General features: G+C 38.7%; 1 protein-coding gene and 2 non-coding genes across 5 annotated transcripts; all 3 read right to left on the reverse strand.

The window, feature by feature from the left end:
• Positions 1 to 777: 777 nt before the first annotated feature.
• TRNAA-CGC (transfer RNA alanine (anticodon CGC)) lies at positions 778 to 850 on the reverse strand. Its single transcript has one exon. It is a non-coding gene; the product is annotated as a tRNA-Ala (tRNA).
• Positions 851 to 7,015: 6,165 nt separating this feature from the next.
• Positions 7,016 to 99,476, reverse strand: USO1 (USO1 vesicle transport factor). 3 transcript variants are annotated; one of them, XM_033406509.2, is made up of 25 exons: positions 99,190 to 99,441; positions 71,768 to 71,854; positions 71,626 to 71,690; positions 64,565 to 64,641; positions 52,202 to 52,302; positions 51,356 to 51,458; positions 51,102 to 51,157; positions 46,596 to 46,716; positions 38,330 to 38,508; positions 32,320 to 32,460; positions 30,392 to 30,480; positions 29,840 to 29,994; positions 29,016 to 29,227; positions 27,337 to 27,357; positions 21,565 to 21,675; positions 21,105 to 21,223; positions 20,772 to 20,953; positions 20,384 to 20,505; positions 17,762 to 17,900; positions 15,503 to 15,666; positions 14,459 to 14,548; positions 11,834 to 11,932; positions 10,436 to 10,543; positions 8,622 to 8,837; positions 7,016 to 8,057 (listed from the first exon to the last, which is right to left on the reverse strand). In XM_033406509.2, the coding sequence occupies exons 1-25, from the start codon at positions 99,253 to 99,255 to the stop codon at positions 7,968 to 7,970; spliced, it is 2,913 nt and encodes a 970-aa protein (XP_033262400.1). In that variant the 5' UTR covers positions 99,256 to 99,441; the 3' UTR covers positions 7,016 to 7,967. The 3 variants fall into 3 exon arrangements, with proteins under 3 accessions (XP_033262400.1, XP_004280241.1, XP_049565320.1); XM_004280193.2 differs by lacking the exon at positions 27,337 to 27,357 and having other exon boundaries at positions 99,190 to 99,476; XM_049709363.1 differs by lacking the exons at positions 64,565 to 64,641; positions 99,190 to 99,441 and having other exon boundaries at positions 71,768 to 71,833.
• TRNAE-UUC (transfer RNA glutamic acid (anticodon UUC)) lies at positions 57,475 to 57,547 on the reverse strand. Its single transcript has one exon. It is a non-coding gene; the product is annotated as a tRNA-Glu (tRNA).
• Positions 99,477 to 144,140: the final 44,664 nt, after the last annotated feature.

The raw sequence follows: 144,140 nt of genomic DNA on the forward strand, positions 1-144,140 counted from the left end.
TGGGTCAGGGGTGCAACCCCTAGTCCAATCAACTACTATAGTCAAGACAGGAACATTTCGAAAAGATAAAGTTTACTTGCAAAGAGTACAAGGGAACAGCCTTCCCAGATTAAAACAAAAACGAAAACAAAAAAACCCGCACAAGTATTTGAAGGAAAAGAAACTCAAACTACAAAGGTTATGACAGTTACACTTGTCAGCTCATGGTGGGAAAACAGCAACTTTCCCACATGACTATCAGTTTCACAAAGGTCATGATGTATCTTTAGATAGCAGCATGGCAAAAATCAGGGACAAAATTATTTTGGCTAGGGAGTCCAGGTTTACAGGAAATAGTTAAGGCTTTATTATTGGAGATCAGAACCAGTCAGAATGACTCCAATTTTTTTGGTTTATCTCAGGGTGCAAAGCTTTGTCCCGAATTTGATACGTAAAGTGCTCAGTTATACTGGAAGCAAGACCAAGTGTCAGCTTTTGTATCTACAATTCACAAGCTACAAACATAGCAGCCAGGGCCCATCCCCCGCTAAAGGAGGCAGTTAAGGGGGTTGCTCTGAGCTGAACAGACTTCCAAAAGAAAATGTTTACTGCTGCCTGGGCATGCTAAGCCAGGTGAAGCCTAATTACATAGCCACAGAAGACTATATTGCAGATTTCTAAGTCTTCACATTTGACTAGTACTTTCTATAAAACACCTTTACATGCCTATTTTTTAAAATAAGTACTTATTTATTTGGCTGTGCCGGGTCTTAGTTGCAGCATGCCTGCGGGATGTAGTTCCCTGACCAGGGTTCGAACCCAGGCCCCCTGCATTGCGAGTGCAGGGTCTTAACCACTGCACCACCAGGGAAGTCCCTCATGCCTATTCATACAGTCAATCCTCAAAATTCTGTCAGAAAAGAACACTAGTTAAAACTTACTAAGCACTTTAGATATGTGCCATCAGTTCTCGAGCATTTACAAGCATTGTTCTCACACCTTTACATATATTAACTCTTAGTAATTCACTTAATCCCCATAATATGCCTATGAACATAAGGTACGATTACTATCTCATTTTACAGGTAATGAAATTGAGGCACACAGCGGTTAAGTAATTTGCCCACAGTCACACAGCTTAAAAGTGGTGTAGTTGGAATCTGACCCCAAGTAACCCAGCTCTAGAGTCCATGCTTTTACTCACTGTTCTACACCAGGGATCCCCAACCCATTTGCCATGGACCGGTACTGGTCCGTGGCCCGTCAGGAACCGGGCCGCACAGCAGAGGGTGATCGGCAGGTGAGCGAGGGAAGCTCCATCGGCCGCTCCCCATCGCTCGCATCACCGCCTGAACCTTCCCCCCACTGCTGCCCCCATCTGTGGAAAAACTGTCTTCCATGAAACTGGTCCCTGGTGCCAAAAATTTGGGGACCGCTATTCTACACAGCCTCTCTAGAAATGAATGTTATTCCAGTTTTACAGATGAAGAAATAATCAGTACTCAGAGATTAAGGTACTTGCTGAAGGTCAGTAATAGGATAAGTGACCTCACGTCACTTGAATCTAATGACCTAGAATAAGCTGAGATTTTAAATCCAGTCCTTTGACTTTAAGCCAGGTTTCCTTCAATACTAACAATAACAGCAGCAGCAACAACAGTTGACAATTATACAGGGCCTACCACATGCCAGGCACTGTTCTATATACTTTGCATACATAACTAATTTAATCCACAGCTCTATGACATAGATACTGTTATTAGTCTCATTTCACGGAAGAGGAAATTGAGGGGTAGAGAGGTTAAATAACTTGCTCAAGGCCATACAGCTGGAAAGTGGCAGAGTCAGGATTCAAACTCAGGCAGTCTATCTCCAGAATCTAGACTCCTAACCACTAACCACGTCTTACACTGCCTCTTCATGCTCTACAACCATCTTCCTCAGCAGGATCAGTAAGGGAAAAGACGGAGGTGAAGGACACTAACATTTACTGGTTATACTTTCACATGTGATTCACTCTCCCTCCCTCTCAGGCCTGTTCCCACTGAAGGATTATATTCTGCATTGACATTAGTTTGGCCATGACTTGCTTTGGCCATTGAAATGTGAATGAAAGTGATGCCACTTCTAAGCAGAAGTTCTAAGAGCCACCGTGAGGTTCTGCCACCTCTCTTTTCCCTTTGCCAAGAGACCTGCCTGTCCGAGGAAGAACCTGCTTCTTTAGTGTTGGTCTTGGAATGACGATTCGGGGCAGAGTACAGATGACATGCTAAGGACACGAACATGAACAAGAAGTATCCTTGGGAGACTTCTCTGGTGGCACAGTGGTTAAGAATCCGCCTGCCAATGCAAGGGACACGGGTTTGATCCCTTGTCCGGGACGATCCCACATGCTGCAGAGCAACTAAGCCCGTGCGCCACAACTACTGAGTCCATGCGCCACAACTACTGAAGCCCATGTGCCCTAGAGCCTGTGCTCCACGACAAGAGAAGCCACCACAACAAGAAGGCTGGGCACCACAATGAAGAGTAGCCCCTGCTCGCCGCAACTAGAGAAAGCCCATGCGCAGCAACAAAGACCCAACGCAGCCAAAATTAAAAAAAAAAGAAAAATACGGTTCAAGAAAACAAAAGTATGCAGCATCCCATGATCTCCACTTCCTGGTATTCATGCCTCTGTGTAATCCCCTCCCAAGAGTGGGCAGGACCTGATCTGTTTCTAACCAATTGACTACAGCATGGTGATGAACGTCACGTCTGTGATTATATTACTTTAATTTTATTTATATTTGGCTGCACTGGGTCTTCGTTGCTGTGTGCGGCTTTCTCTAGGTGTGGCGAGCAGGGGCTACTCTTCGTTGTGGTGCCCGGGCTTCTCACTGTGGTGGCTTCTCTTGTTGCAGAGCACGGGCTCTAGGCGCGCGGGCTTCAGTAGTTGTGGCTTGCAGGATTAGTTGTGAGGCAGCATGTGGGATCTTCCTGGACCAGGGATCGAACCATGTCCCCTGAATTGGCAGGCGAATTCTTGACCACTGAGCCACCAGGGAAGTCCCTATATTACTGTGTATAAAACACAGTCTTGCTGGCTGACTGGGGCTAGAGCTTTCCCTTGCTGGCTTGATGAAGTCAGCAAGCATGTTGAGGGAGCCCATGAGGCAAGGAACTAGGGGTGACCGTTAGTTGCTGAGGGCAGACTTCCGCCAACTGCCAGTAAGAAACTGAAGCCCTCAGTTCTACAACTGTAAGGAAATGTATTCTACCAACAACGTGAATGAGTGTTGGAAGCTGATCCTCCTCCAGTTGAGCCTGCAGATGAGAATACAGCCTGGCTGCCACCTTGATTGAGGCCTTGGGACCAAAAGCAGAGGACCTAGTTAAGCTGTGCCCTGACTCCTGACCCAACTAGGGAGATAATAAATGTGTGTTATTTTAAGCCACTAAATTTGTAGTGCAGTATAGAAACCTAGGTAATACTTAACCTTTTATTCAGCTCATCCTGCTTTTAAACAGGCTAACCATTTTTGCTGCAAAACAGTTGCCTACATTTTTTTGTTTTACAGGCTTTATTTATGCAACCTCATTTTGGGTCTAGAACACGAGGGTAAAAAAGAATCAGAAAGTTCCACTCCATATCCACCACAGCAACTAGTTTGCATCTCACCTTCTCCCTGATACTAGGCAACAAGTTATTTCACAGGGTATTGGCATGAAATGTCACAGAGGGGTGACAGAACTTGTTAAGAGTTACAAAATGGTTTTACCCTTTTAGATACCCACTAGATTCAGAGAATAATACACTTATTTAAATAAATCTAGAATTAAAAGGCAGAGCTGAAAAAAGACTAGCAAAGTAGATACTGGGACTCACTTGTTTACATTCTCACAGTAGAAAAACAATTACAAAGTGGTCTCACGTTTTTGTAAGGAGCAAAATCAAGAGTAACATATAACTGTAGTAAGGTCAATGTTTAAGCTTTTTCAAACTAAAACAACTAGTCACGGTTGCTTAGAATGAATATGGAAAAACCTATGTCTACACAAAATGAGTCAATCCGCAGGAAGGGAAACCACATTTAAGATAGATATGTGTCATACCTTAATGTTTTTCTCTCTGGAAACTTTTTTTTTCTGTACATGGGCCTCTCACTGTTGCGGCCTCTCCTGTTGCAGAGCACAGGCTCTGGACGCGCAGGCTCAGCGGCCATGGCTCACGGGCACAGCCGCTCCGTGGCATGTGGGATCTTCCCAGACCAGGGCATGAACCCGTGTCCCCTGAATCGGCAGGTGGACTCTCAACCACTGCGCCACCAGGGAAGCCCTCTCTGGAAACATTTTAATTTTCATTTTGAAAGGTTATAGAAAATCCTAAAGTTTCTGAGTTGTAGACATAGAAAAACTGCAAGAATAACTTTAGAGTTTCTGGAAGGGAAGCAAGTCACTAACCCACAAAAGGCACAATTTGATAAAATAACTTGCATTAAAATAAAACCTCTCAAAGGATATAATGTAATTGTAAACAGATATTTTATTTAGATAAATATCTTCTATTTGGTTAGAAGACAGATTCCTCAAAACAAACAAACAAAAACAAAAACCAACCAAACAAAAAAACCCACAGTTTAATTAGGTTCACTAGTAAAGAACTAGTCTACGTTAATAGAATAATGTGTTTCATTAAAGCTGTTTGAAAAGAATTAAGTTTTCATTTTCCAAAATTGCAGTAGGAAATCAGTTTAAAGGTCAGAGCTTGCTCAGTTTTCCCCTTAATTCCAAGGCTCCAATTTGCCCTGGAGTAAGACTATTTCGTTACTCATTTAATATTTCTTAAGATCCATCCCCACCACTGAAGGCTGAATTGCCCAAAGGCTCAGTTCTTGGCTGCCTTCTCTCTACACTCACTGCCCATAAGAACTTATCCTACTGGGTGGACTTAAATTCCATCTCTATTTTTTCCAACACAAATGAGCTCCAAACTGCCTACTGAACATCCATCTATTAGTATAAATCTATCTACTTGGGTCTCAGATTTAGCAAGCCTAACACACAACTCTAGATCTCACCCCAAACCTGTTCCTCCCGCCTTCCCCCAGGAGTTAATTCTTGTCTTGCTCCTCTACTCCCCAGACACATGTAATTCATCAACGAACCCGCTCAGCTCTACCTGTAAAATGTATCCCAAATCCTACTACTTTAGACACCTCCACCCCCACAGTGCAGTCTGAACTACCTCTGCTTTTGCTTAGATGGGGCCAATAGCTTCCTACCTAGTCCCCTGGCTTTCTTTCTTGGCCTCCTCCCCATAGACAATTCTCGACCTAGTGGAGAAAGTAATCTATGAATACAAATCAGATCTAATTGCTCCTCTGGTTAATGCAAGCTCCCTTCCAGAAGCTACAAAGCATTTGACATGGGCTTATGTACTTGTTTACTGTTTTCTCCTCCAGAACGTAAGTTATATGAGGAAGGGACTTTGTCTCATTCATATCCCCAGTGCCTACAAGCAGTACTCAGCACATTATACACTCAGTAAATATTCATTGAATGAATTAATACATTTTGCTGTAACAGTAAAGATTTTCGTTCTGATGAACGTTATGAGGCCCTTACCTGGCCACAAAAAAAACCCCACAAAACTTTCAAACAAGGGTTTGATCTTCTCTCAGCATAATTTCAAAGTAGTAACTTAAGACTCTAAAATGTGAGCTGTTACTTTTACCTTTTGTAGTAACCTTGGATGATTATTCTTTCCTTTCCAATGTGCTAGAAGTGTAAACTACACTTGAATAAAACTTCAAATAAGGACAAATATGCTTTGTGCTTCATGACTGCTCCACTGTTACAGCTCTCAATACATGGAAATAGCCTTTAATGTGAGGGCTGACAAATGGGCAGAGGAAAGAACACGTGCAAAAGCAAAGTGAGAAATGAAAAAGCGGGATGTATGCCATGATGGCAAATATCTTGGTATGGTTCTAAAGTATACTTGAAGGGAGCTAAACTAGATAGTGGTAGAGCACAAAGAGTCTTATCCACATGGCTAAGGGCTCCAGACAGTAGGCAACTGCAATCTCTTTGGCTCCTATCTGCGTTTCAGAAAGCTTATTGTAGTGAATATGGAGGATGGCCTGCAGAGGCGGCAACCAACTGGGGGCGCAGAGACCAGTTTAGGAGGCTCCAGAAGCAATCCAGGCAAAGACAGACAGACAAACAAACAAACCCCAAAAAACTATAGCTATGTTAGGAAGGTGTCCGCTTGGGCTCCAGGCTGGACTGTGCAGCTTTGAGGCCTTCTTGTGTCTTCTCTACTCCAAGCCAGCCTGAGTGACTGAACTTTGGCAAGCTATCACTGATTTTGCAGATGTTTCTTTCTGAAGATCTTTGGTATTCCATTATTTCTGGAAGTACTACTCTTACTTGACACATTTTTCCTTATCCTTGTAACATTAGCCTGAAATGTTCACTACGTGGTGTCAAGTTTAGGAAAACTTCACACGGTCTGAGCTGGTCCAGTAAAAATCATGTGGTTCTCTGATGGCAGATGCCATCTCAGGATGGCATGGCAGTGGTGGGATTAGGCAGGGGCGCGGTGCAGTATTCACGGGTGCTCTGTAACACACAGCCATCTCCCCTTTCAAGACATGTGAAGATACTTCTTTCAAAAGTCTGTGCCCCTTAGTGGACTGCTCAAATTATTCCTGAAGCCAGGAGGCAGATGATATACATAATGCCCCAACTCTTGCTGTCTTGCCTTTAAGAAAGCCTACTTCTTTAAATAGTAAATCATTGTGAAGAAAGAACTCCAATGCTCAATTTAGAAACATCCAAACCCTTCTCCAACTTCTGATTTTGTTCCAATTAGCCCCCTCCGATCTTACGGAATCCTAATTATTGGCTGTAAATGATAAGACTGCTGTTATCATGCAGTTATAGCAAAGTCCTTTAGTAAGAGAAGGACTCCTTTCACCACTTCCCTCTGCCTCATCTTGTACAAAGACTACTACTCTCAAAATCTAAAAAAGGGAACCATGACGAGGGATTAGGTGAACATAATATCTATTTTTATTACGAAAACATTAAAGTTTGACACATTGCTTCATTGCTTTTTAAAAATCTATTATCTGACTTAAACCTATTCAGCAAAATGCCAATAAATTATATAAACCATAGTTTGGATCTTTGTAAAACTAGGAACATAATATGTTTTATAATAATCAAACAATAATACTAATTCTGAGCTGTATGAGCTGTTAACTTGTAATCTGTTTTAATGTTTAGCTTAAAAATAAAACCAAAACCAAACACATGCTGATACACTGTCGCAGAAGTTTCTCAGAAACACCCTCCTCTTCACTGCGTGCTAATATCCTTCTTCTTCACTGAGGTACAGAATGCAGCCATATCAAGTGTCAAGGCACTCATTCTACACTGTCCTATCCTACTCACCTTAGGAGTCACATTGGATGGAGGGCTGATGATATATTATCCCCCAGAATAATGCTATCTTGCCTTTAAGTAAATCCATTCCTTTAAAAGGAAATCATTAGCTAAGAACTCCAATACTGAATTTAGAAACAGTGATTCCAACACACATTAAATCAATCGTGTTAGTATTTAAAGTCACAAATTCTGAAAAGTAAAAATAGCAGACAAATACAGAACTTATATAAACAACCAATGAACTAAAGGCAAAGAGCATTGCCACCACATGCCTGAAAATATTATATTTTTGGTGTCTGAAGCTCTTTGCAAATTATATTTTGGGATAGTCCAGTTCAATAAAAGATGTGTGTTCTACATGAAGTCAGAATAACAGGATTATCAACATGGGTGGTGGCTTCATTTTAAAAATACATCAATAGTTGTATTAGTGAATGTCTGCCACTTGGTTTCTAAATCTTTACTTCCTGTGGAGGCAAACCAAAGCACTGTCTTAAGACTCCGTCTTCAAAGTTACAATGTAACCCCTATCATTCCTAGAGATTGTAAAGCTAGATATGACCCTGTTCCTTGCTGTCATCTTCATCTTCATCATCCTCATCATCTTGGTCTCCGGATTCAAGTTCATCCTCTTCTTCAACCTAAAGGGAAAATATATACATTTAACACTGAGGATTTGCTCACTTCACATTCAACACATAATGATATCTACTCTGTTGATACATTCTTTATTCCAGAAATTAGATTACAGGCCATCTGATTTCCTTGATTTAATGTTCAAGGATCCCTGTCATTTTTAACATGACACGAGATACATAGGTTAACTTGCTGCCAGATGGCTACACCTCTCTACACACAAACCTGAATCAACACGGCAAAAGAGGACGACACGTTTGGATAGTGAGAGTCTTGTTACCACAGGAGCAATCAAATCAATTCACTTTCTAGGCTCAGAGCCCCAAAGAGAACAGTTAACGAACGCTGGAAACTGCATCTAATCTGTGTCTTAAGACACAGATTTACTCTGTGTCTTATTCACTGAATACCATAAGAGCGGTGCAGATGATACCACGTTCACGTACCTACAGATCTCTGCCTGTAGTATCGATATATAGGCACAACATTCCCATGTCACAGTACAATATTTAAAAATACATCATAAAGAAACACAATATAAATCATTTTTGGAAACAATGCAATCTTACTGGATGACCAAGTTCCTTGAGTTTATTCTTTAATGAAAATATTTTCTGATCCTGATCAGCCAACAGCACCAAGAGATCATCTTGTTCTTTTTTAGAATCTGTAATGTCCACCTCAAGCTTGTTTTTCTCATTTTGTAAAATGGCAATGGTACTGTTAGATGAATCCAGCTGCTCTTTAATAGCAGTTCTTTCCTCAGACAGAGCTTTAATTTCATTCTAGGAGAAGAAAGGTGAAAATCACTAATCTAAAATTAGTATTCACTCTCCTAGGGTTTTAACAAATATGTTCTTTCTTTGATAAATTGCTGCGCTTGTCTAGTCTGAAGAATTTGGGGTTAGGGGTTGGGGGAACAGGAGGTTTAAAACACACGCACACACACACACACACACACACACACACTCATCTAGTAACATGAGAATTTATGTTAGGCTATACATCAAAGATAGTTACTGTAAAAAATAGAGTTTAACAACCAAAAATAGTTTTAATCATCTATTCCTCAAAAAATCCTACCATTTCAGATAATCAGAGGGATAAATAAAGACATAAAACATTTTATAACAGAAGCCTAGTTAGCATCAGAATTAGAATTGAAGTTTAAAAATAAAATTCTATCCTACTTCACACATACAATTAAATGGAAAAGAAAAACAGCTTCAAGTAAAATCAATGGTTTAAAAATAAAATAATTTGGGCTTCCCTGGTGGCGCAGTGGTTGAGAGTCCGCCTGCTGATGCAGGGGACACAGGTTCGTGCCCTGGTCCGGGAAGATCCCACATGCCGCGGAGCGGCTGGGCCCGTGAGCCATGGCCGCTGAGCCTGCACGTCCGGAGCCTGTGCTCCACAACGGGAGACGTCACAACAGTGAGAGGCCCACGTACCGCAAAAAAAAAAAAAAAAAAAAAAAAAAAATTTGACCACAATCCAAAAGGCAAAATCACACATTATCTTCCTTTTTCCATGTTTTAATTCCTATCTTTTTTTTTTATTACTGTTACCTCATTCCTTTCTTCATGTTATCTATTTTGATTTCTCTGTCACACAAAAGGCTGGCAGGATTTAATATGCCTGTGTTCCTCAGCCTATGGAAAACCTACAGGTGGCTTGTGTATTAGCCAAATCTATACTCCTCGTTTCTTACTGTGATTAAAGATTGATAAGCAAACTTAACTATTTTTTTACTCTTACTAAAATCTATGTTTTTACTTTCAAAGTACATTCATATACATTCTTATTTTATATATTTAATACCACTGTTTGAAATGGCATTTAAAAATCTTCATTTGTGGGACTTCCCTGGTGGCACAGTGGTTAAGACTCTGCCTGCCAATGCAGGGGACACGGGTTTGATCCCTGGTCTGGGAAGATCCCACATGTTGCGGAGCACCTAAGCCGGTGTGCCACAACTACTGAGCCTGAGCTCTATAGCCTGTGAGCCACAACTACTGAGCCCATGTGCTGCAACTACTGAAGCCCACGTGCCTAGAGCCCATGCTCTGCAACAAGAGAAGCCACTGCAATGAGAAGCCTGTGCACCGCAACGAAGAGTAGCCCCTGCTTGCTGCAACTAGAGAAAGCCCGTGCACAGCAATGAAGACCCAACACAGCCCAAACAAACAAAACAAAAAAAACCCCCTTCACTTGTGCCACCTTTAGTCATCCAAATAGGAATGGACGTATTGTGAAATAAAATTACACTCCATTAACTTTCTTCATAAATCTAAGGATTTGAGAAATTAAGTGAAATAAAATCAAATTTCCTGGAGTTCATTTCATATAATATGCAATGAGTAAAAGTTTCACCAAAACCAACCTTTAATTCTTTAGTTTCTTGTAATAATGCTGACAGTCTTCCTTCTACATCAGTAGTTTTTGTAGCTATTACAGTTTCACTCTCTCCTGGTACAGGAACTGATTTTGCCTGAAAGTAGAAATTGGAAAAACAAATGTTTCTTTACAGTTACAATCAAAACGAAATTCCAAAGATGATTTAATTTTCTAGCTATTTTGAAATTTTCTCTCCAATAACAGAAAGTCTAATTCTTTATGTATTTACCCACAATAAAGTGCTTTCCCTACATAGATAAGTTGCCCCTTCAGTGGAGCGGGAGGCTGAGTCAGGAGTGGCACGGCATCAGCTCTCATCAGAGTATGAGGAAGGCTGGGTTAAGCAAATACCTTAAACTGTGGAAGGGTCTTTGGAACTGGTAGAGGCTAAAAGAATTTTGAGGTTCATGTAAGACAAAGTCTAAATTAGCTTGAAGAGACTGTCGATGGAAATATGGACATTCAAGGTAATTCCAGTAAGGGCTCATAAAGCTTTCTATAGAGAAAGCTTCTATGGTCTTAGTGAAAACATGTATCATCATGAACAGAATGTTGGTAGAAGTATGGATGTTAAAGGTTTTGGTGAGCTCTCAGAGATGAGGAACATGTTATTGGAAAATGGAGGAAAGGTGATCCTTGTTATATATAATGTGGCAAAGAACTTAGCTGAATTGAGTTCTAGTGTTGTGAAAAGCAGAACTTGTGAGTGATGGAACTATTTAGCTGAGGAAACCTCTAACCAAAGCATTAAAGGTGTGGCCTGGTTTCTCCTTGCTGCTTATAGTAAAATGTGAGAGGACAGAGATAAACTGAAGGAGGAACTGTTAAGAAAAGGGAATCAGAACTTGAAGATTCAGAAGATTCTCAGCCTATCCCTATTGCAATAAATGACAAAGCATGTTCTACTGAAACATCAGGGGTGTGGCTGGACAACCATTTGTGAAGCCGTTACTCGTGTAACACATGGACACAATCAACCATCTCTGTAGAAGCTGGAATAGAAATGTGGTTCCCCAGGAGGGATCCAGGAGAACTCTGCTTGATGGCTTGGAACCCTGTGAATTGCATGGGTCACCAACAAGGTTTTTGACAATTTTATACCAGCAGAAAACCTGCCAGGTTAGAATGAAGGAGACAAAGATGGGGTGAAATATAAAATACCAACAAAATGAACCGTGAATAACTGATTAAACTGACCTGGTGAGTCTGACTATAATATGGCTGTCCTCATGGCCAAGAAGCCTATGTGACTGGAACTCTGGCTAACGGATAACCTGAATGGAAGGTGCTATCTGACAAATTTGCTTCTTTTCCACAGTGGCTGATAAATAACCTTCCAACCTTGTGTTTATTACCTTTGAGAACAAAAAAATAATTAACTTACAAATGCTTCTGTTTTCTGTAACAGCTCCTGCTTTTCTGTCTGTAGTTTGGTGATCTCAGAAGACTGTGAGTTTAACTGAGACTTTAATGTTGCCAGTTCCTAAGAGACAAAAATAGTTAAGCTGTAACATTAAATAGCACTAATTTCATCAAGGAAATGTCTATTTACAGGAAGAAATAAAAAATTATTTCCTTTCTTGGCCCTTCTCTCTCAAATCACAACTTCCAAGTTTTAAAATTTAAGTGGAAGAACTATTCTTGAACTTGGTGGGTTCAAGATGGAGAATTAAACGTGTAGATTAAACATGTTCACCTCTGCTTCCTTGTGAGATCCAATGTAAAAAATTATAAAGGGAGGGAGGAAGGGAACGAGAAAGGAAGGTGGGAAGGAGGTAGGGAGAGAGGGACGGTGGAAGGGTGGGCAGGAGGGAGAAACCCACAAGGACAGAGAGTAAAAGAAAAGAGCAATAAATTGGGGAATTTCAGAAAGCAAACGACAGTGGTAACTGACTCAGCACACGTGAGACAGCTGAAACGTAGGCTGACCTTTTAGAAAGCCATGCTGCTACCTGACTTACAATGCATAACTACCAAAGGGCCTGGGATGTTTTGGAAAGTGTGGGTAAAAATGGAGTCAAAAACAGCAGGGTTGGTTGAAAGCCGGCTTAGGAATAGACCACCAAATCCCTGTCCTACTCTCATGCATCAGGTAACTTTTCCTTTTCTCCTGGTGGAAGACTAAAGGTATATTATTTGAAAAGGGCAAAATAGGATGGTTTTAGACTTGGGGGCCACCAAACATAGATGAAAGCATTAGACTTCCCTAGCGGTCCAGTGGTTAAGACTCCATGCTCCCAATACAGGGGGCACAGGTTCGAGCCCTGGTTGGGGAACTAAGATCCTGCATGCCACACAGTGCGGCCAAAAAAATAAAAAAGTACTCTAGTGAAAGTGGCAGAATTAATTGAAAGTTTATATATTACAGATGTTGAAATTTCCAAACTTCTTGCTCTCTCCCCCACCCCCAGAAAAAGTACAGGAAAATAAAACAATTGTAACAGTGGTTCTCCACTAGGGGCTATCTTCCCCCAAGATATCTGGCAGTGTCTGGAGATATTGTGGTAAGTAGTGGGATGCTGTCACGTAGAAAGCATTTTTATTCTCTTAAAACTTTCTATCATGTACATACATGCCTTTTCTTGGATTGCTTTTTTTCAGTTATCAAAATGAGTCATGTAAACATGGAAATTATGAACCTTTTTGGTTTTCTTTTTATACCATATTTTACTACATATTATAAAAAACAAAACTGTCATTTAAAATATATCTTTGGGGCACTTCCCTGCTGGTGCAGTGGGTAAGACTCTGCGATCCCAATGCAGGGGGCCCGGGTCTGATCCTTGGTCAGGGAACTAGATCCCACATGCATGCTGCAACTAAGGAGCCCACGTGCCACAACTAAGGAGCCTGAATGCCACAACTAAGACCTGGCACAACCAAATAAATAAATAAATAAATAATATTTAAAATATATCTTTGGGAAACACAAAAAGTAAAAATTTTTACTTGGGATTTACAAACTAAGGGTATATATTAATAACTTAATTCCCTTTAATTTTAATATAGTTCTAGAATTAATAAAATCAAAATAGATATTGCTCTTCCTCACAAGAACAAAACATTATGGACACATATTAGAGACTTGTAAATCGTTAATGACAAATTATTATTATTTTTATTATTATTTTTAAAAAACATAACTTAAGTAGATTGTAGAATTATTATTTTTAAAAAACATATTATTTTTTTTATTATTATTATTTTTAAAAAACATAACTTAAGTAGATTGTAGAATCTACTCTGGGGTACAAAGACACTATCAAAATAAGACATTTTGTTTCTCTCTTTCCGATCATTCCCATCATATCAGACATGTCAGTGGGTAAGGACCAGCTGGCTACTGGAGGGAGAAGGAAGTTAGTCCTAGCTTGGCCAGGCTGTTCACTTCTTTCTTCAGTAACACTTTTTTTTTTCTTTTAAAGAAACATATATTCCTTCTTCAAGAAAGGAAGGAAGGAGGGGAGGATGGAAGGAGGAAAAGGCTTATTTGCTTTTCTAAACAATATAAATTACTACAGCAGAAAAAGTATATTTTGCTTTTTAGCTAGAGTCATCTAATTGAGATATATACAAGTTTACTTCCTGTTTTTCCCTTTTCCAATTTTAAAAACCAACATTTTTCTGGATAGAATGACTTAAATGCCCGATACATTTAACCAACCAGTTATCATGAAAATTAGGCATAAGACTTTATATCTTCATATTTGTGGCTTATAAATATATTTAAGGTTTCCTTAACTGTTAGTTTACTGATAATCTATAAATAATCTGGGTAAGATGCTGAGATCTGTTAAAAAGAACATCACTGAAAAATAAAAACACAATATAAAGCAAAATACCATTACTGTATAATTAAAACAGCTTCTGGATTTTCAAATGGCTGTCTTCACTATCAAATTTTGCTTACACCTGACAAAGCAGTTCTAGATTAATGGAACTGCAGTGCTGTTATGCTATTATAATTAAAACAAGACAAAACAGAGCTTGGATCAAGCTGAAAAATGACCTGTTTTAATTCTTCAATTTGTTCAGAATCTCTTGCTGAAGCTGTCGCTGAAGACTGTTCATTTGTGCCAGGTGATGGTTGGGACGATTTCTACAAAGAGCATAGAAATAAACTATGAAATAAATTCAGTTTAAAGAGACAGAAAAAACCCCAAAACTGTACATATATAAGCTATGTCTGGTATACGTTTACCAAAAAATTTCACATTGACATGTAAAATTTTATACTCAAAATAACATTTCAACATAGCACATACTGTCTACAAATTTTCCATAGCTAATAAATTTATACTCATGCCAAGTAATTTATTAAATCTAGGCACTTAACTGAGGTCATATGAAGAAAGAGCATAAAAGCAGGTATTTATTGAGTGATTTCCATGTATTAAAAGAACCTTATACAGGGCTTCTCTGGCAGCACAATAGTTAAGAATCTGCCTGCCAACGCAGGGGACATGGGTTCGAGCCCTGGTCCGGGAAGATCCCACATGCCGCGGAGCACATCAGTCTGTGTGCCACAGCTACTGATCCTGCATTCTAAAGTCCACGAACCACAACTACTGAGCCCGTGCGCCTAGAGCCTGTGCTCCGTGACAAGAGAAGCCACGCAATGAGAAGCCCGTGCAATGCAACGGAGACTAGCCCCTGCTCACTGCAACCAGAGAAAGCCCGCACACAGCAACAAAGACCCAATGCAGCCGAAAGTAAAAAAAATAAAAAATTTTAAAGAAATGAATAAAATCTATCTTTAAAAAAAAAATCAATAAAAGAGGTTTTAACAATGTATCTCATTTAATTCTCACAGCAATGAGACAGATATCACCACCACCATTTTATAGCTCAGGAAACAAGTTTAAAGAGGTTAACTAAGTTGCTTAAATTCAGTTAGCTAGGAAGCACTGAAGCTTTAGACAGTCTGACACCAGAGCTCATATTCTAAAACCTTAATATGATACTGTATCTTAAGGGATCGAGAAAAATAAACAAGCTGGATAATGAGAATTATTCTTGACTTCTTGTTTAAAAAATGTCAACATTCACTTACCAAATTTTCAATGAAAGCGTCCTTTTCAGCCAGTTGGCTTTGTAAAAGTTCCTGATTGCTTTTTAATTCCTCTATCTCTTCTCGCAACCTAGCAATTTCTTCTGGCTGAATACCATTCATCTGAGCCCCATCACTGTAAGAACCTTGATGCTGATTGTCTTTTCCTATTAGACAGGCATAAAATTTGAAAAGCCAGCACGAAACCTTTCATTTTTTGAATTGATGATTCAAGTATAAAATAAATACATACTTTCCTTAATAATTACTTGGGCAGGATTTTTGCAAGCACATTTCATCTTTGCAAAATAGTGGTTTTTTGTTTTGTTTTTTTCCAGCCATGCCGTAGGTGCGGCATGTAGGATTTTAGTCCCCTGACCAGGGATCCCAATGCCCCCTACGTTGGGAGCATGGAGTCTTAACCACTGGACTGCCAGGGAAGTTCTGAAAAACAGTGTATTGATAAAAATAATGATATTTTCAGGGTTTCTGGGAAGAAAAAGAGCATAGTCTTAAGACTAAACTGCATGGTTTAGTGATCTAAGATTAAGAATTACAGTAGTTTACCTCTTGCACTGTTGGTGGGAATGTGAATTGGTTCAGCCACTATGGAGAACAGTATGGAGGTTCCTTAAGAAACTACAAAAAGAACTACCATATGACCCAGCAATCCCACTACTGGGCATATACCCTGAGAAAACCGTAATTCAAAGAGTCATGTACCAAAATGTTCATTGCAGCTCTATTTACAATAGCCAGGACATGGAAGCAACCTAAGTGTCCATCATCGGATGAATGGATAAAGAAGATGTGGCACACATATACAATGGAATATTAGCCATAAAAAGAAACGAAATTGAGTTATTTGTAGTGAGGTGGATGGACCTAGAGTCTGTCATACAGAGTGAAGTAAGTCAAAAAGAGAAAAACAAATACCATATAATATGGAATAAAAAAAAAAACAAAAAAAAACAGGTCATGAAGAACCTAGGGGCAAGATGGGAATAAAGACACAGACCTAACTAGAGAATGGACTTGAGGATACGGGGAGGGGGAAGGGTAAGCTGGGACAAAGTGGCATGGACATATATACACTACCAAACGTAAAATAGATAGCTAGTGGGAAGCAGCCGCATAGCACAGGGAGATCAGCTCGGTGCTTTGTGACCCCCTAGAGGGGTGGGATAGGGAGGGTGGGAGGGAGACGCAAGAGGGAAGAGATATGGGGACATATGTATATGTATAACTGATTCACTTTGTTATAAAGCAGAAACTAACACACCATTGTAAAGCAATTATACTCCAATAAAGATTTAAAAAAAAAAAAGAATTACAGTATTTGAAATTCCAATTCTGTCAATTAATGTAAGAGAAAATAAAATCCTTTTAAAAATCTTCACAGCACACTTCCCTGGTGGTCCAGGGGCTAATACCCTGCACTCCCAATGCAGGGGGCCCAGGTTCGACCCCTGGTCAGGGAACTAGATCCCACATGTCACAACTAAGAGTTCGCATGCTGCAGCTAAATATCTCACACGCAGCAACTAAGACCCGGTGTGGCCAAATAAATAAATAAATATTTCTAAAAAAACTTCACAAAGGAATAGCTTTCTATATGGACTAAAAGAACTGACAAATTATTGTCATTAAATAGAGGAAGTAAAAGATATTTTCTTCTGAAAATTTTGGTTACCTTCATATAAATAAAATTAATTATATTTCTAAGTAGCTAGCATTCCACCCATAAGCAGTGTAGAATGAGACTATTTACAAGCATCTGAGCTCCTAGCATGTGCCAGGCACTGAACTAGAATTTTATATATATTATTTCATTTAATTCTCAGATGACACAGGTGCTACTATCAGCTCCGTTTTGCAGATAAGAAAATGAAAAGGTTAGACCAGTCAACTGGCTGGCTCAACTGGCTAGACATTAGAATCACCTGGGGAGCTTGTAATTAATAATCACTGATGCCTGGACCCAACCCCCAACTAATTAAATTAGAAACCTCAGTGGGGTTTCAGTATTGGTGTTAAAAAAATAAAAATATCAGGGGATCTTAATGTATAGGTAGCTAAGGTTGAGAATCAATGGATCAGATAATCAAACACTGAGCAGAGAGCTTGGACTTCAAACTCTGACTTACATGTTTGTCACAGTGATTAATTTAAGGTTACAGAAAGACTAGTCCACAAGAATAACCTGTCTGACTTTGTCCAGCTCCTGGGGACACTACAACAGGAATGGCTAGCTACACTTACCTAGCTGTACTTTAAGAAGATTATACTGATCCTTGTGTTGCTGAATCTGAGATACTTGCTGTGTGACTGCTGTCTGGAGCTGTTCGTTTTGACATTTTAACGTAGAAATCTGCTGCTTCAATTCCTCAAGTTGCAGATCCTGTGAACCAAAACATAATTGAAGTGTTTTAAATTCAGACTAGTTAGCATTAAGAGGATGAACAAATTAAAAATTAGAGATTATTTTGGGTGAGGATGTTAAACTACTCAATATTTCCAAAAGCATTCTATAATTAAGCAATAACACATTAATATATGCACCAAGGCCAATTAACATGCAGCAGAACTGTAAGATTTCAAGGCCCCATCATATGGCGCAGTCTGCAATCTCACCGTAATTTTGGTTTGGGGGTGGGGGGAGGTCAATTTTAAAAACTTCATTTTATGGTCCATCAAACTATTTAAGATATTTATACCAAATTATTTAAGAAGCTTAGTATATGTATATATATGTATGTACCTCTGTTACTTTTAACATTAAAAGACAATCATATAACAGAACACTTAGAATTCTGAAAAAAACAGGTTTCATCTCTTATCACCCTAGTGTAGTAACTAGTTAGAATTTGATCTGTCTTCATTTTCTTCTAATTCTTTCCAACCCAGGTTTTTTAAACTTGTCATAATCCATCCACATACATTTTGTAACCTTTAATTTGCTTACTACTCAATCAAAATTTCCCAACATTAATCAGTAGATGCAATGTAATTTATACTCAAAAGCGACACTGGGGTTGCTCTCCATTTTTCTAAATGATAATATCATTACAATAAATACTTTAGTCCATATAACTGTTCTCCTGAATTTTGGAGAATTTCCTTAGGATGCATTATCAAATGTAATTCAAAGTTTATATAAACATTTTACAGCTCTTGATGCTTGTTGCCTAATTGTCAAATGGCATTCTAAGTGATGAGAATATTTAAAATTAACATTTCTAAAGAAAAGTGATTATAGTAATTGTGTCAAATCACTCTTTTCTTCTTCCAAATCAACCATATTTATCAGCTCCAAGTGCAAGCAAGCTATAATATCACATTCCAAGTATTTATTTCCCATTGCTCTAAAAATTACATTTTACCATCTGGAAATGACTCCAAATTTGTACTAAGACAGATGAAAAATCCTAATAACCATGGGTAGTGTAATGATTCAAATTTGGATCATTCAAAGATGATTCTAATTTACTAATCTGCTTATAAACTGAAAAGCTCAGACTGAACGCTAAATACACCACTAGTATATTTTTATTCTTTCTGAGAATTTCATTCTCAACAATACAGATTGCGGGGAAGAGAAGAATACATCGGCAGCTCTCATTCAGAGGGCTCTACACAAAAGCTCTTAGGAGCCACACCTGCCTCAAGCTGTCACAATCAGCAGGGGGTGGAGGGCAGTGCAGGGAAGGGGCAGCAGCCTGCCCCACTTGAGATGCCCCTGTATATTGTTTCCATGACTCTGGAATTTTAACACCATAACACTGCAGCACTTTCTAGGATTCCATTCCAATAAAGGTATATGTACCAGAGTGAGGAATTAAATGAGAGAAGAAAACCAAGAAACATCCTGAAGGAATGCAATGGAAGGTGTAAGGTGCTCAACACTACCCAAGTGTGGGGTTCATCGGTATCCTGCAAAGAAAATGTCAGCTGATGATTTTGAAAATGTAGTTTCAACTTAACTCATCATGACGCACTCTAGTAATTCAGCTCCCTCTTGTTCTATCTAATTTAATATCATCTATTCGGGTGCGCAAGACAGAGATCTAAGGATCGTATCTGACCCTTTCTACTCCCTCGTCCCCAGGCCCAATCACTACCAAGTCCTGTCAGTTTTATCTTCTTTGGTTTCCACATTTCTCAGGACTGTCCCCTCTATACCACACAGTGTGAGCTTTGGAGTCCCAGTAACACACATGTATTTGAATTCTGTTCCACCAAGCACTGAGTGACCTCGGACAAGTTTAAATTCTCTAAGTCTCAGATTACTCATTTATTCTGAACTGCAGATGTCAGCTACTTTGAAGGGATATTGTGAAAAGTAAATGAGATGGTGTTTAACTGTATTCGGTGAGCACCTAGAACACAGTACACAAAACAGCAGCCGCTATCATCGTCGTCAACCGTCAGTTTCCCAATTGCCACCCACCACCACCACCCTCCTTGGGCTCCCTCTCTCTAGCCTTGCCTCTCAAATTCTCCTTCATACAGCCAACGAGCGTTCTGTGTCCATGCCAGTAACACCTCCCGTCCCTCTCTCTGCTTGCCTAGCTCACTCATTGTCATCCTATTAGGACTCAGCTTCTCTGTCTTCTCCAAGCACCTGCTCCTACCTAGCTAAGTTAGGTGCCTCTCAATGCTGCCGCATACTTTCGATTATCTTTACCACTAGACTTGCTTAGCACATACTAAGCTCTCAGTGTGTTGAATACTCAGATGCTTTTGAATTATTTAGGAAAACGATGAGTTTTACTTTGTGTATCCTCTTGCATTTGGAAATGCCGAGAGAAATTCCTCCCTGAAGTAGAGAAGTATCTATACTTTTAGTATAACAGAGGTTGGATACAATTTATCAGTACGTACTTGCTCTCGAATCATATTTTTGTAGTGAGTCACAATACTGTCATGCTGCTCTAGTGTTTTCTTCACCTCTTCTTCTTGTTTATCTTCTTCACTGGACTTATAAATAGCCTTAGTTATCACACCTGTAAAAGAAGACTTATTTAAAATACTGTTTTATTATTAAGATGTAGTTAGTAAAAACATATGGCCTAACTGCATGAGAGATAAGAAATCATCTTTCCAATCTTACTGAATGCCAAAAGTCCTTAAGTGGGCCACAGATCAAGAGCTAGGAAAAAAAATACTTTTAGGCTTATGATATAATCTGCATGTATCCAGAATATACATATGCAATACAATCCTAGGTACTACTTTCTAATGAATATCAAGATAAACTTTGTTGTCTTACCTTCAAGTTCTTTTACCAGCTTTGTAAACTCATGATCAAATATCATGTATTCTGGACTGGGGAAGTTTGGCTGGGGTTTCTGAGATGCTCTGGAATACAACTCATGTTTGCTAATAAATCCTAGTTTCTCTATGAAATTCTCTTTGCCAATCCTCTTCTCTATCAGTTGTTTTAGTTTCTCTCTACAGAGATAAGCATATTGAGATGCTTAAAAAAAAAGGCATAACAAAACATAAAAGCTTGGTCTACATTATACTTTGGCAGAAAAAATTTATCATTATCTCTTGATGACATCAGCAAGTCATTTTCCCCTGGCATTTTCCCCTTACTTACTTCATATAGCTCTCAAGTGAGTTATCATTGAAGTAAATTGAAATGCCCAACAGAAGAGCACATAAGCCTTGGACCAACTGTTCTTCCTCTCCAAGATTTTCTGCAATTTGTCCTGTAAGCTGAAAACTTTGTTAAGAAAACTAATGGTTCATAATAACCAGAGTACTTTGTTTTACAATTTGAATTTGACATGTATTTCATGTAAGAGTTTCTACAAAAAATTCTATACACAGTCCGAGCAAACATAAAACAATGGAACACGTACACCCACCCACCCACCCACCCACACCCACACAGCTTAAGTAAGCATCGTTGTCACCTTAACAGTTTAAAAAGTTGTTACATAGATAAAGAGGATTCAAATATTTGGGGCATGGAGCTAACTCTAGTTGAGAAGAAGAAATAGAAAAGATAAAAAAGGTAAATACTTACATGCATCTTACTAAAACATAAAGGATACAAAGGGAACATTGGCTGAATTGTGAAGAAAATGTGTTACTGCAATGGGGCAGTTGCTAAGCCAGGTACAAAGCAACATTAGTAACCCAACTCTTGTCTGTATTTTGCTTCCCTGCAATAAACAAGGTGGCAGAAATCTTGTTTTATTTTTTTCAAACTGAAAGTTGCCCTAAGATCCCTCCCCATCTGCATAAAAAGATATTTAACATCTTATAAAAGATGTGTCAGGTATCTGGATTTTAAAAATTGAACAAGAGAATGCATTCCTGTATACTCTCTGGGCTGCACTTCCCAAAATAAACCGAGAGCAGAAATTAGACTTGATCCACGCTCATAAGCATATGCCAGGTTATCTAAAATACTATTAATGGAAAATCTGATATGCTAAGGAAGAAATATATGATGTGGATGCTTAAAAAATTTCATCAGTCCTAAAACACTTTACAAAAACATAAATTTGCTGGCAAATTTATGATGTTTCAATAGGAATTTTAAAAACAATTTTCTCATAAAAGGGCAAATCCTACCTCCTTCAAAAAACATCAAGAAAAATACAAAGAAATAATCTCCTGAATTATTTAGTCAAATTTCATTAACGAATATATTTCTCTAACAAGAAAATAAATAAACCATGTTACAAACCTCCTGAGAAATGCCAAATAATGAGAAATCACAAACTTAATGAAGGAGAAAAAGATTTATTTAAATTAGCTAAGTGCCTCAAACCACTAACTATACTGCTGCCAAGTATGTTAAACAATACTGAAAACCAGCATGTCCATCAACATTAGTTTCCTAAATTTTAATACAACACATTTGTATCTCTTATGAGATATTCTCTTAGCTCGTTAATATTGCCATTGCCCACATTATATTACATAACCTGTATTTTTGCGTGAAACAAAATAATGGAAATTAGCACAGTAATGCATCGCTCTGGGAGTAATTTCAGAAAATATCCAAAATGCAATTATTCAAAAATCTAGACAAGGAATGGATTTAAAGTAACCATTACTGTGTTTTGAAAAATTTCTATCACTCAGCCAGACACTTCTAATTTCATGAACCGTGATGTCAGTATCTTGAACTTTCCATAATCTTTTTTCAAGTATACTTAATATTTAATTAAACAAATTCAAATTAGACCTCTTCAAATGATTTGCCAAGTAAGCATTAATCAGCATGAATTTAATTTTTACATAAGGCATTATTTTTACTTTTTCCTTCCCTTTACGTCATTACTGTCCACAATAAATTTTCATGTTACCCAAGTCCACTGAAGTTTAAAAATATATTCTCAACTGACTATGTGCCACAGAGAATTTACAACTAATTACTCAAGTTAAAAATGTGAATGTTTTGTTGATTTCCCCTGGTTATACATAAAAAGTTTATTACTGGAATACCATTTGCAGGTACCAAATATACCGACATTGTATATACAAGGGCATTCTATCAAATCACTGGCTGATGTCTGAGTAAACAAAAATGGAATTAGATTCAATTTTGAAAAGTAGGTCATTTGGGGTCTAACTGAAGGTTAAGAGCACAGTCAAACATAACTAGTTAGAACCAGGCAGAAGATAGAATGGAACACCCTGTTGACCACAGCAACAAAAGAAGATAAAGTACTCAGGAATGAGCCTAATCAAAACTCTGTAAAACCTAAATGAGGAAAGTTTAAAAACATTTCTAAGAGCACAAAAGCAGACACAAATCAACAGAAAGACACATGTTCTTAGAGAGAACGACTCAAGATCATGAAGATATTGACTCTACATTAATTTGTAAAATTAATGTGATCCAAATAAAAATATCAACAGGCTTTCTTTTTTTTTTTTTTTCTGGAACGAAACAACCTGCTTTTCAAGTTCAAATGGAAAAATAAACAAGCAAGAATAACTAGAGAAACTGTAAAAAAATGAAAGAGAGCAATGAGGTGATACTACCTCATGAACAGACAAATCAAAGAGCAGAACGGAAAGTCCAGAAATGATCCAGCTACAAATGGAAATTTAGTATGTGAAAAAGACAGAATATAACTATCAGTGGTTACAGACAGACTTCAAAGATGTTGGCAAAACTAGAGAGCAGTTCAAAAGAGCAGAGGATCCATATCTCACACAATTCAGAGAAAAAGAGAACAAAGATTTAAGTGCAAAAATGAAACCAAAAAGTATGAGATGGAAATACTGGCAAATTCCTTAACATCTTGAAGTGGCGAAAGCCTACGTATGACTTAAAATGTAGAAGCGATAAAATAAAAGTCTGATATAAAAAAAAAAAAAAAATCCAAAGCAAAACACCAAGATCCTATCAGGAAAAATATATTTGTAACTTATCACAGACAAGGGTTAAGTTCCTTAATATGAGTTCCTATAAAGAAGAAATGATTAACAACCCGAAAGAAAAATGGGCAGATGATAAAAGAGTTTAATGAAAAAACCTTCAAATGATGCATAAATATATAGGAAACTATTCAGCCCTTTAGTAAGAAAAATATAAATTAAAACTCACTAAGATAACATTTTCCACCTATCAGCAGACTGGCAAAAGTACAAGTGTGACAATACACTGTTGGGAGGCTGTGGGGGAAGAGAGCACCTAGCACACCGTAATCTTACTTTACTTTGCAAGGAGAAGTGCAAGGTTCTATTAAGTGAAACAAAACAAAACAAAACACCAAGGTGCAGATCAGGGCATATACGGAAAAAACACTTCCAGATGTAGAAGAAAAGAGTAACAGGAGGCAGGGAACTAGGACAGGGTTGGTGCCAAGACTTCGTGTATCATTTTGATTTCTAAACCATGTATTTATCCATTTCAAGTTTAAAGGACTAAAGTTTTAATTCTGAGAGTGGCAGTATGGTGTTGGTGAAAATGACATTTGGTTTGGAATTAGAAGAACCAAATCTTCTACTGCCTTACCTTGGACAAGTTTAATACGCTACATGGGCCTCAACTTCTTCATTTAGTAAACAGAGGTGGTTGGATTAAATGATCTCAAAGAGGTTAAGAAGATAGGCTCTGAAGCCAGGATACCAGGATTCATATCTTGGTTCTCAAACTCAACAGCCATGAAACCTCAGGCAACTTACTTAACTTCTCTTCCTCATCCTTAAACAGGGGCAACAGTTAATACCTATCTCATGGATTATAAATGGGTTAATACATGTAGAGAACTTAGAAGCAGCGCATGGTACACAGTGAGTGCTCTACAAATGTTATAAACTATTACCATCATTTCTAACTCTGGGACTCTACAACTCTCTACCTACTAGCATATTAAAAGCAGAACTAATGCCCCCAGTTTAAAATAGATGGCAGAAGTTTGAACTGGGAAAAGAAAAAAACGATACAATTGCTGGGATAATTCTTTTTTTAAACATCAGTGAAATGCAGGCAAGTCCTTGCTTTGCTACGTTAACAGAAATCCATGCATACTGTAAACGTGCAAAGTGAGTACTTTGTAATAATGGTCTTTTGTGCAGACTACGTTATTCTGATGTTCATCAAACCATGATTTATAACAGGGAAAAATGGGAGATAATTAAATGTGCAATTAACTAACTTAGGGTATATCTACTTAGTGAAATATATACTGTGCAACCATATAAAGTGATGTTGACTTAGTGTTTAATAACACGGAAAATACTTGTAAGAAAAAATGCAGAATACAAAATAGAATCTAATGCATGATCACTGCTATGTAAATAAACAGTATAGGGGAAAAAAAAGCCTGAAATTTTACCAGTAGTTACCTTTGGGTAGTAGAATGAGGGACATTATTCTCTTTCTACTTTCTATTTTTCGAAATTTTCCAAAATGAAAAGAAAAATAAACTATTAGAGAGTGCAAAAATGTTACAGTATTTGTCCAGTATACTATCATAAAATGTTGATAATATAAATCCAACAAAATCCTGATCAAGCTGCTCTATCCCGCCAAACAAGTAAAATTAGAAATTGAGCAATAAAAGCTATCAAAACATTCTATTTCAGTGCTCTCTCATTTTCTGATGGATTCCTTACAATATAAACAGCTAGACCAGCTAAAAGAATGCCACACTTGGGAATTCCCTGGTGGTCCAGTGGTTAGGACTCCACGCTTCCACTGCAGGGGGCGCAGGTTTGATCCCTGGTTGGGGAACTAAGATCTCACAAGCCATGCAGCGTGGCCAAAAAAAAAAGGCTAAAACTATTCATTTTGTTTATGTGTTACACAAACACATTTGTTTGCATGTTTGTTTACAGGTTTAAGTCAAGAAAAAATACCTCTCTCTTCTCAGCCCCTTAGAGTTTGTGAACCGCTGACAAAACCAAAGATTTTATAGGATGGAAGAGAACCACAGACAAAATAAACGATCCTGAATCACCTTTAACATAAGCTACTATGTTGCCCCAATTATATTTTCTAAATAAAAATCCCTCATACTCCTACTCTGTAGATTTCAAGTTTAGTATTTGTGCATTGTTCATTTAAATAATATGAAAAGCTAACAGTTTAAACTTGCAATGTTTAAGTATTAAAATGAGGTTCTAGAATATTATGATCAGATTCACTTTTTTGGTTTTTTTTTTGCGGTACGCGGGCCTCTCACTGTTGTGGCCTCTCCTGTTGTGGAGCACAGGCTCCGGACGCGCAGGCTCAGCGGCCGTGGCTCACGGGCCCAGCCGCTCCGCGGCATGTGGGATCTTCCCGGACCGGGTCACGAACCCGTGTCCCCTGCATCGGCAGGCGGACTCTCAACCACTGCGCCACCAGGGAAGCCCTCAGATTCACTTTTTAGTGGTGGCCTCTGAGGACAGAGAATTAATAGGAAAGGGACATGATGGAACTTTTTGGGTTTCTGAATACTATGCTCTATATCTTGCTTTGGGTGGTGGTTACCGAAGTATATTCAACCACCAAAAATCATCAGACTGAACACTTAAGGTCTGTGCATTTTACTGTACATAAATTATACCTCCAAAAATTTCCCTTTTAAATGAGTGACATGTATACTTATACTTCACCTAATATAAAAAAATTCTGCCAGCTAAAGCTTCCAAATATGTCTGTGTGTGAGTTATTAACATGTGTTAAATCATGCTCATACAATTCCTAATAGGACCTCAGTTATTACGGTCCACACTGCATAACTGAACACAAATTCCAAGTATGGAATTAAGGTACATGCCATTTTTGCCAAATACTCCAGAAAACAAATCAAAACCAAACACAAATCACACTCTCCCCCAACACGCATCAAAAACTAATCCCCAATGGTAGTGTAGCATGTGGGTTACATCCAGAATAATTCAAGGGATTTAAACTCTTTCAAATTACAAAATTATACTTACTATTGTATATTTTCAATAACCTAAGTAATATAAAAGTCATCACATTCTTTCATATACTGATTAAAGACAAAATTCTTAATCCTAAATTTGACTACCTTTGAAATGGTTTCATTGGAAATAAAGAAGCAAGCTTGGGTGAAAAATCACACCAAAAACCCAAAACCGAGGAATTCCAGAAAGTGCAAGCATCCCCAGAGGAAGCACCAGTATAGCTTCAGATTCCCATTCCTATAGTCCTTAACGACACCACTACGGTACCCCACGGAGAAAAACTGGAGAGCCACGATAGAGATTAACTTGCTGGCACATACAAGTGTGAGCAGAATATAACTTCAAACAAGCAGTTAAAAAAACCAATCAGCAAAACCCAAGACAAAGAAAAAGGCTTGCTGTAGGAGGAAAATGCCTAAGCCCAAACAAGCAATACATACCCGTCGGTCGATCTTATCACCCTGCAATTATACATTAAAAATTATTCATAAATATTACTGCTTTAGAGAAATGTAAATCTAGAAAAATCCCTCAAATACAGTCTCTAGAAACCCAAGCCAATAATCTGGGACAGGATAGTTCTAATCTTTTATTATATAGCAATGTATATACATTTTAGAGGAGAATGGATAATTTTATAGCACTGTCATTACTTAGACTGGTAGCACACCACGATCTTGAGGATTTCTCATTATGCATTAATTGTAATTGCAATGTTAAGAGTGAAGTATGTGGTGATGACTGTTGGGCAGTTAATTTCTGTTTGGCTCCAGAAAAGTTGTTACACACTACTATATATAAAGTAGATAACTAATAAGGACCTACTGTATAGCACAGGGAACTCTACTCAGTACTCTGTAATGGCCTATATGGGAAAAGAATCTAATAAAGAATGGATATATGTATAACTGATTCACTTTGCTGTACATGTGAAATTAACACAACATTATAAATCAACTATACTCCAATAAAAAATTAAGAAAAAACAAAGAAATGAATAGCTGTTTCCACACACAGCAACAAGAGAATGACAAGTATTAAATAAGTGAGGATATGAATGCTTTGGGGTACTTTTAAAAAATCACTAAGAGACAAATGATAAAGTTAAAATAGGCTCTCAATCAAAGTAAACCTATTCTAAGCAACAAAGGAAGTGTTCAACTCCCATTTCAGTACAGTTAATTTTCAAGGTTTCATTTATAACTTCATATGGATAGCACTGATGTTCTCTAAAAGCTCACAATAAAACAATTCAACCAGTGTGGCAAAATTAAGAACTAAGAAGGACTCCGCATATCAGGGGGAAGGGATTAGGATAATACCAGTGGATGGATCAATTTTAGGCTTATGTACATTTTTACTCTCCTTGAGTGAATCTGAATGTCTATGACTTTACAGTTCTGCTAAAGCATGAACCTGAATTGTTTAACAGCAAGGCTGGCGCATGTGGGTAAATCATCTAATAATAGTAAGGGACATTCCTAAAAGCCCTAGCATCCACATTTCAATGAAGCTTAGCTGCTTTCCTTAGGAGTCTAAAGGAATGTAAACATTTTAAGTTGTTTACCTACATCTTACTAGGTAAATTATATGTCTTGGCATTTTGAGGATTTGAGAGCTCACAAACATCAAGGGAGTTTACTGTTTAACTATATAAGCATTGGAATGGTATTTTATTTTTGTTTTTTGAAAGGAAGACCAATTGCTCTGGGAAGAGAAAGAGCGAGGTGCACAGCTATGAACCACTCTATTCTATTCCCTCTCATAAATGACCCGAATTCAGCTATTAAGCAGAAACAGAAAATGACATGCAAGAACTGTGTGGATGATATAAAAGAAAACAAATCCAAAAAAACCACCTTTCTGTCCAGAACATGTGTTCCCATCATGATGCAGACCTTATTCACAATTTGGCAAAACCATTCTTATAAGAATATTTATTGCTTTCTCTCCACAAAACCATTTCTGGTGACAATGAGCTAATGAGCCGTCCTTGCCTCTCTCCTTTTTCATCTACATCTACTAAGGACATCCTTAAATCCTTGTATCACTGACATCAAAGTGAAACTTTCTCCCCCCCCCCCCCGCCCCCTTAGAGAAGTTTTGCTGGCTACTTTACCTGTGAAAGGATGTTGGTGCACTGTTGCAATAAAGAAACTGGAGGGTTGCCAATACTTGTAGCAAGTTGAACCCTGAGCAATTGTTCTTTCTGGGTAGCATTTTCTTGCAAAGCATGGGCAAGGGCCACAGCAGCACACCAGTTTGAAAGTGAATCAGTAGAAAATAAACCTCCGCATAACAACTGACCAGCTGAGACTGAATTACCTGTTGCTACAAAGATGGCAGGCAGATAATAAGGTAAAAATTAATTATGTTGTTTTCCAAACACACAAAAATAGTATGAAATGCTACTTAAAAATTTGCTAATTAGTAGTATTAAGTAATACTTTCAAAAGTCTGTTTTTTCAAAAACAAATGCAAAGATGACAAAAAAGTACTTTGGAAGAAAAGTTGCAGAACAAAGAAATATTAGAATACTTTAGGCATCAAACTGATGATGGTAATACTCCAGAAATTATTACCTTAATTAAAAACTACTTTCTAAAACAAATTCAAGGAAATGCAATATTTTAAATATTCTATTACATTCTAATATTCTACATTTAAATATCTACTACACATTTATGATATATTTTACCATTAAAAGCTTAAAAGACAATTACTTACTTTAAAACTGAAATTAGAATTAAATTATTTACGGGACTTCCCTGGTGGCGCAGTGGATAGGACTCTGCGCTCCCAGCACAGGGGGCCTGGGTTCGATCCCTGATCAGGGAACTAGATCCCACCTGCATACTGCAACTAAGAAGCCCGCCTGCTGCAACTAAGACCTGGTGCAACCAAATAAATATTAAAAAAAAAAAAAAGAATTAAATTATTTACCATCAATAGTGGAAGGCAGAAGTGTTGACACAATTTCTCCTTGTCCTTTCTGATTTTTATATAAGAAACACTGGAAACAGTAGAGAACAGCACAGCGCAATACAAATGGCTGCCTTTCGTTAACCATGGACATAAGAAGTACTACAATGGCTGGTCTGTTGCATTTAAAAAGAAAAGAACAAAAAGAAACATTGCAATCCAGGTACACAAATCAATAACTAGTCATTTTTATTGACTGAAAAACCATAGCCAGAACACAAGGGAGTAACTATTTTCATCTCCATTTCACAGAAAAGATTAACTGCAGCTGTGAGAAATGAAGTGATCTGTTTGCTTAAGGAACATAGCTAGGAAGTGATACCTGCGCCCAAATACGTAAGTTCCAAAGACCACAAACTCTTTAAATACCAACATATTTATCTTGTCAGATAATTTGTTTCAAAACACATGACTGAACTTCTTAAAAGAATAAGATATGTATATGAGATATCCTTAAATCCCAAAGTAAGTTTTCACTTCCTCTGTGGGATCGCAGTATTTCCCCTTTCCTACCTTGGTGGGTTTGAAGGTGCATTTACAGAAGCAAAGTAGTCTTGGTTTACTTGACAGCCTCGAATAACTTCTGATACAGTATTAATGGTCTGTAATGAATGGGGATGGGGAGAGAATTTAGAGAAAGTCAGTCAAGGGAAAAACCCTGTTTCCAAAAGAAGAAAATGTTATATTCTTTTGCTTTTTGCTTTTAAATGGCAAAACTTAGACACCAAAAAAATCAGTGACAGCATTATAGACTTGTAACACTTTCTTGAGATAACATTTTAAAACATTAAGCGTAGGCCTCTAACTAAAAATAACACGTGACCACATGCATTTAAAATCTCAAAAAACTAAAATTAATATCTCCTAAGAGATAGAATCCATTTCTATGAAACAAGAAAAGGGTGCTTAAAAATAAAATCAGAGAACAAATTTAAAACGTAACAAATTAAAAATTCAATTTAAGGATGAAGTTGAAAAAAAACCTCCAAGAAAACAGAATAAAAAGACAAACTGGATCCAGAAAGTCCAACAATCTATTAATAGAGTTGCAGAAACAGAAGAGAGGAAAGAAATGGTCAAGGAATACGTAAAACATCCTGAGAACTGAAGTACTTATGTCTCTGGCTTAAAAGGGCCCCAAAATTATTGGGGGTGGGGGTGGGGTGTGTGGTACAGCACATCACCAGTAAATTTCAGAAAACCATAAACAAAGAAAGATTCTAGAGAGAGAAAGCAGGTTACACAAAAAGGACGAAGATTCAAAATGGCTTCGGATTTCTTAACAGCAACACTGGAATAATGTTCTAAAAGTTGAGTGTTAATGATTTCCAATTCTGAATTCCATACCTAACCAAACATTAGAGTCATACTGCAGGTGGAGGAACGACATGAAAGAGCTAAAAACAAATTATCTTGCCATTTGCCCTCTCTCAGGAAGTAAAATAAGATAATGAACCAAGGGGTGGGAGAAAAAGACACAGAATCCAGATAACCAAGGAATCCCCAAGTTAAGAGAGAGGAAAAAGGATCGTTGGAGGATGGTGAATGAAAGTCCCAGAATAAGAGATGTGCGGCAGAAATAGAGAATAAGCAGCCCATATTTGAGTAGGAAGATGGAGGGCTTCCGGAAGAAGGTCTGGAATGCGGAACAATGTGTTAACACATTAACACATATAACAGTGTTAATATGTATAGATACATAGAAAATCCGTAAAATGAGAAAAGAATACTATTATAACTCAGGAAAGAAAAAGGGTTATTAAAAAAAAAGATATAGAGCTCTATTTGGCTTAGCAGGAAACAGTATTGGAATAGTCATAAAACTATAAACCCTGATTATTGATTTAAATACAAATTACTGGGGTGACAAGGAGGAAGTAAAGTGGGAAGGTTATATAGGGGGGAAGTGGGGCTTAGGGTAGGGAGAAGGGAGTCCAAAGACAGTTTTTGCTATAAAACTTTTACTATTATCTGTGTTTTTAATATGCATGTGTTAATTTGAGAAAAAAATTAAATAAACTAAACCTTTCTTTTCTTCAAACTAACTTCTTTTTCTTAATAGGCAGGAAACAGAAAATGCCATATGTCAAGGAAAAAGAATTTATTATTCTACAAATAAGACTCAAATCTTACTTGACTAAGTCATACTCTTCTCAAAATTAAAAACATAAATCATACTGTTCACTCCTGTTGAATACAATAAAATTAATGAGAAATCTTCTAAGCTTTAACATTATTTATATACTATTAAACTTGAGGAATGAACACACCTTTTGGAATTGATACTGTCATCATTACGCTAATATTTTATAGGGTCAATAAGGAATTTAACATACAAGAATGGTTAACAATTCCTATTTTTCATTCAGTTGATATCTAATTCTTCCTAGACTTCCTGACTGCAGCTTCCACAGAGCAGCCTCTGCCTTTATTTGGTTTACCTCGGTCAGGATGTCAGCAGGAACGCCAGTGGCCATTAGGATGGTGCAAAGCTGCTGCAGTAAGCCACACTGGAACATAGCTTTTTGGCAGCTACTGGTAGCACCGGGAGGGTTATTGGGAGAAACCAGTACACGAACAAGCTGCGAAAGAAAGAGAACACAAAATCTGTCTTTTAAAGATCTGAAAAGTCTTGAGACAAATTTGATCTATATGAACAGAAAACCTATGTGAAGGATTCCCTCAACTGCTCAGCCAGATCTAGGAGCTCTTTCCTTCATGCTCTCATGGCCATAGTTCTGTTACAGTACATACCACATTATGCTATTTCCTTAATTTTATCTCCTTCGGGTCACTGTGAACTCCCAGAGAGTAGAAACTGCCCCAGTCATTTCTTGTATCTCAAACAACAAGCACAGTATTTGTAACATAGTCTGTATTCAAAAAATGAATAATGAATAAGTAAGAGGATGGTAGATTTCTTATGGAAGTAAGGATGAAAGACCTAACTGTAAAGCCGGTTTGAAAATAGAATGGCCTGAGGTGTGATAAAATTCCTCCCAAACTGGAAATATTTAAAGAGAGGGTAAAATGAACAACTGGAGACATGGCTGAAGATTTGTGCATTAGGCAAGGCGTTAGCCTCATTGACTGTTAATGTTAATTAAATCCCTAAGGTTCTATGATGCTATGATTAGTCTAACCTTGAACATGAAATTTCAGAGACATGAAAAATGTTATCTTAAACAACTGTTCAGCACAGTTACATCTTCAAAATAAATTTGTATATACCTTACATTTTAAAACTAAAGTTATATGTATATGTGTGTACAAAATCTTATATATATATATCAAGATCAAACGGTATATTTATGATAATACTTTATTAATGACAAAGTGCTATACAAATGTTACCCTAAATGTACAGAAGTAATCAATGATATAACAGAGGAGACTAAAACAATTTTATTGCTATAGCTGGTGCATATGATAGATAATGACTTCACTAAGAAAGGGGACGTTTTTGTGGGGGAAGATAAAATATAAAAAATAAAATGGGTATGAAAAGTGCTATTTTTACTGCTGGTGAATAAAAAGGTGACCGGCAATCACTAGAATTTGTGGAAAAACTCAGTCAGTAGTTAAATCAGTAAATTATGAAGAATTGAAATAGTTAATGTTTCCACGTCTGGCCTAGCAGACATTCTCCAAGAGGTTTCATTAATAAATTGATGTCACAGGAGAGAGGCTTCAGGACTACACATTGGCTCTTGTTTTTGGACCTTTCTAGTTAGACTTCGGTGGTTTTTATTTGTTGATTTTTGTTTTAAATTTATTACCCTTCTATTCCTGCTTTTTAAAAAATACAGGCATACCTTGGAGATATTGCAGGTTCTCTTCCAGACCACCACAATAAAGCAAATATCACAATGAAGCAAATCACACAAACTTTCTGGTTTTCTAATTGCAAATAAAAGTTATGTTTACACTATACTGTAGTCCCTTATGTGTGCAATAACATTATGTCTAAAAAAACATGGAGAAACCTTAATTAAAAAAATACTTTATTGCTAAAAAATGCTGACCAGCATCTGAGCTTTCAGCGAGTCACAATCTCTTTGTTGGTGGAGTTTGATGTTGATGGCTGCTCACTGGTCAGGGTGGTGGTTGCTGAAGGTTGGGGTGTCTGTGGCAATTTCTTAAAATAAGACAACAGTGAAGTTTAGTGCATCAGCTTTCTTTTCCTTTCACGATTTCTCTGTAGCATGCAATGCTGTTTGATAGCATTTTACCCACACTTCTTTCAAAATTGGTGTCAATCCTCTCAAGCCCTGTCACTGCTTTATCAATTAAGTTTTTATAATATCCTTTGTTGTCATTTCAACAATCTTCACAGCATATTCACCAAGAGTAGATTCCATTTCAAGAAACCACTTTCTCTGCTCATCCATAAGAAGCAACTCCTCACCCATTCAAGTTTTATCATAAATTGTAGCAATTCAGTCCCATCTCCAGGCTCCACTTCTAATTCGAGTTCTTTTGCTGTTTCCACCACATCTGCGGTTACTTCTTCCACTTAGGTCTTGAATCCCTCAAGGTCATCCATGATGGTTGGAATCAACTTCTTCCAAACTCCTGTTAATGTTGATATTTTGACCTCTTCCCAGGAGTCACAAATGTTCTTCATTTTCCAGAAAGTTTTCAATTGCCTAGATCCATCAGAGGAATCACTATCTATGGCAGCTACAGCCTTACAAAATGTATTTCTTAGGGACTTCCCTGGTGGTCCAGTGGTTAAGATCCCACGCTCCCAATGCAGGGGGCCCAGGTTCGATCCCTGGTCAGGGAACTACATCCCGCATGCTGCAACTAAGACCTGGTGCAGCCAAACAAACAAACAAATAAATATTAAAAAACGAAGAAACCAAAATGTATTTCTTAAATAATGAGACTTGTAAGTCAAAATCACTCCTTGGTCTATGGGCTGCAGAGTGGACATTGTGTTAGCTGGCATGAAAACAACATTAATCTCCTTGTACACTTCCATCAGAGCTCTTGGCTGACCAAGTGCATTGTCAATGAGCAGTAATTTTTTTTTTTTTTTGGTGGTACGCGGGCCTCTCACTGCTGTGGCCTCTCCCGTTGAGGAGCACAGCCTCCAGATGTTCAGGCTCAGCGGCCATGGCTCACGGGCCCAGCCACTCCGCGGCACGTGGGATCTTCCCAGACCGGGGCATGAACCCGCGTCCCCTGCATCGGCAGGCGGACTCTCAACCACTGCGCCACCAGGGAAGCCCGAGCAGTAATATTTTGAAAGGAATCTTTTTTTTTCTGAGCAGTAGGTCTCAACCGTAGGTTGAAAATATTCAGTAAACCATATTGTAAACAGATGTGCTGTCATCCAGGCTTTGTTATTCCACTTAATAGAGCACAGGCAGAAAAGATTTGGCATATAATTCTTAAGAGCCATAGGATTTTTGGAATGGTAAATGAACACTGGCTTTAAATTAAAGACACCAGCTGCCTTAGCCCTTAACAAGACAGTCAGCCTGTCCTTCGAAGCTTTGAAGCCAGGCATTGATTTCTCTCTGGCTTCTCTCTAGCTATGAAAGTCCTAGGTGGCATCTTCTTCCAGTAGAAAGCTGTTTCATCTGCGTTGAAAATTTGTTGTTTAGTGTAGCCACCATCATTAATGATCTTAGCTAAATCATCTGGATAATTTGCTGCAGCTTCTACATCAGCACTTGCTGCTTCACCTTGCACTTTTATGTTATGAAGATGGCTTCTTTCCTTAAACCTCATGAACCTCTGCTAGCTTCAAACTTTTCTTCTGCAGTTACCTCACCTCTCTCAACCTTCACAGAATTGAAGAGTTGTAAAGGCCTTGCTCCAGAATAGGCTCTGGCTTAAGGGAATGTTGTCATTGGTTAGATCATCTATCTAGGCCACTAAAACTTTCTCCATATCATCAATAAGGCTGTTTCACTTTCTTATCGTTCATGTGTTCATTGGGGTAGCACTTATAATTTCCTTCAATAACTCTTCCTCTGCATTCACAACTTGGCTAAGTGGTGCAAGAGGCCTAGCTTTTGGCCTATGAAGGCTTTCAACATGCCTTCCTCACTAAGCTTAATCATATCCAGCTTTTGATTTAAAGTGGGAGACATGGGACCCTGCCTTTCACTTGAACACTTAGAGGCCACTGTAAAGTTATTAACTGGCCTAATTTCAATATTGTTATGTCTCAGGGAATAGGGAGATGGGGAACAGTCAGTCAGTGGAGCAGTAAAACACACACATTTATCAATTAAGTTCTCTATCTTACATGGGTGTGATTCGTGGTGCCCCAAAACAATTACAATAGTTACATCAAAGATACTGATTGCAGATCACCACAACAAATATAATAATAATGAAAAAGAGTCTCTCATAAGGTAATGAAGCTTTCTGAGAGTCACTGGCAGTATCTATCCAAAAATGGCATAGAATGGATTCCTGTAGGTAGAATTAGTCATAAAATTATCATTCCGAGAAAAAATTTAAATGTTTTACAACTAAAAAATTTTTCAATAAGATGCTTCCCCCAAATTTAATTTGCAAAATGTGAATGAACTACCCTTAAGTGGATCAATTTCAATTTTTAGTGGCCTAGAGTTCCATCATAATTATAACTGTGATGATGAATAATTCTAAATGGAAATATCTATCCAAAAAGGATTGTTTATCATCAATTGTAATGCATTTTCATTTGGTACATAATAGAGAACTTGAAATACAAGCAACCCTAAATATAAGCAATAAAGCTATCAAGAAAGAACCCTCTAATAGGCTGAAAAGCAGAAGATAACCTGTGGCCTGTGAAGCTATGACTACATCAACTACTCAGTCTTTGCGTGGAGAATATATTAAAGTGAATTAAACTCAGTTTCTTTATTTTGAAGTTTATGTTCTTTAAGATTAGTATCTAGTTTATTCACTTTCTAAAAGCAAAGAATACTTAAAGAAAGAACTAACTTACTATATAACCAGAATACTGTGTTTTTCTGTTTATTTATATTTATATAAATATTTATATTCTAAATTTTTTTAGGGGGTAAAATAGTACTTTTACTTTTTAACAAGTGACACTTCCTTCAAAAATAATTATTTACGTAGTACCCTAAGCTATAAAACAGTAAGCTGCTCAAGCAGTTTAAATTTTCACTCTGGCAGGAAACATATATGTAATTTGTACATCATCAGATCCCTTCATTTTCTCTAATCACGTTTTGGAAATTACTTTTCTAGAGGAATTTCCTTTATTAAGAAAGCAATGGTGAGCAAAAATATCAAGCTTACCACTGGGACACTATTTCTAAAACATAAAAAACTAATGGCCTTGAAATGTGTAATACTGACAAGTAAAAATATAGACAATGAAGATGGGAGTATAAATAGAAAGATTCTGCCCATGTTCTCCTGTAAAATATCTTCCTGACAGTTCTTAGGCATATTCTAAATAGGCTAACTATATAATTTATTATCTAAACTGGAACACTTTTGAAGTGAAAGAGGACACTATTAGTAATTACAAAATGAACACTGGCCTGGTGACCTGGGGCATATGGTCACCCTAATTATCAATCAACGCTATGCAGGCAACTCCCAGAGCATGCAACAATATGTGGATTCTAATTACCAGTCTGATTAACCATCTAGTTTTGAGGAACACAACTTCAGAGATGCAGGCACAATTCAGAGACACTCGAAGACCCACAGGAATCACTAGAGAGTCAGTAAGGTGGGAGACCCGTATAAGCTTAAGGGTCTGGAGAAGGGGAATTCAATAAAGGGATAAGTAAGTAAAATATTCTAAAAACTTCGTCATTTTCTCTGATGTAGAATTCATTTGGGATCCTACTGTCTTCACTTTTACTGTCTATCATCACCAAGCTTTCACCATAAAGCTTAAATAAAATTACACGTGATGTGTCAATTTAACTTGTATTAGATTTAAAACTCAAGACTATTAATCTTTGGGGGCAGGGACATTACCATTCATTTCCAAGCATCCAGTGCCTGGCTCTCAGTAAATGTTTACTGAATGGATTTCTTTGAACTTAATATTCTGAGTATTAAAATTTATGATATTAGAACCTTAATTGAAGATAGTAGATTTTAAAAATTCAACTCAACAAGCTAACCTGTTATTTTCTAGTGCAAAACCTATCAGGAAACTGTATGTTTGGATTTGCTTTAAGATAATCCTGCAGGGCCAGAGAGAGGGATAAAAGACGAAACAAAACTGCCAGATGTTAATAATTATTGAAACTAACTGATGGGTGTGTGTGTGTGGATCTCCAGCTCTGCGTATAACTGCAAATCTCCATATTAAAAGCGTTTTTTTTTTTTTTTTAAAGCCCATCTGAAACCAACTCAACATCCTGGATTTATCAAACACAAGCCATTTTCTTTTCTTTGAAAGTATCACTGTCAAAATTCTTATCACATTTATGTCTAAGGACAGTATACCTGTAGCATTAGGTGCAGATTAGTCACTTTCTGTGCGGACCAGCCTGAATTTTCATCTCCAACTTCAAACCAAGGTTTCATACGCTGAATATATGAGCCTTCTTTAAAAAAATTTTGATTGGAATTGTTGTTTTTTAACAGGTTTTGAAGCAAAATCAGACAATCTTCCACTACTATACCTGGGGAAAGAATGTAGAATGGAATGTTGAGGCTGATAAAACCTGAAGGAAAATTCAATCCTCAAACATTTCAAAAGAAAACTCTCAGTGCTCAGCATCTCTTCAGTATGCATGGCAGTGAGCCTGCTCCTTCTCAGGTCCCCCAGTGCTCTCCTGACTTCTATTTTCAACTATCCACTCACCTCAGTAACTCACATTTTTTCTTCAAATCCAGCTTACACATCATTTCTTCAAGAATGATTAGCAAGATCCAGTGAGTAGGTTAGGATCACCAGCTATATGCTCTCACAGTAGCCTGCCCCTTTTATTATTATGCAGTATCTGTCTTCACTAGATTATAATTCATGAAGACAGGAATTTGGGAATGTCCTACTTACCTCTCTGTATCCTCAGCAGATATAAAGACAAGATCCCACATGCCACATGGTGTGGCCAAAATAAAAAAATAATAATAAAATAAACACCAAAGGGAAAGATAAGCAGGAATTAGTCACATGAAGTGGGTGGGATGCAGAAAAGCATTCCAAGAAGAAAGTAAAATGGCTTTTAAAAAAGTCTACATTTCGGGACTTCCCTGGTGGTCCAGCGGTTAAGACTCTGCGCTCCCACCGCAGGGGGCGCAGGTTTGATGAGATCCCGCATGCCACGTGGTGAGGCCAAAAAAAAAAAAAGAGAGAGAGACAAGATATCAGATGTATACATGGTAGGTCACTACTAAATATTTGTTGAATGAATCAATCATATATTATTTAATCGCTAAGAAGCACTTGACATTGCTGTCTTTATGCCTCTTCCTTGAAACTTCCTCTTCTTTTGGTTTCTAAAACACTAACGACTCCCTCCTGGTTCTCCTTACAGATATCTGGCCACTCCTCAGGCTTCCTAACCAATGAGCTCTGTTTCCTCTGCAAAGCATATGAAAAAAAGAGGCTGGATGCTCACAGCGAGTAGGTTCCTCTGTAGTACATGCACACTTTTGCTCCTACTAGTTAAGCTGCACGATTATAAGAATTAATTGCGGGGCTTCCCTGGTGGCGCAGTGGTTGAGAGTCCGCCTGCCGATGCACAGGGGACACGGGTTCGTGCCCCCGTCCGGGAAGATCCCACATGCCGCAGAACAGCTGGGCCCATGAGCCATGGTCACTGAGCCTGCGCTCCGCAACGGGAGAGGCCACAACAGTGAGAGGCCCGCGTACCACAAAAAAAAAAAAACAAAAAAAGAATTAATTGCTTTTAAAAAATGAACAGATTTTAGGGAATTCCCTGGTGGTCCAGTGGTTAGGGATCTGCGTTTTCACTGCTGAGGGCCTGGGTTCAATCCCTGGTTGGGGAACTAAACTAAGATCCCACAAGCCATGCGGCAGGGTCAAAACCAAAACAAAACAACAAAAACAACAACAAAAACTCCAAAAAACAGACTTGATTTTTCAGAGCAGCTTCAGGTTTACAGAAAAACCGAGCAACAAATAAAGGGAATTCCCATATACTCTCTTCGTGTCAGTTTCCACTGCTATTACCACTTAGCATTAGTGTGGTACATTTGTTAAACTGATGAATGAATATTGATACATTATTAACTCATGTCATAGTCTACATTAGGGTTCACTCTTTGTGTTGTAAATTCTATAGATTTCAACATATGTATAATTTCATGTACCCACGGTTACAGTATCATACAGAATAGTTTCACTGCTCTAAAAATCCTGTGTTCCACCTATTCATTCCTCTTTCTTCCTACCCCCGAATCCCAGGCAACCACTGGTCTTTTTACTATCTCTTTATGGTTTTGTCTTTTCTGAATGTCATATACTTGGAATCATAAAGTATGTAGCCTCTCCAGACTGTGTTATTTCACTTAGCAATATGCATTTAAGGTTCCTCCAGGACTTTTTATGGCTTGAAAACTTTTTAATCGTTGAATAATATTCCATTGTCTGAATGTACCACAGTTTGTTTATCCATTCACCTACTGGAGGACATCTTGGTTGCTTCCAAGTTTTGGCAATTACGAATAAAGCTGCCATAAATATTCACGTGCAGGATTTGTGTAGATATAAGTTTTCTACTCATTTGGGTAAATACCAAGGAGTGTGATTGCTGGACTGTATGTTAAGAGTATGTTAAACTTAGTAAGAAACCACCGAACGGTCTTCCAAAATGGTTGTATCATTTTGCATTCCCATCAGCAATACATGAGAGTTCTACACCCTTGCTTACTTTTGGTGTTGTCAGTGTTCTGGATTTTTGCCTAATAGGTGTATAGTGATGTCTCATTGTTTTAGTTTGCATTTCCCTAATGATATATGATGTTGAGTGTCTTTTCATATGCTATATACCATCTATATATTTTCTTTGGTGATACGTCTGCTCAGATCTTTTGTTCATTTTTTAACTGGGTTGTTTCTTTACTTCTTATTGAACTTTAAGAGTTCTCTGTACATTCTGGATACAAGTCCTTTTCCAGATGTGTTTTGCAAATCTTTTCTTTCAGTCTGTGGCTTATCTTTGCATTCTCTCAGCAGTGTCTTTTGCAGACTAAATTTTCAATTTAGTGAAGCCCCACTTAACCATTTTCTCTTTCATCTAAGAGTAAATTACTTTTACTCACTGAGGCTCAGGCCATCTGGCTGTACCATCTATTACTAGTCCTCACTGCAGTTTTGTAACAAATTCATGGTCACTACTCCTTGTTCACTGCAAACACCAGCACCTCACTCGGAGTCTTCTTTCTATCTCCATGTTCTGCTGTCACTCTTGATTTCAATTTCAGTGACAACCCATCTAATATCTGGACCCCTCAGTTCCTTGGCCTCATCTTCAGAGATAACCCTTACTCTATTACTAAAACCTCCCATCTTTCCAGCTCAAGTATTCTCAATATATCTGTTCTGTGGCTTCCCTGAGACTTTCAACCCATCAACAAGTCTTCTTTCTTCTTCTTTTTTTTTTTTTTTGCGGAACGCAAGCCTCTCACTGTTGTGGCTTCTCCCGTTGCGGAGCACAGGCTCCGGACACGCAGGCCCAGTGGCCATGGCTCACGGGCCCAGCTGCTCCGCGGCACGTGGGATCCTCCTGGACCGGGTCACGAACCCGCGTCCCCTGCATCGGTAGGCGGACTCTCAACCACTGCACCACCAGGGAAGCCCCCTTTCTTCTTTTTAAAAACCCTTCTGTCTTTACTTCTTTCCCTATCTAGCTTAGCACATATAGGTCTTCATTTCTTCCACCCTAGAGGTAATTTGCTGAGCTCTCTTGTCTCACTATCTTTTCATAGCACCCGCCTGGAAAGGCACTATCCTGTCAAAAACTGCCTGCCTGGTTTTTTTTTCTATATCTGTACCTATACAGCTGAGTACTGGGGGAGACAGGGGATCACATAATCAAGTAGCCTGCACTGCTATGAAATTATGGTGAACACCCTCAATGGGGCCTTTATCCTTGCCTGGAAATCTTCCTAATTACAATAGTCAACAAGCTCTCCTATCCTCCAAAAGACTATTTTCAGTCTTCTCCATGATTCTCAACTGTGTCCTCCTTTTTCACTCTCAGCATATGCCTCTGCCTTCAACTCAACTCCCTGTCACCAAATGTGAAAAAGGACTTGCATCTTCACCTGCACTATCCCCTGTTATGATGGAAGATGAGCTCCTTCTTCTCCTATCTTAAACAGCCAGTTCCTACCTCTCCTGTTCTAATAACTTCCTCCTTTTTCAGGTATTATGTACCACTGATTGTTGTCTTTTCTTTCTCTCTCTCTCTCTCATATCATATCTCTGTCCCCTCTCCGCTTGCTCACAGTTGTTGTAGTCTCTTCCATTTTAAAGAAAAAGCCCTTTTAGATTAAAGGAGAATAATCTGATAATTTCCACAGATGTAGAAAAAAATAAAAACAGTTATTAAAATGCAAGACTCATGATAAAAACTCTTAGCAAAAATCAAACTTAAAGGTGAAACATCAACATTCTCATTACAGTCAGCAACTATTCAACACTGTACTAAAGATTCTAATCAGTGCAATGAGACAAAGAAAAGAAAAGTGGTATAAGAACTGAAAAGAAAAAAGATTACACTTATTTGTAGAAAATATCGTATCTACACAGAAAGTCCAAGGAGAACGAATGGTTTAATAAGATGGTTGGATACAAGATCAATATACAAAAATCAAGTAGTAACCAGTTTGAAAATGTAATAAAAAAAGATCCCATTCACATGTAACAAAAAGTATAAGATGCCTAGAAATGAATCTAATAAAAAAAATATACAATTCTTGTGCTCAAAATTATAAAACATTACTGAAAGACATAAAAGAAGACCTGAATAGATTAAAAGATATACCTGGGTTCATGGATAGAAAAAGTCAATGACGATTCTCCTTAATCTTTAAACTCAATATATTTCCAGGACTTCCCTGGTGGTGCAGTGGTTAAGAATCTGCCTGCCAATGCAGGGGACATGCTTTCGAGCCCTGGTCCGGGAAGATCCCACATGCCACAGAGCAACTAAGCCTGTGTGCCACAACTACTGAGCCTGTGCTCTAGAGCCCACGAGTCACAATTACTGAGCCCACGTGCTATAAGTACTGAAGCACGCATGCCTAGAACCTGTGCTACGCAACAAGAGAAGCCATTGCAATGAGAAGCCTGTGCACCGCAACTAAGAGTAGCCCCTGCTCGGCACAACTAGAGAAAGCCTGTGCACAGCAACGAAGACCCAACACAGCCAAAAATAAATGAATAAATAATAACTTAAAAAAAAACATCCAAACAACTCAATATATTTCCAATCAAAATCCCAACTAGGATTTTCAGATAACTTGACTAGCAAAGAAGTTTCATTCATATGAAGAATAAAAGGGAAAGACGCATAAGACAATTCTGAAGAGGGCCAAGATAGGAAATTTTTCCTATATTCTAATAGATAGGATATTATTATGAAGCTTTTGTAATTAAAAGAGTGTGGTTTTAGCGTAGAACTAGACAGACTAATGGAACATAACAGAGAACTCAGAAACAGACCTTCACACGTATGGAAATTTGATCACAAATCTTATAACATCATTCAAATGCAAAAGCCCTATTAATTAAATGTAAAAGACACATTTTAAAAGGCTTCAGTATAAGAAAGTGATGGAAACTCTCTTTATGACCTTGAGGCAGAGATAGATTTCTTAAACAAAACATAAAAGCATAAACTATTAAAAAAACCCAACATGTTATTATGCTAAAATTTTAAACTTTAATAGAAACACTATAAACAAATTAATAGAAGATAACTGAAACATGTATAATCAACAAATGATTAGTATCCAGAATACATAAAGAACTCCCAGTAATCAACTGGAAAAGGAAAAACGATCTTATACAAAAACGGGCGAAAAGGTAATTCAGAGGGGTAAAAGATAAACAAAAATAAATGGTGACTACTCCCATGAAAATATGCTTAATCTCATTAATTTAAGAAATGAAATAAAATCTCAATAAGACATTATCTCACACTCATCAAATTGGCAAGGAAGGACTGACAAGGATGTGAAGAAACAGGAACTTGAAAACACTGCTGATGGAGTATAGGTTGATAAAACCACTTAAGAGAGCCATTCGACAATATCTGGTAATGGTGAAAAAAGTACAACTCTATTTGTAGGTATATAGAGAAACTTAACACACAAGTAAATACATAAAGACCATTCACTGTAACAGTTTATATTAGCAAAAATAGAAACAACCTAATTGTCAACTCAATCAGAAAGTAATAGATCATAGTATATTCATAATACAGAATAATATATAGCACTTAAAATAAATGAACTAGAGTAACATGTATCAACATGGATAAATCTCAGAAACACAATGTTGAATTAAAAACAGCAAGTTGTGGGACTTCCCTGGCAGTCTAGTGGTAAAGACTTCGAGCTTCCACTGCAGGGGGTGCCGGTTCAATCCCTTGTTGGGGAACTAAGATCCCGCATGCCGTGTGGCGGAAAAAAAAAAATTAATAAAAAAAAACCCAAAACAGTAAGTTGTGAGATTATATTCAGAAGGATACTTTATTTAAAAGAACTGGATGGTAGGTGCACAAGTGTTTGTTATGCTATTTTCTATTGTTTTCTGTATGTTTGAAATATTTCGTATCTCAAAAAAAAATTTAAGAAAAGAAAAATAGTTCCTTGTCAACCTCCAGTTCTGTATACCTGGCTCTCCCCTGACTTTACCAAATTCCTGATATGAGTTTTCTCTGCTATTCTATTTTCCCTCTTCTAACTTACTCCTCTGACACTACAATCTTGATTCTGAGGCAACCACTAAACACAAATGCTGTCCCCAAGGTCACCAATGATGTCTATGTTCTAAGTCCTACAGATACATTTCTGTCCTATCTTGATATCTCAGTGACTTCTTACACTGCTACCAATTACCCCAACCCTTCTAAGTGTGGTTCTCCTCTTGCCTCGCAGCCTGTTTCTACTCAGTCTCTTTTACCGATACCTCTTCCTCTATGATCTCTTAACAATTTGTCTTCCTTAGGGTTTGTCCTAGCACTTCCCTTCTCACTCTTCACTTACTCTAAGTGACTCATCTAATCTTTCTTGTTTATCTAATTTTGTTTTACCTATATTATAAAGACTCTCAAATCTTTATCACCAGGCTGGCCCTGCCTTCCAGATTAGTAAGCCAACTGTCACCTATACTACACTACTTGCTAACCCCAGTTCAGTGAATGCAAATAAACTCATTTTTCTCCTCTGACTCTAGTGCTAGGTTTTTTGATCAATTTCTCATTAAAAACAACAAAAATGCTGAATTAAAAAAAGAAGCCTAGGAGTAACGAAGAACTGATAGTACAGCAGGCTAAAACTGACAAAATGGATATCTATACAGATAGTTAAGTATAAAAGTACCTTTTGGCTGGCAGTACATTTCTCAATCTTGATAAATCTAAACTTTTTATTTTGACAGTCTCATGGGACAGAGGGAAAACAAACCAAAGCCAAGGGTATACACAAGGTAGGGAAGGAATCTAACAGAAAACTTTTCACCTAATAAAATGGGACCTCAAAAGGATATATCCTAAGGAAAAAAAAAAAACAAAAAAGGATATATCCTCAGGTTGCAAAAAATGCAAAGTTAACTAGTCCTCATAGGTTTTGTAGCTCGGGTTTGCATTACCTGAGTAGTCCAGGGAATATCAACCCTTCAATCTGGAATGAGGTGATCCCAGACAAACTGCACCCCCAGGGCTTGGCAGAAACAAGCACATTTTCTCTGAAAGAAATTACTTTCATCCTAGGATTCAAATTCCTATAAGTAATTCTGCTAAGTATGACACAAAACATAGTCAAAGAGAACCATGTACACAGAAAATGTTGTACCATGTGTAAGAACCAGCAGAGCAAAGTATCAGACCCACAAAGACTTAAAATACTGCGATTATCAGACAGAGATCGTGAAGTAATTGTTTCTTATATTCAAAGAAATAAAAGATAAGTTGAAAATACATGCAGAGAAAATGAAGTTATAAAAAAATTACCTAGCAAATTTGCCAAAGAAACAAGCAGAACTTCTAGAAAAGAAAAATTTAAAACTCAATGGACACATTCAAAAGCTGATCAAATACAGGTGAAGAGAGAATCGTTTAAATAGAAAACAGGTCAGAAGAAATAATCCAGAAGAAAGCCTGAAAAGATAAAAAGAAAATGCAGACAAGAAAGTAAGATGATAAAGTGAGAATCTAATCATATGACAGAGAACTGAATCTGAGTTCAGAAAGATAGGAAAAAATGTGATGGAGCAGTATTTGAGGAGACATAGCTGAGATTTTCCAGAAATGATGTAAGATATCAACAGATTCTGGAAGTTTAACAAATATTAAACAGGATAAATAAAAAGAAATCCATATTCGACACACCATAATGGAAGAAAGAAAGAATATAAAGTATCCATCCTCCCTCAGGGAAGCCTCTCTCAACATCTAACAAAACAACAAAGAAAATGTATGTCCTCATTTCTCCCTTCAGTTGCATTCCTGAAAAGTTAACAAGTCCGGGAGAACAAAAGGAATCTTTCCAAATCAATCTCTTCATACTATACCTCCATCACTGTTCCCCTCCTCGGTAATAATGTCCAGTAGTCTCTCAAAAGCATTTTCAAAAGCAACAATTTTCTGGATTGCTCCATTGCTTCTTGTTAGTGCCTGTAGTAGTAAGACGCCCTTATGGAAAAGAAAGATAATGTTTAGTGGAATACAACTTTTACAAGATGTTTAAAAATTACTTTAAAAACCACTGAGTTTTAGAAGTGGCAGGAATTTCACAAGTCCAACTCTTTCACTTTATAGATAGGGCAAACAAGGACAGAGAAGGTGAGCAATTTACCTCCCTAAGCTATATAAATCTTGAAAGACAGATCCTTGACTGGAACCCATGTCTACCAATTCCTAATTCAGTTCTCTTTTCACCGTACAATATAAATATACAACAATTCTTGCGTATTCATCAATTCATCAATCATTCATTACCTGGCTTTCACTGTGGTCTAAGAGAGTTGAACATGATTATATTTGTCTCAGTAATGCCTCGGTACATGCTTCACAATAGTAACAATAAAAAATTGTGAAATCAATAATATAAATCAATAAACATCACCACATTTTAGCAGGGAATGTTCAGATATTCTTGTAATTATCTGGCCCAGAAATTCCCAAAACTTGATTCTAAGTTGATAGAAAAAAAGAAGAATGAGAATTCATGCCTCATGAACACCATGTCTAGTATGAGACAATTCTCAGTAGTCTTTGCTTCTGATTTTTAGTTTTCTCAGCTCCTGTTGAGCTAGATTTAGGTTATATATTTTGCAACTTCTTTATTATTCAAGAAATAGTCACTGTTAACCATTTCTGCTTATTTCACTATCAAACAACAAGTATTTTATGAGCCCACAGGAGCCCAACAATACCATAATGGTCAAAGAGACAGAAAATATTTAATTTTCTTAGAGGAAGAGGAAGAGCAACTAAGTAGTTCAAAAGTTCCAAAGAGTCAAATAAGCCGTTGGCTGTCAGTACTGGGCAAATAAGTATTTATATAAGACAAAAAATACCCACAGCCTTACTGGGCTTTTCCTACTCATTTCCCTTACTGTCCAGTCTCAACATTAGATGAGAGAGAAAGCAAAAGTGGTTATTTTTACATGTCAAATTCTCCTACTTAATGTTAACTTGAGTTTAACTGCTAACAAAGGGAGGAATAAATACAGTGGAAAGAACACTAAGGTTATGAGTTCGATACAGTGGGTTTTTTAAAGGTCTACTTACTAGCTGTGCAACTTGAAGCAAATTACATAAACTCTGTATGTAATTTATGTAATGTAAGTCTTAGTATACCCATGTGTAAAACAAGGATGGTATCTTTGTCATAGGGTTTTTATGAGGACTAAAGGAGATAAAATAACTCCTACAGAACCTAAGTTCTCAATACATATCAGTTTCTTTTCCCTGACTATTAAGAGACATATTCCTCTAATCAAACACATCCACTAAAATGTTACTAGAAATGAAAGTATACTCATTGGTCATTGAAAGTAAGTGGGCGAGGGAAGAGATATGGGAACATATGTATATGTATAACTGATTCACTTTGTTATAAAGCAGAAACTAACACACCATTGTAAAGCAATTATACCCCAATAAAGATGTTAAAAAAAAAAAAAAAAGAAAGTGGGCATCAATTCCTTACTTTAAAAACTGGTAATTAAAGGGATTTAGCTATTTATCTTCCCTTTCATCTATGAATTATAATTCAGGGTAATAAAATATACTGGTTGATGAAGTAAAGTTCTTCTTTGAGGAAGATTACAGCCGAATAAATGTGAATGAATGACAGAATTATAGAAATCATCATTTTGAAACTCTTAACAAAATAAATGAATCAGGCAATGATCATTAATGAATGATCAGATGTAATGGATGAAGGGATCCATGGAGGGATCTGGCTGTCACCACCTGAATCAAACCCACCGATCACTACAAGTGAGACAGCCAGATATTACATTTCCTGATGTGCTGCAAAATTAAGTACACTGCATCATCTAGGAAATATCAAAGCAAAGAGGTGAACCAGAACTTAATCAAGCCCTTTAGAAAGTTAACAGATATTAACAATCAAATGTAATGAGAGAGCCTTGTCTGGAAACTGATTTGAAGAAACCAACTGTAAAAGACATTTATGAGACAACTGGGAAACTTGAGTGTAGAAATAGTTATCTTATTTAATGAGAGCTCAGACAAAGTTGTTATCTCATTAAATGTGATGGCATTGTAGTTATATAAGGAAATACACACACACACACACACACACACACACACACACAACATGTATACTGAAGTATGTAATAGTGAAATTATACAGATTGTTTGATTCCTTTTAAATACTCTAGTCAAAAATAAAGGAGAGTGGTGAGGGGAGGGATGTATGAAGTAAGTATAATAAAATCTTGAAAATTAATGGGTTTAGGGGACGGGTTTGTCTGTATTCTCTCTACTTTCATGTGTGTTTATATTTCTCATAATAAAAAACTAAAAATTAAAGAATGGAATTACAGTCTATCATTTAGAAGTGAGCTGGTAGTTACTTCCTAGAGTTTTCTCAAACTTTCTTGCTAATTTTTAAGCCCTAAGTAACATAAATAAATATGATAGTTCACTGTATCTATGATAAATGACCAACTAATTCTCTAAATCCAGATCAAATTCAATGTTTCAAATATAAAAAAAACTGAGGCTAAAAATCTTTACCAACAGGCTCCCAGAGAGGTTAGTCAATATTAATAACTGTCATTGAATGCAATGAGAAATATTAAAAAGAAGGAAATGAAAAGAGAATTTTAAAAGAAGGATAAAGAAAGAAAAAGATACAAAGGATGCGGGCGGGGGGGGCGGAAGCAGTGTATTATTCTGGGCAGTAACAGAGTGCCACTAGCAACCGCCACAGGTGCCAGTTAGTTTCCTCTGGTTGCTGGAGTCAACTGGGGTGTATTACACTGTGTTTTACTGCATAATGTTCGATAGTAAGTCTCCACAAAGAATTTAAATGAATCTGTGAAGCCAAAGGAAAGATGGCTGTAAAACTCCAAAATCTAAACATCACAGCAAAAATATAACTTAATCTCTAATCATAAAAGTAATGAAAGCCAACATAGAGAATCATTTTATCTGTCTCAAATAAAAATTGAGGAAAAAAGGTTAGGAAAAGAAAAAAAAGAGTAGAGAGTTAAAGGAAAGAGAAGAGCAGAACACCAAATTCAGGTTTAAGATACATACTAATATTTTAGTCAAGAAAAGACACTCAAAATTCCTAATAGATAGGTACACAATTGCTAAAAGAATATTAAAGAATAAAAACTGTCCTTCTCATGAGTTATACTATATCATTTCACCACTTATATTACTGCATTGACGTATGTACTACAAAATTTTAAATGCAAAGCTAAAAAAAAAAACTGTCTAAGTGGATTAGAAGTCAAGAGCATTTCAGTTTTGTCTCTGCTTTGTCAGGAAACAGTTGTGAGACTAAAAGCAATCCAAATGGTATTTATTAGCACTTAAGATGAGAAAGGTACAGGGCTACGTACCACAAACACAAAGATGAATAAGACATCACTAACACAAAGATGAATAAGGCATCACCAACAAAGAACAAGTCACTTGGTTTCTGTGAGTCTTGGGCTTCTCAGTGTAAATATGGAGACTGAATTAGCTTGATAAGATCCCCTAGCTCTAAATTTTAATTTTAAAGATTTTTCCAGGGGCTTCCTTGGTGGCGCAGTGGTCGAGAGTCCGCTTGCCGATGCAGGGGACACAGGTTCGTGCCCCGGTCCGGGAAGATCCCACATGCCGTGGAGCGGCTGGGCCCGTGAGCCGTGGCCGCTGAGCCTGTGCGTCCAGAGCCTGTGCTCCGCAATGGGAGAGGCCACAACAGGGAGAGGCCCGTGTACGGCAAAAAAAAAAAAAAGATTTTTCCAATTGCTATCTAAAGTATTATGGTTTTGATCAAGTTGTAGATAACAACAGAAAAGAACGTTCAAGCAACAAAACAATATTCATCAATAGAAAATACTCAAATGTATATGCAAATATTAAATCAGAATGAAAAATTAACTCCAAAGCAAATCACGCTCTATAGTTAAATAGAGATTACAAGGAAAATCCTTTGAAATATGTATTCAATCAACTAAGGGTGATGGTTCCAAATGTTACACTTTGTTAAGTTTATGCAGTTCAATGTCTAGGGGTGTTTCCTCTGCTCTTTCTGGAGGTAGAATTTGGTGTCAGTACAACCTTTCAGAAAAGGATGGAAGAAATCCTAAACTTGTGGAAGGCATAAATTTGAATAGCAAAGTCATTTGTCTAAGCCAAAATACTGAATAGGTTGGAAACAAAGAAAAAATGTGGCCTTGTATATAACTTCAAAAGGTCCAAACCATTACCCCAACGTTCCAAATCTAACTTCTATGACTCTGAATAAGGGTCAACAAAGATTTCATTTGCAAAAAGAGAAAAAAAGCTGCATATTCTTAGACTTTTCTTCAAACTTGACTTACATCATTACGTATAACTTCCCTGGAATCCGCTAATAAGTCCATCAACCTTGAAACACCTAGAAACATATAACCATGTGAAAAACACTGGCAGATCAAAAACACAAAGAGTGATTCAAATTATAAACAATTTATTAACACATCATTTCAGTCCCCCCCCGTAGGAATGATCCTCAATTTTACTTTGTTTGTTTGTTTTTGTTTTTTATGATCCTCACTTTTAAATCAAAATAATATAAGGAAGATGAGTCACTTACCCATAGGACTGACTAAAATAATTTGCTGCACTTGAGGCCCTAGTTGTTTTAAAAGAGAAGTAAGAAGTTTCACACCAGGCCAGCGGACGTGGAAATCAAACTCCTACAATATAGGAATTTAAAATATTTAACATTTGTAATTCACATTTTCAAGCAAAACTTTTCAACTAGTAGAATGGTACCAAAAACTATAAACAAACAAAAAAAGAGTTTGTCAAACTTTAAAAAATTAACTTAAGAAATAAAAAGCAATAAAAAGAAAAGAGTTAATATAAATTGATCAAACTGATTAAACTGTTGTTGACTAGATATAACAGTACTTTGTAAAAATGGAAATAAGAAGCAGACAGTATTCTAAGAGACTACATAGTTCTTAAAACACACATGTGAATCTCTTGTAATGATACAACAAATTTCACTATCTTGAAAAGGTATATAGGGGCTTCCCTGGTGGTGCAGTGGTTAAGAATCCACCTGCCAATGTAGGGGACACAGGTTCAAGCCCTAGTCCAGGAAGATCCCACATGCCACGGAACAACTAAGCCCGTGCGCCACAAGTACTGAGCCTGCGCTCCAGAGTCCATGAGCCACAACTACGGAAGCCTGCGTGCCTAGAGCCCGTGCTCTGCAACAAGAAGCCTGTGCACTGCAACAAAGAGTAGCCCCCGCTCACCACAACTAGGTTTCCGCGTGCAGCAACGAAGACCCAACACACCAAAAATAAATAAATAAATAAATTTATTTTTTAAAAAAAGGTATCTATATATGTTGCTTCCTCAATAACACCCAAAAGGGCAACAAAACAAGCTTATTAAGATGACAAAAATAGCAAGGTTCTTTACTTACCTCTAATAAAGATAACAGAAGAGTGACATTTTCTTGCTGCTTAATGAAAATTTCTGTAAACTGGCTTCCCAAATCCTCACTCTGTCTTGTGGAGTTTTCTTCTGTAATAGTCAAAGATAAAGTATTTGAATATGATGCTTTGTTATTTTAAAGTATCCTTTTTGTTGAAAAAGCTAAGCAGAAATGATAATTTTCTTCGAATAGTGTGCCTGGAAGTGGTACCACAATTATGCTAGAAAGACATATCCTTAAAATAAGTTTCAAGGTCATTTAAATAAATTTTTATTCTTTAATTGTTTAAATATGATATTCAAAGAAAATATATTTAGATTTTCACATTTTCTCAAGGTTATTTTTCGGTTAAACTTCTAACTCGAGTACAAGGGAATTTATTGGGGTGATGGAAATATTCTATCTCAAATGTGATAGTGGTTATACTACTGTATACATCTGCCCAACACACAGGACTATACAACCTCAAAGAATAAATTTTAATGTATGTAAATTATACCTCAAAAGCTCCTCCCCCACAAACATTACTGAACATATAGTCCTTGCTGACTCTGTTACTATGTTAAATAATTTAATTTTAAAATTAAACCAATCATCTACGGATTTTTCAGTATCTTTTTCAAGCAAATCAACATATATATCTTATAGCTATTCGGCAATAAAACCAGAATTTGCATTTAAGTTTTCACTTATTCTTTAAAAGATTTTATATTTGTCCTTAACACTTAAAAGTCTTTAAGCTGGGGCCTCCCTGGTGGTGCAGTGGTTGAGAGTCCTCCTGCCGATGCAGGGGACACGGGTTCGTGCCCCGGTCCGGGCGGATCCCACATGCCGCGTAGCGGCTAGGCCCATGAGCCACGGCCGCTGAGCCTGCGCATCCGGAGCCTGTGCTCCGCAATGGGAGAGGCCCCAACAGTGAGAGGCCCGCGAACGGCAAAAAAAAAAAAAAAAAAAAAAAAAAAAAAAAAAAGTCTTTAAGCTATTTGTTGTTTCAATGTACTTTGTCAAAAAAATGTAAAGGATCACTAAAAACTGAAGCAACAACTGCCAAAGCAAATTATCATTTAAAATCTGCCTACTCTAATAAATGCAATTGAGAGATGGCAAATACACTACTCCCCATCCCCTTACCCATTCCAGACATAGCTAAGCCTTTTCCACATATCGCTCCAGGCAGTGACTATAAACCAAAGGAGTTGGCAGTTAAGATCAAACATATTTATTATCTCTCAAATGGTTCTTTTTTAAATGTGAGATTTTAATATTAATATACTTTAGAAATGGAAAAAACCCAGCAGATGACAAGAATAGCAAGACAATCTGACAGTGACAGTGATAATCTCATCTAATTATTTGTAGAGAAAAGAGAAAAAAGAAGAGACCAAAAGTAGAAAAGAAATATTTTAATATTCTGGGTTATTAATAAAACCTAATTTCTCACATATTGATTAATATGCTAGGTTTATCCTTCGGAAACCCTAAGAAATATTTCTTTTATCATCTCTTGCATCAGTAAAAGAATTCAGTTTCTGAAACTTAAAACTACATTACTTAAACAAAAAATACTTTACTTTTAAAAGGACTAGTCTGGCTGTGCTAAGATGTCAGGGAAAGAGGGAAATAATAAGGAGAGCGATTAGGAGGCAATAATCAAGGTAAGTGGTGAAAGTGACTTAGACACTGGTTACAATTCTTATGAAAATAGAAGGAACAAGATTTGTTGGCATATTCCTTACAGGGGTATGAGAAGGGGGGAAAAAAAAGGAAAGGTGGTTCTAAGGTTTCAGCCTAAAGAAGTGGAAGGATGGCCCTGCCACTTACTGAGATTGGAAACACTGGAAGAAGCAAGTTGAGAGTATAGATAGAATCATATGTTTAGTTTTGGATGTGTTAAGTTTGAGACATAAAAATTTGAGTGGAGATATCAATCAAGTAAGCAGTTGGATAAACACAAGCACAGCTGTCAGTGGATAAGTTTGGGTTGGACATATACATTAGAATGATAAACATAAAAATGATATTTAAAGTCACAAGATTGGATGATACAGGGCATCTACAAAAAACATAGCTAACATCAAACTTAATGGTAAAAGATTGAATGCTTTCCACTTAAGATGAGGAAAGAGGCAAGAATATCTACTTTCACCAATTCTAATCAACATTGTACTGGAGATCTTAGTGCCATAGGGTAGGAAAAAGAATAAAAGGCATACAGACTGGAACGGAAGAAGTAAAACTGTATTTACAGATGACATGTTTGTCTATGTAGAAAATCCTATGGAATCTACATATAACTTACTAGAGAGTGAATTTTGCAAAGTTAAGTGGAATAAAAGGTCAATATACAAAATTAATTGCATTTCTATATACTGGTGATGAAATATTAGAAATTCAAATTTAAAAAACAGCACCAATTAAAACAGCATCAAAAAGCATTAAAGACTTAGGGATAAATCTGATAAAAGATGTATAAGACCTATTTACTTTGAAAACTCCAAAATGGTGCTGAGAGAAATTCAAGAAGACTTAAATAATATATATACTGTGTTCTTGTATTAGAAGGCACAGTATTGTTAAAATGTCACTTTGCCCCAAATCAATCTGTAGATTTAACAGAATCCCAATCAAAATCTCAGTAAGTTTTTTCTGTAGAAATTGACAAATTGATTCTAAAATTGATATGGGAGCGTAAAGGACCAAAAAGAGCCAAAATAATTTTGAAAAAGAACAAAGTTGGAGGACTTACACTACATAATTTCAAGATATAAAGGTGGGGTAACCAACACATGTCACGTAGGCAAAACGACAGACATAGAGACCAACAGAATAGGAAGTCTAGAAATAGACCCATTGGCTCACAGACCTAATCATGAGAGTTAAAACTATGAAACTTTTAAAAGAAAACACAGAAGAAAATCTTAGTGATTTTAGGTTTGGCAAAGGTTTCGTAAGTAGGAAACAAAAGGTCCAAATTATATAAGAAAAAAATCGATAAACTGGAGTTAATCAAACTTAAAAATTTTGCTCTTCAAAAGACAATGTTAGGAAAATAAAAAGGCAAGTCACAGACTGGGAGAAAGTATTTGTGAAATATACATCACAAGGACTTATATCTAGAATATATACAGAACTCTTACAACTCAAGTATAAGAAGACAATCCAGTAAAAAATGAACAAAAGATTTGAATGAACACTTCACCAAAGAATGAAAAGGTATATGGATGGCAAATAATCACATCAAAAATTGTTCAACATAGGGCTTCCCTGGTGGCGCAGTGGTTGGGAGTCCGCCTGCCGATGCAGGGGACACGGGTTCGTGCCCCAGTCCGGGAAGATCTCACATGCAACAGAGAGGCTGGGCCCGTGAGCCATGGCCGCTGAGCCTGCGCGGCAGAGCCTGTGCTCCGCAACGGGAGAGGCCACAACAGTGAGAGGCCCGCGTACCGCAAAAAAAAAAAAAAGTTCAATATAATCATTCATTATGAAAATACAAATTAAAACTACCGTGAGATACTATTTCACACCTACTAGAACACCTAAAATTTAAAAAGACAGACCACATCAAGTATTGGAGAGGATGTGGAGGAACTAGAATTCTCATACACCACCAGTGGGAATGTAAAATGGTACAACTACTTTGAAAAACAGTTTGGCAGTTTCTTATAAAGTTAAATATACACCTACTATCACTTAGCCATTCTATTCCTAGGTATTTACTCAAGAGAAATGAAAATACATGTCCACAAAAAGACTTGTACATAGTACGAAGCTTCAAATGTAACAGCTAAAAACTTGGAAACAAGCCAAATGCCCACTAACGGGAATGGATTAACAAATTGTTATATACTCACACAACAAAATATCAATACTACTCAGCAATAAAAAGGACTAACCTATTGATATACACCATGAATGAAACTCAGAATAATTATGCTGGGTGAAAGAAGCCAGACCAAGAAAACCAGAAAGAGAGTCTATACTGTATGATCTCATTTACATAAAATTCTAGAAAAATGCAAAGTAATCTACAGTAATCACAGCTCTATGATTGATGGGGCTAGAAGGAGGAGGAATGGATTACAAACAAGCACAAGGAAACTTGGATATGTTCATTACTTTGGTGGTGGTGGTGATGGTTTCATGGGTTTATACATGTCAAAACTCATGAAATTGTACATCTGCACATTTATTATATTTCAATTATAATTCAATGAAGCTGTGTGTGGGGAAAAGAAATCCAATTGGAGATATCAAGTAAGTATTTGAATATACAATTATGGACATCAGTGGAGAGGTCTGGGTTGGACACATATATTTGAGAGGCAAGCATACAGACTATATTTGAAGTCACAAGCCTAGATGAGGTCACCAAAGGAAAGAATAGAGAAGGAAAGAAACCCGTGCCCTGGAATGTTCCAATGTTAAGAGGCTGGGGAGACGAAAGAAAACAGCAAAGGAGACAAAGAAAAAGTAGCGCCATGAGACAGAAAGAAAATCAGGGGACAGTGGAGACTGAGAAATGAGTGAAAAAGTGTTTCAAAGAGAAAGGAGCAATTAACTGTCAAGTACTATCTCTGAACTTAACATGAAAGAGAAATGAGAAATTGCTAAAAGACAAATTGCTAACACAGGCAAAAGTAATTTGTTTATGAACAGAATGGCTAGGGTATGGAGTAGTCAAATACTTTCTTGAGAGGCAATACAGTAAAAAGGAAGAAGCTCACAAAGGTTTTTGAGTCAGACCAATTAAGCCGATATTCATCCATTTAGTCACATTACTTTGGGCAAATAGCCCAGATATATCAAGCTTCAGTTTCCTTAATTGTAAAATGGGAACAATTTTCTTTTACACAGGGTTTTCTTTGAGGATTCAAAATAAGTATTGATAAATCATGTAGCACAGTACTTGGTGAATAATAAGTGCTCAACTAACAACAGCAACATCATCATCTCTAAAGCAGGATTTCTCAACCTCGGCACTATTGACGATGACATTGTTGTGAGAGACTCCCTATGCATTTTAGGATGTTTAGCAGCATCCCTGGCCTTTACCCACAAGATACCAGTTGCACTCCCTTACGTATCCTCAAGTTGTGACAACCAAAAATATTTCCAGACGTTAACAAATGTCCTTTAGGTGGCAGGAGGTGCCAAACTGCCCTTAAGAACCACAGTCCTAAGATTTATTATATGCTATACATCTACATGTATTATCAAGTTTTGTTTCTTTTGGCTGTGCCACACGGCTTGTGGGATCTTAGTTCCCCGACCAGGGATCAAACCTGGGCCCTCGGCAGTGAAAGTGCAGAGTCCTAACCACTGGACCACCAGGGAATTCCCTCAAGTTTTAAAATTATACAGAACATAAATCTTCTTTTGATGATTCAAAAAAATTTTGAGATTCTTGTAAGGTTACTATTAATGAGTATTATCACCAAGATGCAAAAGATGTTTAAAGAAACGTATATCCTATGATATTCCCAGAAACATGCTTGTCTGTAAGCAAATCCTGTTATTGACATTTTACCTTATATCTCTTTCTCATAAAAGTTGCATGTAATCTCTCAAAATAAGTAGTTACTTGAGTTTATGGTTGTTTGGATGCCAAATAAAAATAAATTTCCTGGATTTTTAACATTAGTAAACTATTAATTTTTGCCCTTCAAGTTTAATTTTTTAGATTAATGGAGGCTTCAGAAGAATTGTTTAGGGAAGCAGTCATTATTTCCACTGAAATATTTCCATTATTTCAGGAAAAACAGATAGAGGGGGGCATGAAGGGATGAAAAAAAGTACACTTGAAAGCTATCTACATGTTACTGCCCAATTATTATGTCAAGGGTATTAAGTTAAGGTGGCAAAGGCTTGATGCTACAAAGGTCTAATATTAATCAGAAGGAAGTCTAATACTCAAACATAACTAGCGTGGACTCAAGGGACGATATCTATCATTGATCTGCTTAAAAGATTTCCTGTTGTTCCATTGGGAGCAGACAAAAGCCTGTGCCCTAATTATTCAAACACCTCTGAACGTAAAATTTTGCATGGTACACTGTGGTTTTCAATGCTCAAAGTTGAATTTACCATGGAGTTGGAAAAAAAACTCAGACTGGTTAAGTAGCAAGAGTGCACACCCTTCCCATTTTATTTGCAAGGTGACATGATGATGGAAAGGGAGATGACAAATTGGAAAAGATATGGAAATTTGGGAGCTAATAAAATCTCCTGAAAATCTCCCTCTTTGGAATCAGCTATGAATAAGAGCCCTGATTCCCATGGTATGGTAAATGCCCTGTATCCAATAAAATTTCACAAGATTCGCTGGGCTAATGAGCCTACCTTGTTTTTACCTACCCTGGAACCCTAACAAATCATGGCTCTGTGGCGGATGGTACCAAGAACAAATACCTAGCCAAATTCTAATGAAATTCTATAGATAAAAAAGCAGATAAAGAAAACTACAAAAAGTGGCCCACATATGTGAAAATAGCTCTCCAAATACATGAGAAATCTATGTTGAAAAGGCAAGTAACTTAACTGTCTCCACCTTAGAACTGTTTCCCTCTAGAAACTACTATCACAGCAATGCAATGACCTAATTTTGATGCTTTGTAGGGCTATTTTGCATTTGCATATTTTCATATTTATTGCATGAAACAACACTTGGGTATATAATTAATAAAATGCTTTTGAAATATAATTTATTTTACAATGGTTTTTATTTGAGTGGTGTGAATGCAGTAGAGAATATAAACTCAACTACAGGGGGCAAGACAGTAATGTATGTAAATGAAGCAGGCCAGGTATAAGACTACAGAAAGGATGGAGAGCACGTGCCCGATCTAAGGAAAGCAGCAGTTACTCAGCTCCAGCTGACTCTGCCATGGGAGAATGCAGGCCCAGGTGTTGTCGGTCTTCAGATTTTTTTTTTTTTAATTTTTTTTTTTTTTTAATTTTTTTGTGTCACGCGGGCCTCTCACTGTTGTGGCCTCTCCCGTTGCGGAGCACAGGCTCCGGACGCGCAGGCTCAGCGGCCATGGCTCCCGGGCCCAGCTGCTCCGCGGCATGTGGGATCCTCCCGGACTGGGGCACGAACCCGTGTCCCCTGCATCGGCAGGCAGACTCTTAACCACTGCGCCACCAGGGAAGCCCAGTCTTCAGATTTTTTAAAAAGAGAAGTTTAAAATCTAAAAACTGATGCAAAACCTCCAAATTTTTAATATTAGGAACTTATTTATTATTTAAAATACTAAGTGGCCAATCTTGCTTATAAGACAGATAACGCCCTTGGGCCCAAAGATCGTGACTTCTAGAGAAGAGCTCAAAATAAAATTCGTTGACATTTGGGAGAATATTCAAAGACTTGTAAGTTAATCTTAAAAGGAAGGGAGGAAGGGCTTCCCTGGTGGTGCAGTGGTTAAGAATCTACCTGCCGATGCAGAGGACACGGGTTCGTAGCCCTGGACCGGGAAGATCCCACATGCCGCGGAGCAACTAAGCCCGTGCGCCACAACTACTGAGCCTGTGCTCTACAGCCCGTGCTCCGCAACAAGAGAAGCCACCGCAATGAGAAGCCCGCACACAGCAACAAAGACCCAATGCAGCCAAAAATAAAGAAAGAAAGGGAGGAAAACCATATACAGACTTGATGGATTCTTCCCATGAGATATTTAAAACTGCTGAAATATTATTATGTGGATAAATACAAACAATTAAGCTGTGGGTTTAAGCCTTGGTTAGCATTTCTCAAAATGCAGGATTGTGTGGCACGTTAACAGGTATCTCATGAAAGCAAGTGCAGGTGTAAAAATGTATTTGGATTAAACAAAATTGAACAGGTTTCTTTACAGCAGGATTCTCAGTATTTACTATACGAATGTAAATTTTGTGAAGTTTCAGAGCGGGATATACTATGTTACATTTATTTAACTATAGACACCTTTTAATACAGAGAACTCTAGGTCTTTTGTGCTACACTTTAAGGAACACAGGTTTAACCCAAGAAAAAGCTTAATTCAATGTATGCATTGAGCACATGCTAATAACTTAGCAGGAAGTAGACTTAATACTGTACATTCAATTTATTCTGTAGCTATACTGTATAAAATACTATAGCTTAGCAGTACATAATTAAGATCTATGTTTTGAATTGAACTAGTAAAATATGATCCTGTTCCAGGAATCTACAGCTCCTTCTGGTTTAACACTGTCTACTAAAAAAGTATTAGTGAGATATACTCTACTTCCTTTAAGTTATAGTCTTAAGACAGCACTTCTGAATTTTAATGTAGAGTCCTACAAAGCTTTGCTAAGCAATTACAAAGCTATTTTGATGTAGAAGTAAATTAAGCTAAAACTACATTAATTATATCTAAAGGTTGTAAACCAAAACTAGATTCATGAAATATTATATCTAGTTCACATGTAAACAAAGGTGTGAGACAATTAACCATCCTTTCTCATCCAATATATTTTAAAAATTCTAGAGCTGAGTCTATTTTTTACATCCTATAGCTGATAGGATGATATAGCTGATACTTGGTATACTTATCATAACCTGTAAAAGTAAATGTCCCTTTACTGTAAGATAAATGAAAAATTAAGAATAAAATGGCCCTTTGATATTATAGTGAAAATAAACCTATGACAGGTACATGAAATTAAAGATTGCTTTTTAAAAAGTCCTTATATACCTCTGGAAACATTTCAGGCCTATTTATGTAACTGGCTTTTAACTAAATATTTGTATATACATTTATTCTTCATATGTATTTAGTTGTATTTTTTCCAGTGGTATAAACAATATTAAAAAACATTCTGGGGCTTCCTTGGTGGCGCAGTGGTTGAGGGTCTGCCTGCCGACGCAGGGGACGCGGGTTTGTGCCCCAGTCCGGGAGGATCCCACGTGCCGCGGAGCGGCTAGGCCCGTGAGGCATGGCCGCTGAGCCTGCACGTCCAGAGCCTGTGCTCCGCAATAGGAGAGGCCACAAAAGTGAGAGGCCCGCATACCACAAAAAGAAACAAAAAACAAAAAATAAACATTCTGGACCTTCTCTTTGGAACTCCACTCCATATCAAGTTCATAACCCATATTATGGAGGACAAAACGGCTTTATAGAAAGAGATATTCTAATAAAAGTAGTCCTATCTCAGAGTGAGGGAATATCAAGTAACCTTCTTTTACACTGTGGTCAATTAGTTAAACAAGTACACCTATATTTTTTTAACATTTGTCTGCATCATATAAACTAGTTATATAAATTATAAGATTTAATAAAGAATCTAGTCAGAAAAATGGCCATAATTTATTAAATCAGAAATCTATGGAATACAAAAAAATGTATCAAAAAAAATCCTGTTACCCTACTTACTAGACAATACTATATAATTTACATGATCACAGGGTTTTCATTTTCTCATCTTTTTAGAAAAGACAAAAATGTCACCTACCTCACAGGTTGCTATGAGGATCAAATAAGATAATTGACATAAAAGCACTGTAAAATTTAAAGCTCTATACAAATATGATGAAATAATAATAGAAACAACAGCTACTGATCTGTACTACTCAACAAGGAAATAGCGCTGTCACAAGAGTCAAGGCATAATGCTCAATATTATCTGCTTTCAAACAAGGGGTTCAAATTTCACAAAAGGTAATGCTATACAGCTTAATAAGTTAGTTTCTTTGTTAGTTTCTTGTTAGGTATAGGCAATTTTGTTATGTACCATTTTAAACCTACTTTAGAAAAGGATTTTTTCTTCCTCATTTTAAAAAGTTAAGGATCTCACGAAAAATGGTAAAACAAAATAAAATGTGGTTACTTAAATTATGAGGAAAAGAAGTATAATGTTAAAAGTAAATGTAACTTGAAAAGGATCACCAGAAAAAAGAAAGACAGTATTGGTGAGTTTTATAAATTAATATAAAAAATGTCAGTAACCAGACATTATTGTGCATGCATTATTTTAAAGGGACAATATCAACATACAAGTATTCTCTGAACTGGAATACCTTCCAGTTCTTATTGAATATAGGTAAAATTTATATGTATACATATATATGTATACATTTTCAAATATTATTTTTATTTTTAAATAAACTGCCTCAAAATTTTTTCCCCAGGAAGTATATAAAAAGTAATTCGAATAGATTGTCCTACCAGAGAAAAAGTTTAATTTTGTTAAAATATGCACTAGAATATTTTCTGTTCTGGACAATAGATTTAGTAGCCATAGAAACAATAAATAGTAATATAAGATTATCAAATATTCCTCTTTCATGAAGAAATTCATATATAGTGAAACAAATCTCAAGACTTTTTGTACCAGCCAGAAGAAACTCACTTGACAGTGTCCTTTTATATTATCAGAAATTATGCCTAAAAGCATCATGCATATTAAATGCAATCTTTTACCTTCAACATCATCTGAAAAGGTAGACAGAAATAAATAAAAAGTGGGTGATAAAAAAAAGTTTCTTATGTAATAGTATTCACAATAAAATAAATAAGAGCTTAAAAACATCAAATAAACAATATAATCTCTTGAAAGAAGAGACTCATACTCATTTTACTCAAATCTGAGATATCCTAATAGAGATACAGCATATGCTATAAATGTAGGATTATGAGACATATTTATCAATAAATTGAAGGGTTATTAAAATATCCTCAAGGTAAAGAACTCTAAAATGAAGTTCATTATGGCAGCTAAGAATTATCTTTTGATGAAGCAGTAAAGAGAGTATCAATAACAGAACTGAAGGCCATATTTCTCAATATCTAGATTTTTAAAAATTGACTCTTTCAGGCTATTACCCTAACTTCATATTTTAATCTTTCCTAGAAGAAATGATTTTACTACTGTTTCTCCAAAGAATCGTTTATCCTGTTTCATCCAAAGAATCATTTTTAGATGTTGAATTAAAGATAAGGAGCCCAAATACATTAAAAGAAGCAAAAAGTTAAACTTTAAACATTATTAGATTGCAAATTTATAATAAAGGAAAACTACCTAATTGATGCTAGTTTTTTAAAACATAAAAATTATCACTACAAACTAGAAAAGAGCTAAATTTTCCATCTGAAACAACTAAGAAGAGTCTTTTTCTTTCATGTTTTCTAACAAGTGTATTGTATCTAATTTTCTCATCTGAGAAATGACTAGGAGAAATAAGTATCTTTACCTTCAAAGTGTGTTCTTGCGTGTACTGTATTTAAGTATTGTCATGTGACTGACAGCCTCTTTTTCCATGGAAACCAAATTATGTTTACTAAAGATTTTCTACTAAAGAAATTAATAAAGTTAAATTATCAGCTAGATATCACAGAGAAATAAAAATTTAAGAAAAAGGATATTCAAGTCTAAGAAATTGTGACTATTCAGGACAATCTAGTTTCAAATGTTCCTACTACTGGTATTTTGTGAAGTTAATATCTACATATATTTCTGTTCTACTTTTATTTCAATAAAATATGTGCAAACTCAATATTATCTACATTTCCTTATGCCTTGTCTACTCAGATTTTGGAAGACCCTATAACTTCCGTCTAAATTAGACTTATAAAATGCATGAATATTGCCCTTCTGATCGTCTGGAAAAATGAAAGACCCACTGTGTCCTACTACAACAGCCAATGTGATATGAGGAAAGCACTCTTCAACAGCACTGTAAAATGTTACTCAGTGCATGTTTTTACAATAAATGGAACAAAATGTATAGGCTTCCAGTCAAGTATATCACATGCTGGGAGTTCCCTGGTGGGCCTAGTGGTCAGGATTCCAGGCTTTCACGGCTGTGGCCTGGGTTCAGTCCCAGGTCTGGGAACTGAGATCCTGGAAGCTGTGTGGTGTGACCAAAACAAAACGAAACAAAACCTTCTAAATTTAAAAAATTGTTGCTCTTTATAAGTTAACATAAGTCTTATGTGAAAAGTTTAAGTATATATCAGGAAAAACCCTCTAACTTCATACTGCTCACCAGGTAACATATAAATAAAATAGTTTGATTTTTAATCAATAGCCAAAAATGATTATTTAATCTAGAGAATACTAATATTCATTCTGCTCAACTAAAATCAATACAAAGAGAGGGAAAAATATTTTTTAAGAAAGAAGAATCTAATTCCATCTCCAAATTACATACAAAGCAATCATCTTAAAGATATTTTTCTGGAACTAAGCTAATGTCTTCCCTTTACTGATGAAAAACAAAAAAAGAAGAAAAAAAGAAGAAAAAAAGAAAAAATCCTTATAAATAAATTTATAAAATAAACTCAACCTTAAACCAGCAAAATTGGCACAATCCAGTTGGTTTTATGTACAGAGAACACAGTAAAAGAAACTTACCTACTTCTTCTTCTTCATCATTAGATATTATATTATACAGTGTGTCCAAAGCATAACCTATTATTTCAGAATCCGAACTGGAAGAAAGAAATTATTATACTTATACACTGCTAGTTAGAGTATAGCTGTTATGACCATTTTATACTCTTATTTAACAAGACTGTAGGAAACATTAATCCCATTTCTGAAAACCTACCCTAAGAAAATATCAGAGTGCAAACTGTAAAGATGTATAAAGGTTCATTTTTATTTATAATAGTGAAAAATTAGAAGCAACCTAAATGTCCAATAATTTTTCTAAAAAGTGTGGTAAATCCATACCTATAGCAGCAATTATAAAATGTATTTTTAAAGAATGTTTAATGACATGGTAATTAAAACACCCTTGATTTAGTGCCAGTAGGAAAAAACTGAATATTAACAATTAATGTGCACAATGATCCAATCTAGCAAAAAATACATATATACATTCATGTGTCTATATATATTTTAAGAAAACCTTATAAATAAATTTGTAAAATAAACCCAACTTTAAAACCAGCAAAATTAGTACAAGCCAGGTAATTTTATAAGTCTGTGTGTATGTTTACATATATGCTTTATAATATATATAATCTTTATATAACACATATAATGTTTATAAAAACATAGCAGTGTTATCTCTAGTTGGACCGCTAGAATTTGTTTCCCTGATTTATATCTTATTTTCTAAAAAAAAAAAAAAAACTTCTGGTAAACATGTACTATTTATAATATCAGGAAATGTAAGATTTTTTTCTTTTTTTCTTTTCTCTTTTGTTTCAGGAAGTATAAGATTTTTTAGTTGTTGATAAACAGACAAATTTTGAAAGCATGATGGAGGATGATGGCATTTAGAGTGAAAAGCAAGAGTGAGATACAGGTCAGAAAGATTCAGTGAATATGAAGAAGTGGCTAGGAGTGAAAGCAAAGATGAGGGACAAAAGGGGTCACAACCAGAGGATATAAATCTCAAATGAAGTGGGTCTTTTGAATTATTATTATTTATCATTCTTGTTTTTGAGAAATTTTGAGGGACATCTTTTAAGAGACTATTGAGAAAGTAGGAACAGAAGGGAACTTCCTGAAAATGAAAATCCAACAACTAACATATGTAATGGTGAAAGACTAAATGCTTTACCCCTAAGATGAGGAACAAGATAATGATGTCTCTTCCAGCCACTTCTATCCAACATTGAACTTGAGGTTCTAGCTCGAGCAATTAGGCAAGAAAAGGAAATAAAAGGCATACAGATTGGAAAGGAAGAACTAAAACTACACCTATTCCCAGATGACATGATCTTGTACAGAGAAAATCCTAAGGAATCCACTAAAAACCTATTAGAACTAGTAAACAAATTCAGCAAAATTGAAGGACATATGCTCAATATAAAAAAAAAATCAGTTGTATTTCTGTATACTAGCAATGAACAATCAGAAAATAAAATTAAAAGAACAATTCCATTTAAATAACATAAAAAAGATTTAAATACTTTGGAATAAATTTTACTAAAGTACAAGACTGAAAACTACAAAACACTGTTGAAAGAAATTACCTAAAATTCAAATAAATGAAAAGATAATCTGTGTTCATGAATAGGAAGATGTAATGCTGTTAACATGGTAATATACCCCAACTTGATTTACAGATTCACACAATTCCTATAAAAATCCCAGCTGCCAGCTGATCATAAAATCTGTATGGGAATTCAATGTATCCAGAATAGCCAAAATAATCTTCAAAAACAAAGTTGAAGGACTCACATTTTCTGATTTCAAAACTTACCGCAAAATTATAGTAATCAAGACTGTGGCACTGGCATAAGAAGAGACATAGAGATCAACAGAATAGAGAGCCTAAAAGTAAAGTCTAACATTTATTTCAATTGATTTTTGGCAAGGATGCAAAGACCATTCAATGAGGAAAGAACAGTCTCTTGAACAAATGGTGCTAGGACAACTAGATATCCACATGCAAAAAACTGAAGCTGGACCCCTACTTCACACCATATACAAAAATTAACTCAAAATGGGATATAAGATCTAAACGTAAGAGCTAAAGCTATAAAACTCTTAGAAGAAAACACAGGTACAAATATTCAAAGCATTAGATTAGGCAATGGTTTCTTAGATTTGACACCAAAAGCATAAGCAAGAAAAGATAAAACAGATAAACTGCAGTTTGTCAAAATTAAAAACTTTTGTCCTTCAAAGGACACTATCAAGAAAATGTCCTTTGGGGCTTCCCTGGTGGCGCAGTGGTTAAGAATCCACCTGCCAATGCAGGGGACATGGGTCTGAGCCCTGGTCCAGGAAGATCCCACATGCGGCAGAGCAACTAAGCCTGTGCACAACTACTGAAGCCTGCGCGCCTAGAGCCCATGCTCCGAAACAAAGAGAAGCCACTGCAATAAGCCCGTGCACCGTAATGAAGAGTAGCCCCCGCTCATCGCAACTAAAGCCTTCGTGCAGCAACGAAGACCCATCGCAGCCAAAAAAATAAATAAATAAATACAATAAATAAATTAAAAGAAAAAAAAGTGTCCTTTGACGACCCAAAGAATGGGAAGAAAAATATTTGCAAATCATGTTAAGGGACTTGTATCCAGAATGTATACATACGATTGAATAATAAAAAGACAAGTAACCAAATTAATAGCAGGCAAAAGACTTAGACATTTCTCTAAAAAAGATATACAAGGGGACTTTCCCGGTGGTCCAGTGGTTAAGATTACACGCTTCCACTGCAGGCGGCCCGGGTTCAATCCCTGGTCAGGGACCTAAGATCCCACATGCCTCGGGGCCAAAAATAATAATTAAAAAAATTAAAAAGATACACTAATGGTAAGTACATGAAAAGATACTCAACATCATTAGTCATTAGGTAAATACAAATCAAAACCAAAATAAGATGCCAAGTTCACCCACTAGGATGGCCATTTTAAAAAAGGGACAATAACAAGTGTTGGTGAGGAGAAATTGGACCTTTATACACTTCAGATGAAGATATAAAATGGTGCAGCCTCCATGCAAGAGTTCGGCAATTTCTTAAAAAGTTAAACCACATGACTCAACAATTGCATTCCTTTGTATAAAACATACGTTCACACAAAAACTAGTACACAAATGTTCATAATAACGTTATTCATAACAGCCAATAAATGGAAATATCCCAAATGTCTGTCAACAGAAGAATGGATAAACAAAAATGGTATATCCATACAATGGAATATTATTCAGACAGAAAAGGGATGAAATACTAATACATGTTATAACACGGATGGACCTTGAAATATTATGCTAAGTGGAAGAAGCCAGACATAAGAGCCACACATTGTATGATTCCATTTACATGAAATGTCCAAAACAGTCAAATTTATATAGACACAAAGGAGATTGGTGGCTGCTTGGCACTGCGGGGAGGAAGGAATAGGCAATGACAACTAATGGATACTGGATTTCTTCTGAAGTGATGAAAATGTTCTAGAATTAGATAGCGGTGATAGTTGCACAACTTTGTGAATATACTAAAACCATTGAAATGTACACTTAAAAAAAAACAACAAAAAACTACTGAGGTGTCATGGTTTGGAAACAGTTTCCATCAGACAACTTTCAGGCCCTGAGTGTGGGACTTGGGAGAACTAGCAGTCTCTCCTCAAGATGGCTATAAGAGAAGCAGACCCATGGACAGATGGAGAGTTTCAAGCCAGGCCAAGAAAGGGAACACAACTCTCTGTGATGTAGCCAGGCATGAAGGGGATTCAGCTGAAGGATTCTGAGAGTGTTAGTTAGGCCAAGAGCAGAAGCATAAAAGAGTAATGAAGATGAGAAGTGGAAAGAGATGGCTGCAGAATATAGACCTTTGCAATCAATGAAGTTAAGAAAACACTCACAGAACATTTTGAGAACAGAAGATAACAGATAAGTACTGGAAGCAAATGGAAAGGGAATTTAGCACAAGAGAAGGAATGAAACACAAGAAGGCTCAGAGAAGTTTGGCTTTGTTTGTTGCCTAAGGGTCATAATAAAACACCCATCAGCCTCTAACGTGATCAATTATTAGTTCACACATTCACCAGGCTATATGGTATACCTTATTTCTAAACATGGTGCCTGGCACATAGTAAATGTGCTATAAATGTTTTAAAAAATATATTTCTTAACCTTTATATCAAGAGTATCTACACATTTATTTTCTACTGTGCACTAAAAATGACAATAAGGGCCACTTTACATAGATTCTGTTTTCCATATCAAGATGTTAGTCGTTTCATTACCAACTTTATAAGACTCAGTGAGAAAATGTATACATAAAGACACATGAAATAAAAAAAAGAAAAATTATATGTATGTATAATAATCACACTGAAGTTTTTTTGACCTAAGGCCCATTTTCTCATAACTTGGAATACTGTTTAAAGCAGGTAACTAACTTGGGTTATTTTATTAGCTTTCTACTGATGCTGTAATAAATTACCACAAACTCAGTGGCTTATATAATACAAATATAGTACCTTACTGTTCTGGAAGTCAGAGGTCTGAAATGGGTCTCACTGGACTAAAATCAAGGTCTCACCAGGGCTGCCTTCCTTTCTGATGGCTTTAAAGGGAGAATCCATTTCCTTGCCTTTTCCAGTTCTAGAGGCCTCCTTTCATCTTTAAAGCCAGCAAAGACAGGTTGAGATCTTCTCATATCACCTCATTCTGACCTCCTCTTCTGCATTCCTCTTCTAGTTTTAAGAAGCCTCAGGATTATACTGGGCCCACTTGGATAACCCAACATAATCTCCCCTATCTCAAAATCCATAACCTAATCATATCTTCAAAGTCCCTTTGCCATCTAAGGTAACATTCATAGGTTGTGCTGATAGAATATAAATATCTTTGGGGGAACCATTACTCTGCCTACTGCAGTTGCCCACTCTGGTGTTAATAAAACAGACAGTCCCGACATATCCAGTGGATTTATTCAAACACATTAGAATTAGTTGGATATGAAAGGTAGCCAATGTGGGTCACTGAGGAGGATAGAAAAGGTTCTAACTGGTATGAACAAGCAGCTGGGCATTGCTGAAATATAATTTAAAAAGGGGTTATGAGGTTAGACAAGCAGCATCTTGATCTTTAAAAAGCTTATATGCTTTGCTTTGTTTGAGGAACTTGGACTTCACACTGCACGGAGCTGTGAAATACATTAAATAGGTGAGTGATAGAAGATTTACATTTCAGACAGAAATGTAAATGAAATGAAATTCTTGAAATGAATGGAAGGACAAAGAGATCAGAGGCAAAGAATACAGTTTGAGGTAGTGGTGTATTTTTTCTTTTTTAAATTTATTTATTTTTGGCTGTGTTGGGTCTTCCTTTCTGTGCAAGGGATTGCTCTAGTCGCTGGGAGCGGGGGCCACTCTTCATCGCGGTGCACGGGCCTCTCACTATCGTGGCCTCTCTTGTTGCGGAGCACAGGCACCAGACGCGCAGGCTCAGTAGTTGTGGCTCACGGGCCCAGCTGCTCCGCGGCATGTGGGATCTTCCCAGACCAGGGCTTGAACCCGTGTCCCCTGCATTGGCAGGCAGATTCTTAACCACTGTGCCACCAGGGAAGTCCGTGGTGGTTTTAAAATATGTCAAAAAACCCTCTTTGATACAGCTCCTTTCAAAAGGTGGGCCCTAATTCTCTTTTTAAGTGTAGGCTGTATTTATTTACTTGCTTCTAATAAAATAAAATGTGATGGGATTGATGATATGTGACTTCTGAGACTAAGTCCTACAAGGCATTGTGGCTTTGTTCTCTCTCTAGGATCACCTGCTCTGGGAGAAGCCAGTTCCTATATCATGAGGATGCTCAAGCAGCCCTACAGAGAGAGCAACAAGGTGAGGTACTGAGGCCTCTTGCCAACAGCAGTGTTAGTGAGCCATCTTGGAATCAGATACTCCAGCCCCAGTCAGGCCTTCAGATGACTGTACTCCTGGCTGACATCTTGCATGCAACCTCATGAGAGACCCTGAGCCAGACCACCTAGCTAAGCCACTTCTGAATTCCTGATCCACAGAAACTGTGACATTAATATTTGTTATTTTGAGCCAGTAAGTTTTGAGGTAATATGTTATGCAGCAATAGATAACTAATACAGCGGCTATGAAAATGGCTTAAGTGATTAATATTGAGAGCCAGAACTAAGACCAACAATGGAAATCAAGAAAATTCACGGATTCCAGCTTCTTTTTTGTCTGGATGGGCATAATGCGTAAAGGAGAGGGATAAGTTCAGCACAAATCCTCCAGTTTCCTGTTTTAATGGAAAGGTGCTAACTGGGATGAACTTGGGTCAAAAGGCAGTTGAAGTGGATTGGGTGGGTAGGGGGGATGTGTGGAATAGGAGTAGGACAACTAGAGACAAATTAACTTTTGAACATTTATAATTTAAGATACCTCTGAGAGCTCTTGATATGGTAGAGAAGTCTGTTGAACAGCTAAAGCTTTAGGATATATTTATTAACTAGGGGTAAGATTTGAAAGTTATTCATGTATAGTTGTTAATTAAAACCAAAGAGGCAGATACTCTCTTAAAGAGAAATTGAAAGAGCAAAAACTACGCTGAGTGATTTTTCCCTTAAGACATCATTCTATTAGTACAGTTTATTTCTCTCCCCCCAAAAACAAAGTCTGGATAATTTATATACCATAATATTCATATTATATTATAGAACAGTACATTAGAGTATATCTGAATGAAAATCAACACATTCATTTGGTCAATTCAAACTCCAAATTTTAAGCCGTTAATTAGCAGTAACTTCATTATATTTTTATATAATGGAAAACTTTCAACCCCTGAAGGTTGAGATTATGTCTGTCCTAATGCTTAATTAGCACAGTGGTTTGCACCTAGTATCCAATAACTGTTTATTGAAATGACAACTGAAAGGAAAAACTTAATAGCCTTAACATGTCAATCATTTCTGGAATAGTGACTCTAAAACAAATTTATTAAAATTTCAAGAAAAATTAGGGAGAAAAATCATTAAGTAGAGACATACCGATCTGTTTGTAAAACATGGATAAGATGTTCCATAGCTTGAATACCCACTTCCAAGCGATATTTCTGCACAAAAGAAAAATGTTATTTAAGTAACTAATATCCAACTTAATAAACCTAATAACTGATAAAGTGTTACAGACCTTAGATAATGATTTGAGAGCACGCACAGCATTTCTTCGATCATCCAGTAAAGTAGATGAAGCTACTCTATCACAAAGCTTTTGGATCTGTCAGGGAAAAATGAAATAGCATTAATAGAATAAAAAGAACAAAAAAGAAACATGAAATTTTCCCCCAAATTTACACATTTGGAAAAAAAATCAATAAATGGGATGTCATGGAAATAGTCTTTTCACAAATCAAAATAACTAGGTAGTATTATAATCTTGTTACAGAGATCAAATAGATTTTTCACAGAGACTTGAAAAATGGAAGTGGTGGAAGAGAAGTCAAATAAAGTAAGTCATATAAATTGAGGAATTAGGAGAAATTAGTAGAACCAGAGCTTTCTAAACATATCTATTACAGCTGTTTGAACCAAGAGGGTTGCATAATCCATTAGGGTTACGGTATATGATGGGAAGTTAATAAAAAAAATTAAAATAACGATTGTTTACATCATAACTACACCCTAACGTTTCCACTATATATTTGAACAAGAAAAGTCAGAACTGTTTATCAAAAATTTAAAGTGTGCCTCAAAATTTAGAAGGGTGAAATGTTCCAAGCTTTTAATAAATTTGCAGGAATTAAAACTTGAACTGAACTTTAAAATAAACCTTGGAGCATTATTTACAATAGGAAAAAATTGGAAACAACTGTCCATCAAGAGAAGAAAAACTAAATAAATTGTGGTACATTCTTCAGTTAAATACTATGCAGCTACTCAAAAAAATTAACTGTACTGACATGAAAATACTGTGATTTAATAAATAGTGGGGAAAAAAGAGCAAGTGGTAAAGCTATATGTAAACTGTGAGTCCACTGTAGTAAAAGTACCAAACTGTATGTGTATGTAAAATTTCATTAAAAAAGAATTTGGAAACTTAAAACTATAAAACCTTCTAGAAGAAAGCACTAGAGAAAATCCTCGTGACTTTAAAGTAGGCAAAGTTTTCTCAGACACATACTAAGAGTATAATTGATAAAAGAAAAACATGGTAGTTTGGACTTCATCACTCCTGTTCTTCAAAAGACAGTGTTAAGAGAATGAAAAGACAAGCCACAGAATAGATGAAAATACTTGGAAAACATCTGATAAAGAACGGTTTTTAAAACCACTATACTCAGGTCCTTTACAGCTCTAACAGTTTGTTACTATTTTATTATTATTTATTCCTTAATGACAGTTCTTAGTAAGATTCTATAAATATGAGTTTGGCATAGCACAAACTTTTGCATCCTATGTATTGAAATTAATGGCTTAAATACATATAGTGTTTTCCAAATTATGTTCTATAGACTTCTAGTGTCCCAGAAGATATCAACAGACTTCCTATGATCACAGAACCAGTGGGAAACACAAGGTTATACAAAATTAAATATGTTGGGCTTCCCTGGTGGCGCAGTGGTTAAGAATCCACCTGCCAATGCAGGGGAAGAAGGTTCGAGCCCTGGTCCAGGAAGATCCCACATGCCGCAGAGCAACTAAGCCCGTGTGCCACAACTACTGAAGCCCGCGCACATAGAGCCCATGCTCCGCCACAAGAGAAGCCACTGCAATGAGAAGCCCGCGCACTGCAGCGAAGAGTAGCCCCCGCAAGCCAGCACGCACCGACGAAGACCCATCGCAGCCAAAAATAAGTAAATAAATTTATTTTTAAAAAAATTAAATATGTTTCTGCACTGCAGGATTTCTAGAAGTCTTTACTATGCTGATTTGAATTTCTTCATATGCAAATGCAGTATGTCAACCGAGCTTAGCTTTACGTTTTGATTTAATTCATTCTACCTACTCACATTTTGAAATTATTCCTACCTTAAATTGTATTTACTTCATAGTAATTATATTGACTTTCCAAAATGAAAATAATAAAGTTTTTGCTTTATTAAATAACTGGTTGATAGTTTTTCTACTACAATTTTTTTTTTACCATGAAAAAAACTACATAAATATCTCCCGAGAAGAGATAAATCTCAGAACTCTCAGCTTAAAAGAATTTCTCAAGCCAAAAAGAGTTTTCCTGAGTATGATTTCTTCTACTTGGGTCTTGTACATAATTTTTTTTAATTTTATTTTTTTATACAGCAGGCTCTTATTACTCATCAATTTTATACACATCAGTGTATACATGTCAATCCCAATCGCCCAATTCAGCACACCACCATCACCATCACCATCCCCCCCTGCGGTTTTCCCCCCTTGGTGTCCATACATTTGTTCTCCACACCTGTGTCTCAACATCTGCCCTGCAAACCGGTTCATCTGTACCATTTTTCTAGGTTCCACATACATGCGTTAATAGACGATATTTGTTTTTCTCTTTCTAACTTACTTCACTCTGTATGACAGTCTCTAGATCCATCCACGTCTCAACAAATGACCCAATTTCGTTCCTTTTTATGGCTGAGTAATATTCCACTGTATATATGCACCACAACTTCTTTATCCATTCATCTGCGAACGGGCGTTTAGGTTGCTTCCATGACCTGGCTATTGTAAATAGTGCTGCAGTGAACATTGGGGTGCATGTGTCTTTTTTTTTTTTTTTTTTTTTGCGTTATGTGGGCCTCTCACCGTCGTGGCCTCTCTCATTGCGGAGCACAGGCTCCGGACATGCTGGCTCAGCAGCCATGGCTTATGGGCCTAACCGCTCCGCGGCATGTGGGATCTTCCCGGACCGGGGCACGAACCCGTGTCCCCTGCATCGGCAGGTGGACTCTCAACCACTGCGCCACCAGGGAAGCCCGCATGTGTCTTTTTGAATTATGGTTCTCTGAGTATGTGCCCAGTAGTGGGATTGCTGGATCACATGGTAATTTTATTTTTAGTTTTTTAAGGAACCACCATACTGTTCTCCATAGTGGCTGTATCAATTTACATTCCCACCAACAGTGCAAGAGGGTTCCCTTTCCTCCACACCCTCTTCAGCATGTTGTTTACAGATTTTCTGATGATGCCCATTCTAACTGGTGTGACGTGATACGTCATTGTAGTTTTGATTTGCATTTCTCTAATAATTAGTGATGTTGAGCAGCTTTTCATGTGCTTCTTGGCCATCGGTACGTCTTCTTTGGAGAAGGTCTATTTAGGTCTTCTGCCGATTTTTGAATAGGGTTGTTTGTTTCTTTAATATTGAGCTGCATGAGCTGTTTATATATTTTGGAGATTAATCCTTTGTCCGTTGATTCATTTGCAAATATTTTCTCCCATTCTGAGGGTTGTCTTTTCATCTTGTTTACAGTTTCCTTCGCTGTGCAAAAGCTTTGAAGTTTCATTAGGTCCCATTTGTTTATTTTTGTTTTTATTTCCATTATGCTAGGAGGTGGATCAAAAAAGATCTTACTGTGATTTATGTCAAAGACTGTTCTTCCTATGTTTTCCTCTAAGAGTTTCATAGTGTCCAGTCTTACACTTAGGTCTCGAATCCATTTTGAGTTTATTTTTGTGTATGGTGTTAGGGAGTGTTCTAATTTCATTCTTTTACATGTGGCTGTCCAGTTTTCCCAGAACCACTTATTGAAGAGGCTGTCTTTTCTCCATTGTATATCCTTGCCTCCTTTGTCATAGATTAGTTGACCGTAGGTGCATGGGTTTATCTCTGGGCTTTCTATCCTGTTCCATTTCTCTATATTTCTGTTTTTGTGCCAGTACCATATTGTCGATTACTGTAGCTTTGTAGTATAGTCTGAAGTCAGGGAGCCTGATTCCTCCAGCTCCGTTATTTTCCCTCAAGACTGCTTTGGCCATTCGGAGTCTTTTGTGTCTCCATACAAATCTTAAGATTTTTTGTTCTAGTTCCCTAAAAAATGCCATTGGTAATTCGATAGGGATTGCATTGAATCTGTAGATTGCTTTGGGTAGTATAGTCATTTTCACAATATTGATTCTTCCAATCCAAGAATATGGTGTATCTCTTGATCTGTTGGTATCATCTTTAATTTCTTTCATCAGTGTCTTACAGTTTTCTGCATACAGGTCTTTTGTCTCCCTAGGTAGGTTTATTCCTAGGTATTTTATTCTTTTTGTTGCAGTGGTAAATGGGAATGTTTCCTTAATTTCTCTTTCAGATTTTTCACCATTAGTGTATAGGAATGCAAGAGATTTCTGTGCACTAATTTTGTATCCTGCAAATTTACCAAATTCATTGATTAGCTCTAGTAGTTTTCTGGTGGCATTTTTAGGATTCTCTATGTATAGTATCATGTCATCTGCAAACAGTGACAGTTTTACTTTTTTCCCAATTTGTATTCCTTTTATTTCTTTTTCTTCTCTGATTGCCATGGCTAAGACTTCGAACTATGTTGAATAATAGTGGTGAGAGGGGACATCCTTGTCTTGACCCTGATGTTAGAGGAAATGCTTTCCGATTTTCACCAGTGAGGGCTTCCCTGGTGGCGCAGTGGTTGAGAGTCCTCCTGCCGATGCAGGGGACACAGGTTCGTGCCCCGGTACAGGAAGATCCCAGATGCCGCGGAGCAGCTGGGCCCATGAGCCATGGCCGCTGAGCGAGCGTGTCCTGAGCCTGTGCTCTGCAACGGGAGAGGCCACAACAGTGAGAGGCCCGTGTACCGCAAAAAAAAAAAAAAAAAAAAAAATTTCACCACTAAGAATGATGTTTGCTGTGTGTTTGTCGTATATGGCCTTTATTATGTTGAGGTGTGTTCCCTCTGTGTCCACTTTCTGTAGAGTTTTTATCAAAAATCCGTTTTGAATTTTGTTGAAAGCTTTCTCTGCATCTATTGAGATGATCATATGGTTTTTATTCTTCAATCTATTAATATGGTGTATCACATTGATTGATTTGCGCATACTGAAGAATCTTTGCATCCCTGGGATAAATCCCAGTTGATCATGGTGTATGATCCTTTTAACCTGTTGTTGGATTCCGTTTGCTAGTATTTTGTTGAGGATTTTTGCATCTATATTCACCAGTGATATTGGTACCTAATTTTCTTTTTTTGTAGTATCTTTGTCTGGTTTTGGTATCAGGGTGGTGGTGGCCTCATAGAATGAGTTTGGGAGTGTTCCTTCATCTCCAATTTTTTGGAAGAGTTTGAGAAGGATGGGTGTTTGCTCTTCTCTACATGTTTGATAGAATTCACCTCTGAAGCCATCTGGTCCTGGACTTTTGTTTCTTGGAAGATTTTTAATCACAGTTTCAATTTCATTACTTGTGATTGTTCCGTTCATATTTTCTGTTTCTTCATGGTTCAGTCTTGGAAGGTTATACCATTCTAAGAATTTGTCCACTTCTTCCAGGTTGTCCATTTTATTGGCATAGAGTTGCTTGTAGTAGTCTCTTAGGATGCTTTGTATTTCTGCGGTCTGTTGTAACTTCTCCTTTTTCAATTCTAATTTTCTTGATTTGAGTCCTCTCTTTTTCTTGATGAGTCTGGCTAATGGTTTATCAATTTTGTTTATCTTCTCAAAGAACCAGCTTTTAGTTTTATTGATCTTTGCTACTGTTTTCTTTGTTTCTATTTCATTTATTTCTGCTCTGATCTTGATGATGTCTTTCCTTCTGGTAACTTTGGGTTTTCTTTGCTCTTCTTTCTCTAGTTCCTTTAGGTGTAAGGTTAGATGGTTTATTTGAGATTTTTCTTCTTTCTTAAGGTAGGCTTGTATAGCTATAAACTTCCCTCTTAGAACTGCTTTTGCTGAATCCCATTGGTTTTGGATTGTCATGTTTTCATTGTCATTTGTCTCTAGGTATTTTTTCATTTCCTCTTTGATTTCTTCAGTGATCTCTTGGTTATTTAGTAACATATTGTTTAGCCTCCATGTGTTTGTGTTATTTACATTTTTTTCCCGTAATTCATTTCTAATCTCATAGCGTTGTGGTCAGAGAAGATGCCTGATATGATTTCAGTTTTCTTAAATTTACTGAGGCTTGATTTTTGACCCAAGATGTGAACTATCCTGAAGAATGTTCCGTGCGCCCTTGAGAAGAAAGTGTAATCTGCTGTTTTTGGATGGAATGTCCTATAAATATTCATTAAATCTATCTGGTCTATTGTCTCATTCAAAGCTTCTGTTTCCTTATTTGTTTTCATGTTGGATGATCTGTCCATTTGTGTAAGTGAGGTGTTAAAGTCCCCACTATTATTGTGTTACTGTCGATTTCCTCTTTTAGAGCTGTTCGCAGTTGCCTTATGTATTGAGGTGCTCCTATGTTGGGTGCATATATATTTATAATTGTTATATCATCTTCTTGGATTGTTCCCTTGATCATTATGTAGTGTCCTTCCTTGTCTCTTGTAACATTCTTTATTTTAAAGTCTATTTTATCTGATATTAGTATTGCTATTCCAGCTTTCTTTTGATTTCCATTGGCATGGAATATCTTTTTCCATCCCCTCACTTTCAGTCTGTATGTGTCCCTAGGTCTGAAGTGGGTCTCTTGTAGACAGCACATAGATGGGTCTTGTTTTTGTATCCATTCAGCAAGCCTGTGTCTTTTGGTTGGAGCAATTAACCCTCTCTCGTTTAAGGTAATCATCGATATATATGTTCCTATGACCATTTTCTTAATGTTTTGTGTTCGTTTTTGTAGGACCTTTTCTTCTCTTGTGTTTTCCACTTAGAGAAGTTCCTTTAGCATTTGTTGTAGAGCTGCTTTGGTGGTGCTGAATTACCTTAGCTTTTTCTTGTCTGTAAAGATTTTGATTTCTCCATCGAATCTGAATGAGATCCTTGCCGGGTAGAGTAATCTTGGTTGTAGGTGCTTCCCTTTCATCACTTTAAGAATATCATGCTGGGCTTCCCTGGTGGCGCAGTGGTTGAGAGTCCACCTGCCGATGCAGGGGACACAGGTTCGTACCCTGGTCCGGGAAGATCCCGCATGCCGCGGAGCAGCTGGGCCCGTGAGCCGTGGCCGCTGAGCCTGCGCGTCCAGAGCCTGTGCTCTGCAATGGGAGAGGCCACAACAGTGAGAGGCCCGCGGACAACAACAACAACAACAAAAGAATATCATGCCACTCCCTTTTGCCTTGTAGAGTTTTTGCTGAGAAATCAGCTGTTAACTTTATGGGAGTTCCCTTGTATGTTGTCATTTTTTCCTTGCTGCTTTCAATAATTTTTCTTTGTCTTTAATTTTTGCCAATTTGATTACTATGTGTCTCGGTGTGTTTCTCCTTGCGTTTATCCTGTATGGGACTCTCTGCGTTTCTTGGACTTGGGTGACTATTTCCTTTCCCATGTTAGGGAAGTTTTCACATATAATCTCTTCAAATATTTTCTCGGGTCCTTTCTCTCTCTCTTCTCCTTCTGGGGCCCCTATAATGTGAATGTTGTTGTGTTTAATGTTGTCCCAGAGGTCTCTTAGGCTGTCTTCATTTCTTGTCATTCTTTTTTCTTTATTCTGTTCCGCAGCAGTGAATTCCACCATTCTGTCTTCCAGGTCACTTATCCGTTCTACTGCCTCAGTTATTCTGCTATTGATTCCTTCTAGTGTATTTTTGATTTCAGTTAGTGTATTGTCCATCTCTGTTTGTTTGTTTTTTAATTCTTCTTGGTGTTTGTTCTTTAATTCTTCTAAGTCTTTGTTAAACATTTCTTGCATTTTCTTGATCTTTGCCTCCATTCTTTTTCCGAGGTCCTGGATCATCTTCACTATCATTATTCTGAATTCTTTTTCTGGAAGGTTGCCTATCTCCACTTCATTTAGTTGTTTTACTGGGATTTTATCTTGTTCCTTCATTTGGTAGATAGCCCTCTGACTTTTCATCTTGTCTATCTTTCTGTGAACGTGGTTTTTGTTCCACAGGCTGCAGGATTGTAGTTTTTCTTGCTTCTCAGGTCTTGTACATCTTTTGATAATTTTTTTTTTTAGGTAGTTTAGAGGTACCTAAAAAATAGGAAGGCATTTCCTGCTTTTTCCTAGCCCTAAACCTCAAGCACTGGTTCTAAATCTGAGATTCCCATCTTGCTTAGAGTACTTCATCCCAGTACCCTGTAATGCTTGCATTTTAGTATCAGCCCCATCTTTGGTTGGTGTACAGACAGACTTGTGTCAGAATATGAACTTCCATGTCTAAAAGCTCTTTAATCATTATCTGTTGAAGGTGGTTATTTAATCTGGGGGAGACACTTAGCTTTAGGAATATTGAAGGGAGATGATCATAATCCTAGATTTTGGGGGTTTCCTTTGTTTTCACTTTCAATCTTTTGTTTTGTGTTCTAACATGCTAACATTTAAGCCTTGTTAATTTTTTTGTGGTGGGGGGGGGCCGCACTGTGTGGCATTGTGGGATCTCATTTCCTGGACCAGGGATCAAACCCACGCCCCCTGCATTGGAAGCATGGAGTCTTAACCACTGGACCGCCAGGGAAGTCCCGAGCCTTGTTAATTTTTTTAAAATGCTTTAAGATATACACAAAGATAATAATTTCGGCATCATGAAGATAAATATTCAATATACGTTAAAATAGCAATGATGTTATTTTTCATCTATCAGTCTCACAAAAATTAAACTAATACTACCATATATTAATACTATATGATTCCATTTTTATAACTCAGAAATCCAAGCAAAACTAATCTAAGCTATCAGAAGTCAGGATGGTGGTTGTTCATGGGGGTGGGCAGTGAGTGGAAGCACAAAAGGGACTTCTAGGGTGCTGGTAATGTCCTGTTCCTTGATCTGGGTGCTGGATACATAGGTGTGTTCAGGTTATGAGGTTTATGTATATGACATGTGTACTTTTCTATATCTTCAATAAAATGATTTTAAAAACAGAACTATACAGGATAGAGAAAGACATAGATTAATGAACTGGCTTATATTCTATCAGATGGAAAGTAACCTAAAAAAGTGTCAATTTGGCAAAAACTATTACAACTTAAAATGTTCATACCCTTTCCACCAGGCATTCTTATTTCTAGGAACTTATCCTTTAAAAACATGCCCACAGGGGGCTTCCCTGGTGGTGCCATGGCTAAGAATCTGCCTGTCAATGCAGGGGACACGGTTCAAGCCCTGGTCCATGAAGATTCCCACATGCCCAGAACAACTAAGCCCATGAGCCACAACTACTGAGCCCATGCACCACAACTACTGAAGCCTGTGCGCCTAGAGCCTATGCCCTGCAACAAGAGAAGCCACTGCAATGATAAGTCCGCACACCGCAACAAAGAGTGGCCCCCACTTGCTGCAACTAGAGAAAGTCTGCACGCAGGAATGAAGACCCAACGCAGCCAAAATCAAAGAAAACAAAATGCCCACAAATACACAATGTTATATACTAGAATGTTCTTTGTAGCATTATTTTTAACAGCTAAAAAATAAATCTAGCTTCCATCACATAAGGATATAATAAATAAGAAGTCTGTAACACTGATGAGGTCCCTTACCAAACCATGCTGGCACCCTGATCTCAGACTTCCAGACTCCAGAACTGTGAGCAATAAATTTATGCTGTTTATTGGGGAAAAAAAGAAAGGGCGGATGGAATCTAAAGGTTCATCCACCAATCAGAAAACAGTTAACTAACATATAGTACACATACACTATGCAATTAATCAAATGAGTAAAGCAGATCCATATGCACTGACATAAAAAGATGTCCAAGATACATTAAGTGAAAAAAGAAAACAGTTAATAGTATATTTAGCATGAGCTCATTTTGGTTTAAAACTATACCATTAATAAACTATGTGAATACTATAAAATTCTTAGAGGAAAACATAGGCAGACACTGTCTGACATAAATTGCAGGAAGATCTTTTTTGATCCACCTCCTAGAGCAATGAAAATAAAAATAAACAATGAAAATATGAAAATAAACTAATTAAACTTAAACGCTTCTGCACAGCAAAGGAAACCATAAACAGAATGAAAAGACAACCTACAGAACGGGAGAAAATATTTACAAACAGAGCAACTGACAAGAAATTAATCTTTAAAATATACAAACAGCTCATACAGCTCAACGGCAAACAAAACAAAACAATCCCAAATCACAAAATAGGCAGAAGATCTAAACAGACGTTTCTCCAAAGAAGACATCGAGATGCCCAAAAAGCACATGAAAAGCTGAATATCACTAATTACTAGAGAAATGCAAATCAAAACTACAATGAGGTATCACCTGACACCAGTCAGAATGGCCATCATCAAAAAATCTACAAACAATAAATGCTGGAGAGAGTGTGGAGAAAAGGGAAACCTCCTACACTGTTGGTGGGAATGTAAATTGGTCCAACCATTATGGAGTACAGTATGGAAGTTCCTTAAAAAACTAAAAATAGGGCTTCCCTGGTGGCGCAGTGGTTGAGAGTCTGCCTGCTGATGCAGGGGACACGGGTTTGTGCCCCGGTCCGGGAAGATCCCACATGCTGTGGGGCGGCTGGGCCCGTGAGCCATGGCCGCTGAGCCTGCGCGTCCGGAGCCTGTGCTCCACAACGGGAGAGGCCACAACAGTGAGAGGCCCACATACAGAAAACAAACAAACAAACAAACAAAAACTAAAAATAGAGCTACCATATGACTCAGCAATCCCACTCCTGGGCATATATCCAGAGAAAACCATAATTTGAAAAGATACATGCACCCCAGTGTTCACTACAGCACTATTTACAATAGCCAAGACATGGAAGCAACCTAAATGTCCATCAACAGAGGAATGGATAAAGAAGATGTGGTATATATATATATATATATATAAATAAAGATTATGCAGCCATAAAAAAGAATGAAATAATGTCATTTGCAGCAACATGGATGGACCTAGAGATTGTCATACTGAGTGAAGTAAGTCAGACAGAGAAAGACAAATATCATATGATATTGCTTATATGTGCAATTTAAAAAAATGATACAAATGAACTTGTTTACAAAACAGAAATAAAGTCGCAGATGTAGAAAACAAACTTATGGTTACCGGGGGGCGGGAAAGAAGGGAGAGGGAAAAATTGGGAGATTGGGATTGACATATACACACTACTATATATAAAATAAATAACAAGGACCTACTGTATAGCACAGGGAACTCTTCTCAATGCTCTGTAATGACCTATATGGGAAAAGAATCTAAAAAGAGTGGATATACGTATATGTATAACTGATTAACTCTGCTGTACAGCAGAAACTAATGTAACATTTTAAATCAACTATAATAAAAAATTTAAAAAAGAATTATTAATGTGATTCTACTGCTAGAGTGAAAGTTAGGAACATAGAAATAAATAATTTTTCAAAGGAAAAAAAATACTATGTGAACATGTATAGAAAAAAATAAGACTATGTACCATACTGTCTTTCAGTGGGTTGCTGGAAATGTTCATTTTCTACATTATTTCTGATGTTTGAATTTTGATAATGAACAAGTATTACCTTTATAAGCAGAAAAGAGTAATAATGGAATAAAGTGAACTGGTTTGTGTTTTATTGGAATGTCTAGGATATTTTCATGACTGACTGAACTCATCTTTAAAAGATGCTATCTTTACTCTGCTGATCAAAATAATATGAAATCTGCTCTTAACTGATAAAAATAAACTAACATAATAAAAATATCCTCAATGGCTCCCTACTGCCTATAAAGTCCATTTTTTTTTAGACTAGAATGCACAGTCATTACTCAGTCAATAAATACACACTGAGCATGTATGTATTTGTTCTTGTGCTAACCAAAATAAGATATGGTCTCTGGCCACAAAGAGCTTAGACAGGAAGACAGTTGCGTAAATAAACTACACTAACAAATTAAAGTTATATAAGTATATGCTTATAAAGCAGGTGCGCAAAAGAAAAAGTAGTGAATTCTACCTGAAAGTGAAACTGCTATGTTTACTTCCCTGCAAAATGCATGTGTTGAAATCCTAACCCCCAGTGTGATGGTATTAGGAGGTAGGGGCCTTTGGAAGGTGATAAGGGAGGGAGGGTGGAGCCCTCATGAATGGGATTAGTGCCCTTATATAAGAGACCCCAAAGAGCTCCTTCATGCCTTCTGCCACATGAAGACACTGGAGATGGCAGTATATGAACCAGGAAGCAGGCCCTCACTAGACAAAGAATCTGCCAGCACCTTGATTTTGGACTTCCCAGCCTCCAGAACTACGAGAAATGTGTTTGTTTCTTAAACCAACAAACCTATTGTATTTTTGTTACAGCAGCCCAGATAAACTAAGACAGATACTGTTTAAGAATGGTATATTGAGGATGACACTCTTGAATCAAGAATTAAGGGATGAGTAGTTCGCCAGACAATATAAGGAAGGAATGCCAGGCATAGAAAATGATTTCTTATTTTATAATTGTGTATACATATTTTAATGTAGAAAATAGCATTTTATAGTCCAAATAAGAAAATTGGTCTAATTTGAGTTTATAAATTTTATATATCTATGAACAATTTTTATATTATGCACATACATATATATACTTGTTCTATTAAAATAATATACCAAATGAAATTTCTAAAATGTGAAAGCTTTCCTTTTAAATTAATTTTATTTTATTATTATTTTTTTGGCCACGCCATGTGGCTTGCGGGATCTTAGATCCCCAACCAGGGATTGAACCTGGGCCCTTGGCAGTGAAAGTGCTGAGTCCTAACCACAGGACCACCAGGGAATTCCCTACCATAATTTTAAATGCTTCTTATTTCTGGGAATGATGATCAATCTAAAATAATGTGGGGGGGAAAAAGGATTATATAAGATTAAACTGTTAGCTAAAAACAGATTTCTAATGACTTCAAATTATATGTTCTGCTTCAATTGACTCTGATTAATAAGCAAATCACTAGTGTTTTTTAGAAGGTTGCAAAATGGAACTTAAAAATTAATCACTATTTTAAAGTGTAGTATTTACAATTATAGAAATAAAATCCATTCATTCCTGAGTTTGGGTAAATATGTATCAAGACTATTTTTAAGACTATAAACATGCTGAGAGTTCCCTGGTGGCCTAGTGGTTGGGATTCTGGGCTTTCACTGACATGGCCTGGGTTCAGTCCCTGGTCAGGGAACTGAGATCCTACAAGCCACGTGATGCGGCCAAAAAAAATACTATAAACATGCTTTTTATTTATTAAACTTGGGTTTTAGTGGCAAGTACATATTCTTCCTGATTGGGGATTTTATTATATTATTTATTTATTTTTCTTTATTTTTTCTTACAGTTTTATTGAGATATAATTGACACACTCGATTGGGGATTTTAATCGGAACTTTCTCTCTAGTGACTTAAGGCAATTACCATACTGCAAACCAATAAGAGTAAAATATGAATATAAGAACAACTTATTTATCCAGAACCATAATTAAGCTATTTCAGATACTTCCCCGTCTGGGAAGATACCACATGCCGCGGAGCGGCTAGGCCCGTGAGCCATGGCCGTTGAGCCTGCGCGTCCGGAGCCTGTGCTCCGCAACGGGAGAGGCCACAACAGTGAGAGGCACACATACTGCAAAAAAAAAAAAAAAAAAAAAAAAAGTTTTTGCAGAGTACCTGGCACCTATAAATGCTCAATAAATGTTTAACAAACTTTATTATTACCAAACTTCTATGACTCCTTTGTATTAATTTTCTATCCTATCAGGCTTTTGGCTGTCATTTCCATCATATACGTTTCTAACAGACAGTTCAAATTTTGCAGATTTTAATCTGCTACTGAGTGAGAAATCTGATAATTAGGCTAGATAGTAATATGTCTAAAACCCCAAATTACTCAGGCTTGAAATCAAGATTGAGTACATGGACTTCGCAACTTCTACTTTTGCTATGCGAAAGCCGTATTACCTCCTGATAATATTCCATACAGTTGAAGTTTCTGAATAAGTGATCTCTCCATAATAAAGTGCTATGTTGCAACCTTTTACAGACAATGGAAACCAAATGAAAGGAAAATATTACATATGTTCCAAACCCTACAAAGACAGCCATGTTTCAGGCCAAACACAGGTCTATATTTTTCAGTTGACATTTACCAAGAAAAAATTTTGTAGCACAAGTACACTTAATTTTTCTTCAGAAACTGAAGATTTCAAAGACCATTATTCCATTTATTCCTGACTTAAAAAACCAACACAATGCAGTATGATGGTGCTTCATTAACCATTCTTTTAGCTATTAGAACCCTCTGTGCTTTAGCTGGGCACAAAGGTTGTCCACCTACACTACTTTCTGAGCTTTCCTTACACCTGGGCATAGAAAGTGACTACACTCTGGCCAATGAGTTCTTTGTACCTTCCAAGTCATGTCCTTAAAAGGAAGCTATTTGTTCTTCATTCCTCTTTCTTCTTCCCTCAGCCTGGAACTTGAACCTGCAGGTAATGAAGCACCTTCAACAATTCAAACAAGGGCACCATCCTAGTGGATGGCAGAACAAGATAAAGAGCAGCACCTGGGCCCCTGGACCACCCTGAGGAACATAACTAATCTATCCTAGGGATTGCCTTCTAATTGGACTTTCATTGGACAAAGACACAAACTTTTATCTTGGTTAGACCTCTGTTATAGCAGCTGATCCAATACCTAAACTAATAAACTCGTTTTACAGGAGAGGAAACTAAGGTTCAGGGATAAAGCAATGCACCCCAAAATACCCTGCCAGTTTGGTGGTACAGTCCAGATTCTAACTGAGCTACAGATGTCTCACTTCAAAGCCCACACACTTTCTACTATCCTACATTGCCTCTTATGCAGAGAAATGGGAGCCTGAGCACCTGTTGCAAACTACAGGGACTGCAAGATTTTTTTTCTTTTTTGTAAATAGGGGAACACTGTAATGTAGTTCCTGTGAATAGCTTCCACTTTCACTACAGACCAGTAAGGACCCTCATAAGCCTTGGACTTAACTGCCCAGCCAGGGTAGTCCCTTGTTCTAAGGGAGCTGGAGCTTTACTCTGGGAAAGCTATAATCAGAAGCTACCAAGTATTTATGAAAAAGTCAGCACTATATATAAGTACTTCAGAAATTAATATACTCACTTTTAAAGAATTAATCTGGCTGAGATAATAAGGAGAAACTGGAGCAGAAAGAGATTACTGAAAAAATATGTCAGCTCATTATAACAGACAAGAAATAAGGTAAAAAAAAAAGGGCATTAAGGGTGGTGGAAATGGGGAAGGGCTGAAGAGATAGATAAGACAAAAGAATATTTGAAAGAAATGAATTTAAGAGGCTTGAGAATAAAGAATAAAATGTCTGAAACAGCTGCTGTTTGGAATTCAACTTCTAGAAATTTGTCCTAAGGCAATATATGCACATGTACAGTCATAATTACAAGAACCACCACTGCAGCACTGTAATAGAAAAAGAAACAAAACAGAAGGACCTTAAATGCCCATTCATGGAGCACTTACACTTTTCATTTTACACACTTCTACAGCTTTTCCTTAAGCATGTATTCAAATGTCTCTTTTGTCTTTTAAAAAAAAGAATCAGAGAATCAAAAAGCATCACTGAATAAGCTAGCTGAAGTTTGATATGAATCCACAATCACTTTTCTATATCTCAGAATATTCTGGTTTTGGTAAAGTCAAAGGAGTAATAGCGTCTGAAGAATTCCATGCCATAATCTTGAAGTTGGTGATTCATTCATTCATTCATTCATTCAACAAATGTTGGAGTGCTGCTGCCCTCATCGGGGCCATGGTCAGTGCAACCAGAGAGCAGTGGTTTGTGACAAGGTTAAGTTCAGAAATTGGACTAAGCAGGGGGGTGAGGGATGAGTAAAATACGTGAGGGAGATTAAGAGGTACAAACTTTCAGTTATAAAATAAGTCATACAGATGTAATGTACAGCATAGGGAATATAGTCAATAATATTGCAATAACTTTGCATGGTGACAGATAGTAAGTAGACTTACAGTGGTGATCATTTTGTAATGTACAAAAATACCAAACCACCATGCTGTACACCTGAAACTATCATAATATTATAAGTCAATTATACTTCAATAGAAAAGAAAAAAGAGGACTTCCCTGGTGGAACAATGGTTAAGAATCCGCCTGCCAATGCAGGGGACACAGGTTCGAGCCCTGGTCCGAGAAGATCCCACATGCCATGGAGCAACTAAGCCCGTGTGCCACAACTACTGAGCCTGCGCTCTAGAGCCCACATGCCACACCTACTGAAGGCCAAGCGTCTAGAGCCCGTGTTCCGCAACAAGAGAAGACACCGCAATGAGAAGCCCGTGCATGGCAACAGAGTAGCCCCCGCTGGTTGCAACTAGAGAAAGCCCATGCGCAGCAACAAAGACCCAACGCAGCCAAAAATAAATTAATAAATAATTTTTAAAAAAAAGAAAAGAAAAAAGAAAGCAACTGGGACTAAGCATTAGAAACTTCTATAACAACTGGATACCTTTGTGGTTGTTTAATAAAAAAAAAAAAATTGGGCTTGTATATTGTATGTCCATGAGTTGTGTGTGTGTATTGTCATTTCATTTTCCTATAAATTCATTTTTATTATATTTTACAAAAGTATTGGTCTGTGATGAATTGGAAATTGGGGGAAAAAAAACAATCCAACTGGTTCTTCACCACAGTCAGTTTGAGAAATACTATTAAAGTGCTTAATATCTTGCTGGGCCCTGCAAAATTCTATTTTGGGGAAACAGTGAATCACTACAGAAGGTACCTACTCAAATGAAATTATAATAGCAAGGAGACAACAGAATAAATTAAAAACAAGATAAATACAGAAAATAATAAGTGCACTGAGGGAAATGATTAGGGAAATAAGACAGAGACTGGGTGGAAAGTAGTACTTTGGGCAGCATAGCTGGTCAGAAGGTCCCAAGTTAAGCAATGATTTGGATATAGTCGGACGTGTGGGTAATTGGTATCAAAAATGAAGCAAGTGGAAAAGTAGGGAAGCAGAGTGAATGAGGATGTTACCATCAGAAGGAAAAAGGACAGTATTTTAGAGCTGAAGGATATGTTTATTCAGTGTCCCACATGGGATCCTGAGATGAGAGATTTTTGTTGCTAGCAACTCACTCACTCTCTCAGAATCCGACCAAGGAGGCCACTTAGTAGTTTAAAGCAAAATTTATAAATTTACTATTTTTTTGAGGTCACAGACTCTTGCCCTAGCCCTCAACACCCTTACCTACATGACGGGAGCGTTAAAAAGGAAGTACAAGTTTAAATCCCACAGATTTCAATGCCATCCTGCTCCTTTTCAGTTAACATTTTGCTGCCATTATTGATCAAAAGAATGAGTTGTAATACAGAAAAAATTAATCCAGTCTACTTTAGTAAAAAATCAGAAATATTTGTCCCTACGCCTTTTACCAAAGTACTCATTATCACAGCATACTACCAAGGCGCCACATTTCAGATGACCATTCTGTAGACTTCAAACAAGTAACCTTCCCAGATTTTCTGCCTGAATCAACAGAGATATAAATACAGTTGACCCTTGAACAACAGTTATGACCCTTGAGCAACAGTTATGAACTGCGCAGGTCCACTTATACTTTTTTTTCAGTAGCAAATACTGCAGTACTATGTGATCCTTGGTTGGTTGAATCCGAGGATATGAGGATATGGAGGAACTGCGGATACACAGAGTCAACTATAAATTAAATTACAGGAGGATTTTCTACTGTGCAGAGCGTTGGTGTTGTTCAAAGGTCAACTGTACAGTCAGGATATGTAAGGTTACAGAATAGAATACTGGTAACAACAGGAAAAGATACTTCTGTCTATTTGTTTGAAACAAAGAAACTTACAAACATTTTTAAAAACTCTCTAAAAAAAACAACTTTCATTGATTAGTAAATAGAAAAATTCTAATACCTACTGTTAAAATTTTAAAAAATCAAATAGCTATGAATATAACTATTTCACTCATAAAGAAACTCATTTGTGTAACAAACATTGGTAAATGCAAAGAAAACACTCTGGAAGGACGTACAACAAACTTCATTAGAGATTACTCCTGGTAATGGGAAATAAGATCGTGAAAAGAGGAAGAAAGGGGCAACTTTAGACTATATACTGATTTGAATTATTTATAATAAGCATCTTTTCAACTACTGTTTCAATAACACAAACATTTAAAGAAATTTCCAGAATATGTTAGACTTTGCTTTGATTCTATTACCTGCTCTAACATACCACCTGATTGACTCACTGTTCATCTACTTTCTGAACACTGTTGGTTCTTGTTATTCATAATAGTTATGCTCTATAGTCACCATGAACACTGAATTAGCAGACACTGAACTGCTGTGCCTAAAGGAAATACAGTGCTAGGTTCCTGTGAGTCCCTGGTAACATTTTCATCAATGGATCCAATACATAACCTTGTTTAACGTGTGCTTCTGTTTAAAGACATCTTATTCAATATATACCCTTGATTCATTAACACTGAACTCACAGCTACCAGCGCTATTACTCATGCCTTAGTAAGCTTATCTAACACACATATTTTCTCCACAAGGCACATCACAGCTTTCTTATGCAATACTTCGGAACACTAGACAACAGTTCAGCACTACATTTGGGGCCAGTTTTAACAGCAAAAATATTTAAAAAGCACAGAAATGCAAAACACATGACACTAAACAGACTGTGAAAAGGACACTTGTTTACAGTATAAGAGTTGAAACAAGAAGGCAGAATATCTTTTTGTTTGACCTCAGTTGGGAATGCACACATCAGTGACTCTGATTTTTTGCTACTCTGCATCTGTCCACAAATCAGTGTGAAAGTGTTGCGTGTATTAATTTTGGGGTTACAAACAAATTTTAGCGTGTAGGTGAATTCACAAATATAGAATCAGTGAATAACAAGGATTGACTATCTTAAATACAAGCTTTCTAAGTCAGTTTTGTTATCTACAAGATGGAAGAATAAACTAGATAAATTCTAAGGCTACTTAATACTCAAAACTTTGAATATGTTAAAAATACTCAATTTTACCTACTTAGTAATAATGTAGTTATTTGCTATAAACCTCTGAAAAAATCTATTTGGCCTATACAGTGTTTAAAATAATTTTAAAAGCCAACATTTCAAAATCAAAAGACTTCATATAAAACTCCAGATTTCTACCTTTTCTTTTTCTCTTCTTTTTTTTGCTGTACGTGGGCCTCTCACTGTTGTGGCCTCTCCTGTTGCGGAGCACAGGCTCCGGACGCGCAGGCTCAGTGGCCATGGCTCACGGGCCCAGCCGCTCTGCAGCATGTGGGATCTTCCCGGACAGGGGCACAAACCCGTGTCCCCTGCATCGGCAGGCAGACTCTCAACAACTGGGCCACCAAGGAAGTCCTCTACCTTTTCTTGAAAAACATCAGCCTGTTAGCTAATGGTAGCTAACACTGTATTTCATACAATTTGAGAAGCCAATGATTATAAGATCTACCATTTTTTAAATGTATTGCCAAGAAAAAAGAAATACCGCCAATTATAATTACAAGATGCAACCTGACTTCAGAGATGTTTAAATGCTAAAATGCATTACAGAACTGTTAAAATATGGCATGTATAGCACTTACTATGTGCCAGCTATGTTCTAAAATTCTTTATACTTTTAAATTTATTTAATCTTCACCAAAATCCTATTGATAGGCACTATTACTATCCACATTTTAGAGATAAGGAAACAGAGGCACAGTGGGTAAGTGACTTGTCCAAGTTCACAGAACTAGTATGTGGTGCGACGGGATTCAAAGCCATTAAATTGGCTCTCTGCAACAACTGGCTGAAGCTGAGCACTAGCTACACTCTCAAGGCAGGACATGCAGGCTCCAGTTTCATCCCAGACCTCTGATCTCTTCTCTAACCCGACCTGCTTCACTGAACAATGATGTTACCCAACTGACACTGTTGGGATTTGAGTTTGTGATTCTTGCATTAAACAACAGAATACTACATATTAACAAAAAACAGTTCTAAAGAGAAAAAATATGTATGAGTAAAATTTAACCCAGAGTTAATCTTATTTAAAAGGATCAGAAAGGGGTGATAAGAAGGAAAAACTTAAGAGACAGCAGTATTTCAACTAATTCATACTATGCTAACTAGGTATTAGAGTTAATCAGAGATAAATACAATGATGAATTAGATATGGATCCTGTTATCAAGATGCTTTTATAGTCTATTAGAAGAGGATATAGTGTAATTAAGAAAAGCAACTAAAAATCTGATATTTTAAATAATTTCTAATAAAGTAGCTGTATGTTTTAACATGCAAAGATCTCTAAGACATATCCATCAATGAAAAAGATAAGCTGTAAAGCACCATAAACAGTGTATCATTTGTGAAAAAGAGAGATAAATATGCTCATACAAATATATCATTCTATACTGTATGATTATTCATAAAGGTCTGGAAAGATTTATACCAAACTAAGAATAGTGGTTATTTCAGGAAAGAGAACTGAAATTGGAGATGGTAGTCAAAGAAGACTTAAACCTTATTAGTATTGTTTGCCATTTTGTGTAATAAAATAAAAAGCTATTTAGTAAACTAATATGTATAACCTCATGCAGGTGACTATGTTTCAGGACTCTTGTTTTCAGTAATTGCCATGTGAGGTTCACAATTCCACTTATTAAGAAAAATATGAAAAGAACAAAAAATTCCATTAATAACTGATAAATTGGGCATAATCAGAATTATAACCTTATAATCCAAATTTAATGTTTGTTTGTTTTGCTTACTAATAGTGTCATTTATTTTTATTCAGTAATACACAAAGGAGGCCAAAAAAGAAGTAATGGGAATAGGAGTGACTAGGAAAGAAAAACCTGAGATGAGGAATGTGAAACTAAAAAACCTCTGAGAAGTAAAAAGGGTAAAAAAGAAGATGGCATAAAACTACGTTGGTGAGCCACATTTAAAAGACACTGACATAATGTAGTTTGCAATATTTTCCCACAATTCCTAATAGAAATCCATATTTTTTTTACTATTCAGTAACTATTTAACTGACATGCAAAAATGAAAGGAATGTCAATTTAAAAAAATTGAATTCAACCATTCAATCATTTATTCAACAAATATTTATCAAGCACCTAATACCAACTTATTTGATATAACTTTGCCTTCATGAAGCTTAAAACATAGTTATAACTTTTTTGGAGAGAACTTCCCCAACCATGACTATAGGACTAAAATAATTCATGCTAATCAACAGTCAATTCATTTATATTGTTTTAATGGAATAAAAAAATTACTGTTTTCAAATACAAAAAAAGAGCTAGAAATTTGGTTTAACTCAAACTCTACTACTGAGAAGATTTTCCAAAAAGAAAAAAAAGCAAAAGCCAGACTTATCTTCAGATGACCTAAATTATTACAATCTAAAAAAAAAAAAAAAAAAAAGTAGGAACATTACAGTCAAACACAGTCTCTCTGCAGATAAATCCATAAACCTAACACAATCTATTTCCATTACAATTACCAATAAATCAGCTGACATAATATACTGCATTTATTCTCCATGCTTTCTCTCAGAAATGAACCATGTTTTCCAAAAGCACACCCTTTTAAGCAAGGCATCATAATGAAACTTCTCTACCAAATAACAAATGCTAGCATCTCAAAGTCTAACACTACCAAAGTTTTCAAATTAAAGGTGACTAACTTTTTATACAAAGAATGTTTATGGCATTTCTGCCTGAGGTATAAAAATATAAGCATGTCTTTTCTATGATATCTACAACACAAAAAACAGAACAGTATACATAATAAGAGATAAATGTATAAAAAGAGAAACAAATTTATATAAGAAATTCTTACATTCGCTCCTAAAAGATAATTCAGCAGTGATTACAATTACTTCTCAAACCATAAAGCATCAGGAATTACTTTGTCTTTTAGGCAGCCAAATGGGCAACACTTCATGAACTCCATAAAACTGATGATAATGAAGAACTTCTAAAATGCAGCATTCCTTTAAAAAGATATATCATTTAGGACAATAGTAACCAACATGTGTTCCTCAGAACACTAGACCTACAAGGTTTCCTGGAGGAAAAAATGTATATCATCAATTAGATTTGGCAAACACAACTTACTTTGTATCTCCATCTTGAAAATATTTGAAAACATAACACAGTGCCTGTTTAATAAACCTTGTATAAGTATCAGGTTTTTTGTTTGTTTTTGACCATCACTCAGTACACACTTCTTTAGTAACAGAACCCTTTCAAGTACATCTACTCACTTTCTTTGGGACATGGTTTGGTATGCAAATTTTAAATGATACAAATAATCTATACATAATAAACCTTCAAAAGAGCCATGTAGGGACTTCCCTGGTGGCGCAGTGGTTAAGAATCCACCTGCCAATGCAGGGGACACGGGTTCCAGCCCTGGTCCAGGAAGATCCCACATGCCACGGAGCAACTAGGCCTGTGCACCACAACTACTGAGCCTGCGCTCTAGAGACCATGAGCCACAACTACTGAGCCCGTGCGCCTAGAGCCCGGGAGCCACAACTGCTGAGCTCGCACGCCTAGAGCCTGTGCTCTGGGACAAGAGAAGCCACCGCAAAGAGAAGCCCGCACAGCGCAATGAAGAATAGCCCCCGCTCATTGCAGCTAGAGAAAGTCCACACGCAGCAACGAAGGCTCAACGCAGCCAAAAATAAATAAATTTATCAAAAAAAAAAAAAAAAAAGCCATGTAGTTTTCAATAGACACTACTTAAAAAGAATATAAGAGACATCTTTGATTGGGTATAGAAGTGATCAAAGCACAAATCATTATTAAGCCTTTCTCTGACACTGTTATTATAAGAGAGCTAAGAGGGAAAACACATACCAGTTACTATACTGACCTGGTTATTAATGTAGAATATGAAACAGGAATCCAGATACAGGAGTTTCAGGCTACACATTTATAGTAACGTGGTATCTAATGTGCTTGACTAAACCAAAACTATGTCTAAATTTAAGTGCACATTCCTTAATAACAATTTTTATTAAAAGAAACTACAGCTGTGTCCATATTGTTAGCTCTTTTGCTTTTTAAGCCAGCTGACCAAAGTCTGATCGAAAAAGAGATGCCTTAACAGTAGAGTAATTCTGCATATCTTTTCTGGACTTTTGCAACTTTCATGCCTTGGGACACAATTTGAGAAGAGAACCCCCCCTCTCCACAATTTATCACCAAATGTAGTTAACACTTTTCTTGGAATCTGCCAAGAAACTCGTTTTTTAAAAAAAGATATTAGTTGGAAGGTAGATGGGAAATTAAGCACGTCTGAGCACTCAAAAGAATGGGTAGGATTTTTACTATAATTAGTGTTTATTTGGACCTAGCAAAGTATGCCAAGGCTAAGGAGGCTTCAATCACCAGAAATCAGTGCCTTTCTCTACTAAAGTAAAAAAGAGAAATCAAATTAAAAAGTATTTGAGGGCTTCCCTGGTGGCGCAGTGGTTGAGAGTCCGCCTGCCGATGCAGAGGACACGGGTTCGTGCCCCGGTCCGGGAAGATTCCACATGCCGCGTAGCGGCTGGGCCCGTGAGCCATGGCCGCTGAGCCTGCGCGTCCGGAGCCTGTGCTCCGCAACGGGAGAGGCCACAACAGTGAGTGGCCTGCATACCGCAAAAAAAAAAAAAAGTATTTGACTCTAAAACAGGAAAGGTTTAATGTGAATGAAATTCTAGACTTAAAATATTCCAAACTTTATAGAATTATTGACTATCATATGATACAAACACAAATATTTACTATTTTGTTTCTAAAGAACATCTTAATACCAGTCCAAAGTTACTCTTAACTAAGTATGAAAAGCTAGGCACTATGCAAGCAATAATACAACTCACAGTTAGAAGGCACGTTAGTTAAGAAAAAGCAGGAAAGCAGTCAAAGCATGGCAAACCTGAAAAATCCTTTAAGTAAAAAGATCGATGTAATGAATTTCAATCATTCCGGAACTTTGATTCCTACAGTCTTTAAAAAGTATTGTTTCAGCACCTAGTAATTGGTAAGCTGCTATGATTACAGATCTGTGATTTCTTTCATAACACCATAATTAATTCATTTAACAAATATTTATTTAGTATTACTATGGAAAAACAAAGATTAAAATATCTACGGGGACTTCTCTGGTGGCACAGTGGTTAAGAATTCGCCAGCCAGTGCAGGGGACACGGGTTCGAGCCCTGGTCCGGGAAGATCCCACATGCTGCAGAGCAACTAAGTCCGTGTGCCGCAACTACAGAGCCCGCGTGCCACAGCTACTGAAGCCCATGGGCCTAGAGCCCGTGCTCCACAACAAGAGGAGCCACCGCAATGAGAAGCCCGCGCACCACAACGAAGAGTAACGCCTGCTCACCACAACTAGAGAAAGCCCGTACGCAGCAACGAAGACCCGATGCAAATATTAATTAATTAATTAATTAAAAATAAAAATAAAATATATATGAACACTGCCCAAAAGACGCTTAAGAGTCCAGAAGAGACGGCACAGATTTAAAGGGTAGAAAATGGTAAAGAGCCTAAGAAATGCACAATCTACTTAAATTGTGAAGATTGCTCAGAGGGGAAAGATTCTATGCAGTTTGGTGGGGGAAAGAAGTAAGGGGTGCAAATCAGGGAAGGGATCGCTGATGGATTTAAACGAGAAGTAGAATTTAGACAATGAAAAGAGGCTTTCCACTGGAAAGAGATGAGAATAGCAAAAAAGATGGAAAACCACAATGAAAATAATTTAATTTTGCAGGAATGGACAAACCTACAAAATACTAGCTGATAATGCAGAGGTTAGATACTCTAAGCTCTGGCAACTGGAATATCCAGGTCACTTCAAATCACCAATGAAAAGATCTAATATTGTACCAACACACTCTATTGATGCTCTATAAATACTTCTAAATTAGTGACCCATGACCCCTTATACCAATTATTCTTCCTGATGGAATGAGATGGTGAAATAAATTTTATTCATACTGTAACTCAGAATAAACTATTAATTCTCATCAGCAGACATATTAGTTCTCCAATTTTGAGTATACACGTTCAAAGTTAGGCAAGAACAAGGACCCCCCCCAACTTTCCTTTCAGTTTATATATACAAGATACACATCTGATACTCAAGTTTCACTTTGAAATCATGATATAAAAGCTATGTTGTTCCATTCACTATGGCAAGATCAAAGTGTTCTAGTCTCAGCTCTGCCATACTGCGCAAGTTGCTTTAGTGCTCTGTGCCTCAGTTTCCTAACTTATAAAATAAGGGGGTTCCACCTGGATGATCTGCAAAGGGCCTTTCAGCTTTAAAATCCTATACCCAGTTAAATGTACATCACCTTTTCTACAGAAGTCATTGTGCCAAGACTAACTATAACAAAAAGAGTATTCTTTCCCTAAACACATGTAATAAAAATTAGCCTTTATTAAGCACATACTAAGTCTTAGGCTCTTTCTATTCCTTATTTCACTTAATCGTCACTACACGCATCAGAGTGGGCATTTTCCTCATTTTACTCATAAGGTTTTAGCCATCTCTTGCCTGTTCAATCCAATTAGGGGTGGAAGGCAAGGATTCAAATCAAGGTCTAACTCCAAAGCAAGTTCTAATAAACCACACTATAAAACTTGGTGCCTCAAAGAAAAATATCAGACAGATAATATACACAAACAAAAGCTGAAGGGGTGGGCTGTGTGACTATGGTAACCTGGAGAGAGCGTGGTCTTCTAAGAACGCAACTCAGCTGCCTTGAAGACACGGTGGGAATGGACAAGAGAAGCCAAATATCGGTTTGTGTGTCTGCATGTGAAATCTCCTGATTTTCAAATGAAGGAAGATAGATTCACCAGCCTTCAGCTTCTGCTTTAAACAGTTCTAACTCAGATTTTGTGAGGTTAGTTCTAATAATTATATAAATTTCCAAAATTCCCAGATAAGTATTAAAATACGGGGCAGCAGCAATAAAGCCTAGGCTTTGATGTAAGGCAAACTTTGGTTGAATCCCTGCTCCATTACTAGCAGTGCGACCTAGGTCAAGTAACTTCACCTCTCTAAGCCTCATTTCTTCATTTGTAAAGTGAGGATACTATCACCTATCTTTCAGGGTGGTTAGCGATCTAAGGAGAATGTGAACTATAAAGAGCACAGTACCCAGCACAAGGTAAGACCTTGACAAATGAAAGCTATTATTTACCCTTCAGGATCCCAGTAACACAGAACATGGGATCTATGTTCATAGACAACCCAGTAATGTCTACAAATACTACCCAAAGTTTACCTTTAAAATGTCATACTCTGGACTTCCCTGGTGGCGCAGTGGTTAAGAATCCGCCTGCCAATGCAGGGGACACGGGTTCGAGCCCTGGTCCGGGGAGATCCCACATGCCGCAGAGCAGCTAAGCCCTTGCACCACAAATACTGAGCCTGCGCTCTAGAGCCCATGCGCCACAACTACTGAGGCCGTGTCCCACAACTACTGAAGCCCGCGCACCTACAGCCCGTGCTCTGCAACGAGAAGCCACCGCAATGAGAAGCCCGTGCACCGCAACGAAGAGTAGACCCCGCTCGCTGCAGCTAGAGAAAGCCCGCGCGCAGCAACGAAGACCCAACGCAGCCCCCCCAAAAGGTCGTAGCTTGTCACTTTCTTGTAGATCTAAAATTACTCTCAAATTAAAAGCTTAGTTTAAAAAAATGTCATATACACTCATTTCTAATAGACAACCAAACTTCGAAGAAAGTTTACCCTAAACCTAAAATCGAACCAACTTATCAAATAGTTTGTAGTAGCTAACAATTTTTTTAAAGTGACGCTGCAAATCCTGTTACCACGAGTTCAGACTTCTGAATGGGGTGAATGGAAGGGAAATGTGTTTCCAAAGCAGTTTGAGCGCGAAAGATCCCTACAACGTCCGAGGGAGTATTTCCCAAATATTTGGGTAAGACTGAAAAACGGGGTCCGAACTAATAACACCTGGCAGAACGACCTGTCTCCAATTGAAGGGACAGGGGCAGGCAGCTTCGTGCCCAAACTATCGTACTATTCTTAGCCAACTGCTCTGGTCAACAGCTGGGTTTTAAACCTTCTTGCTGTCTTCCCCAAAGCCCCATTCCAGACCGCGAGGGAGGGAGCTGGACTTTCCTCACCGCCAGTGTAGACACTGGCGAAACGGGAGGGACAGGCCCGCGGCCCCGAGGGGCGTGGGAGACAGGTCGGGCCACCGCTGCCCCGGATCGATGACTTCCCAGGCGGCACCACCCGCGGACCACCACCAAGCGGCCTGCGGAGCTGTTGTCAGCAGGGCCGAGCCGCCGCGCTGGGGGTTTCGCTGGGGGCGTGAGGAAATAACTCGGGGGTTTCAGGAGAGGAAGGAAGGCACGGGGGCAAAGGGGGAGGAGGCATTTGGACTCCCGGCCCATGGTGACGCGCGGGAGGTGACCTCCGGGCCCCTGAGTCCTCCGTCCCAGTTCCTGCCCGGACCCTTCCCAAGTCCCGGACCCGCCGCTCCTCTCACCGTCTCAGCTTCTGTGTGCTGGGGTCCGGCACTCTGACCCCCCATAACCCCGCGGAGGAAATTCATCTTGCCGCTCAGCCACCGGCTCCACCGGCCCCGTCGGGAAAGAAAAGATAACTTCCCCTGTCCTCCGCAGGGCCTGGCCCCCCAAGCCCGCACTCAGCGCTCTCCGGCCGCCGCCAACACCTCCTCTTACTCGGCTGCAGCTCCAGCCCCCTAAGCCCGGAAACAGCCTCCACCACCTGTCGAAATGCGCATGCGCGGGGACGTGGCATTACGTGGCTGCTCGAAGGGCGAAGGCAAGGGGGAAAGCAGGCGAGAGGAGGCCGGTAGCCTGGGTCCGCCCAAGCCCCGCCCACTGCGCAGGCCCCGCCTCCCTCCGCAAGGACACGCCTCCTACCCCAGCCCTGCGCTGCTCGCTCGGGCTGGTCCCAACCACCCACGTGGTCCGAGCCCTGCCCTGCCAGCTGGAGAGGATCCGGATAGTGTACGCATTTTGGCTTGCAGGGTGTTTAATTGTCGCCGGACGTAGTGCAAGCTGTCAAATCTGGGGTCGTATTTTGTTGAGTCGAAAGTGAAATTTTCCTTCGGCCGACGTGACAGGTAAGGGTTCGCGGCCCCTGGAAGGGTTCTTTTGGTTTCGCGGTGTAGCAGTACCGGCGTTGTGGCCTTCTTGTCCCCGCAAATTGCATTTCTTTACAGGGCTTTGTTTGGTGGTAAAAAGGTTGCTAGAGCCCCCTCATTCCACTTGCCACAGGAGGGCGCATTTCTCAGCTCTTGCTCTTCCAACCTGCTAAAAGGGATTCCTGGATCTAAATACCAGGTACACCGCTATTTTCCTGTGGTGTGGGGAGGAAACCACTCGAACCCTGCATTTAACTTACTAGAGAAAATACATTGATCTGCCGTGTCAGTTCGGCAGCTAGTAGCATGACGTTTTGTTATTAACTCTAAACCCCTACATTTTCGGTGTGGTTTTTATTTTAGCATGAAAAATGGCATTTTTCAAATCGGTATGCCTTGTTTCTTTCGAAATGAGAGTGCCAGGTACACACGCTTATGGAGTAGTCTTGTAAATAAATATCTTGAACCTAAAAAGCGCAGGGTCTAGTTAGCTAATTGATTAATACACGTCTCCACTTGGATGCCCCACAGGTCTCAGATTCCCCGGCCTCCCTTAAAGAAAACAAAATCAATGTGCTTTTTCTGTGTGCCCTGACACACTCTTTGGTACCATTAGCCAAATAATTGCCTAAGCTAGAAGGAGGAAGCTGGGAGGAATCTGAAACTCTGGATTGCACCCCCATGTGTTCAGTAGTCAATCCTGTCATGTCTATTTATAGAATATTGCTCAAATAGGTCTCTGCTCTCCATGCTCTCTGCTTCTGACATAGTTTATGTTGTCATTTTTCACCAAGATTACGGCAATAGCTTCCTAACTAGTTTGTCTGCATTCATGCCCTGGCTTCCTTCCAGTCATCTGCAGTCCACCCTTGGGTGAGCCTAACAATAACAAAACATCTGTCTGTGTTGATCTTCTTCTGAAAGTCCTCCAGTTGTTGCCCATTCTCTCCATAATAAAATCCAAACTCCTTAGCTTGGTGTACAGGCCTATTATGTTCTGGCTCTTGCCTGTCTTTCTAGCTCCTGTCTCCCTCACATACTCTGGATATATGCCTGGATATGCCCTTCCCCTCCCTCCACTTCATCAAGGAAACTCCTGCTAGTTCCTTAAGACTTTTTTTTTTTAATTTATTTTTATTTATTTTTGGCTGTGTTGGGTCTTTGTTGCTGCTCACAGGCTTCCTCCAGATGCCGCGAGTGGGGGCTACTCTTAGTTGCGGTGCGCGGGCTTCTCATTGCGGTGGCTTCTCTTGTTGCAGAGCATGGGCTCTAGGCTTGTGGGCTTCAGTAGTTGTGGTGCGTGGGCTCAGTAGATGTGGCTCACGGGCTCTAGAGCACAGGTTCAGTAGTTGTGGCGCATGGGCTTAGTTGCTCCACAGCATGTGGGATCTTCCCAGACCAGGGCTTGAACCCGTGTGCCCTGCATTGGCAGGCGGATTCTTAACCACTGCGCCACCAGGGAAGCCCCATAGTTCCTTAAGACTTAACTCTGGCATCTTCTGAAAGCTCTTCCTGAAATCCAGATACGTATGTATATGCTAGCACTTTGCAGTTGTTGATATGCGGGAAGCTCTCAATAAATGCCTGTTGAACCGGACTGTTAAGGGCACAACTATGTTATTCATTTTTATATCTCTGTGGCTTAGCATTGTCCCATAAAAGGTGATATTAATGGATACACGAACAAAACATTAAAGGAAATATGAATATAATGCTAAGGAAGAAGGTCCTTTTTTCATCCGTAAAGTGGGATTGCAGATAACACATATCACAAAGGCTCTGGTGCATGTTCCTAGTGCCAAGATTTTAAGGCTGGGTGACTTGGAGAACAGTGGGGATCATACTGCCCAAAATACTGTACACTAAGCATTGTCCTCTGCTTTAAAACTGGACACTTGACGTTTTGCTTCAGACATTTTCCATGGGGGCATTTCATTGCAGCCTAAAAAAAGTAACCAATAAATGCTCAGCATTTTTATTACCAGGTAATGTGTGCAAAGAACTTCACCCAGTCCCTAAGCCTTACCCCTCCCTGAGCCTCTCCTCACCTCCTCCCTGTGCCCCACTCTACCCCACTATCAGAGATAAAGCTCTGAGGTCAAGTGGGGCTCATGGATGTCTACCACATGTATTATTTGGTAATAAAAAGCAGCACCTTGACATCTTAGCAGAATTATTTTAAGACACCGCCCTTTTCAAAATGCCCTGCTTTGTTTTAAATTTTGCTGAATGTAGTAAGTCACTAACAGCGTACTATGAGTTTTCCCTTCACTTGACCTGTTTTCTTCCCTAACAGCCTCCGCTGGCCAGGAAGGACTATGAGCAGGAGAAGTGGGCAGTCTGGGACAGAGGAAATGAGGGTGGAGCCCCCAGATTTCCCCTTGACCTCACAGTCTTGCCTCTCTCCTGGTGTCTGGGAAGGGGTAGAGCTGCTTGATGCTTCCAGGAAAAAGAGGAGGCAGAGAGGGTACAGTGCCTAATTTTTCCCCCAATCGGGCGTCTGAAAGGGGAGCAGCCATGAAATGGACTGAAAAGAGAAAGGAGATTACATGCAAATCCAGTTCCACTGATTTTATAGAGAAAAGTCAGAGACCATGTCTCGTTCCTATTTGTACCCTTTAATGATCTAGCATAATTCCTTTTACATGGCAGATGTTCAAGCACCATAAAGGAAGAGAAAACATGAAAAAATTGTGACTGCCTGACTTACGCCCTTATACTTCTCACTTTCTTAAGTCTAAATATTCAGTATAAGAATGTCATGAATCATTAAAATGCGTATAATCCAAAATTTTAACTTGGGTAAATCAAAATTATTTTTCTGACAACAGAGCAACTAACAAAATTCATTGGTTTGAAATCCACTTTTAGAATTGCTTCCTTACAATCCCCTAGTTCTCAGTGGCCCACTTTCCCCATCCTTTCTTACTTTCTAGTGGCAAACTCAACAATAACAATGAAATATCATTGCACAAGATTGTGTTTTGATTGAGGGTGGTGGTGATAGGGTGGGGTGTTGTCCATATCTACTTAGGAGGATGAGTGGAGGTGATAATTTGTGTTTGAAATATATCACATACAGGTTTTTAAAGACTAGTTACTGGAAAATCAGGGTTCAAAAATATTTTTGATAACATGTATTAATTTTATTCATTAATCAAACAACACACAGCAAAATAAATTGATAATGATGAAACAGCAATTGAAATTCATAACCAATCAATAGTAACAGTATCAAAAACATTCGTGCTCTATCAAAAACATTCGTGCTCTATCTTTGCTAGACTATCTATTCAAAGGACTTTACATAAAATGATTTACTTGATCCTCACAACAACCTTATGGATAGCGTCATTAGCCCCATTTTTCAGATGGCGAAGCAGGCACAGAGAGTAACTTGCCTGACGTCATACCACTAGGAAGTGGCACAGCTGGGACATAACTCCAAAGCCTGTGCTCTTATGTACTATGCTATCTGACCTCTCTAGACTCAAGGCACTAAATAGAAAAGTGGTCTACAAGTCCCTGTGTAATCTGGCCCCTCTGTTGTCTCTCTGACCCTACCTCCTGCTTTATTCCTTCTAGTCTAGCAACACTGGCTTGCTTGTGTTCCTGGAATTTGATTTCCCCTCATGGCCTTTGTGCTTGTTTTTTCCTGTGTCTTGGTTGTTTGCTACTCTACCCACATGGAGAAATGCCTCACTCCCTTCACCTTGTTTAAGTCTGCTCAAAGGCCACTTGGGTCTCTCCTGACTGTTTTACGTTGCAACCTCCCCATACTCCTCCTTCCTCTGCTCTGCTTATTTTCCTCTGTAGCACTTATCAGTCTGATACCTTGTTCTCTTGAGATGCCATCAAGTTCACCTCAGAGAAAGAAGGAAAGAAAAAAAACCAAAAACGCTGCTGACTCTAAGATGCCATCTACCAAAAGACACATCCCAATTTTAGGTTTCATAAAATGTGAAGAAATGTTCATCATAGCATTAATGGAATCTTGTTTATTGTGTATTTCCCCACCATCACCTGAATGTAAACCCTTAAGGGTAGGGATTTTAGCCGTTTTGTAAATTGCTATATCTTCAGTGCTTAAGCCCAGTATCTGATGCATAGACAGCACTTAGTAGCTCTTTAATGGATGAATGAACTCCCCAAATGAGGAAATTCCCACTTTCAGCTTGTATGCATGGAAGCAGAAATTCTGCAGTGTTGCTGCATTGCATGGCAGCCAGACTTCCTCAATAGAGTCTGAAACAGGGTCCTCAGAAAACTGTATTAACTAATTTTAGTTTATGAATATTTTGTTGGCTTTCAGTAACCGACTTAGTAATTAACACTTAGTCATATGTAAAGACAAACGTCTGGGGAAGGACTTAAATTTTTAGGATCAGATAGCATCCCATTGGGAGAATCATCTCAACCTCCCAGTGGCAAGCTTACTTTTGTTTGAAATTCGTTACACTAATGCAGTTATTGTCATCATCGTAGACTCCTTCTTCTTCTTCTCTAAGACAGGTAATACATTCATATGGTTAAAATATAAAGTACAAAAGGGTATTTAGCAAAAAATCTCCCTACTATTCCTTGGCCACCCAGGCAATTAATATAGACAGTTATTGTTTATCCTTCCAGATATACATATATGAATATGGAGTCTCTCGCTTTTAATAACACAAATAAATGTAGCACATTGTACACACTGTTTTACACCTTACTTTTTCCCATTTAATATATCTTGGAAATGGTTCCATACAAGAAGAGGTATTCTTCATCCTTTCTTATTGTGTTCCATGAAATGCTTTAAAAATATTTTTTAAAGCCCTAGGAATTCCTTGGAAGAGGAGGGTGCAAGAAAGAGGGTTCTGGGCCCCCATCCTACTCCATTTGATTGATTTCATTTGTTTATACTTCCTATGTCATTTGAACAAAAAGATTCAGAGGCTGAAATGTTGGACAGCCACCTGTCTTAGGAGATGCGAAACATGACCAAGGCAAGCACTTGGAACTGTCAAGTAGTTTCACATGCTCTAGAGTCCAGGATGCAAATTTCTTCTCTACCTGTTTTGAGAAGAACAATAGTAGTATCTTCCTCATATGGTTGTTGTTAGAATTTTATTAGATAATAGCTTTAATGTGCTTAGTACTTTAGTACATGAAGCAGAGTAAGTACTTAATAAAGGTTAGAGTGGAGACTCAGATACCTTTGGTGTATATCATCAATTTCTTAACAACCGAACATTTAAAGATATTACCCTAGAATAGTACTCAACTCAAACTTTATTGGCTCATGTTACTGAAAAGTGTGATACTTCAGATATGACTTGATCTGGGGCATCAAGATAATCTCTCCAGGATCTGGGCTTTCATTATATCTGGACTCTGCTCTTTATATTGGTTTCTTTCTCTGGCTCTGTACAAGGGCAAGTTGGCTGTCAGTTCCTGCAGTCCTATAACCTCCCAGGACCAAGTTCATCAAGGAAGACTGCTCACCTCTCTCCTTAGAATCTCAGCAAAAGTCCTCTTATGACTCACTGATCTTATTGGGGCACGTGTCTTTGTGTTGGGCCAATTCCTATAGCCCTGTGTGTGAGGTGCTCTGATTGGCCTTGATTCACACGCCCACCTCTAAAACAAGCAGTGGGAATCCTCCCCTCAATTCAAAGCATATGGCATAAGAACAGGGGAACAGGGACTTTCTTCAAAGGAGAGCTAGACTACTGTTCCAGGAGAAAGTTTATCAGGATAGGAAAAATAGAATAGATGCTCACTATATCCCCTGATGGACTTGACTGCTTGCCAGGTTTTTGGGGGGTTTTTTTGGTATTTTTTTGCTCAGGACGCGCAGGCTCAGTGGCCGTGGCTCATGGGCGTAGCCACTCCGCAGCATGTGGGATCTTCCCGGGCCGGGGCACGAACCCGTGTCCCCTGCATCAGCAGGCGGACTCTTAATCACTGTGCCACCAAGGAAGCCCGCCAGGTTTTTTTAAAAAATATTTTCCCAGCAGTGCCACTACCATTTGCTTGCATCAGTACTGTTGCTGTGTGAAAGGTTCAAGAGATCATGTTGCATTATTTAATAAAAGTAATTTTACATTGCTTTGTATTTATATCTGCAAGCAAAGCCATATCTACACCCTCTTTTAAAAAAGTACAGTCCAGGTGTGTTTCCATTCTTTGGAAAATACAATAAAGAGAATTGCTTACTTACGAAACACCTTAACTAGGAAATCCCATTTTCAGTTCCAACGGACTTTTTATAAGACTGTTTATTAAAGGACAAATTTATCAGCTCCAGGCCCAGGCACTCTTACCTCCTGTAGAGAATTTGACTGTCACCTCTCCACACCCACTGTGTTCCCCCAACATCTATAACTAGCTGAACAGGCAGGTCCTGAATAGCCAGGATGGGGTGGAAGATTTTACTGCCCCATTGCACAGCTAGACTAAGTCCTTTGAAGTTCGCATTACTAGGTGATGCCAAGATTCCCTGGAAGCTTAAGATGACTTAGTATGGAGTCATTGCCACTTTCATCAGCAGTTCACGACCCAGAGCAAGTTGCAGCTGACCACCTCATTTGCCTGAGTCTGTGGCCCAGGTGAGTACAAGAGCAGGGGACCCTGTAGGCTCTCTCTTGGAAGAGCCTACAGTCGGTCAATGTAGATTGGACCTTCAGGCCAGCAGGATGGTAACTGACCTGGAACAGAACTTTTCAAAGCCAGCCCACATGTCAAAGATCCCCTCTCTCCCCAGTTCCAGTTCTTTAATGATGTTGATTATGAGCAACCAGTGGCCTATGATGGCAAATTATTCACTGTATGAATAATTGGGGTAGGCTCAATAACTCGCAGGTATTAGGTGGAGGGTCCAGAGCTGGCGTGCAGTTTGAGGAAAGAAGAGGGAGCTGGGTGTGGACCTAATTGTCTGCCCGCAGATCAGGCGTCCATGGGCAGAGGAATGGAAGATGAGAAGATGATGAGCACAGAGAGGCAGAGGAGAGAAGTCTTCTCTTTAGCTTGACTGTTCCATGATGCTGCCCTGCCCAGGATCTCAAACACCATACTAGTCGTGGGTAGTATAAAGAACTAGAAGAGCTCTAGCTTACGCTTCCCACTACGCTCTCCCTACCTCCAACACCCGCATACACACATGGCCTTTCCAGGGCAGGGCCACAGTTTGTGAGACCCAAAGGACCCACAACCAAGTCCTTAAACTGCTCCCTCTCTCCCAGGTATGTGCATAGTGAGTCCTAAATAGCTCAGAATCCAAGGTCTCAAGAGGTCATTGCCACAGCCAATCTCCTTCCCGTGGTGAGGGCACTGCTATCTAGGTCTGGTTCAGGTTTCCGGGTCAGAGCAAAATGACTCTACTGGCATTTGGATACTTATTTCATGGTATAATAAATATCAAGATCTTTGTTTTTTTTCAAAGCTCAGAATTCATAACCATTTAAAACAAATCAATGAAACTACAAATTTAACAGCTTTCATTTTAATAGAATTAGTGATTCTAAGTTCTGCTGTGTCCTTCAGCTTCAGGAGAGTTGCATATCTGATGGGTTGGTTGGACCTGAGTACAGTGCCTTCCTGTACCTTTCAGTCTTCTGCCTGGAGCTTTTGGAATCTTGGCCTATAGGTAGCTACTCGGGTCTGGCCAGAGACTTAGGCTCCCTGTTTTTGAGTTTTCCTTGCCGTTTTAGGAAGGATGGTCCTTCTTGGGGACTAACTCCTGCCTTCCCTGGTGGAATGAACCACTTTGTTCAAAGAGCTTTTCTCCCAAAATTCATACTCAGCCCCTCCCTCTTTTTTTTTTTTTTTTTCCCTGCGGTACGCGGGCCTCTCTCACTGTTGTGGCCTCTCCCGTTGCGGAGCACAGGCTCTGGACGCGGAGGCTCAGTGGCCATGGCTCACGGGCCCAGCCGCTCCACGGCATGTGGGATCTTCCCGGACCGGGGCACGAACCCGTGTCCCCTGCATCGGCAGGCGGACTCTCAACCACTGCGCCACCAGGGAAGCCCCCCTCCCTCTTTTTGAGGGGTGGGATGGGGTAGGAGATGGAGTTGCAGGAGCTGATTGATAATGAGAGGGGGTTAGAAAGGCTTCTGTGAAGGAGGGAAGAGGCAAAGAAGAGGAAGGGGAGAGAGTGGTGAAAGAGATCCAAGAAACTGAATGGAACTGCTGACTAATATCTGCAACTAGAGTATTACACCCACAGAAATACAGGTTTTTTGTTTTTGTTTTTTTCTTCAGTACTTAAAAATTGTTTGGTATAGCAGAATACTGAAAACAGATGTGCTTGGTTTCCTGAACTACTGATTCAGCAAACATCTGAGTCTCTGTCCTCTCTGCCAGGCCCTGCTATAATTTCTCTCCCACTATAGGTTCATTCTGGAGTGCTAAAATTCTTATTCCCATTTCATAGAGAGCGAAACCTGGGCTTCAGCATGGTATAGGTCAAAATGGCATGTTTTGTTTGCAAACCTAAACAGAACTGGGTTTTCATTCTAGTCCTGCCACTTTTGAATGGTGTAGTCTTGGGCAAATTAAACTTAATTTTTCTATATCTGTTTTGATTACCTTCTGCCTTGCAACAGAAAACCAAAGAATGCCTTAAAACAAATTGTCTGGGATCTAAGCTGGAATCTTTCTGCTAAGCAAATACTTGGCTTGAGGCTTTCATCTTTTTTGTTCCAAGCTGGTTGTAGTTGCATCCTTATCTGGAAAGAAAGAAGGGCAAAGGTCAAGGTCAAAAGTTATCTATCAACAAGTTATCTGTCCTTCCCCACTCTTTTTACTCTTGTAACTTTTATTCTGAACTAATTTTAGAATTGAAGAAAGGTTGCAAAAATTGTACAAAGAATTCCCAAATATTTTTCACCCAGATCAAACTGTTAACATTTTTACCCCAATTACTTTATCATTTTTTTCTCTCTAAATATATACATTTTTCCCCTGAATCATCTGGAGAAGAATTTATAGGCATGATGTCCCTTTACTTCAGTGTCTAATTCCTAACAACAAAAACATTTTCTTAAATAACACAGGCCTTATTCAAATTTTGCCAGGAGTCCCAATTATTTTCTTTTCTGGCCCAGTATCCAAACCAGGATTACACACTACATTTTGATGTTGTCTCTATAGTCATCTTCAGTCTGGAACGGTTCCTCTTTCTTTGTCTTTTATGATTTCAATATTTGGAATAGTACAGGATAGATCAGTTATTTTGTGGAATGCCCCACAATTGGGGTTTGTCTGACCTTCCCGATTAAGTTCAGATGGTGCATCTTTGGCATCTTTGCTAGGAATATCGCAGAAGTGCTGCCCTTCTCACAGTGCATCGTCTCAGGAGGTACATAACATTTGTTTGTCCCACTAATAGCGATATTAATTTTGATCATCTGTTTAAGGTGTTGTCTGCCAAACTTCTCTACTGTACATTTAACTATTTTTTTCCCTTTGATGTTAATAAGTATAATTGGGGGGATATGCTTTAATATTGATAAATATCCTGTTTCTCATCAAACTTTCACCCTTCAGCTTTAGCATCCATTGATAATTCTTACCTGAATCAATAGTAGTTGCCGGTCTGCTATTCGTATAAAAACCTTTCCAGGAAGCCCCATCTTTCAACTTCTACCTATTTTGTTAAGAACTTTGCCCAGCCTTAGTTGCAAGAGAGCCTGGGAAATGCATTATTATGTTATTCTGCTTTGGTATAAGCATATTGCTACCCCCAGTAAAATTGGGGTTCTCTTAAGTAAAGAGGGGAGAATAAAAACTTACTACACCTTGCCAACCCAATAGCATCATTCTAAGGATTAAATTAAATGGTCTTTGTAAAAACATCTACCAAGGAGCCTGTAACATGGTTGATATCTTAAAATATCCCTCCCCAACCTGTGGGAACAGGGTTTTGTTTTTTTGTTTTGTTTTGTTGATCACTTGTGGTCACATAGCTAGTAAATAGCAGAACAGGTCTACAAACCCTAGTCTGGTCCCTACACCATAGTTTCCTTTTGCTGGTTTTAGAAATTCTGTATTCTCTTAAATCTTTCAGCTGTATGACTAAAACTACCTCTACAATATATTAATATATAAAACTATATTAATCTGTACAACTGTTGTAGAATGGTCCTGTTTACCTAGATGAAGATAGCATTATGTATATATTAAATAAATAAAACCTGACTTAAATTTCTTTATATGTGGGTGTGTTCCTCTCCATGTAGTCCAAGGCAGTTGTTCTCTTCTGGGGTAATGGCTATTAATTCCTCCAGGAATCATAATCTGGAAAGACATCGAGGGGAAAATGGTTAGAGAATAAGGGTGTCTGCTCAGCATTATAAATAAATACACCCCCATGTTTTATTGATTCTTTGCAGTTTTTAAAATATTTAAGAGAAAGAGAGAATTGTAAAACTCTATCTCCTGCCAACGATAAGAATTGGAATTTTAAAATTCCCTTGTCACAGAACCAGTATGAAAGAACATAAAATTTTAATACCAGTTGGCAGCAGAAAATGTCACTTCATTTAACTCAGAATTTTACACTGAACATCATGGAGAATAATAATATCAGTACATGAGAGAAATAAAAAATGATGATAGAAAAGTGATAAATCAGGATACAGAATTGTATATACTGAATGATAATAGCTAAGTTTAAAATATACGGGGAATTCCCTGGCGGTCCAGTGGTTAGGACTCTGCATTTCCACTGCAGGGGGCCAGGGTTCGATCCCTGGTTGGGGAACTAAGCTACTGCAAGCTGATCTTGTAAGCTGCATGGGGTGGCCAGAAAAAAAAAAAGAAAGATTAAATAAAATAAATAAATAAAATTGGGTAAGTATTTAAAACATATACATAGGAAGAAGCCTAGAAAGAAAGGTAGTAAGATGTGAATTCAGAGTGGTTATATTTAGGTGGAAGGATATGGGTCATGTTTTCTTCTTTCAACTGTTCCATAATTTTTACTGGATAAATTTTTCTTTAAATAAACATGCCCCCTTTTTTTTCCTCTAAATAATCACAAATAATAACAAGCTTAGAAAAGATATCAGGTAGAAACAGTTTTGGAAGAGAAACATCTGGAGCCCCTGACAAAACTATTAGTTTGCTTTTGAGGAGAAACCCAAGGAGCCCCATGTTGCAGCTGATGCCTGAACTTGAATTTCATTTCATCCATCATGGTACCATCTACTTTCCTCCCTCCCTTCCATTCTTTCTTTCCTTCTTTTCTCTTTTACTGTAAGGTAGGTGAAGAGATTAATTTTAAGAAAGAGATAGAGGTTCATATAGTAGAAAGAGCATTACAGTTTAAAGCCAGATAGATACGAATCCTGGCATCATCATTTATTAATTCCACAAACATTATCTGAGCAATTACTATGCAATGTACTGTTGTAGGCTTTGGAGATTCAGCAATGATTGAAAACAGGTAAAAATGTCTGTTTTCATGAAACTTATATTCTAATGGGGGTAGACAGTGTGATTTAAAAGGTCCTGGAAGGACCCTTGGATCAAAAAATACCTTAGTAACATGTTTACAATGCATAAAAGTATGCCATGAAAGACTTAGCCTTTTGGGTCAACAAACATCTTCTTTTAGCCTTTTGGGTCAACAAACATCTTTTTTTGTTTGTTTTTTTTGCGGTATGCGGGCCTCTCACTGTTGTGGCCCCTCCCGTTGTGGAACACAGGCTCTGGACGCGCAGGCCCAACGGCCATGGCTCACGGGCCCAGCCACTCCGCAGCATGTGGGATCTTCCCGGACCGGGGCTCGAACCCGTGTCCCCTGCATCGGCAGGCAGACTGTCAACCACTGGGCCACCAGGGAAGGCCAAACATCTTCTTTTAAAATGCAAATATCAATGAAAAGAGTACATTCTCTTCATGCTTAGCTGTCCTTCATATATTAGTGTGAATTAATTGTCGTATACCTCAGGAGCTAAATGAGAGCCAGGCTTTGCTAGAATGAACATTTTAATTGTGAGAGGCACATTAGGTACTATCCGGGAAGGGTACTCCTGAGTGGGTTTCCGAGTAAGCACTATGAGGGTCCTGTGGCACGAGGTAATTTAGGAAGGGCAAAGCAGATGAAGAAAGAACAGTGGTAGGAAATAAATTTAACCCTTAACATGTATGAGTTTGTCTTGGGGATCCAGAAGTCTTCCCAGGTTTAGATACTTCCCCTGCCTCCTTCCCTTCATAGTCAGGTATTTCTTTTAAGAGTACCTTAGGACCAGGACATTCCTGAGATACATATCTGTGACCTTTCTCAATCCCTCACATTATCAAATACTCCTAGGATGTATCATCTCTTTCACAAAATGCTTAAGATATAAATGGACGAATGAATGAGTACATTTTTTTAAAAGTAGTAAAGATCAGTAACAGCCCCATTGAGATGCAAATGCAAGTCCTCTGCTCATTCAGTAGCTTGCCTCTTGCTCACACTTTTATAAATTTATTTATTTATTTAATTTTGGGTGTGTTGGGTCTTCGTTTCTGTGCGAGGGCTTTCTGTAGTTGCGGCTAGTGGGGGCCACTCTTCATCGCGGTGCGCGGGCCTCTCACTGTCGCGGCCTCTCTTGTTGCAGAGCACAGGCTCCAGATGCACAGGCTCAGTCATTGTGGCTCACTGGCCTAGTCGCTCCACGGCATGTGGGATCCTCCCAGACCAGGGCTCGAACCCGCGTCCCCTGCATTGGCAGGCAGACTCTCAACCACTGCGCCACCAGGGAAGCCCTCTTGCTCACACTTTTAAATGACAGTTCACTGTCAGAGACCTCTGGGTCTCTGAAAAGAACAAAATTTAAAACATGTAGATACCAAGGTTTATACTTACATCTCTATCTCTACATCCTCCATCCTCCCTCTGGTTCAGTTTTCACCTCAACCATGATGGTGCTTCTATTCCTGTTATTCTGAAATTGCGTCACATAAGGTTGTGAAGAAGTTCTGTGAGAGTCTGGGGTCCATCCTGAGTCTTCAAAAGAACTCAGGTCAAAGAAGAGTCTCTTGTAAGGATATAGGGGAATCTTCAAGGAAATCTTTAGGAAGTACAGCCTGGCCTCATGAGAACTGGAGAGTCGACGTGCAGGTAGCGTGTGTGAGTGTGTGTGTGTGTGTGTGTGCGCGTGTGTGTCTAGATATGTCAGGCTTCATAATCTCGTCTGTGCTTTTTTCAATGAGTCTATTCCATTCTCCTGCTTTCTGTGCTGACTCACGGCCTCTCTGCTTCCAGGCTTGCAAGTGGCTTTGGCCACTGACCAGACCCCAGCCCGTTCTCAATGTAACCTCACAGCTCAGCTCCCAGTAACTGACTCAGGATGACTCTGGGAATCTGACTGGCTCAGCTTGGGTCATGTGTCCATCCTGGTCCAGTTAGAAGGTGTGCTTAATAAATGTTCCCTCATTATTGCTGCTTATGTTCTCCTTTATCTTGGCTTACGGAGTGTAAGGGAGGTGGGAGGACAGGAGATTTGGTGCATCCTGTGGCAAAGACCCTTTGGACTGTTCAGTTTTACTTGAGTTTAGTGGTAGTTGGTATTATTATTATTATTATTATTATTTTTGCGGTATGCGGGCTTCTCACTGCTGTGGCCTCTCCTGCCGCGCAGTGCAGGCTCCGGACGCACAGGCTCAACGGCCGTGGCTCACGGGCCCAGCTGCTCCGCAGCACGTGGGATGCTCCCGGACCGGGGCACGAACCCGTGTCCCCCGCATTGGCAGGCGAGCTCTCAACCACTGCACCACCAGGGAAGCCCCGGTAGTTGGTATTATTTCCTAACAACAATTACTGCCAACAATTTCTTGTGCTGCGCACTTTTCATATATTGTCTTCCTTAACTGTCTCAACCTCCTGACTTTCATCCCCTTTATGCAAAAGGAAATGGTTGAAAGAGCGAGGTTAAGTAACTTGCGAAGGTCACAAAGCTCAATTACTGGGATTTGAGCTGAGATTTTTGTGACTGCAGAGCCTGTGCCCTCTCCTGATTTTCCACATCTATCCCTGGGCATGTCATTGGCTGGTCCTGACCACTGCCATAGCTTAACCCCAGTACTTCCCTCAGGTAAGCTCTCCCACTTTGGAGAAGTAGATAATTTGTTAGAAGGAGAACTCTAACCAATAGGCTACAGAGCTCCACCCAGTAACAGTGTTTCCCAGTTGTTTCCAGTCTGAGACAAAGCTGTGATCTTGCCAGAACATATGTAGACAAGAAGAGGTTGCTGTCTTGGTTTCTCATATTGAGTCATCCACCAACCCAAGAAGTGGTCCAAACACACACTATACTTTGGCTGTTATATAAGTTATAAGTTATCATTAATGTTCAATAATAGCTTAGTGCTTAGTACCTGGTATGTGGTGGTATGTTCAATAAGCTTTTTTTTTTTTCCGTTAAACTGAACTAGCCAACTTTAGCTTATATCCTCTCATCAAATTGAAGCCAAGGGTCATCAGCGCTAGTTTGTTATTATCCAAGGGTCTTACTCCATTTGAGCCACTGTAACAGAATACCATAGACTGGGTGGCTTATAAACAACAGAAATTTATTTTCTACCAGTTCTGGTGGCTGGAGGCCCAAGATCGAGGTGCTGGCAGATTCCATGTCTGGCGAGGATCCACTTCCTGGTTCACAGACCTTTGTCTTTTTGTTGTGTCCTCACAAGGCAGAAGGGACAAGGGCCTCATTTATGGAGGGCACTAATCCCATTTGGAGCCCTCATGACCTATTCACCTCCCAAAGCCCCCACCTACAGTGCCGTCACATTGGGTGCTAGGATTTCAACAGAATTTATAGGGGGAAACAAATAATCAGACTTTAGCACCAAGTTGAAGTTGAAGGAATTGAAAGGAATCATGATTAACAGGTTAGCAATGTTTCAAATAGATGATTCTGTAAAAAAAAAATGACTCTTTTCAAGTAAAAATGAGCCACAGACTTTCAGACTTTATACTTGAAGGAGAAGATCCCAGTGGAGAGGGATCAACTGGACCATAATATCATCATTGTGTCCCCAGGATGTACCTCCTCAGGTCTCTAACAAATTACTCCTGCCACCAACATGTTGGCCTCCAGGAGGCACTGTTTCCCCTCCAAGGCTGTGGACCCCTCACTGGCTGTGAATCAAATCTACGGCAGAGCCTAACTAAAGCTGTGTTTTATCTGCTAGGAGATAACCACAGGGAAATAAACACCGAGAGTGAGAGTGATGCCAATCTTTATAATCTGGTTTCTAAGGAGAGTGTATTGATCCTGTCTTCCTGGCTCTTGGACTGTTGATGAAGATTGGGCCCTCTTTAATCCCAACATTGAGGAATCACTTACCAGGCTTGCTGCTAGGGGTTGGGCAGAACAAAATGCAAGGTCCCTTCTCACAGTCAAGTCTAGTAGGGGAGAGACATGGCAAAGGGGAGGCCCTGACAGCCTTGCTTAGATCCACCCTCACAGTGCCTGGTTTTCTGCTTTGGCACTGAGGATACTTCCCTTCAGACAACACCTATCCCCAGCAGGGTAGCCATTGCAGCACGCAGCACAGTCCTAACGCATTTTGTCAATTCATGTACTTGATAATAGAGGGTCTGGTTGTTGCGTATGCATTTGAATTTACTATGAAATAAATTTCTATTTTATGTATAAATTGGCCAAAAAACAGGTATTGATAGTAATAGCTAAGAAAACCAATTAGCTAATTCATTCAATTGGGATTATGTTTACATCTTTATTCTCAGGATTCAAGATTTAATATTGAATAATAGGTTCTACTCTCATTAAATCCAGTTCTGCTCTGAATAAATGTCATGAGATTTGAACGATACAAGTTTATTTTAATTTTATAAAATTTATATTTGGCAAGTCTAAGGCCAGTCAACATTTTTCTAAATTGACTTGTTAAACCCTAGGATTCTAATAAAACTAACCAATAATGATCCATTATAGAAGAAATGTGAATGGCATCATTATTGGTTAGTTTTATTAGAATCCTAGGGTTTAATAAGTCAATTTAGAAAAATGTTGACTGGCCTTAGACTTGCCAAATATAAATTTTGTCTTCTCCCATCAAACACATTTCCACATATATACTTGGTTATCTGTGCTTTCACATTTCCCTTTTGCTGTTAAGGTTGTTAGCTTTCAGTTCCCACTGCTATGCATGATAGTCCTTTGCACTCTGATTTCCTCCTTGTGATCTAATATGGACTTTTAGTAGTGGCCAGCTTTTATTGAGTATGTACTGTGTCCCAAGGACTTTGCAGGTATCAGCTAACAGAATCCTTGTAACTGCCCTTAGGTGGTCAGTAGGGTACCTACCATTATTATGCCCATTCTGTGATTATTTGGCCAAAGTCACACAGCCAGCAAGAGGCACAGCTTGGGATTCAAACCCAATCGAGCTACAGAGTCTACAACACTATGCAAAAATATACAATACTGCCTCAATATTCAGGTGTATTAGAATAGCTGAAGTTCAAGGGTAAGTAGGATCTTAGTAGAGTTTCCAAAAGGACTCACCTGTGAATTATATCTTGATACATATATAACCTGAGACTGTTTTCTCAACTATAAAATAGAAATAATAATAGAATTGACCTGATAGCACTGCTTGAGGATTAAATGAGTGTGCGTGTGTGTGTGTTTATGTATATATATATGTGTGTGTGTGTGTATATGTATGTATGTGTGCATATGTGAAGAACCTTAAACAGGACGTGGCATATAGCAAGTACTTATTATGCTAAGCACTATTCCTGTGCTCAATAAATGATAGCTGCTCTTACAATCATCTGTGAGTTTCAAGGACAGTAAGATTTTCTGATATCCAATGGTCTAGGTACCAAGAAGCCCTCACGCACATTCCTCCTTCATAGCCCTCTTCCACAGCTCCTTTACCCTCTACCAACTCTTTTTTTTTAACCTTTTTTTTAATTGAAGTATAGTTAATTTACAATGTTGTGTTAGTTTCAGGTATACAGTAAAGTGATTCAGTTATATATATATATATATATATACATACACGCACACACATACATATATATTCTTTTTTCAGATTCTCTTCCATTATAGGTTATTACAAGATATTGAATATAGTTCTCTGTGCTGTATCGTAGGTCCTTGTTCACCCTCTGCCAGCTGTTAAGGACCCTGCCGGTGCTAAGGTGGGAGCTCTCATAAGTGGTTGAAGAAGAACATTTCCAGGGTCCCAGGGACTTGCCACTCCTTAGCCTTGGCACCTGCTCTGTCCTTTCTTCCCTGGCCAGCCTGCCCCCACTTCCACTCTTTCTCAGGGGACCCCTCTCCCCAGGCCCAGTGTGGGTGGGAAGTGCTTTCTGGCTGTCCTGCTCAGCACAAGGCTTTTGTTTTCTAAATAAGCTTTATAGCTAATCACTGCAGGGGAACGGCCTGGAAACTAGCTCTAGGAAAATCCATAAGAAAGTACGAAGGTGACTTAATTTGGCTCTAGTCTATAATCTTGACTTCTGTTGAAATGGTAAACTAGCATCCCCTTCAGGCTCTGCCTCTGGGCTTCTACTTTTGAGAATAAAACAGATTTACTTTAGGCTTTGGCCTCTTGTTTTCTTTGGGTGGGCCTTTACCTCCCGCTGCCCAGGCAGGTGTAGGTGTTCTGTTTCCTCAGGTGGGCCATTTGCATCTTTGAGGAGCTGCAGGTGGGGACCTCAGGCAGTTAAATGTACCTTCCCCTCCCTGGGGATTATCCCCTCTGGGCATTTCCTCCCTAAATTGGTCAATGAGTTTAGGTGATCTCTGGGCAGGGCAGGAGGTAAAAAATAAACAAATAAAAAACAAAATTTCATAGAAAAATTACAGAGGGCATTTTGTCTAAGATCCAAAATATATTTATCAAGAGAAGTAATTTACTCTGAATAGACAAGAGGCATTGCCATAAAATGAAATTATATTTAGGTTAAAATTATCTTGTAATCCAACTTGTAATCCATAATAAGAAAATGAAATGACCTTAAAAACATTTTATGAGTCAAATCAATAGCGAAAGAGGGGAGGGAATTATGAACGAAAGGTAAGTTATTAGGCCAGTTGCCAAAGATGTTAGTTAAAGGCACCCCTTGCCTTCTGTCTTCCTCCTGCCCCCTCCTTTGTTCTTGCTGGAGCCTGTGTGATATTTTTAAGAAAACCACATGTGGTTTCTCTCTTGGCTAACATACCTCAGTACTACCCCATTGCCTTCAGGATAAAATTCAAAACGTTTGATTTATATAAGTCCCTCAGGCTTCAAATTTGCCTTGCCCCAACTTCCTAAACTCCAGCTTCACTAAACAGCTTCAGTTCCTAACTGTTCTTACCTCCAGAAGTTTGCCCCGGCTTACCCTCCACCTAGACCACTTCCCATCTACAAAGCTGGCTTCTACTCATCTTCCCATTTCAGTTCCCCGCCCCTCAGAATCTGGTGCTCCCATCTGCCTCTCCTATAGATTTTATCCCACTGTGTTAAACTTCCCTGCTGGCTAATCTGTATGTCCAGTTCAGCAGACCTCAGTCTACAGGAGGCCCTGTTTTGTCTGTTTCACAGGCCTCCATCCAGGTTAGTGTTTGGCTCTTGTAGACACTTAGTAAATAGTTGTTGAATGAAAGGATGGCCAGGGGAGGAAGTTGCATAACTGGTAAGTGCTGTGGATGGGAGAACTGACAGGTGTAGTCTTGTGGGCTGGGAGCTGGGGGCTGCACCCTCGTACTGTGTCAGGTCTCCGAGTGCCTGGTCCTCACAACTAGACCGTAAATTTCTTGAAACCCTGTAAAACTGGCTTCTGCTAACCGGACCTTGCACCGACCTTAAGTTTGTTCATTTGTTAATGTGTAGGAAGATATGTTAACAGGAGGAAGAGACTCCTCTTCAGCACTTTTTGTGCCCACAGGAAGTTACAAGGAAGCCAGATTACAATCAGAAGGTTGCCTGTGGGATCCTCTTTCCTTCCTTCTGTAAACAGCATTTACTTAGTAAGTGCCTACTGTGTTGGAACAAAAGCATGTGGGTGATTTTAAGGACTTCCCTTGAGCTAAGGAAGTTAGGAGACCGTTCTTCCTGCTATGCAGGCATTGCTGTGCCAGTATAGTGGCCCTAGCCCTGGATGCTGCAGGAATCACCCCTTGGGGTGGGCCGTGGGTGCCTTTCTTTTATCCTTCCAAGGTTGACCAACTGACCTTCTCACTGATGCCTTCTGTTTAGACATTCAGGCTTGTTATGTCCAGATTTACCTCATGGAAACACTTAGAAGTCTCTTCCGGGCCATTGACATACCTCTGCTGTGTCTGATGCCAGTCTTATTTCCAAATTCCAGGGTAGGCCTGGTGGGCAGGGGTGTCCAGGGCAGTAATCACCTTGCTTGTAGCTTCCAAATATACTTCTGCTGATGTAACCATAAATAATGCTTATTCTTATAGCAGGGCCCATGTGGAGATTTAAAATTCAGTATTTGCAATGAAATATTGGACATACTTGATCATCAGGTTGTCAGGGAGAAACAATTGCTATACACTCTTAGGTTCAGTTGTTGGGGGCCTTTGAATTAAACGGACAAAGAACAGATATGCAAGAGAAAAGACAGAATTTAATCACGTGTTTTTATTAATGTGTGTTCAGGAGTTCACAGAAAATGTGACTCATAGGGGCAGTTAGGATTGGGGGCTTATATGCCGTCTTAATGGAGGAAAGGGGAGGGGAGGAGGGCATTTACAGGAAAACAAAAGACTTCTTAATAAGGGAAGGGGAGAGGGAGAAAGGGCATGTATGAGAAAACAAGTTTTTGGAAAGGTGAATGGGCCCTGAGGAGTATCATGGGAGATATGATCGTTTTTTGTGACAATGTTTGTTTAGTCGTGCTGCGGTGACTTCTCAAGATCTCTGGTGATAAGAATGTTCCTTGGTTGGTTTCTGACAGTTGGGTGCTTTGAGTTATTTTGGGAGGCTCAGCTTTCAGGCCGATAAGAGATTTCAATGCCTTCTGCTCAAAATAATTTTTATGCCACAGTGACATATTCCGGACCCCTTCACAGTGCTTTTACTCTAGAGTATTTCAATGGGTAGTAGAGAATTGGATGAAATTGTTCTCCCAAATTATATCAGTGTTTGTATTTGAGCCCAGAAACCTTCAAACAGGGGCTAGAATATAAAACAAATAAAAACAAACACAGTGACTAGGGTATTATTTACTGGATCCAGATGACACTGTTGTTTCAAGTGTAAAATATTGCTTACTCAGCAAGATTCCTTTTAGCAAATTAAGGGGGATAAGAAAACAATTTTATTCAAACCAAATGGTTTAAAATTATTAGGCCAATTTTATTTAACCTTTTCCCAGTTTTAAGGGTGGCATGAATAAACTCTAATAGTATATTTTCTGCACCCTTTTCTCTTTCTCTGACAATAAAAAATAACCTCATTCATTCAAGAAATATTTATCTTACTAGCACTGTTCTATTTGCTGGGAGTTTTATTTTTTACTGATTTTGTGATGTGCCAAAGATGGACAAGGAAACTAAATACAGGATCAAAAAACCAAGAGCTTGCTACCCCCAGGGAGATGAAGTGAATGAAAACTTTGAGGAAGTGGCCACCAAAAGAGAAAGGGAAAAGACAGAGGTGTATGCCCAGCAGTCTTAACTCCTGAAAGGTTAGAATTGGTAAATTATGGCTAAAGCTGGAGAAAAGGTTCAGTACCTACAAAATAATGTAGCAGAACTTATCTTTTGGGGAAATAGGACACAGAAGAATAAATATCCTTGACATCTGTTGCGTTCACAGAATGACCTCATCTCTTTGGAACCTAGAAATCGAAAGAGTAATGAGGCTTTCTAGAATAGTGATGCCAGGTTAGAGAAGTTTGACCTGAGCTAGACAGGGCTGAATTAGAGAATATAGGGTTGAGGAGATAAGCTGTTGTACAAATAATATGATTTCTGATCAGCTGTATTTAACATATCATATGGTTTCTAAACATTTCCTAATTTAGTTCTTACAACAGTCCCATAAAGTACTAGTATTATTTCGATTTTACAGAAGAGGAAACAAATTATGTAACTATTCTTTTACTGATGAACATTGTTTCCTGTTTTTTTCCATGCTCAATTAAACATTTATATCATATGTCCTTAAGTGCTCCTGGTTTTTTTTGTTTGTTTGTTTGTTTGTTTTCGTTACACGGGTCTCTCACTGTTGTGGCCTCTCCCATTGCGGAGCACAGGTTCCGGATGCTCAGGCTCAGCGGCCATGGCTCACGGGCCCAGCTGCTCCACGGCATGTGGGATCTTCCCGGACCGGGGCACGAACCCGCGTCCCCTGCATCGGCAGGCGGACTCTCAACCACTGCGCCACCAGGGAAGCCCTATCCTGTTTTTATTTATGTTGATTTCTTTGCATATTTTAACGGATAATACAAGATTACTTTTCCGTATTTGCTATGCTTATAACTAGGCAAAAAACGTACATATTTAAACCTGGAAGGAAATAAAATCGCTAAGCTAACAGTATTTGTATTCGGTGGTGTAATTATGGCTGACGTATTTTTACTTCCCGTTTTCTACATTTTTGTACTGAGTATATATTAGTGAAAATGAAAATAATGCATAAACTTACAAATCAGTGATATGATGTAGCTTAGGGAAATATTCATGAAATCTTTCCTAAAAGCAGTAACTATAGGTGAAAACATTATCTCAGTTTAAGCCATGACACAGGCAGATAAAATCTGAAATACATTAGTTTCAAAATCAATATAGTATGTTGTGGTTCATAAACTAATTAGAATCAAATCTTATAAACACTTTATAAGGCATGCAGACAAGGCCAGGGTTATAGGAGGCTGGCTGGGTGGTCCAACTTGCAGGAGAAAATAAAAAAGGACAGTGGGAGAGGCAGGCTGAAGCAGTGAATAGGAATGGCCCAGCCTTCAGAGTCAGCTGTGGACTGACATGTGGTTTTGAACAAGTTCCCTCCTCTGTAAATGGAAATGATTCCCACCGTGCAGATCTGTGCTGAGAATGGAGCCAACTGGAGTGGGCTCAAAAAGGGTAGAAGAGGAATTAGAGAGAGCAACTATAGAAAACTCTTTTGAGGAATTGTACTCTAAGAAGCAAAGAAATGGAGGGGTAGCTAGAGGGGAATGTGGTAGGGGAAGTTTGTTGTTGTTTCAAAACCCGTTTATGTGCTGATGGGAGTGATCCAGTGGAGAGAGAAAAAGTAGTGATGATGGAGAACTGCAGCAGTGATGCTGCTGAGTAGGTGAGCGGGGAGGATTAGCCTTAGGTGGGAGCACAGTATATGGAAAGCAGCAGGGGGACAGGGAGTGAGGTGCAGATGCTGGTACATGAGAGAGTTTGCAAGTGTCTTGGTTGCTCTTGACTGTGTTGTGGGATTAAGTCCCTAAAACAAACAGCACCACCAAAGGGAATGCATTGGGAAGGTAAGTGGGGGAAGTTGGCAAATTGAGGAGAGCAGAGAAGCTGTGACATAGTCGTTTAGGAGAGTAAATCGATAGGAAACGTATAATTGCAGTGGCAGTGGAGGTAGGGTCACTGAGGGCCTGCTGGAAGTCAGTAGGCCAGTGAGATCAGCTGGCACTGTTGTGTGTTCTCCTCCAAGCACAGGGACTAGGTTGAAGTGTCAGCAGAGCTGCTTCCTTTTGTAGGCTCTAGGGGAGAACAGGTTTCTTTGCCTGTGCCAGTTTCTAGAGGCCACTTGCACGTCTTGGCTCATGGTCCCTGCCTCCATCTTCAAAGCCAGCAACATAGGGACTTCCCTGGTGGCGCAGTGGTTGGGAGTCCGCCTGCCGATGCAGGGGACGCGGGTTCGTGCCCCGATCCGGGAAGATCCCACATGCCGCGGAGCGGCTGGGCCCGTTGAGCCATGGCCGCTGAGCCTGCGCGTCCGGAACCTGTGCTCCGCAACGGAAGAGGCCACAGCAGTGAGAGGCCCGCGTACCGCAAAAAAAAAAAAAAAAAAAAAGCCAGCAACATAGCGTTGTTTAATCTCCTTCACTGACTCTGCTTCCTTCCTCACATTGCCTTCTCTGACGCGGACGCTCTTGCCTCCCTCTCTTGAGGATCCTGGTGATTACTTTGGGCCCACCCAGATAATCCAAGACAGTCTCCCCATCCTCAAATCCTTAATCACATCTGCAAAGTCCCTTTTTGCCATGTAAAGTAACATATTCACAGGTCTGCAGATTAGGACTCACACATCCTTGGGGGGGCCATTATTCTGTCTCCCAGAATAGTGAAGTTGAATATGTTTTCATATGATTATTAGCTTTTTGTATTTCTTCTTTTGTGAGTTACCCATTCCTGACATTTTTTTCTATTAGTTGTTAGTCTTTCTAATTCATTTGGAAGAACTCTTTCTCTTAAGGGTATAAACCCTAACAGTGCAGCATTTTGCATATTTCCCCCCAGTTTATTGCTTGCTTTTCAACTTTGTTTACAAGGTATTATCTGACTTAACAAAAGCGTGTTACTTTTTAAAACTTTATATTGTGGAAGATGTCAAACAAATAAAAATAGAGAGATTAGTATATTAAATTTCCACATATTTATCACCAAGCTTAAATAATTATCGACTCAAAGCTAACCTTATTTTATCTGTACTCTTACCTACTTCCCCTAAATTATTTGTTGTATTGAATACCAGACATATCATTTCATCCATGAATATTTCAGCAAAATACATTAATTTTAACGATTTAAATTTTCTTAGATTATTTTCTCTAAGGTTTCTGGGTTTGGTGCCATGTACAAAGAAAGCTCAATTCACTTGTCTTTTTAAAGGGGATGAAAATAGAGTCTGAATATATGTTTTTGTACCTTTTAAGGAAGTCATGTTCCTTTTTTCTTAACTTGTTTTTATTAGGAATGACCATTTTCTGACTGCTTAAACAAGTATATTTGAGCATACAGAAAATGCTGTGAATTCAACTTCATGTTACCCTTTGCGTGCATGTGGACAGGGGACTGTGTGAAAGGATTACAGTTATAAAATTAGCAGCCTGCCCATTGGTGCCCGCACTCCTGATTTAGTCCTCTTTCCATGACGACACTGATGATTGGGAACAACTGCTAGAAGACTGGCAATTGTCTGCCACACCTGCATCATTTACACTTTTCAGTGTTTTTTGCCAAGGCCTCTGGGCACTGGGAAGTAAAAACAAATACGAAACGGAGGGGAAGACCGAATCCCCTTCTTCATAGTCAGTCTGCTGCTTGATGACCCCGTCCTTGTTCTCAAAGGGGTGAGCCCCCCACGGTCCTTTGTCTAACACAGCCCACTCTGGGATGGACTGTTGGCAACCAGAGACGGTATTAGAGAGCCATTGGCTTCCACGTCAAAAAATAAGAAATATAACCAGTACAGTTATTAATTAGGACTGGGTAAGACTAGGTGATCCAGGTGATATATTAGAGTTCCAGACATAAAAGGGGGTGGCAGGGCGGCAGTTCAGCGTGCGCTTGTCAGAGCTAGCACCTCCACAGCTAAACATGACTCAAACCTTACTACCATAAATACCAACTGATTTATTTGGCAGCCTCTAACTTCCTACTCGATCTGGTTTCCACCCCTTTCTCCGAAAATTCTTCTTTGGAAGGTTACCAGCCAGGTCCTGGACATTATTTCATTCTCTGTCCTGTGTGTCCTTTCTTTGGCAAGTGACTGTTAGTGGCTCCCTTCCTTAAACTTCTTGCTCTCTTTTGCGATGCTAAGCAACTGAGCGGGGGCTACTCTTCGCTGCGGTGCACAGGCTTCTCATTGCGGTGGCTTCTCTTGTTGCGGACCACAGGCTGTAGGCGCGTGGTCCTCAGTAGTTGTGGCACGTGGTCTCAGGAGCTGTGGCTCATGGGCTCTAGAGCGCAGGCTCAGTAGTTGTGGCACACAGGCTTAGTTGCTCCGTGGCACGTGGGATCTTCCCGGAACAGGGCTTAAACCCGTGTCTCCTGCATTGGCAGGCGGATTCTTAACCACTGCGCCACCAGGGAAGCCCCTCTGTGTGTATCTTTGACTGCTGTGGTCACTGCCTCCTCTCCCTTCATCCCTTAATTGTGGCTCCTCTGTAGGCTTTGAGAGTCACCTGTGCCTCTCTCTTAGCACTCACTCCTCAGCTTCAACTCTTTTGCTCCCAAAAGCTCCATTTTCAAGCCCAACTTCTTTCCTGAGCTCCTGACCCACATTTCTGGCTAATTTCCGGGGATGTCCAGATTGACCTGGCTTACTTTGGACTTCTGAGCCCAACTCCTGCCTTGAACTTTAGATCCTGGACACTAGTACCCAGCACCTCCAGGCTCGGACCCACCCAGTTCAGGAGATGGTCATGGCAGCAACCAAAAAGGATCACAGTTTGATGACTCTTAGAATTGAGTCTGATTGCTATAAACCAGGCAGGCCTGAATTGAGCCTGTGGTACGTGAGAGGGACTGCAGTCACACAACCTTCCCTCCAGGGCACCTGGATACTGCCTGTCTTTTCTTTTCAAGAACTTCACTTTCGGGACTTCCCTGGTGACACAGTGGCTAAGAATCCGCCTGCCAATGCAGGGGACACAGGTTCATGCCCTGATCCAGGAAGATCCCACACGCCGCGGAGCAACTAAGCCCGTGCGCCACAACTACTGAGCCTGCGCTCTAGAGCCTGCGAGCCACAACTACTGAGCTTACTTTCCCTCTAGGTCTGAAGCCTGTTTTCCTGAGGCCTTGAAAATACTGATTAGTTTTACCATGTCCCTTCCCAGACAATCAAATCTTGTTTTGTTTTTTCCCATCCCCACTAGTGTTGTGCCCTAACCTTCTCGGGCAGAATAAGCCGTAGGGCTCTTCTGGACATTCATAGGTCTTGACCATTACCTCTTCTCAAAGTCCTGCCTTCTTTTGTGTCCTGCTGCTCCAGCTTCCTTCATGCTTTTATTACCTCATGCCCTGGTCCGGGAAGATCCCACATGCCACCGAGTGGCTGGGCCTGTGAGCCATGGCCGCTGAGCCTGAGCGTCCGGAGCCTGTGCTCCGCAACAGGACAGGCCACAACAGTGAGAGGCCCGCATACAGCAAAAAAAAAAAAAAAAAAGAGTAGAAGCCTGTGGCAGTGGGGGCTGCAGAAGACTGGAGGGACGATGCCCCGCCACCCCAAGGGAGCAGCAGCAACTCATCTCCCCATTGTTTCCGTGTGGACTGTGGGTCCAATGTTGTCAAATCGTTACCTTTTTCAAGAGAAGCTGGACATTTAAATTTTGGTGTGAAATCTCCCAATTTTAAATGTTAGTAACAAATTCAAAAACGTTTTAAACCCTGTGAAGGCTAAGCAGAACAACTGTGAGCTGGATCTGGCCTGCGGGCTCCAAGTTTGCACCTCTACTCTCCAGAAACTCCTCCAAGCCCCTCCATGTTCCCCGATCCCTTGTGTTTTCCTGGCTCTTCCTTTGTCCTTTGCATCCCATTAGCTGGACTGCCCAACCCCATTCTCTCCATTGATCTAAATCCTAACTCCTACCTGACCTTTAAGATCAAACTCAAAGTCAGCTGTGTGGCATGCTTGGCTTTTCAGCAGCAAGTAGGGGAAACCAAAATCAGCAGTGGGTTGACATGTGGTCTAGATACCAAATCCTGGGAGGTCAGCCAAGGCAGGGATCACATTCTCGATCTACAAGTGCGGGGAACAGAGAGCCAGAGGACAAGAAGTTTGTGACTTGAGTGAAGGAGTCTGAGCAAGTACTAGACGCAGGACACTGAAGATCAGAATGGCGCTTCAGAATAGTCCCAAGACAACAGCTTTTAAAAAGTGCCTGGGTGGCACCCCATACCAATTAAATAGAATCTCTAGTGGTAGGATTCAGGCATTGGTAGTTTTCAAGGTTCCCCAGGTGATATCATTGTGCAGCCAAGGTGGAGAACCCCTGAGTCCTTCCCACAATATTGACTCCTGCTGAGCATTGCTCACAGAGAAGGGAAGCAGTGAGTAATAAACAGATAGGGGTCAAGGAGGCCAGTGGAACTCAGGTAGTATTATTTTAATCAGTTCTTCCTTCCAGTGGAAATGTACATCTGTACTCATTGTACAACCAGATATCCAGTCTGGGAGTTGAGGGAATAAGTAGGAACCAGTCAGTGGAATTGAGCAATGGGAGTATAAAATATTGGGTTTTGTTTTCATTTTTTTTTAAGTGTACAATTCAATAGTTTTTAGTATATTCATAGAGTTGTGCTTAACCATCACCACAGTCAAAAAGAAACTCCATACCCTTTAGCTGTCAACCACCAGCCTTAAGCAATCACTTATCTACTTTCTTCTCTATAGATTTTCCTTTTCTGGACCCAAATGTTGGTTTTTAACCCAGGTGCTTCATTGATGCAGGACCCATGCTGATCCTTGTTATTTTTTACTTTTTATTACACCATAACATATGTACAGAAAGAAAGCATAAACCATAAGTCTACAGCTCAGTACAGTTTTGCAAACTGAGCTCACCATGTAACCAGTACCAGGTCAAGAACAAACCTTATCAGCATCTCAGAAGCTTCCCTTGTGGCCCCCTCCTTCAAGGGTAACCGTTCTCCTGACTTACACAAGCATAGGTTAGTTTTGCCTGCTTTTGAACTTTGTACCAATGGACTTACAGAATATGTCCTTTTTTGTGTCTGGCTTCTTTTACTCAACATTATGTTTGTGTGATCCATACTTGCCAGTAGCCATGGTGATCTTTTGATGTTAAATTCACCTAGTTTCCTGCAGAACAAATGATTTGGAAAGGTTCATTGAGACACTAAAATATTCTTCAGATGATTTATTGGATAAGCCGCCTCCTTTGGTCAGTATGAAAATAATCTAGTCCTGGAGGATTTTTTTTGAAATTTAAATTCAGAAGACTGAAATTGTTGAGGGCAAGTGAAAGCATCTCTGGCTTGGGGAGTTAGTTGGACGAGTCAGTAAACTTGAACTGAATAAACTTTAATGTTTATAAACATTTAACAAACATAAGAAATTGAATTCCTTATCTAGGTCTTTCTTCCTGGGATCTTTTATTTTGGCATGTCTTTGGGAACTGCTTATGATTTTTCCTCCTATATAATTTTTTTTTCTTTCACATCTAATATCCAATCCTGTAAACCAGCCCCTTTCTTCACTTAGGAATGTTTAAGACCAAACATAAGGCTAGGGATGAAGTAGCGTTTTTATACCTGCAAGTGTTAGGAAGTACCATATGATTTACTCCTAGTTTCCTTAGCAATTTCTTCTCCTTGCACGCTCAAACAAGCTAGTAGAATGCATGCTAAACATGGCGAAGCACTTTGCACAGAAATTTGTTCTCTGTGGAATTTCATTTTATGTACCAACAAGGTTTGCCCTTCAGTATAAAGCACAAGCAGGTCTTTGTGAATCTGGTCTTTCCTAATGTATTTGAATTTTCAGGTGCCTTAGGGAGGCTCTGAAAGTGGGGGAGGGATGTGGGTCTTGGGCTGTGCTTTCTTATCTAGAATATCACAGAGCAACTGGGGTATGAGGTCAGTGTCTTGATTTGAGACCAACCAGATCAGAAGCATTGAAAATGAAGGCTCTGTGACGTTTAAAATACACACAACAAACATAGTAACCCATAAATGTGCTTCCTTCACTAGATACTACTTCCCTGTGTCCATAAAATTAGCAATGATGTTTAGTCCTCAGACCAGAAATTTCCAAAAATGATTTGAAATATATATCCCTAAGCCAACTGGCAGAAACCAATCACTTCTACAGATTTCTATGACTAAGTGTTGCTCCAGCTTACTCTGTGATTCCCTTAAGACCCCACATTTTATAGGAAAGGTCATCACACCCCTGCCTGTTCCAAGGGAAAGAAAAAGGACTGCTCTTAAATGCTTAAAAACTCTATAGTTTCTCAGTTTGTAGTGAAATAGGGAGGAGACGCAGAGTTCATGGAAACTAAACCCAGCTTTTCTGAGACGTCTGTCGTGTCATCTTTGCCCATCACAGAAATACGTTCTGGGGTGAAAGTGCTTGTGCAAATATTTTTTCTAGGATTTTTTTTTTTTTTTTTTTTTTGCTGTACGCGGTACTCTCACTGTTGTGGCCTCTCCCGTTGCGGAGCACAGGCTCCGGACGCGCAAGCTCAGCGGCCATGGCTCACGGGCCCAGCCGCTCCGCGGCATGTGGGATCTTCCCAGACCGGGGCACGAACCGATGTCCCCTGCATTGGCAGGCAGACTCTCAACCACTGCGCCACCAGGGAAGCCCATCTAGGATTTATATACAGTGGGAAAGCTTAAAGAAAATGTTTCTTTAAATTCTATTTACCCTATGCCCATCCTTTCTATCATGCCCGGCCTTGATATCATTATTATGGTAACACCAAACGGCCTAATCTTGCCAGCCCTGTCACCGCTGCTGCACCTCTGTGCTTGCTCTTCCCTCTGCCTGGGCCAGCTGTTGTCAACCACTGCACTTTCTTCACTGACTCATTCTTACTTCATCTTCAAGATTCAGCTCAGGTGTCACCTCCTTCAGGAATTCTGAACCTCCAGTTTGACATAATTGCCCCTTCTGTTTTGTTTTTTTTTCTTCCACAGTACTTCCCACCCAGCAACTCTCCAGGGCCCAGGTAATGCCCTGAAAGTTGTGAGCGACACTGTATTTTTTTTTAAGCTTTTTATTTTATATTGGAGTATAGTCAGTTAACAGCGTTGTGATAGTTTCAGGTGCACAGCAAAGCGACTCAGCCATGCATATACGTGTATCCATTCTTCCCTCCCGTCCAGGCTGCCGCATAACACTGAGCAGAGTTGCTCATGCTATATAGTAGGTCCTTGTTGGTTAGGTTATCCTTTTGAAATATAGCAGTGTGTACGTGTCAATCCCAAACTCCCTAACTATCCGCCCCCCCGCCCCCGCCTCACCCCGCCCCGTAACCATAAGTTCATTCTCTAGGTCTGTGAGTCCATTTCTGTTTTGTAAATATGTTCATTTGCATCATTTCTTTTTAGATTCCGTATATAAACGATATCAGACGATATTTCTTTCTCTGTCGGACTTGCTTCACTCAGTATGACAATGTCTAGGTGCATCCATGTTGCTGCAAATGTAACTGCCCCTTCTGTTTGTTCTCACTGCACCCTGAGCAAATCTCCGTCTTAAACCTTAGCAGATACACTCCTTGAAAGCAAACCATTAATGACAGTTAAAATGATGACTTATATAACTGTTCTTTTATTTTTCTTTTAAAAATCGTAATATTGGCCCATTTCCAAACCTTACGTTTAGTTTAATCCTTAATGGAAAACATGCGGCTTTGTGAAATGCACACTATCATTATTTTGTCTACTATTATTCAGAAACAATTTAGATGAAGATTCTATCTAACTCTAAGGGTCCTTAAGCACACCATTGATGCTGAGCAAATATGGACTGGAATACACATTTTAAAAAATTGTCTCATTCCCTGCTTTTGTTTTTTGTGTCTCTGTGTGTCCCTTCCTTTACTAACCCCTTATGGTCTCTGTTACAGTAGATTTTCTCTCTTCTAATTTCCAAAAAGCAGTTCCTTGTTTATGCTGTTTACTCACCTTATGGATTTGGGTTTCCAAGAGTACCCCAAATGACACAGTTTATTTCCCTTTTCAGAACCATGTCTGAAAGCCACATACCTGTCACCTAGTGAAGGGTGATATCTGGGCTATGACCATATGGCCTAACAGAAATCATGATAGTTTATACCTGTGCTGAGAACTGAATATGCAGCAGTTCTGTGAGATACGAACTGCAATTGTGCCTTTTTACAGACAACGAACAGATTCAGAGAACTTAATAACTTGCCCAGCATCCTACAAGTTTTAAATGCGGAGCTGGGTTTAAGAACCAAACTCCACCAGATTCCAGAACTTATGCTTTAAAATTTTTGTAACTGTTTTATTCTGAAATAAAATAAGTATAGATTAATAGGGAGTTGCAAAGAAATGTACAGGGAGGTCCTGTGCAACCTTCACCCCATCTCCCCCGATTTGGCATCCTGCATCATTGTAGTATACTATCAAAACCAGGAAATAGTAAGCTGAGGTCATTGATTAGCATAGAATTTTAGTTAAATATGGCTTTTGAATGAAAATAGCATTCTTTATATTGTAAAGCCTTCATTTTAATAAACAACTCATTATTACCATGATATACATTGAAGAATGTGGTTTAGGTCACTGGTTCTTTACCTTTTAGGACATAGATGTATTTTAGAAGGCAATGAAATATGTACCTTTCCAGCAAAAAAAGACATATGCACACATACATACAAAATGTTCATGGTTTTATAAACATCCTCTATCTCCATCCCTCAAAGTGTGCATAGACTCAGCTTAAAAACTTCTGGCTTTGGGCTTCCCTGGTGGCGCAGTGGTTGGGAGTCCGCCTGCCGATGCAGGGGACGCGGGTTCGTGCCCAGGTCTTGGGAGGATCCCACGTGCCGCGGAGCGGCTGGGCCCGTGAGCCATGGCCTTTGGGCCTGCGCCTCCGGAGCCTGTGCTCCGCAGCGGGAGAGGCCTCAACAGTGAGAGGCCTGCATACCGCAAAAAAAAAAACCAAAAAAAAACAATTCTGGCTTTGAGCGACATTTAAGGAAACTACATTTGAGAATTCCCTGGTGGTCCAGTGGTTAGGACTCAGCATTTTCACCACCAAGGCCTGGTCGGGGAAATAATATCCCATAAGCTGTGCTGCGCGGCCAAAAAAAACCCCAAGAAACAAAAAAACCCATTACATTTACTTACATCTGAAACAGTCTTTCTTAGTGCTTTTTAAATCTTTTCCCATCTCTGCTTATAGAAAAGCCTCCAAACCCTCTTATTACTCTTTTACTTAAGGGGCTGAAAGTTCCTTGGATTTCCTACAGCTCTTGGTTGCTGAGGAAAAAACTCCGCTTCCAACATTATTGCTCCTATGAACACACTTTATCTGGATCTGCTTTCTTGTGCATAAAAGTCCTTTGGTCAATAACTTTTATTTTATTTTATTATTATTTTTTAAACATCTTTATTGGAGTATAATTACTTTACAATGGTGTTTTAGTTTCTGCTTTATAACAAAGTGAATCAGCTATACATATACATATATCCCATATCTCCTCCCTTTTGTGTCTCCCTCCCACCCACCCTATCCCCCCTCTCTAGGTGGTCACAAAGCACCAAGCTGATCACCCTGTGCTATGCAGCTGCTTCCCACTAGCTATCTGTTTTACATTTGGTAGTATATATAAGTCCATGCTACTCTCTCACTTCGTCCCAGCTTACCCTTCCCCCTCCCCGTGTCCTCAAGTCCATTCTCTACATCTGTGTCATTAGTCCTGTCCTGCCCCTAGGTTCTTCATAACCATTGTTTTTGTCTTTTTTTTAATTCCATATATATGTGTTAGCATACAGTATTTGTTTTTCTCTTTCTGACTTACCTCACTCTGTATGACAGACTCTAGGTCCATCCACCTCATTACAAATAACTCAATTTAGTTTCTTTCTATGGCTGAGTAATATTCCATTGTATATATGTGCCACATCTTCTTTATCCATTCATCTGTCGGTGGACCCTTAGGTTGCTTCCATGTCCTGGTTTGTAAATAGAGCTGCAATGAACATTGTGGTACATGACTCTTTTTGAATTATGGTTCTCTCAGGGTATATGCCCAGTAGTGGGATGCTGGGTCGTATGGTAGTTCTATTTTTAGTTTTTTAAGGAACCTCCATACTGTTCTCCATAGTGGTGTATCTGTTTACATTCCCACCAGCAGTGCAAGAGGGTTCCCTTTTCTCCAGCCCCTCTCCAGCATTTATTGTTTGTGGATTTTTTGATGATGGCCATTCTGATTGGTGTGAGGTGATACCTCTTTGTAGTTTTGATTTGCATTTCTCTAATGATTAGTGATGTTGAGCATTCTTTCATGTGTTTGTTGGCTATCTGTATATCTTTTTTGGAGAAATGTCTATTTAGGTCTTCCGCCCATTTTTGGATTGGGTTGTTTGTTTTTTTGATATTAAGCTGCATGAGCTGCTTGTAAATTTTGGAGATTAGTCCTTTGTTGGTTGCTTCATTTGCAAATATTTTCTCCCATTCTGAGGGTTGTCAGTTCATCTTGTTTATGGTTTCCTTTGCTGTGCAAAAGCTTTTAAGTTTCACTAGGTCCCATTTGGTTTTTGTTTTTGTTTTTGTTTTTGTTTTTTTGCGGTACGCGGCCTCTCACTGTTGTGGCCTCTCCCATTGCGGAGCACAGGCTCCGGACGCGCAGGCTGAGCAGCCATGGCTCACGGACCTAGCTGCTCTGCGGCATGTGGGATCTTCCTGGACCGGGGCACGAACCCATGTCCCCTTAATCGGCAGGCAGACTCTCAACCACTGTGCCACCAGGGAAGCCCCCATTTGTTTATTTTTGTTTTTATTTCCATTTCTCTAGGAGGTGGGTCACAAAGGATCTTGCTGTGATTTATGTCATAGAGTGTTCTTCCTATGTTTTCCTCTAAGAGTTTTATAGTGTCTGGCCTTACATTTAGGTCTTTAATCCATTTTGAGTTTATTTTTGTGTATGGTGTTAGGGAGGGTTCTAATTTCACTCTTTTACATGTAGCTGTCCAGTTTTCCCAGCTCCACTTATTGAAGAGGCTGTCTTTTCTCCACTGTATATTCTTGCCTTTATCAAAAATAAGGTGACCATATGTGCATGGGTTTATCAAAAATAAGGTGACTGTATGTGCGTGGGTTTATCTCTGGGCTTTCTAGCCTGTTCCATTGATCTATATTTCTGCTTTTGTGCCAGTACCATACTGTATTGATGACTGTAGCTTTGTAGTATAGTCTGAAGTCAGGGAGCCTGATTCCTCCAGCTCTGTTTTTCTTTCTCAAGATTGCTTTGGCTATTCAGGGTCTTTTGTGTTTCCATACAAATTGTGAAAATTTTAGTCCTAGTTCTGTGAAAAATGCCATTGGCAGTTTGATAAGGATTGCACTAACTCTGTAGATTGCTTTGGGTAGTATAGTCATTTTCACAATGTTGATTCTTCCTATCCAAGAACATGGTATATCTCTCCATCTGTTTGTATCATATTTAATTTCTTTCATCAGTGTCTTATAGTTTCTGCATACAGGTCTTTTGTCTCCTTAGGTAGGTTTACTCTTAGGTATTTTATTCTTTTTGTTGCAGTGGTAAGTGGGAGTATTTCCTTAATTTCTCTTTCAGAATTTTCATCATTGGTGTATAGGAATGCAAGAGATATCTGCACATTAATATTGTATCCTGCTACTTTACCAAATTCATTGATTATCTCTAGTAGTTCTCTGGTAGCATCTTCAGGATTCTCTATATGTAGTATCATGTCATCTGCAGACAGTGACAGCTTTACTTCTTCTTTTCCGATTTGTATTCCTTTTATTTCTTTTTCTTCTCTGATTGCTGTGGCTAAAACTTCCAAAACTATGTTGAATAATAGTGGTGAGAGTGGGCAACCTTGTCTTGTTCCTGATCTTAGTGGAAATGGTTTCAGTTTTTCACCATCGAGGCCGATGTTGGCTGTGGGTTTGTCATATATGGCCTTTACTATGTTGAGGTAAGTTCCCTGTATGCCTACTTTCTGGAGGATTTTTATCATAAATCGTTGTTGAATTTTGTCAAAAGCTTTTTCTGCATCTATTGAGATGATCATATGGTTTATATCCTTCAATTTGTTAATATGGTGTATCACATTGATTGATTTGCATATATTGAAGAATTCTTGCATTCCTGGGATACACCCCACTTGATCATGGCATATGATCCTTTTTAATGTGCTGTTGGATTCTATTTGCTAGTATTTTGTTGAGAATTTTTGCATCTATGTTCATCAGTGATATTGGCCTGTAGTTTTCTTTCTTTGTGACATCCTTGTCTGGTTTTGGTATCAGGGTGATGGTGGCCTTGTAGAATGAGTTTGGGAGTGTTCCTCCCTCTGCCATATTCTGGAAGAGTTTGAGAAGGATAGGTGTTACCTCTTCTCTAAATGTTTGATAGTGGTCAATATCTTTTAAGTTGTCCTTCCCTTTTCGGGTCACCACCAAGAACGTGGGAATTTGGGGTCATGGCTCTTGAGTTAGGGATCAGGCCTTGGATCTCTGAAGCTCAGCTAAATATGAGAATGTCACTGGGAGCTCCTGTCAGTTTTGAGCTAGCTGCCATGAGCCAGGAAATGTATAATATTTCCACAGCCAGGGCTCACCCAGAGAGTGAGTCAACAAGGCATAGGTCAGAGCCACAATCCGGAAGGAGGAGGGTAGAGATATATTAAAAAAAAAAAAAGCCAGGCTGATGGTCTGACCAGAACGGTAGGGCAAATCTTGATTCTGAGGAAGATTCTTGCCTTAGTAATAAACCTATTTTGTGCTTTACCAAGGAGGTAAAGCTTGGAGAAATGTTCTGCTGCCATGGACCCAGAAGCCTGGGTTTAGCTAGTCAAGAACCTACAAGGAAGTGGTCACACCTAGAAATGTGTGGGTGGAATCAAGGGCTGATGCAGACACTTTGCACGAGGAATTGGCTGTGTTTTGCTCTCAATTGTTTAAGATAGAAGAAAGCCAGAATGCTTTCACTGTGTATCAGCTACCTAATTTTTTTATGATCACCTTTTTCCAATCAGAAGAAGTTTCACAACTGCTCTACCACTTTTAAGTTTTTTGTCTGCTGATGAATGTATTCCATTTTGCATACAGTTGGTTTTTTACTGCCGTGAGTAGTTCCATAGCCTGGTTGCTAAAAGAGACTAGTGGAACAAATTGCTTTCCAAGGTATGGTATCCATTTCCTCCTCCTGAATTTGTCTACTTAAGACAAAGTCTTTTGCCCTCGTTTCTTTGCACTGTCAAACCAAGTATTTGACCCAGGAGGAGAAATGGAGAGTGGAAGGATGGAGGGTGGTCTTGGGCTAGTGTCTGTTTATGACTTTATGAAGTGCTGTGTTGGGGTCCCCTGTTGTTGAACGTCTGCCTCAGTTCTACAACAGGAATCAGACCATGCCAGGCACTGTGCTAAACAGTGTAAATAATCCTCCCAACAACTCTAAAGTTCGCTAGGTTTTTTGTTTGTTTGTTTGTTTTTGGCTGTGCCACACGGCATACAGGAGGGATTGCACCTGTGCCCGCTGCAGTGGAAGCATGGGGTCTTAACCACTGGACCACCAAGGAAGTCCCCTAAAGTTGGCTGTTTATCCATGAGGAAACTAAAGGTCAAAGAAATGAACTAACCTTACCAGTGTCACAACACTAGTCAGTGAAGAAAATGGGATTTGATCCCATGTGTTTCATCCTATATTTAAGCAGAGAATTTGGTCCTCAGCTGTGCTTTCTCATGGTACAACCTCTCTCATGTCCTCTCCCCTCCATGAGGAAATCTGGTTCAGGGATAGGAGTTGACACTAACTTAATCCGTTGGAGACTGATTAACGACCCCAGAATGCCATTTCACAGAGGGAGATGTGCCTTGCCAATAAATAGAATATCAGCTGACCAGGGCCCCTCCTCTGGGTCAGAGTGCTTAGTGAGAATTGGATAACCTCAAGGCATCTCATATCCAGACTGTAAGGCCTGAAGGATTAAACACAAGCTGTAGCCCTGGGATGGCTAGATGTCTGCCAAATATAGTCTACCCTGAAAAGTGCAAGATAAACGTTGATGAAGCTTCTTTCCAAAGCCATCATTTTCTGGACTCCTGGCAGTTCAGGGCAGATGACTTCTCTTTTATTTGTATTATCTTTAGTTGTTACACTTGCCAGAATTATTGTTATCTCTTAGATCACTTAGCCTGAGGTGATTTTAGCTGTCTATAACTTTCTGAGCAGCAGATCGAATCCATTAGAATTTACAAACCATTATTCAGGGTGGGCTATTCTTATAATCCCAAACCTAATTCTTTGGGTGTTGATTTATGATGAGATTTTTGTCTCTAAATTCTGAATAAGTCATCTCAGAGTTTGCAATCTTTATTCTCTCAAGCTTGGGAGCTTTTAGAATCTCCCATACTTGAAGACTTTAATAGATAAGATCAAAACCAGCTACATTGCTAAAATCCACCACCCATAGCAGTCATTCATTTATTTACATTTTATACTTAACAACAAATAGGCAGGCTGTGCAAGTGTTTTATGTACCTTTCTGGATGTGTGACATTTTCACATAAAACGCCCAAATGAAGAGGAAGAATATCTCTTTAGACCCTACCTGTCCCAGTCTCACAAAGATAATGGATGGAAAGATTTCAGGAGAAATGAACATTCGATTCTTTCTTCAGGCCATTATAGTCTTTCTCCCCGCCTTCTCTAAAAGGAATGGGTTCATCCTACTCCTGGGAGTAGATTTCTCTTTGCATCAAAAAGCTTTGTAGGGCTTCCCTGGTGGCGCAGTGGTTGAGAGTCCGCCCGCCGATGCAGGGGACACGGGTTCGTGCCCCGGTCCGGGAAGATCCCACATGCCGCGGAGCGGCTGGGCCCGTGAGCCATGGCCGCTGAGCCTGCGCGTCTGGAGCCTGTGCTCCGCAACGGGAGAGGCCACAACAGTGAGCGGTCCGCGTACCAAAAAAAAAAAAAAAAAAAAAGCTTTGTAAAGATCCAGCTGTACCAAGACAGCCCTGAAATTCTTGAGTAACAGGTTTTCAATTAGGAATATTTGCTCTAAGGCTAAGGAGGTTCATCATTTAGTGGTGGGATATGGTATAGCGGCACTAGCCACGGGGGACTCTGGGGTCTCTTTCTAAATTGGCCACTTTTAGCCTTGTGCAGCTTACCTACTTTGTGAATTGCTTGTGAAAGTGAAATGAGATAATGTGTTTGAAAGTGTTCTGAAAACTAAAAAATGCTATGTACAACTGTAAGTTGTCACTTCCAAGCAAAGCAGCAAGCAGTTAGTGAAAAAGGAATCAGCTGAAAGCAACTGGTGCATGTACCTTTTCAAGCACCAAACATGAAGTGCTGTTGTTTATTGAGCATTTACCATGTGCCAGGCATGGTATAAATGTTTTACTTCTATTAACTAATCGAATCTTTACAGTACCCTAATAAGGTAGATATTATTGTCCCCATTTTACAGATGAGAAACACTGAAGCACAGAAAAGTTAAGCATCCTGCCCAAAGTAATATACCTAGGAAATATACCCAGGGAATACATTTAATAAGTGATGAGATGAAGCCGGAATGTAAATCCAGGCAGCCTGGCTGCAGAGCCCAGACTACACCGCTGCCAGCATAATCCTTACTAACTCAATTGGTAGCAGGTACAAGACATTTGTAATGCATGTCTCAAAAGGTTAAATGTTATGTAAGTCTTGAAAGGTTAAAATCGTGATGAGTAAAGACACTAAGAAAAATGAGTATCCTTGAAGGATTTGGATTTGACTCCCTTCCAATGCCAGTCTTCATAGTTTTGAGTCCTACCTTACTTATATAGAACGCATAGCCCTTAAACATGCATGTAAAGTCACCCCTTAAACACCTACATCATCAGCAAAATGGTGGTAATGGTATTGGTTGATCCTTTAAGATCCAGTAAGGTTAAAAATGGTCAAATGAGAGGGTCTAGAGGAAAAGCCTTTTAAAGTAGAATGTCAGAGAAGTATTTTATGCTGAAATCTATAATAATAATCAGGAATCAGTTAACATATTTCTAATGATTTTCTTTTTAAAAATTCATCTGCTAATGGTGATTGGATCTGATTCTTTTCCTTTTCTTTTTTGCAAAAAAAACTATCAACCCTATTTTTAACTTAAGATTGATTCATAAACATATTTAAGATTGAAGTATAAATATGTAACGTAAAAATATATTCTTAAATATTTAAATCTATAACTTTTGATGTATATGTGTCATAGTTTATTTAACCATTCACTATGATTAGATATTTAAGATGCCTCCAGTTTTTAAATGATAATAAATAAATAACATCACAGTGAATTTCTTGGGCATATCTTAAGAGGGATAAATGCCCAGAAGTAGAATTATTGACTCAAAAAGCACAAGCATTTTAAAGCTTTTGATATATCTTGCCAAATTGCTTTTTTAAAAGGATGAATTAATGTTTACTTGCAACAGAAGTCTACAAAGGAGCTTTTTTTTTTTTTGCATATTGGATGTTTTCATTTTAAAATATTTGCCAGTTTGTATATGGTTTGCCATTGTTTCCGTTTAACAGCTCTTCGTATATGTTTAATGCTATGTCCTTTTTTCTATAAATGGGACATACTTTGCATGTTTATTGATTACGTTTTCATACTGATTTTTTTTTTTTGCGGTATGCGGGCCTCTCACTGTTGCGGCCTCTCCCGTTGCGGAGCACAGGCTCCGGACGCGCAGGCCCAGCGGCCATGGCTCACGAGAGCCCAGCCGCTCCGCAGCATGTGGGATCTTCCCGGACCGGGGCACGAACCCGTGTCCCCTGCATCGGCAGGCAGACTCTCAACCACTGCGCCACCAGGGAAGCCCTCATACTGATTTCTTATCAAGGTTTGCTAGTCCTTTGATTCAAATTTGTGGCAGAAATGTGCAATTACATAGCTTGTATTTATTTTGATTACATTCTCATAACTTTCTTTATAATTTAGTATATTGCCTCTAAGCTTAGGATGTCATTCCCCACCTGTGTAACCATTGGAAAAAACATCAAGTAGACCTACTATGTACTAACATAAAATGATGTCTGTTTTTTAAGAGAAAAAAAAGTCGTATCCTGCAAAGCAATGTTTAATTATGATCATATCTCTCTCTCTCTGCCCCCCTAAACACACACACACACACACACACACACACACACACACACACACACACATTTATTTATTCACTAATTGATTTTGATTGTCTTCTTTATGGCAGAGATACAGCATTGAACAAAACAGACAAAATCTGAGCTCTTATGGAACTTGGTTTACTGGAGAGGCCAACAATTTAAAAAAACCCATCATGGGATTTTCCTGGTGGTCCAGTGGGTAAGACTCCAAGCTCCCAATGCAGGGGGCCCAGATTCAATCCCTGGTCGGGGAACTAGATCCTACATGCATGCCACAACTCAGAGTCTGCAGGCCGCAACTAAGAAGTCCGCATGCCGCAACAATAAATAAATAAATAAACAAACAAACCCATCAAAGGATAAATATAATGTCAGGTAGTGCTAAGTGCTATTAACAGATGTAGAGCAGAGTAAGAGATGGAGAGTGACTGGGGCTCCTTTAGATTCATTGGTCAGAGATCTTTCTGAAGTGGCATTAGATCAGAAAGTATTGGATGAAGTAACTAGTATGATATTTTATACAAGCATATGGATAGAAAAATACCAAAGTTCTGTAGTCCCCTTCTTAGTGAATATTACCAGCGGCTCTCTTGTCACCCAGACAAAACCAGCAAAACATCCTATCCTAGAATTCTCCCTTACTCCCCATACCCAGTTAATCATCACAATTTTGCCACCTATATACTTATAAATTTCTTTTCTACTTGCCACTGTCTTCTCTTAGGCCCTTGTCACTTTTTGTTCTTTTTCACTGTTTGAAAAGATATCTTAGTTCAATTATTTGTAATAAATAATGCACAATTAAATTATATAATGCATGAGAGCTAACTTGGTGGGGCTTCCACGGGCCAAATGGGGACAATGTGAGCATGAAAATAAATGTTGATATTAATGGATGATCAGGTAGAAATCCATGAGTTCACACTGATATAAATAAAAGATTTTTTAAAAATGAGAAAGGAGAAAACGTCTTCCTTATAGTAGAATTGCAGCTGATAACTGTGGACAGAATGATGGAATTAGAAAAATCACAGTTAGGTAGCCACTATAACAAAAACTGATTCGGCCAAAGAATCGTCAATGGCTGCTAAAACTGGGTGAAACGATCATGATAAATGGGTTATGTACACAGTTTCAAAGTACCAGACTACACAACTGTAATTACTTCTTAATTACAAAGGGAAAAACAGAACTGTATAGTGGAGAAGCCCGTCAGACACTGCATTAACCGTGAAGGGAACATCACCAGTAATAGGACACATGGACATCATGTGCCTCCATAGGATGCACTGAGGACAGAACAGTACTTCTCTGGTATTTTTCCCCAAAATGCATAATCTAGATCTAAATATCAGGAAACAACAGAGTTACCAAATTCAGGGGCATTCTTTAAAATAATTGTCCTGTACTCTTTAAAAATATCAAGGTCATGAAAGAAGAAAGACTGAGAAAAAAGTTTGGACTACAGAAGACTAAGGTGACATGATAACCAGATTCATTTGTAATCCTGAATTGTATCCTGGACCAGAAAACAATTTTTTCCTTTTGATATTAGTTGGACAGTTGATGAAATTTGAGTGTCTGTAGATTATAGTACTATAAAAATGTTAATTCCTGATTTTGATAATTGTATTGTGGATATAGAAGTAAATGTCCTTGTCTTTTAAGAAATACACACTGAAGTGTGTAGGGGTAAAGGGATATCATGTCCAAAGAAAATTGCAACTAGAGCCTCTTCTAGATGCTTTTTTATGGATAGAGGTCACATGACAATCTACCAGTTGTCTGACAGAGTATCCATAATAACCACAAACCCGTGTCCCCTGCATCGGCAGGCGGACTCTCAACAACTGTGCCACCAGGGAAGCCCTATTTATTTTTTTAAAGATGCAGTTTTTTAATTTAATTTTATTTATTTATTTATATTTTTGGCTGTGTTGGGTCTTCGTTTCTGTGCATGGGCTTTCTCTAGTTGCAGCAAGCGGGGGCCACTCTTCATCGCGGTGCATGGGCCTCTCACTGTCGCGGCCTCTCGTGTTGCGGAGCACAGGCTCCAGACGCGCAGGCTCAGTAGTTGTGGCTCATGGGCCTAGTTGCTCCGCGGCATGTGGGATCTTCCCAGACCAGGGCTCGAACCCGTGTCCCCTGCATCGGCAGGCGGACTCTCAACCACTGCGCCACCAGGGAAGCCCTGGAAGCTATTATTGAGTAGACACTCTGCCAGACAACCTGTAGGTTACCATTTGAGTTACACTATTTATAAAAAACAACCTAGAAGAGAACCTAGGAAATATAGGGAGATTACAAAATAACCACAGAATACAGCTTAGACAAGCTAGTAGAGTATTTAAGCAGATAAGGTTAACTGAAATTCTTTGAAGGGTAGTTTGTGTAAGGTAAAATCATGCCTAACTCACCTTTAGAATGCCTGAGTGAGATATTTCAGTATGAGTACTTGGGGAAATCAGTAGATGCAGTTTATTTTGATTTTTCATAAACTTTTGATAAAGGTTCACATCTAAGACACACATTGGGGTGGGGATGTGAAATGTCAAAGGAAGGGCTGAGGTGTATAAGAGAAAAAGTAGTAAGAAAAGAAGTAATGGTAAGAACTAAATTAGGGATGGGATGCCTTGCATGGTAAGGACTTGGGATTTTATTGTGTTGCCTTTGGAGGGTTTTGAGAATGTCATCTGATTTATAGCTATAAAGGATCTGGTTGCTGTGAGAATAATAATAATAATAATAGCAGTAATAGTGCTAAGTGTTTAATCTAGAATAAATGTTGAAGGTAGAGGGAACAGAAATTTGCTGGTGATTTGCTGTGTGGTGTGAGACAGAGTCAAGGGTGACTTAAAAGTGTTTGGCTTGAGCCACTGAATGAATACATTCCTACTTCTCTCCCTGCCTTATTGTCTGTCCCGGGAGGGGGTATTTAATGGAGGTTATATTCGTATGGCTGGAAGATTCCTTAGGTTATTGCAGTCATTCTGGAAAGATAAAACGGTCCTGAACCTGGGCAGAGCTATACGTATGGAGAAGTATTCAGAGGGCACGGACTTAAGAGACATTTAGGAAGTAAAAATAACTACTTAGGAAAACAGTTTTGGGTATTTTAATAAAATTGAAGATAATGAAGTCGTTTTTCCCAATAACTCCACCTATTGATATGTACCCTCGGACAAGGGTTGTCTGAGGCCTGTTTTATATAGCTCCAGAGCTAAGAATATTTCTTTTATTAATACATTTTTGAAGGATTTAAAAACGGGAATGCGTGGGTTGGATATGTTACAAAGACCATTTATGGCTCTCAAGTCCTAAAATATTTACTGTCTGTCCCTAACAGTATAAGTTTGCCAACCATGGTGTAGATCAGTGGTTTTTAAAGTGTCGTTCCTAGAGCAGCAGTAGCAGCAGCATCTGGGAACTTGTTAGAAATGCGAATTCTCAGGCCTCAACATAGACTTGCTGAATCAGAAACCCTGGGAGGGGGCCCAGCATTGTGTTTTAACAAGCTCTCCTGGTGATTCTGATGCATGTTAATTTCTGAGAATCACTGCTCCAGAGAAATTTTTGTACTTGGTGAGGAATAACAGCATCGTGCATAAGAGCTTCACAGTGGAAACAGTAGAAATGTCAATCAACAGAAGAGATAAGTAAGTTGTGCCAATTAATACAAGGAGAGTATTCCATAGCATGGGTTGTAAAGGCAGACTGCTTGTGTTTGAATCCCAGCTCCAACGGAGTAGTAGCTGTGTGACCTTGGGCAAGTTAACTCGACCTCTCTAAGCCTTAGTTTCCTCCTGTGTAAAATTAGCATAAAAATCGTAACTACTTTATAGGGTTATTGTGAGGATTAAACAATTAAAACAGATGAGTGGCTGGCACATAAGTATTAGATTTGAAGGGCAGTTTTCATGTAATGTATTATGATACTTTAAAGAAAAACATGTCAAAGTTCATTTCATAAGAGTGATAGTCTGCCCATATATTTTGTATATAACAACGTGATTAAGCAGCATAAGTTAATAGTAGTGTAGATTTTGGAGGTTCAAATGTTGCACTGCCCCGTAAACCTCAGTTTTCACACGTGAAAAACACTTTAAAGTTAGTTACTCTGAAAGAATTGTTAAGAAAACTGGTGAAATGTATATGCCTGAGTTTTGTTTCTTCTGTGGGCATTTCCTTTCCTAATTGCCTTTTATTCCTTTCACCATTTCCTCAGCCCTTCCTTCCAAAATTCCTCAGCTGTCTTGATAGTCTCTGAGAAACACTGCCAGAACTAAGGTGCAAAGTGGCTTCCTTGACTGTAAGAAGATGTGGCTTTTTCCATGAATCAAGGTCATGAGAGTCAGTGTCTAGTGTTTTCCCAGCTATGCCCCTGCGGCCAAGTCTGGGCCTAGATCTAGGACAGGTCTGTAATCCTGATATCTCCTGGGATTTCAGCTTTTAGCTGCTTTAGCATGTAAAATGCTTAGTATGTATTTAGCAACGCCTAACGCTAAACAACACACAAAGAAACAGAACTGTTTTTTCTGTCTGTGGAGACCACGTCCTATTTTTC

Source organism: Orcinus orca, chromosome 4, assembly GCF_937001465.1.
Source record: "Orcinus orca chromosome 4, mOrcOrc1.1, whole genome shotgun sequence".
In the NCBI taxonomy this organism is placed as follows: Eukaryota; Metazoa; Chordata; class Mammalia; order Artiodactyla; family Delphinidae; genus Orcinus; species Orcinus orca.

Bases quoted from the DNA above. Each gene is read 5' to 3' on its own strand.
- USO1 (XM_033406509.2), bottom strand. From the start codon at position 99,255: ATGAATTTCCTCCGCGGGGTTATGGGGGGTCAGAGTGCCGGACCCCAG. The intron at 46,717-51,101 runs GTAAGTCAAGTT...CTTTTCCATAAG, and splicing joins GGGAAGTTATACGTAATGAT to GGCGTCTTACTACTACAGGC. The intron at 8,058-8,621 runs GTAAGATTGCAT...TTTTCCCTTTAG, and splicing joins TCAAGGAACTTGGTCATCCA to GTTGAAGAAGAGGATGAACT.